At 42.0% G+C, this 144,179-nt stretch overlaps 1 protein-coding gene across 1 annotated transcript; it reads left to right on the plus strand.

Moving 5' to 3' along the window:
• Window positions 1-4,837: 4,837 nt before the first annotated feature.
• Window positions 4,838-88,685, plus strand: OTC (ornithine transcarbamylase). Its single transcript, XM_082245441.1, has 10 exons — window positions 4,838-5,096; window positions 22,411-22,540; window positions 33,373-33,454; window positions 47,470-47,557; window positions 58,456-58,609; window positions 61,197-61,319; window positions 67,359-67,412; window positions 73,920-74,069; window positions 82,456-82,593; window positions 88,522-88,685. The coding sequence occupies exons 1-10, from the start codon at window positions 5,023-5,025 to the stop codon at window positions 88,579-88,581; spliced, it is 1,053 nt and encodes a 350-aa protein (XP_082101567.1). The 5' UTR covers window positions 4,838-5,022; the 3' UTR covers window positions 88,582-88,685.
• Window positions 88,686-144,179: the final 55,494 nt, after the last annotated feature.

Here is a 144,179-nt window from a genome sequence, read left to right on the forward strand (position 1 = left end):
GGTAGACTATTGTCGTCATTCACTGTTTGTCACAGTTAGATATTAAATATCAAAAAAGTTCAAATATCAGACAACACACATCATACCTTTAATTATCCCGGGCTCCTCTCAATCCTGGAGCGGTTCCTTTCTTGTTTTAACTGTTTATATAGTGGTGTAGCTTTGTCTTTTACTGCTGTATGAGAGGAGACTTCTAGTTGTTGAGCTATTTGTCTCTTAATGGTTCATAGCGCCTCCTCTCGCCCCCGTATTAGCCACGATCTTCCTGTCCTGTCTTATCTTTAGGAGATTGTATACTGTTCCGCCCTTCGACCCTTCAGGGCTGTAAAAGTAGCGTGGCTCTCAGGGGTTCTTCAGAGGTCATCCCCCAAACGGGATAGCGCTGTATGCATGCAGCTGGAACCGTAGACACTCTCTTGCATTCAAGCCTATGTACTGCAACAACAGCTCCGTCTCAGGTCTCCGCTCCGGCCGCTAGTGCGGGTGTAAAGGCCGGCTTCCGGGTATCCTGTGTCAGCGTCTCTGCATGGTCTCCCGCTCAGAGCGTTCTGGTGTAGGAGCGTGTCAGCGAGTCAGCGTGTCAGCGAGTCAGCGTGTCAGCGAGTCAGCGTGTCAGCTGGGAGGGGCGGGTTGAGATCGAGCACCGCCGAGATCTCACATGTTCACACCGACCTCTCCCCTCTCCTCCCCCCTTTGCCTTGCTATTTCATCTCACTCTCCCATCTAACAAAGCATACAAACAACCTTTCTTTATACACCTCACCAACGGAAACAATGCCTGTATCCTAACCTTGTGGAGATCACCGCGCAATGACTTGTGAGAATCAGCAAATTAATGACAATGGAAGTCAGATACTACTGGATTGACTACAAATGTTCCTCTAACTGAACTCCAACTAGTATCAGATACCCAACCAGTCAGGCCACTGACTCACACAGAACCCACCCTTTTTGGACTCCCCCCCCGCCCACATTTTTTGTTTTCTTCCATACTCTATTCTAGCACCCCCCTTCAATAATCTTTACCTGCCCCTCCATGAACCTAAAATATGAATCATGTTAAAAAAAAACAACACCACTATCTACAAATTATTAAGTCTTAAGGTAAAATGGTAAATTCAAATTGTGATTTCTTCTGTATTATACTTTATTTATATCTGAATATCTGCTTTCACCAATGTTGTATAGATTTTGCTTTTTGGTAAAACGCCCTCATTGTTTACAAGGAGTTTTCATTGAAATTGTTTAAAATGAGCAAAACTGGAACTCACATTGAGGTTTTTGGCGGGGGGAATTTTGGTACTAATTTCTTCCAATTTTAAAGACTAATAGGCAACTTATTGTCATAAAAGGCATGGAGAAGTTGACACTGCCATGGAGGACATTGAAAAAAGCAAAAAGCTGTTTAAAATAATATTGTCAAGCAGGGAGAGTCACAGTCAAGCTAGGCGATGTACACATATGTCCTGACCTTTCTTTCAGGTTTAAGCCACGCGCCCCCTTCTGACTCGTGCTGTGATTAGACACAGCACGAGTTTGTCAGCAGATTTCAGCTAATGATTTATAGCTGAAACCTGCTGATCAGCTGTGATAATCACAGCACAGAGTTCCATGTTGACAACAATCTGTCTGTTTTTTTTTTTTCTCCCTGAAATCAAATCTGAAAATATGTGAGTAAAAGCAGCACACATTACACTTTTTAGGCACACTGTTAACCCCTTGATTGCCCCTTGATGTTAACCCCTTCCCGGCCAGTGTCATTAGTACAGTGCACATAATTATCACTGATCACTGTCTAATGCCCCGTACACACGTGCAGATTATCTGAAGACTTTTGTCTTCAGATTTACCTTTTCTATGTAGTGCAAGGGCCTGCCGGATTGCATACAAATTGAAAGTGTTTAGGTTTGACCTCATATTATATGGTTTTGGTAAGTCTACAGACAAAAGTCTTCAGATAATCTGCACGTGTGTACGGGGCATTAGTGTCACTAGCGACGTCACCTCTCAGTCAGTTAGTGTCCTTCCCAGCCATGGTCTGTTAGCGCCAGATGGTCCGCCACGCTATCACAATCCCACTATAAGTCGCTGATCACTGCCATTACAAGTAAAGTGTCTATAACTGTTCAAATTCCAGTATATGCTGTATAGCATAGTTTGTAGAGGCTATAACGTTTACACAAATCAATTAACATACAATTATTGGGATTTTTTTTTTACCAAAGATGTGTAGCAGAATATATTTTGACCTAAATTTATGAATACATTTGATTTTATTGGATATGTTTTTTACAGAAAGTAGAAAAACATTCTGTCTTTTTTTCATTTATATATTTAAAAAAATTCAGTGGTGATCAAATACCACCAAATTAAATCTTTATTTGTGCAAAATAAAATGATATCAATGTCATTTGCGTAAAGTGTTGCATGACCAAATGATTGCCAGTTAAAGTAGCACAGTGCAGAATTGCAAAAAAATGCCCTGGTCATGAAGGGGGTAAAGCCTTCCGGAGGTCAAGTGGTTAATAAGACTGATAAAAACATGATAAAAACAATCCTATAAATTACATTGGAGATGTCTTTAAATGTGTGGTAGTTTTGCACAGTGCAAATTTCACAGACAGCATGAACAACACCATATTCTGGCACCATATTCAGGCATCACATATTGTGGATGTGCAATTGATTTTTTAACTTTTACATTTACTTGGCTTAAATATAGAATCAGCCCCCCAATATGATTCATTTCATTATTAATTCATTATTATTATGAGTTGTAAGTAGTTTTATCTATTACTTATTTTTTTTTTTTTTGTTTAAGCGGTAACAGACCTGATATGGCTGGTAGAAGTAGCACCTACAATAGATCTAAAAGCTATAGAAAAGTGTACTCCTAAAGTTGCCTAATAGTCTAAAATTCTTACAAATTAGCCAGTAGCAAAATAGTTAAACCTCTTATGGACTGCCCCACAGTGATATACTGCGGCAGGGCGGTCCTCCTGCGTGAGATCACGTACATGATTTCTTGCACAAGGTCTAGGACGCATGCGCGCGCTGCCGGCAACACGCTGTGATTGGACACAGCGGGGGGCCAATCAGTGGGTCGGGTGGATGCAATATCCACTGGGACCCGCTGATCATTCACAGGAGAGGCAGAACAGCGGTCTGCCTCTGTAAATGAGGCATACTGCCGTTTTGTCAGAGAGGAAGATGGAGATAGATGGATTTCCCAAACTCCCTTCCATCCTCATATCTCACATTATTTCAAAAATATTCACATTACCTAATTTAGGTATGTGTTTGTTAGAAATTGACATAAATCAGGACAGTATGCAAACAACCTTAACTGCTTCCGGACCGCCCACCGTAGATATACTGCAGCAGGCTGGCCCTCCTGCGCCAAACGACGTAGGTCTACGTCAGACACGCGCCTGCAGCTAGGGGGACTCCGATGAAAGGGGTCAGGCAGCTCCGAATGGCCGCCGGCCACCCGCGATCGCTCCCAACTGAGAGAGAAGAACAATCAGCTGTTATAAACACAGCTGACCGTTCTTCTCCCTGGAATGATCACAGAGCTCCTGTGATCCTTCTATATAGGATCACAGGTCTCTGTGATCATTTCACAAGCCCAACCCCCATACAGTTCGAAACACTCCCCTAGGCTCACATTTAACCCCTTGATCACCCACAGTGTTAATCCCTTCCCTGGCAGTGTCATTAGTACAGTAACAGTGCATATTTTTAGCACTGATTACTGTAGTAATGTCACTGGTCCCCCCAAAAGTGTCAAACATGTCAGTTAGGGGTCCGATCTGTCCGCCGCAATGTTACAATCCCGCTAAAAATCGCAGATCGCTGCCATTGCTAGTAAAAAACAATAAAAATTATATAAATCTTTCCCGTAGTTAGTAGATGCGATAACTTTTTTGCAAACCAATCAAAATACGCTTATTGCAATTTTTTTTTACCAAAAATATGTAGCAGAAAACAAATTGGCCTAAAATGTTAAAAGGTTTTGATTTTTACATTTTTTTTTTTTGGGGGGAATGTTATATAGCAGGAAGTGAAAAATATTGTTGCTCTTTTTTTGTTTATAGCGCACAAAATAAAAATGTCAGAGGTGATCAAATAACACCAAAAGAAAGCTCTATTTGTGGGGAAAAAAAGAACATCAATTTTATTTGGGTACAGCACCGCACGACTGCGCAATTGTCTATTAAAGTAACGCAGTGCTGAATCGCAAAATATGGCCTGGTCATTCAGGGGGAAAATCTTCCGGTCCAGAAGTGGTTAATAGGCAGCAAATAGACCAGGGAACGTTTATCTTATAATAGACATTAGAATGTATTTTTTGAGAGACAATAGTCACATTATCATTCAGTGGCTGGACAATATGTAAGCAGCTTGGTTAGGCCACAAATATAAGTGGTAGAGACGAGGCAGATAATAAAATAATAAAAAGGTAGAGATTAGACTTACAGTATATTGAAGCCAGAGAATTTCAGGCTTTGACTGAAATTAAACCAGAAAGACACTACAGCAGCTTTTATGGCCAGTAGAAGCAATACCAGACATCCAGCGGTATCCATTCTGCTCTTGGCAAAACTTTCTCTTTTGAAAATTTAAGATACAGGTTTACTTTTAGGAGACACTTTTAAGAGACACTGCTATTGTGCCATTGCCTCCCTACAATCCTAATGGGCAGGTAATGTTATCTCTTTAGGAAATTTAAATTGAGGCTGAATGTTCTGTAATTTTTTTGAGACAAAAATGCATCAGTTAGCTTAAACAGCAATCTGTATTTCCACAGATAAGGTAAATATTACACAAGACCGTTCAAAGAGATTTTTTTTTTCCCTTGTCCAGTACTGAGCTGGCATTTTGATGAATTGGGAAATCACTATAACTGTTCATACACATATGAACAGCTAAGCTTTAAGTGATTCTGGATAGAACTGAAAAACTTCAACAATAAACTACAAACGTGTGTTTACTAGTGGGAAAATCTGCAAGCAGCTCAAAATGCTACATCATATGAGAACTATCATTAATGCTTCATGGAGATATGGTAATAAGTGCGTTGCTCGTCAGTTTGGGTGAGTTGTATTTTTAATCTTCCTGTTTATATATATATATATATATATATATATATATATATATATAATTTATCATTGCTGACCTTTGTTTTAAAAAATGATAGCTGTCTGGCTGTCTTGCTGATTCTATGAGGGGTATGTATCAAAACCGGAGCAACTAGAATCTAGAGTAGATGTGCATGGCAACCAATCAGCTTCTATTTTTCATTTTTAAAGCTGAACTGAACAAGCTGAGACTAGAAGCTGATTGGTTGCCTTGCCCAGGTACACCAGCGTCTGTCTGCTCTAGTAAATTCTCCCCCATATGTTACATACTTTCTCCACTCTCCTGAAATAAATATTCAGATCAGGATTTCTGACATCAGTCTGACTCTACATGTGGTGCTTATTTTGGATGTATTGAAGGCAGACATATCGATGAGGTACTGTAAACTGGTACTGGATCTTTTTATAAACTCAATTTATTGTGATGTATACTCAAACTGGGTCTTTCAGTAATCACAATTCACTGTACAGTATACTGGGACTGGGTCTTTCACTGAGCACAGATCACATTTAAAATATATTAGAACAGCGTTTTTTAAAAAGCAGAGTTTAATGTGATGTATACTTTGCCTAGGTCTTTCAATAAGGACAGTTCACCTAGATGTATACTAGGCCTAGGTCTTTTATTAAGCACAGTTGACCAATGGCTACAATGTATGCTGAGACTAGGTCTTTCAATAGACACAGTTCACCCCGAAATATACTGGGTCTTCCAATAAGCATAGTTCATTGTGATGTATACTGGTGTTTGGTATTTCAGTAAGCACAGTTCATTGTGATGTATACTGGTATTTGGTATTTCAGTAAGCCCAGTTCATTGTGATTTATACTGATATTTAGTATTACAGTAAGCATAGTTCATTGTGATGTATACTGGTTTTTGGTATTTCAGTAAGCACAGGTCATTGTGATGTATACTGGTATTTGGTATTTCAGTAAGCCCAGTTCATTGTGATGTATACTGGTATTTGGTATTTCAGTAAGCACAGTTCATCGTGATGTGTACTGAGATTTGATCTTTGAATAAGAACAGTTTATCGCAATGTATACTGGGATTGGGTCCTTTAATCAGCACAATTCCGTATTTCTGTAAATAATCTTCATTTGAAGCCTAAAAGTGGTAGTATTTGTGTGGCAAAAATGTGAGCTGGCCAATATAAAACAAGATGAATCACTGCTCCTTTTTTACTACCTTGCCACAATTTGTTATTTGAGATTTTCAAGAAAACAAAATTAGGAGATGAAGGCAGGCCATACTGTAGATGATACAGTTTTCTCTCCTGCTGTCACAGTCAGTGTTGATGGGGTAATCTCCAGGGGTAGAGCGAGGGAGCCGTCCCTGTCGGAAGACAGCAACGATTGTTGTTAGCGGCTATAGCCGCTGGCAATGATCGCATGCTAGAAATTCGACATGCTAGTTGTACCCAAGTTGACCAATAGATCAACTTGGGTACAATTAGCCTGTCCATAGATGGATCTCGGCCAGTTAAGCAGGGATTCCAACTATCTATGGCCCCCTTAATGCACTGCCTGGCCAAAAAAAAAAGTTGCCATCTGGAATTAACTAAGCAACTAACAAAACTAAGCCTGCAGTAACAATCCTATTGGGTACTTACTGTGTGTGCCCAAAGATTGAGGTCAGCTGACTACCTGAATATACTGAATGACCAGGTATTCCATCAATGGATTTTTTCTTCCCCTGATGGCATGGGCATATTCCAAGATGACAATGCCAGGATTCATCGGGCTCAAAATATGAAAGAGTCGTTAAGGGAGCATGAGACATCATTTTCACACATGGATTGGCCACCACAGAGTCCAGAACCTAACCCCATTGAGAATCTTTGGGATGTTCTGGAGAAGGCTTTGCGAAGTGGTCTAACTCTCCCATCATCAATACAAGATCTTGGTGAAATATGAATGCAACACTGGACGGAAATAAACCTTGTGACATTGCAGAAGCTTATCGAAATGATACCACAGCGAATGCGTACCGTAATCAAAGCCAACAAAATATTAGAGTGTGTGACCTTTTTTTTTTGGTGGTGACTTTTTTTTTGGTCAGGCAGTGTATTTCATCTGTAGGATCGATCTGTTTGTTTATCGTTTTTGTGGTATATAGAAAAGCCCAATAAAAAAGGCCTAGATTGACACCCAAAGTGTTGCTCTAGCAGCTGTCCTTTGATGCTGCAATTCAGAAAGTTATAGACATAGAAGTGAGTTTAAATAACACACATTATTTTCCCCGATTTCCCAATTTGTCAAGTTATTCTTTAACAAAAAATATACAATGAATTACCTTTGGCTCAATTTTTACTGCGTATACCTGCCTAATCCAGACCACTTTTTTTTTATTTTTTAGCTCTTACTACTTTCATCTGCTTTGTTCCTGTTACTTTATGTGGTGCAAGCAAAGGAAAAGCTAAAACTAAGAGGCTTCTAAATACATGTGGTTTAATGGTAGAAAAAAAAAATAGCTGATTTGCTTTTTGCTACTTTTTTTTTTTGGAAATTTCATAACCTGATTTTTCCTGCCCATCTGTTGACTTATCCTTAATGTTAAGGTCATGTGGAAATGAAGAGAGTAAGCGATGCAGGTGACATAAGCATATTGTCTCTGGACTGACCTTTAAGGCCAGCCAGCATTGCAAAACATTTAACTGTGCAGATACATGTCTGAATTAGTAGACAGTTTTTTCAGTCTGCAAAATGACTAGAATATGTGCTGGTCAATTACTTGAGAGAGAGGTTAAAAAGTACCTAAAACAAAACTTTTCTTTTTAGTTTTGGATAGTGTGAGATATGGTTAGAATGCCTGACCCTAATCTGTTGGGGAAGTTTCCCCTTGCTTTTTATCATAAAGACATACTGTAACATGTAGTGAGATCAATGTTCTCCAAAGTAAGAAAAAAAATTCCCTTTATGGACAGCTTTTTTTTTTTTTTAAATCAGGAAAGTGTTTATTAAAATACACAAAAGGATTTAGGCTCTGTTTCCACTAGTGTGACTTGTCATATGACTTTGGACACAAAAAGTCGCATGACAAGTCACAGCCTATTCATTTCAATGGCACCCGTAAAGCACAGGTGACCGGTCTGTTTTATTTTTAAAGCATTCTTTGAGTCTAGGTTCACATTTATGCGTGCTGCGCTTGATGCATTTTCCTGGCACGTTTTGCAGTGCATTTTCCATTTTTAAACCTTAGTTTTTTTATGCGTTTTTGCATGCAGTTTTGATGCATTTTGCGTTTTTTTTTCTCTTTAAACACACTGTAAACACATATGTATATAGCTGGTTGCTAAGGAGCGGTCCAGGAAGCTGGCCACCTCATCCTTAGCAACTGATGAGTCAACATCTGTCAGCGGTGTTCCCCACTCACAGCTGAATGTAAAAAAAAAAAAAAGGAGCCAGTAAAAAAATAAATTAAAATATGTTGTGGAAAAGAAAATCGTGTGGGGTTCCCCCCCCCCCCCCCCCACAGGTCTTTTCGGGTCTGGTATGGATTTGGAAGGGACACACCAAAATAAAAATAAAAAAAAATGGTGTGGGGTCCCCTCCAAAGTCCATACCAGACCCTCATCCGAGCATGCAGCCCAGCAGGTCAGGAAAGGGAGGAGACGAGCAAGCACCACCCCCCGAACTATACCAGGCCGCATGCCCTAAACATGGGGGGGTGCTTTGGGGTGGGGGGCTTGCTTGGCTTCTGGGTTGGACAGGCTGCATGGAGCTGTAGAGAGGTCACACAGGATTCGGGATCTAATACTGGAGAGATCGTCACATAGGAGTACCACCTATTGGAGAGCTTACATGCTACTTACACACTGGTTACCCCTGCAGGGGTGCCGATTTCCGGTGAGTGCTGGAGATATTGGAAGGGGGGAGCACTGTTTCCTCACCCGGCACTTAGACACCTGGAGCACCTCAAGAATCACCCACGGAGTTGGATACTTTAATTTTATTTATTTTTTATGAACTTTGTGGACTCTTTCACCTAGTATTTTTTGTAGAGCTTGGATACAGATTACCATTATCAGATCTTTTTGGTTTAAAAAAACGTTTTTTTGCTCACTAAGTTTGTTCACGGGTCCTCAGGATTGACTCTTGTTAATCAGGACCATTTGCACTATAGCATCTTTTACTGATATTATTTATTCACCACCATTAATATAATTGTGGTTAATATTTATTTCACTGGTCTATTCCAAGACCTTCTTGCACCTATCTACTTTTTCTGGCAAGCTATTCCATTTGTTTTGGAATCACCTACCCTTCTATCTTCTATTTTCTATATTCACTTATATTGGAATCACTCACACTATTATATCACCGTACCATCTTTTGCTGAGATACATGGATTTGTTTCAGCCACTTTTTACCTTTTTTTGGTGAATAATAAATAGCTTATAGGCCAGTATCTTCCCTCTATTTGGTCACCTTTACCACGGAATACTTCAGTGAGTGTCACTTGTGGCGGCTACGGGATCTTGAGCTTCTGGACGCCACCTGCCAGTCAGGCTGCACGCGGGGTGGTAGCGGAGGCATAGCACGGGAAGTCGAGGATTCTGGGGCATCGGGAACAATACCCCATTGGCGAAGCACACGCATTCCTTGGTCTATGGTGGTGACCTGCGTATTCGAGCCTTGGTAGGTTATGCACAGTTTTGCAGGATACTTCCATTTGTACATTATCTTATGGTTGCGGAGAGCCTCGGTGATGGTATTGAGGTTGCGGCGTTGCTGTAACGTATATTGGGAATAGTCGGGCAACACTTGGACCGTCGCCGCTCGCTCAGGGAGATGGTCTCTACGACGAAAAGCTTCCAATATCTTTTCCTTCGCTTGGAAGAAGTGTATGCGGAGCAGGACGTCTCTAGGGACATCCTGTGGAAGGAAGGAAGGCTTCGGGATTCTGTGAATCCTGTCTATGGTCAGGCCCGCGTTGGTTAGTGCAGGGACGACCAGTTGGAAAAGTTCACGTGCATAATTCGGGAGCTGATTGGGGAGGACAGTTTCTGGAATGCCACGGAGCTTTAAATTGTTACGCCGAGACCTATCCTCCAGGTCGGCAAGTTTGGCTTGGATGCGGTCAATGTCAGTCTGTTGGGCTGCATGAGAGTCCACTAGGGCATTATATGAGACGGCAAATTCATCCATCTTGCATTCCACATTGTTAACCCTTTCGCCCAGTCCATGTAACTCTTTTTGACAATAGGCTATGGAGGAGGACACAGTCTCTTGCATTGATTTATGCATCATGGACAGCATGTCTCTCAGAGCGGTATCAGAAATGGGCTGTCCTGTGGTAGGGATGGAGGCAAAGGGGTCTGGTGCAGGTGTATAAGTCCATGCAGAAGCTGTAGCAGGGTCAAGGTCACTCACCTCCATGGATGTATGGCGGGATGCGAGGTGGCCGTCTTCCCACCTAGGCTTCGATTTGGCCGGGCTGTGAGTGGACGGTGTGGATGGTGAGGAGTCTGCAGAGCGCTCTGGCCTCAATTGCTTGTTTGCATCCGCCGTGTCTGAGTGCGCCGGTGACGTCACGGCCGCGACATGGCCAGGAGATACTAGAGGGCGGGCATCGCTAGTGTGCTGCGGGGCTCCGGCGCCATTTTTCATTGGTCCCGAGGCCGCCGGGTGGAAGAATTCCGATAGTTTACGGACCGCTGGAGGGTCCTTTCTGCTTCGCGACATGATGTGTGGGTGCCGTGGGTGTTCCCCCAGAGATCCCCGTTGTTCAGGTAGTCGGACACTCACGTAGATGGGCCGTAGATGTGGCTCTTAGCGGGCATGCAGCGGAGCTCCCTCTTCAAGCGGCCATACTGTTCGGCGGTCGCCACGCCCCCCTACCACGGAATACTTCACATATGTTCTTTTGATACATATATTCCTTTGTGTAACTGTTCCACTTATATACGGTTTACATTATTGCACTTTATATTTTTATATTATTTATGATGTTCATTTTGAGTATTCATACATGTTTTAACCTCTGCATATAAGTCATTACCACTTACTGTGATATTCACATTTTATATACACCTATAGGCAGCACCAGTTATCTCACCACCCTTAACATATCTTGAATATTGACTTCACAGTCTATATTTTTGAGGTAGGCAGCAGCTGTTCTATTTATTTCTCCATAGCGCGGACACTACCACTTACTATTTGTAAATCAATATCATGTCCCCTCTCAGACGTCTCTTCTCTAGGGAGAATAAATAAAGTGCTTGTAAACGCTCCTCATAATTTAGGTCCTCCAATCCCTAACTAGCTTAGTTGCCCTTCTTAGGACTCTTTCCAGTTCCAGCACATCCTTTCTTAGGATCGATGACCAGAACTGGACAGAATACTCCAGATGAGGCCGGACCAGAGTTTTATAAAGTGTTAGGATTATAGTTTTATCTCTGGAGTATATCCCTTTCCTTATGCATGATATTATTCTGCTGGCTTTGGCAGCTGCAGCTTGACATTGCATGCTATTGCTTAGTCTATCTTCTACTAAGACTCTCAGATCTTTCTCCATTCTTGATTCCCCCCAGAGGTTCCCCCCCCTAATGCGTATTTTGCGTTTATGTTTTTAGTCCCCAAGTGCAATACCTTACACTTCTCCATATTAAACCTCATTTGCCATGTAGTTGGCGCACTCTGTTATTTTGTTCAGGTCATTCTGTAAGATTTCTGTCTCACGATGTGAAGTTATTGCCCTGCTTAATTTTGTGTCAATTTTTGTGTACAGTCTTCAGCTCAGGCCCATAGCAACAGCAGCATACACAACCTGCTTACTAAAGGTTTTCAGTATATAATATCCTTTTTCTTTTATTGTACTTTTTATAATATACTTTTTCATGTGAAGACATCAAGCATATCAGTTTTTACCAGAGTTTTTGGAGTTTTTGCACAGCAGTCTACAAAATGCAAACGTTCTCAGTGGATGCTCATATATTTTATTCATTTAATATAGGTACTATACGTAGCACTGTAAATGTATGGAGCACTTTACATACAGTATATATATATATATTGTACATTCACATCAGTCTCTGCCCTAAAGGAGTTTACAAAGTAAGGTCCCTAACTTTTATTCATATATATACTATTTATGCCAATTTAGACACGAGACAATTAACTTACCAGCATGTCTTTGGAGGTGGGAGGAAACCGGAGTACCCAGAGAAAACCTAGGCAGCCAATGCGAGAAACATGCAAACTCCAGGCAGGTAGTGTCATGGTTGGGGTTGGTATTGTCGAACTAAATGTCAAAAAGGGAAGTGATTGGCGCTGCCAGGAAAGTAGGTTAATGGGAAATCTGGGTTAGGCTCCTATAGTTCAAGACCAAGTTCAACACATGCAAATGCACATAGAATGTATGTGGGAATGAGAACTATATAAGTAATAGGATATAAAAACACAATGGGTGTGTAATATGTGTGTAAAATTAACACTATGTGCTGATACCAAATCAATAAATAAATAAATGTGTTCAATACCTGTGAGACTCAACATAAATATGCAAATATATGTAAATGTAGGTATAAAAATATAAAAGCATATAAAGATAGTATTAATAAATTATGGTGATATAGAGAGTTAGTGTGCAAAGGTGCTAAAAAATAAATATAGTGCACTAATCAAACTAAATAAGGTGCATTCCGAATAGTCATAACCATCTATTCAATAAAGTACAACTGCATACTCATAAGCAATGAAAATAAATAAGTGGGTGAACTATGTGCATCCCACACTGGTGACAATATAAACACTAGTAAATAAATAAGTGCAGCCGTGCAAATAACTACATAAATTATGAAAGTGAGAACCATATAAATTCAAAGTCTCAAAAAGCAGGCTCTGTGTATTTTAAAATTGTCCAAAAATAGTGCAATCAGAGCTGGTACAGAAATCATAAAGTTCTATAGTCCATATAAGGATGGAGTAAGGTGCTCTTTTTTTCTATGAAGCCGGGAGTGCAGTGAGTGGTTGGAAGATAGGGTGTTCCCCCTCTCCTGGGGTCCTGTGCTTACCGGATGTCCGTACCCCTACAGGGGTAAATGGCGGGTCGATAACAGGGATCGCTCCCATACACCGGCAATCTGGTTCCGTCCTATCCTTCCTATTACCACTCGTATCCACTCCTTGCTCCGGTACACATAGGAGTTAAAGCATCAGGGAGAGAGCTCCAGTACAATTCCCGGGTATATGAAAAAGGGGAAAAAACAGAAGCCTCCGATAGTGCAGGATTGCCTTTAAAACTTTTATTTAGATTCCAAAAAAGACATGTACTCACATAAAATCAACATGCAGCGCATCCGTATGGCATAGGGTCCGCAACTACCTCGTTCGCGGTGCTCGCCTGGGATCAGCGTGCGTCCCAACCGCCGGATATGCGTTCCTAGCCTCGGGATCATTCAGACGGAAGTGATGTGGTCACGTTCTCGACGCGTTTCGTCACACTGACGTCATCTGGAGAAGCGTTGACCATGTCTATTCCATCTGTTTAAGTATTAAGCGGTTACCAGGCAACTTAGTGGAGGAATGTGCAAATGTAAATTCTCCGGCCAATCATCGCAAGGGGCCATGTAATGTCATCTATTGCTAGGCAAACATATTTTGTACGGGCATAACATTAAAAAATCTACTCACTATTTGGCAAATAGAAAAAGAGGGGATATCTGAATATCATCTGTTGCTAGGCAGAATTGTATTACTGAAAAACGGGCTAATGGATGGTAACCAAAGAGACAGGAAACCTGTGTGCTCAAGTTCCGTCTCCCAATGCTCACTTACTCACATAAGTAGCATATTTGTTGGCGGCATATATGTAATTAATCTCAAGGGGGATTCATATATAATATATGTCAATAAGGACTAGTCTATGCAAATACCGATAAAAAGAATTAATTAAAAACGGGGTTATTTTATATTACAAATAATAAAAATAATTGATCAGGCATTATGTAATATGGAATTCGGGGGGTATTTTGTATAATTATTTGGATGAGGTCCAGAGAAGGCATATTATATGTATAGTATAATGATGGAACTATTTAATCTGATACAATGTTATTATGTTAATTGGACTTTGCTTAATGGTCATCATAGGGGGATTAATTTAAGTCAGGGTAGTTCTATCTCAAAATAGGTTAAAAAATTATTGTATAAAAATACTTAAAAAATCTTAAAAAATCATTCAATTAATGCTATCCAAGGAACAGATTTTTTATATAATCTATGTATAATCAGATAAACTTTGGCACCAGTGGACTGGTAAACTCTCAATACTATAATTAATATGTTAATCACAATTACCAATACAGGAATAATATATGAAAAATATATATATACATATATAAATACAAATAATAAAAATAAATTTAGATGAATAAAAAAATAATAAATATAGCAGGCCTCTCTAGGTCAAGATCATGAAAGACACTAAGAAGTGAAAGTCGAATTATATGTGTAATATGTGCTAGAGGGCCCGAAAATGAAAATAAGTGGAAAAAATAGATGTGACCCTTATAGAACTAAAATTAAAGGTGAACAGTAGTGTATATACTAAAGACTAAAAATGTGCTTAAAAGATTAAATATAGAAGGTGTAAAATTATATAGATATTGTAAAAATTTAAATAAATAAAAATAGATAAAATTATGGCATAACTTGGTTGCAGTATAAAATTGGTAAAACCTGACATGGCAATTCAAACATAATTAATTTAGTGGTTGGAAATGAAGCAATTCAGATCTATATCAAGGTTCAACCCTCCAGGTTGGAGTGATTCCAATTAGAAAATCCATTTTGTTTCGTTTTTAGAGATTTTTCTAGTTTTATTCTCTCCCCTCCAATGTGCTCTTATAGTATCGATGCCATAAAATAATAGTCCCTTGGGATTCTTATTGTGCGTTTCCAGAAAATGTCTGGATAACCCATGTTTGGGGAAACCCTTTTTGATGTTTTTAATATGTTCTCTTATACGCACATATAGCGGTCTAGTGGTCCTGCCCACGTATTGTTTATGGCACGGGCACTCAATAACGTAAGTGACGTGAGTGCTGGAGCATGTAATCAGCTCATTAATTTTGAATTTCCGTTTATTGGCAAAGGATCTAAATTCCGTCATCTTTCTTGGTTGTGCTGTATTATTTTTGCACGCAAGGCATTTACGGCATCTTATAAACCCTTTTAGATCGGGAAAGATTTTTATTTGTTTGGGTGGGTCTATCACATTATGAACTAACCTATTCCTGAGTGCAGGTGCTTTCCGATAGATAAATTTCGGTTTGCTGGGTAGGATCTTAGCCAAAGTCCTATCTGATCTTAAAATCGGCCAATATTTTTTAAAAATAGTTTCCATTTGTTTATATTGATTATTAAAACCAGTGATAAAAGCAAGGTCAAAATCATTTCTATTGTTCTTGGGTTTCTCTATCAATAACTCCTCTCTTCTCATGTTCCTAACTTTATCCATGGTTATCTCAAGTATTTTCTTATCATATCCCTTTTCAATAAATTTCTCAGTGAGTGTTTTTGCTAGTGCGTTATATTCTTCAATCCTGCCACAATTTCTTCTTAACCTCATATATTGCCCCTTTGTTATATTCTGCTTCCACTTGGGGTGATGGCAGCTTGATGTAGGGATATACCCATTCTTGTCTGTTGGTTTAAAAAAAGTCCTTGTAGAAAGCATATCATTATCTTTAAAAATTTGTAGGTCTAGAAAGTCAACTTGTCTTAGATCCTGGTTACTTGTAAATTTGATCCCATACTGATTGTTATTCAGTTCCCTAATGAAGGAGTCCAATGTATCTGATGGTCCACTCCATATCATAAAGATATCACTATGTATCTTTGGTAAAGACTCAAATGGGGCCTTTGCGTATTATGAATGAGTTCTTCTTCTAGTAGGTTCATAAATAAATTAGCTACGCTGGGGGCGTATCTAGCCCCCATTGCAACACCTTTCGTTTGGACGTAAAAATCACTTGAATGCCAGAAGTAGTTACTAGACATAGCCAGTTGTAATCCTTCCAAAATGTAATTTAACTGCGTTTGTTTCAGGTTGGAGTCCTCGTATAATGCTCTCTTTACCCCTTTTAGTCCGTCCTTCTGCCTAATGCTCGTATACAGTGAATTAGCGTCCACTGTAACCAAAAAACTATGTTCCTCTACCTTTAAATTTTGTAGTTCCCTAATGAGTTGTGCACTGTCTTTTAGATACGATTTCCCTTTAGGTACCAGTGGTTGGAGGTATTGATCCAAATATTCCCCCAGTCTTGAAAAGAGTGAGTCTACCCCACTGATGATGGGTCTCCCTGGGGGTTTTTCCAGTCGCTTGTGAATCTTAGGAAGAAAATACATCACTGGTGTTTTTGAGGAGGATGGGATTAAGTATTTCGCTTCTTTCTCTGTTAGAATACCCAGATTCGTTCCTTTCTCAATGTATTTCCCTAATTTCTTCTTATACTCCTTAATGGGGTTTTTTCTCAACTTCTGATATGTATCTGGGGTCTGTATCAAATTCTGCATCTCTTCCTCATAATCCTCCTTGGTCGACCAAAGAAGTTGAGTGCACATGCTCATATCCAGAGGTTGTCTTTGGGAAATAGAGGTATGAGTGCTGCCAGCATTGCTGCAGAGGTTGAAGGGGTGGGGGGTCCGCCTGTCAATGCTCAGACCAAACGCCGGACACTGCATAAAATTGGTCTGCATGGCTGTCATCTAAGGATGATGCACAAGAAAGCTCACAAACAGTTTACTGATGATAAACTTATTTGGTTCAGATGGTGTCAAGCGTGTGTGGCAGCAACCAGGTGAGAAGTACAAAGACAAGTGTTTCTTGCTTACAGTCAAGCATGGTGGTGGGGGTGTCATGGTCTGGGGCTGCATGAGTGCTGCTGGCACTGGGGAGCTACAGTTCATTGAGGGAACCATTAATGCCAACATGTGGGTTCTGACATACTGAAGCAGAGCATGATCCCCTCTCTTTGAAGACTGGGCCGCAGGGCAGTATTCCAACATGATAACGACCCCAAACACACCTCCGAGACAGCCACTGCCTTCCTAAAGAAACTGAGGGTAAAGGCAATGGACTGGCTAGGCATGTCTCCAGACCTTATTTTCAAACTCTCATTCACTTTTTTGTGTTTGCATTTTTTATTTCTGTGCTTTAAAAATGTTTAGTAGTATTTTTTTTCAAACATTATATATATATATATCTATATAGATATATATATATTTAGCAGAAACCCTAGAAAATAAAATGGTGGTCTTCGTAATATTTTATGTCACACTGAATTTGTGCAGCAGTCTTTTAAATGCAATTAAAAAAAAAAAAAATACGCCTTCATGAATAAAAAAAAAAAAAAAAAAAGTTAGTCAATTTTTTTTGTATAAATTGAAAGATGATGTTGCTCTGAGTAAATAGATACCTAACATGTCATGCTTTAAAATGTTGCATACTCGTGCAATGGCAACAAACTACAGTACTTAAAGATCTCCATAGGCAACACTTTAAAAAATGTTTAATTTAAATTACCAGTTTAGAGTTACAAAGGAGGTCTAGTGCTACAATTATTGCTCTCACTCGAACGATTGGGGCGATACCTCACATGTGTGGTTTGAACACTATTTAAATTTGGGGGTGCGACTTACGTATGTAAAAAATTTTTTTCTTATTTATTTTATTTTTTGTTTATTTTATTATATTGATTTATTTATTTTTATAACTTTTAGTCTCCATTCACATTGATCCGACTTGTCAGGCGACTTGTCAGCCTGACAAGTCGCGGTCCTCCCGCTCCCACTGTGTAGTACAGGAGCCGTTCTAATAGGAGCGACACAAGTCGCTCTGACTTAGAAAAAGGGTCCTGTACTACTTCCGGGTGACCTGGAGGTGACTTGCATTGACTTCCATTATGTGAAGTCCATGCAAGTCGCGCCGAAGTCGCGGTGCACGTGACTTCACAGGTCGCCCCCAAAGTAGTGCACAAGTAGTGCCGCTTCAGTGTGAATGCGGGCTTATTGCTGTCACAAGGAATGTAAACTAAACTACCCTTGTGACAGCAATAGTCACTTGTCAGGTATTTTTTTGGAGAGATCTGGGGTCTATAAGACCCCAAATCCCCTCTTTGCACTTAAAAGCATTCAAATTGCCAATTGTTTTGAATACTACATTTTTTTAATATCTGGCGCCTTTAAGGCTCCAGTTAACTGAAAGTGATGTCATGACATCGCTTCCGGATTACTAGATCCGATTAATACAAACTCTGGCTATGTTCGGGCCTCCAGCCAGCCAGTGGACTGACAGAGGCTCGCACGACCCACAGAAGGGTGCAGGACGGGGGGGGGGATCCTGTCCCGCTGCTTGTAATCACACCTGAGTGGCCGGTTAGCTGCATCGGTTGTTATTACAAGAAAGCCGACTGTTGACTCTAAAAACCACAGGAATCACCCCGATCCAACTCCTCGAAGCAAAATTTATATTTGCACTACGTCGGTGTGAAGGAGTTGAGCAAGGCTACAGCTGCCTTCCGCTGCTTTATTAATGGGGCCTATACATTAAATTTACGCTTTGCAGATGAGGAAACAGATGTGATGAAACCTGATTTTAACCCAAAAAACACATTTCCTCCTCGGTTATGTCCTATTCAGCTTGTGCCAGTTCGGTTGCTGATGATCTTTTCAAGTGTCAGTCATAGAGAGTGCGTTTTCTATTTGCTAGAGCTTAGTGTTCACTAAGAATTATTAGTAATTATCATGTCATTTGTAACATACATAGGCACTAATTAAATATTCTATTCTATTTTAATATTATATTCTTTTTTATTCCAGTCTATACCTTTATTTTCTATTTTATTCTATTTTGTTTTAATCTATGCTATTTTACTCTGTTCTATTCATTTTTTGTATTCCATTGTGTTTTATTGTATTCTGTCCTATTCCATTCTATTTTAAATTAATTTTATTAAATTTTATTCAAAAAAGCAGCCTAAGTAGGAATCATCATCTTATTTCACTTTAATGCCTTGCTGTATTTATTACAATATGTTTCCATTTCAAATTTATTTTAAAATTCAGATCATTTGTTTCACTGTAATGTATTTTGGATTCATTAAATTCATTATTAATGTAGTTCAGAAATTCAGATACACGTACATCCAAATAATGAAAATTTTGTCCGAATTTTGATTCATAACGAAACAAATCACACGTCTAGGGTCAAAGTTAGGGAGTAAACCTGGAATTTTTAGGCACTGAGTTAAAATAATTTTGGCAAGGGAAAATAACATATTAGGCTCCATGTACAGTGGAATTGGAGCTAATTTCTAAAGCATCTGAAAGCTTATATATATGCTTTTCTAAGACTATATGCCTACCTAGATGTTCAGCTGCGTTTCTACAAATATGCATCTCAGAACTGTTTAGCCTGGTTTTACATGGGTAAGCTCATCCAAACCTAGAAACATCTAAATGCAGAAAAAAATGATCTGGAACTTATGTTTTTACTTACCAAATAACTTCTCAAGAGGTGCAACTTCTTTACGCACGGGGCCTAAATTACACACACACTGCAATGCAAGCTTCTATGTGTTGTGTTGTGTTGGAACTCTGGAGAAAACTGAAATTTATGTCACCTTTTAATAAATATACATAAAATCCATGTTTTACAAAAAAGTATTACATGACAAACAATTCCCAAAGCACTAGCAAAAGAAGCTTGCTTTGCAGCTCCCTTTGTCTGTTTAAAACCTCCAATGAAGCTGGCCGAGAATGGATGTCACAGCTATGATGATTCACTGATTTCTGTTAACAACTGTCTTCTTTTAGTGCAGCTAAGAAATAAAATAATATCTTGTTAAACCTCACCCTGACTGCTGACTGTATAATTTTAATGTGCAATATTTCATATTTACCTGCCTAAAAAGAAAAGTACATTTTTTTTTATCCCCATGATAACATTGAAGAAACATCAAACATAATTTTTTTTAAAACATTTTTTTTTAATCACTGGTCTTCCTGCACAGTTCAGGTTGGAAGGTATTGCCACAATACATACAAAAGGCTTATAAAAATAATTCTCCAATTTAAACATTCCAGCTTGGTCCAGTTTGCAAGTTAAGGATGCTTTGCTCTTTTCTTAAGAAAAAACAAATCTTCGTTCTCATCTATCTGTCTGCCTCTTCTAAAGTACTGATGTTGTTGTGGTATTGCCAAAATACATACAAAAGATCGATAAAAAAATTTCTCCCATTTAACCACTTGCCGACCAGCCGTGGTACTTATACTGCAGCAGGTCGGCTCTGTCCCGTGAAACGATGTACCTGTAAGTCATTTAGAGGGACAGCTAGTAAGAGTGGGCGCTGCTGGAGAAGCGTGCAGTGCCGATTGGCCACAGGGTGCCACTCCCCGTGGCAACAGATCGGCGGTCTGCCGATGTAAACACGGCAGACCGCTGTTCTGTCAGTAATGAACACAGGGATCCTGTGTTCCTCTTATTTAGGAAAACAGGCCTCTGTGTTCATCCAGCAAGCCTATCCCCCACACAGTTAGAAAGCACCCCCCAGGGACACATTTAACCCTTTGATCGCCCCTGCACTGTGATAGTCTCAGAGGTCAGTTTAAAGCGCAGAGAGCATCATGAAGAACAAGGAACACACCAGGCAGGTCCGAGATACTGTTGTGGAGAAGTTTAAAGCTGGATTTGGATACAAAAAGATTTCCCAAGCTTTAAACATCCCAAGGAGCACTGTGCAAGCGATAATATTGAAATGGAAGGAGTATCAGACCACTGCAAATCTACGAAGACCTGGCCCTCCCTCTAAACTTTTAGCTCATACAAGGAGAAGACTGATCAGAGATGCAGCCAAGAGGCCCATGATCACTCTGGATGAACTGCAGAGGTCTACAGCTGAGGTGGGAGACTCTGTCCATAGGACAACAATCAGTCGTATACTGCACAAATCTGGCCTTTATGGAAGAGTGGCAAAGCCATTTCTTAAAGATATCCATAAAAAGTGTCGTTTAAAGTTTGCCACCTGGGAGACACACCAAACATATGGAAGAAGGTGCTCTGGTCAGAATCAAATCGAACTTTTTGGCAACAATGCAAAACGTTATGTTTGGCGTAAAAGCAACACAACTCATCACCCTGAACACACCATCCCCACTGTCAAACATGGTGGTGGCAGCATCATGGTTTGGGCCTGCTTTTCTTCAGCAGGGACAGGGAAGATGGTTAAAATTGATGGGAAGATGGATGGAGCCAAATACAGGACCATTCTGGAAGAAAACCTGATGGAGTCTGCAAAAGACCTGAGACTGGGATGGAAATTTGTCTTCCAACAAGACAATGATCCAAAACATAAAGCAAAATCTACAATGGAATGGTTCACAAATAAACATATCCAGGTGTTAGAATGGCCAAGTCAAAGTCCAGACCTGAATCCAATCGAGAATCTGTGGAAAGAACTGAAAACTGCTGTACACAAACGCTCTCCATCCAACCTCACTGAGCTTGAGCTGTTTTGCAAGGAGGAATGGGCAAAACTGATAGAGACATCTCCCAAGCGACTTACAGCTGTAATCGCAGCAAAAGGTGGCGCTACAAAGTATTAACTTAAGGGGGCTGAATAATTTTGCACACCCAATTTTTCAGTTTTTTATTTGTTAAAAAAGTTTGAAATATCCAATAAATTTCGTTCCACTTCATGATTGTGTCCCACTTGTTGATTCTTCACAAAAAATTACAGTTTTATATCTTTATGTTAGAAGCCTGAAATGTGGCAAAAGGTCGAAAAGTTCAATGGGGCCGAATACTTTCGCAAGGCACTGTACATTACATCTTTTTATGGTGCATATCTAGCCTTGTCATGATGCAATGTACTGGGCCTTAGGGTATAGTCTTTGGGTATTCTGGAATTAGTATTGAACATAGATAGATTGATGCCTCACAAAGAACTTTTTCGAGCATTAGGACATCTCCCTGTCCTTGAACATATAGCCATCCTCTTGTGTGCAATATCAAATTCTTTGAAGGACGGTGTAGCTTACCATAATATTTTAGGATCCAAGGTACACAATATTGCCCAGGGTAATTCCAGGCTTTAGCTGCACACTAGATCCCTGTGTTTTCTGTCTGAATTTCAAAGCCAGTACTAAGGTGCTAAAAGAATTTTTTTTTTACAAGACATTAACAAGTTGTCAGAGAGTGAAGTAAAACCATATAAGCTCTACAGTATGTTTGCAATAAATATCATTTTTATTACAGATTTTCCCAAACTCATTCACAGTTGAAAGGACGTGATCTATTAACCCTTAGGACTTACAGTGCAGAAGAAATCAAATATCTTCTTTGGGTTGCAGCTGATTTGAAATACAGGATAAAGGAAAAGGGAGAGGTGAGAATGATAGTAGAATGTGCTATGTTACCCCTCATTACTGTCACCGAGAAAAAATACATTTTCTTTAAAACTTTTTAACATTAGGACTACTTTGTCTGAACCCGTGCATGGTTTTTAGTACAGATGCCAAAATCATATTTTGTCATGATGAAATCTAATAAGTGTAAATTAATGTAGTCGTTTTGACATTTGACTTTATGTCTGGTTTTTACAGCTGGAAGTACCACAATCTGTTTTCACTAATTAAGTCTGTCATTTAGATTTCAGTGCTTGCTGTCCAGTATCCTCCTCAGATATCTGTTCATGTTGTGAATAGTTTTCAATAAATTAACTCCTTGACACAGTGAAGGATCAAGATATTACATATGATTTTCTGTGTCAGTATTATTCGAGAAAGCGAGAAAGCATCATGTGTGTGGGCATCGATATCATGCAGGTTAACACCTAGTACACTCATTATAAAATATTGCCAAGCTCAAGAGAACCTCTGTTAACCTCTTTGATCAATGGTGGTTGTCCTCATATGCATACAGAGCAAAGCAGAACAGATTGCTTCCTTGTGGCTAAAGCATATCCCAGCTATACAGTTTTGTGCATATACTAGTGATCGACCAATATCTGTTTTTTGTTGCCGATACTGATATTTTGGCCAATGCATATCGGTATCGGCCGATATTGGCCAATATTTACGTGCATTTAAAAAAATATATATTTTTATTTTTAGCACTTGACAGGTACTGTTGTGGAGGGATCTGGGGGTCTAAAAGACCCCAAACCCCTCCTCTGCACTTAAAAGCATTCAAAATGCCAAGTTTGGCTGTTTTGAATGCTGTCATTTTTTTTAATCTGGCACCGAGTACCCGCAAGTGATGTCATGACATCACTTCCGGGTTTTACATGGAGACCCGATCAGAGACAAATGCTCTGATCGGGTCTCCGGAGGCGGTGCAGGCTGGTTGCCCGGGTCTCCCACCGCGAAAGGCGGCGGAAGGGGGGTGGGCCGCCCCCTCATGCTCTTTGTAATGACAGCCGAGCGGCTTCTCAGCCGCATCGGTTGTCATTACAAGACAGCCGACCGTCGGCTATGGACGCCGGTACCGGGTAATGGCTCTAGCTGCAGACATCGCTCCAGTACAGCACTTTCCCGAAATATCGGCAATATCGATAACCTCAGGGGCCGATTCCAATATATTGGGGGAAAGTGCATATCGGCCCTCGATATATCGGCTTTGCTAATAAGCCTCGGTTTCCACTAGTGCGGCTACGAAGTCGTGCTACTTCTAGCACGACTTCGTAGCAAAAGTAAACCGCGGCTTCAGTTAGACTTGTCCCTCATATATAGAGGGAAGTCGCGCTCAAAAGTAGTACACGATTTACTTTTGAGGTCGCGGCAACTGAAGCCGCGGCAGTGGAAACGTGCCCCATTGAAAACAATGGGTTTTGACTTGCTGTGCGACTTGACATGTGTCAAGTCGCACCGCAAGTCGCACTAGTGGAAACCGAGCCTAATCGGTCGATCCCTAGTGTATACAATAACTTTCATTAGCAATAGCAGTGAATTTTGATATTGTTCATAGTGACAGGTGAACAGTGTCAAGCTGTGTAACTTTAACACCTGAGTTGGCGAATTCTCACAGAATGCAGTGAACTTTTATAAAGTGCAATAACCCAGTCCAAAAAATACTTTTCATTTTAATGAAGACCAGTTAAGCTGAACTCTAGGCACACAACTTGCACAGCTAGCTACAGTTAGCACAAACGAGGAATCAACTTCCCAGTCGAAAAAAGCAGTCCAAGCGGCAGGTTTTCTTAAAATATTGACTTGTAGTCAGTTTTATTTTTAAAGGGTTGAAATAGAAATAAACAGAATAAAACAGAAAGAAAAATTCCTTACCATCCAGATACTAACTAAACCATACAGATCCCTTTCTGGCAGGTGATCAGCTTCTGTCCTTCACTTCTGCCCGTCTCCAACAAAACAAGCTTTTTGCAAACCCTTTCTTTCTCTTTTGGAGCGATTTCCATATGCAGGTGGTTTTCCTGAGTCCCAGACCAGAACACTTTCTTGTTCCAACCCTTCTTTCTTTATCCCACCGGCTGTTGATCAAAAATGAGAAGCAAAATCAAAACCGGGTTTGGCCTCTACCCCATCAAGGTGGTCCTGAAAAACTCAGGCCAAATTCCACCTTAGTTTCCCACATATGGATATATATACATACACACAAACACACACACACACACTATATTGTCAAAAATATTGGGACACCTGCCTTTACACACACATGAACTTTAACCTCCCTGGCAGCATTCCCGAGTGTGGCACGGGGTTAATTTTCAGTACCAAAAGCAGTAACCCTTGAGCCACACTCGGGATTACCCCAGAATCACACTTACCTTCCCTGCGCTCACCCACTGTCCTCCCCGCCGTCCTCCCCCATCCTCCTCCCAGTCTCTCCCTGCTGTGTGCACAGCCAATTGCCGGCACTTGCCTTCTGGCTCCCTCCCTGCGAGCGTTGCGATGCCAGGGGGGTGGAACCGGCGGAAAATTCAAAAGTGTAAAAACACTAAATGATATGATACAAAGCTGTGATCCTAACGGATTACACTGTATCATGCCATTTCAGCACAGGATTGCACCTGGTGACTTTTCCAGGGTCCTGCCTGTGCTTTTCCAGTGCTTTGTGCCTGGAAAATTTTGAACGACCATGGCGTCCAAAAAACTATTTTTTGCGCAAAAGCGCTTTTAGATGAACTGGAAAACGGCGACAGCGAAACGGAGTTACTTGTAGAACTGAGCGATAGCGATTCGTGGGAAAATTCGTCATCATGTACAGAAAGTGACGACAGCAACGATTCTGATGTCTCTTTCTGGCACATAGCTAGTGGAATTTGGGAAGTATATCAAATGATTCTTCAGAAATTCCAACGGAGCGATGTGCCAGAAAGAGACATCCGAATTGTCGGTGTCATCACTTTCCGTACCTGATAAAGAAATTTCCCACAAATCACTATCGCTCAGTTCTTCAAGTAACTCAGTTCCGCTGTCGCTGGTTTCCAGTTCGTCTAAAAGCGCTTTTGCGCAAAAAGAATGCTTTTTGGATGCCATGGTCATTCTCTATTTTCCAGGTACAAAGAACTGGAAAAGCACAGGCAGGGCACTGGAAAAGCCACCAGGTGAAATCCTGTGGTGAAATGGCATGATACAGTGTAATCCGTTAGGATCACAGCTTTGTATCATGTCATTTAGTGCATTTACATTTTTGAATTTGCCACCAGTTCCACCCCCCTGCGTCGCAACGCTTGCAGGTAAGGGAACCGGAAGACAGGTGCCGGCATCGGCTGAGCACACAGCTGTAGGACAGCGGGAGGACAGCGGGGGATCGCAGGGGAAGGTAAGTTTTAAAATGTAAAACAACAGATTTCTATGCAAAAAAATGTATGCTTTTAGCACAGAGATCTGGACATAATCAGACCGCCAGGGAGGTTAATGGCTTCCCAGTCTTAGTCCGTAGGGTTAAAATATTAAGTTGGCCCACCCTTTGCCGCTATAACAGCTTCAACTCTTATGGGAAGGCTCTCCACAATGTTTAGGAGTCTGATGATGGACTAGAAAGCCTGGTTTACAGTCTAATTCATCCCAAACGTGTTCTATCGGGCTGAGGTCAGGACTCTTTATGTCAGGTCAGGACTTACTCCATGTCTTTATGGACCTTGCTTTGTGCACTGGTTACTTAGACTATCTCACCCAGCTCTCCTGGCTCTCTTAGCCTTTTAGCTGCAGCACCCTGCTGCACAGGCCCACTCCCTGGCCTCTCGATAGGGGATCTCCTTGCACCCTGAGCTCTCTCCCTTCTCTGGGACCTACAGAATCCCTGAATTTACCCAGTCCTCCTGGCTCTCTATCTTCTCGAGTGGAGCACCTCTCCTTATGGGAATCCACACTGTTCTTCTGGCGGGAATAGACCTGTCTCCTGAAGGAATCACTAAACTTTGAACAGGCCTCACTTTTAACGAGTATGCACATCTGCATACTCAAACAACCTGCAGGTCTACAGTAAGACATGGACACAGAAATGAAGACTTTGTCCCACCCAAGACTCATTGAAACTCTTGGACTCTAGTGTTCTCTGCTCATTCACAATACTTCGGAGTGTTTCCCTTTTACTCACACAGTGGCAGGGCCTAGCACTGTCACACACTCTCTCTCTAAATACGTTATATATATACACACACACACACACACACAATAAATATATATATATATATATATATATATATATATATATATATATGTATATATAGTGTGTTTAGGCTAAACAGCATTGAGGGGAAAATCTCTATTTCTGGCTATTGCATTCACATGGCTGCAGCACCTACAACTCCCTGAATTCCTGAAAACAGTGAATGCGTCTAAAAGGTTGAAGTAATTGTTCAGCTGACAATTTTCCACCTCACTCGGCAGTTTTTATATTGACTTCTTGAGCTGGATGATTCTGACTGGGCCACCTACAGCTTGAATTTCAGCTGATTTGGTTCAAAATTCTATTTCTGAATGAACCTTTTTTCCAAGGTTAGTCAGTTACTGGAATTTTTGCACTTAGTGCAAGAGGCAGGACCTTTCCCCACGATCCTTGTAAGCAGTCTGCTCTCTGAACATAGTATTGCAGTTTTAATATTAAATATCATTTTAATTACCTTGACATGGATCTTCCTCTCCAAAAAGTATAAGGATGTCTACTGAGCCTTAGCAGATCATTAAATTTCCATCTAAACTTGTCTTGTATGTCTAAGTTTCCCTAAAGTCAATGAGAGATAGGTACACTGGGCACAAGCCTTTCTCTTTTGATCACTTTGCTACTAGGTCTAAATCTCCTGCTTTTCCAGGTTTCAGTTTCCACCTCTATTATGATGAACTGTTTTAGCCTTTTTCCCACTTTACAGGCCTATAGTTCTTAGGTACAGTCTTTCCCTCCCCTGGTTGGGTTGGTTGTGTCCTAGTCCATGACACAGGTTCAGCTTTGATGCCCTCTCCTTTTCAGGTGTTGAATTTTTCTACACTTTCTATAGTATGATTTCCACTTTGCTGAATTTAAAGCGCAGTTCCAGTTTGTTTGTTTGATGAATGTCAGAAGCTACAAAAAGTGTAGCTGCTGACTTTTAATAAACAGCCATTTACCTGTCCCATGATCCAGTGGTGTACTCACCCCAGCCGTGTTCTCCCTGTGTCCTCCCTCGGCAGTGCTGGCATCTCTGCTATGGGAACCTGGCTGTGACAACTTGCGGCTTCACAGTCGGGAGCCTACTATGCTTGCGCGAGTGGCGCTGTGCTCTGTGACTGGTCCCGAAGTCTTCTAGGAACTGTCACGGGTCCCAGAAGACTTTGGGAAGGAGAACATCCATTTCCGATCGCCTAAGGTGACCGGAGTGGAAGTGGGAGCAGGTCTTACAGCACGAGTTCCACTTTTGGATGGAACTCCGCTTTAAGAAAATATGATTTTTTGTACTTACTGTAAAATCTTTTTCTCGGAGTCCATTGAGGGACAGAGGTTATTATACAGGGGGTTGACTAAATGTTTTTTGTTTGCCAGAGTCCAAACCCCTAAAGACAGCAGTACAACTCATTGGTCTAAGAATATTTACTATTCCTGTGTCCCTAAAAGGACTATAATAAAAAGATTTAAAAGTAAGTACAAAAATTAGAAATTTGAATAACTTTTTGATACAAAACAGATTATGAGAGCTGTACAAACATAAGGGTTGATTTATCAAAGGCAAATAGGCTGTTCGTTTTACAAAGGAATTTGCACATTGCAAGGGAATTTTCCCTAGAGCTTAGTGAATGAGGTAAAGCTCTGCTGACTTCCATCATCCAATCTTGTGCTCATGTTTTGTTTATTTTTACATGTGCATGATTGGTATTTTTTTGCAAAAATGAAACCTAACCACATTTACTAAGCTCTGAGGCAAATTCCTTTGCATAGTGCAACTTCCCTTGCAATGTGCTATTTGCCTTTAGTAATTCAATCCCATAGACTGTTCACAGCAGCGTCAGTGTGGCTCAATCAGGGTAACATGTGGCTGCACAGCATAGTCTTTATGAGACTCTATAGCAACAGAGAGTCTAGCTGAGAATCACTATTCATTAAAACCATTCAGAACACAAGCCGCTACTCGCTTTTATCCTCATAAACACCATCCTTCTCAGTATAGTCAAGGGTAGCTGTGTTAACACAGGTAGACAGTTGGAAGGGTCCAAGGTTTAAGAGCATGGGGGATCTCCCCCTCACTATTACTAATGTACTTTGACAGCAATTGGGAAGATGCCCCCTATGGTAACTATGTCTACTGGAGAAGCTGTCTGACTGACCCCACTCTAGTTATGACAATGGAAGTCCATTCAAATCACTTGCTCAGCTACTTTCTATCTTCGTCTTCTACTGTAGCCTCTCTGAATTGCTGAGGATTTCCACTTATCAGTTTCAATGTAACAATATATGATGTACCACAGACTACTGCACTACGTACATTGTGCTACAATCTACATTCATACCACTAGAAATCAGGTATTTCATTTACATCAACAGGTAAGGCACACTTCTGATCATCCTTTGTGGAACTACATATAAATACCTGTTCTTGCTACACTCTCATCCCCTCCATACTCCAGTTCTGCTGTCTCCTCTTGCCCCACTCTACATTCTGGGCTCACTCCCTTGTTTTTTCACTTTTTCCCAAAATCTATTCTCAGTTTTTTCCCTATACCCAGTTCTGCAGTCTGGTCTTTCCTTCTCCTCTTCCCCCTTCTCCACTCATTGGTCCTACTGCACCATTTTTCTCTCCTCCACAATCGAGTCCTGCTGTTTTCTCTCCTGATGATTGCCTTTTGCTCGCCTCCTCCACAGTCTTGCTGCTTCTCTTCCTTGAAAGAGACAGGAGTTGTCAAATGCAGCCTTGTGCATTTGAAGACAAAATGAAGTGTAGCACCCTCCTAGATAGGTGCTAGGTAAAGCATAGTTATGGCCCTGTTCTGCTTATCAGGAGGGCCTGATCTGTTAGTTAGCCTGTCACCTGTTTCCAGGTGTGATTCACTGGGTCTGAGGGAGTGTCCCCACTGCAGCCAATGAGGGAGCTCATTGGACAGTGGAGGAAACCTAGTCAGTGACGCACTCTGTTTTATGTCAGTTCCAGTGGGAGGGAATTCCTGCAATGCATCCTGGCATTGGACATAAATAGGAGGGGAGCCTGTGACAGGCTGTCTTTGGGCGGGGAGCCAGGTCCCAGGAGGAGGGTGATGGCTGTCTCTCCTCCTGTTGCTAAGGAAGGTGGTCCAGGCAGTCGGTCTAGGGACCAGGGGATGAGCTATGCTGTGGAGGATCCAGTGTGTGCTGACCAAGTGGAGCTGTAGGGCAGGATTCTTCTGGAAAACCAGCTGTTGTGAGAACTCAAGATCTGCCCAGGGGTCTGCCTAAGAGAGGGGACCACTCCAGAGAGGTCAAGGGGATCAGAGAGCCAGCTAACCCGGGATGTGGCAGTAAAGGGGGTGCCAAGTTGTGAAGCCCTGAAGAATAGGGAGTAAAGGGGGTGCCAGGAAGGGCCCTCAAGTGTCTCAGCAGTACAGTCTGCACTACGAGTCAGCTACCTCCGGAAAGAGTACCTTAGGGAGCTTAAAGTACTTTTCACAATCAAAGGTGAAGCTTAAGTAAGCGGCATAGCCATGACCAGCATCGGTCAGCGTTAATCAGCGTCAGTCATTGCTAACCAGCATCAATTAGCAATTCTGTATAGTCCCTGCCTATTTGTGCATAGTTCTGTTGTATTCCACTCATCCCTTCTCCTATCCAAGTTCTCAATAAACCCTAAAAATCAAAGAAACTGAACTGGTTCTTGTCTGAGGTAATCACACTTGGAAACATGCTTAAATGTCCTACTGTTGCAAATAGTAACCCAGGGGAACCCATACTCAGCAGCTCCCATGGGAGTGCTGCTTTAGAAGCAAAAGGCTGTGTTTGATTTCCTTGCAATGAGTGCAAATGCATCTCATTAGGACTGGCAGTGTTTTCCAAAAGCACACAACACAAATCAGGTCAAATTCAGCTATAGAACTGTCATCTATTGACATCTATATGAGCCCTTTTAATTAGGAATGTGGGCAGGTGAAGTTAGCTTGCCTGCCAGTAGGTGGCTCTGTTGCCATTACACATGGGAAGGGGAGGATCATAAGCAGGTGCTAGATCTCCCTTTAGAGCAGGGATCCTCAAACTATGGCTCTCCAGCTGTTGCGGAACTACGCGTCCCATGAGGCATTGAAAAACCCTGACATTCACAGACATGACTAGGCATGATGGGAATTGTAGTTCCTGAACAACTGGAGGGCCATAGTTTGAAGACCCCTGCTTTAGAGGAACCCCTTCTGTAGTGCTGTAGTGGAGTAAGTGTCCCTTTATAGGAAAGCTGTGGGTAGGGCCCAGTGAGAGTAGGGTCTGGGAGCAGGATAACGTTGGTGTGTCAAGATGTAAACCTGAGTTGTAGCTGCCATAAGGATCCCTTAGCAGGGCTGAACTCTCAGTGAAAATAGTACAGAACATGTAGGGACTAGCTGGAGTCACATTGTCTATCCCTGACCTTCTGCAGGTTCTGAAGCTTGGTGTGTCTGGCTTTGGGACCCTTTGCAAGAGTTCTCTAATGTGTGTGGGAGCAGATAACCTCTGGGACTGTGCCCGACTGGGCAGGACTGGAGAATGAATATTGTGAGAGTAGCAGTGTGCTGATGGAAGGACCATGCCACCCCTGACCCTCAGTTGTGGGTCCTTTAACTCCTGTGGCTTGCTGTATAATGGCCTTGAGTTCAAGGACTAGCATACTATTCAGGAGTTTTCACATCTCTGTTGTGCTATCTTGAATAGGGATAAAGGGAAAATGATTGAAGATGTGTAATTGTGCTCTGCTCTGATAAGACTGCTGCATGATCATGTGATTGCTGAGATATTCTGTACTAACGATCTGCCACTATGTCAATATTGTAATCAAAAAAGAAATAATTGCAGTAAAGTGGTGAAAATGTATCTGTGAGTGGACACACCTTTAATTATATGTGAGCTTGTAGTCAGGGATGTTGTGATCGGGTCTATGGCCGGGATGCGTGTCCAAGATGGTGGACCCAAGGAAGGTATGTGGAGGTTCTTTCCAAGAAGAAGCGGGTGGGGCCTATGACAGTTTAGAATATTAATAGTCAGATGGGTTGAGTTAAGGCAGGATAGTTTGATTCAATAGGTGAGCTGAGAGGGGTTCTGGTTAAAATGGGCTATCAAAAGGGACTTTATGAGCACCGGTTTGGGGAATTGGAATTGGAATCTAAAGTTATCTGAGGAAGTTAGATTAGAATTAACCTCTATAAGAGAGGCACCTGAGTCACCCAGAAAGATGCAAAATGTTTGCTTTGTTGGATGAGCCTTGTTGTACTTCTGTGATGAAGAATTTCCTGTTTAGAATCAGCACTGTAAAGACAGAGGGTCAAGGGTACTGCATCCTGCTAGGACAATCATGGGAAAATGAAAACTCCTCCTTACAAGCTTTAACCCAACACTGATAGAAGTCACAAGACTGTTCTAACTGCTAATGAGAAATGGTATTTAGCAGTTTATATTTACTAAAACTATTGCATTTCCATGTTTTGTGTACCGTGGGAGACCAGATATGGTGAATGCAGGGTCTGACTCCTGGGTTTAGTAACACTTTAAAGTTTTTTTCAAGCAAACATGACTAGACCTTCTTCTGTGTATTGGCCGAGGATGAGAAAGGCACTCAACACTGAAGTGGTCTATAAAGTGAGGGATGGTGTGCCTTGTGTCTGTCCTGTCCATGGAAGACATACTGTATACAGTGCATTGCGAAATTATTCGGCCCCCTTGAACTTTTCGACCTTTTGCCACATTTCAGGCTTCAAACATAAAGATATAAAACTGTAATTTTTTGTCAAGAATCTACAACAAGTGGGACACAATCATGAATTGGAACAACATTTATTGGATATTTTAAACTTTTTTAACAAATAAAAAAACTGAAAAATTGGGTGTGCAAAATTATTCAGCCCCCTTAGGTTAATACTTTGTAGCGCCACCTTTTGCTGCGATTACAGCTGTAAGTCGCTTGGGGTATGTCTCTATCAGTTTTGCACATCGAGAGACTGAAATATTTGCCCATTCCTCCTTGCAAAACAGCTCGAGCTCAGTGAGGTTGGATGGAGAGCGTTTGTGAACAGCAGTTTTCAGTTCTTTCCACAGATTCTCGATTGGATTCAGGTCTGGACTTTGACTTGGCCATTGGCAAAAGGTCGAAAAGTTCAAGGGGGCCGAATACTTTTGCAATGCACTGTAAGTAAGTGCTGTATTTTCCACTCCTAGGCTCTGCCTGGGTAACTTGTTGTTAGGGTTCCTATGATGTGCCTGTAGGTGGAACCTAAAGAAGACAGCCTGTGGATTTTGTGGCCTATATTGAGGGAAGGAGCTCCTACACAACTTGGTGTCACAAGTTGAGGTCTCTGACCACTTGCAACTCAGAGGACCACTGAGGTCCATAGAAGTATGGCTGCCATATCATAAAATATTACAGGGCTTAATGACCTTGACATGTAAAAAATAAATTGTTACGCAAACAGTAGATTTTTCCTTATGCGTCAGTGGGCTTAATAGGCAATGAAGAAGAATATGATTTGCAAGTATTACGCCTATTATTGTATATTTATTCTATACTGTATTTAACTTATTTTTGCAAAGTGTCTTCTTTTCTAACTCTGGAACAGCTAAACTCCCAATGTACTTTTTAATTTCTAGTATCTGCCGCTGCTACAAGGAAAATCTCTTGCTATGATATTTGAAAAGAGAAGTACCAGAACTAGACTTTCTACAGAAACTGGTAAGAGTTGTTACTTTATTTCTAACTCAGATGTCTCAATTGTCTTTAGCCAGTGGCTTAGAGCATTTATATTTTTTACAGCAACATATGCCATTGCTCATTATAGCCTCCTAGCATGTGCTTAGCAGCTGTCTTTTAGAACATCTGTATTATTCCGGCAATATACCAACCTTATGTTATTTAATTATATATTGTATTGTGAATTTTTGATCAGTATTGTGGCTGTGCAGTGTTGTGGGTACTGATTCAATGCAGTTTGTAATTTGTCCCCCGTTTCCCAACCCCATACTTTTGTGTGTTCCCTTTTACAATCCAAAAACATACTGTTAATTAGCTTCCAATTAAATTTTCCCATGTTTATAAGTATCAGCTACACTGCAGATGTGATGTGCTCCACTATTCCACACATCAAACCCAAATGACCTTAAAAAGTAAACTTTATTTTGTGTAAATATTTCATTACAAATATTGCACACATCACATAGTGTCATTTTCAGAGATCAGCAAATATTTCCATAACTTCTATCCTTTGATTTCACTGGTCTACAAGGTGAAAGTCTTGGAAATGAACTTAGCTAAATTTTACCAGAATTGGGTCACTAATAAAGGGAAATTAAGTCCTGAGTATTAATTGGCTCTAGTTTCAAAGATACAGCTTCAAGTCAAAATCGCATCATAATAATTCAACATACGAGGGGGGTGTTCGATTATGCTCCTTAACGTTTCTGCAAAATGTGATATAGCAGTTAGAATGGTGCCACACCAATCATTATAAATGTATCTTTTTAAAAAGTTAAAGTTTGGGTCCGCTGACATTGACGGCCCCAGATCAGCTGCATCCTGCTCATCGTCTTTATCATCATTTAAGTCTAAAGAGTGGGATTCTGGTGGATCTGGAATTGGCAAGTCCTCGCCATGGGGTAAAGGATGCAGTGGAGATAGAATGTTTGGATATGCCACGGTCCACTTCTTCTTTCTTGGGATCCCTTTTACAATTGGGAGAACCATGCAAAAATAGCAGTCACTACTATGATTGGTGGGTCCCCTCAAAACCATTGGGACTGCGAAAAGCATGGACCTTTTCTTCTTGTTTAGCCATATACACAGATAGGTTGCACACGTAATACAACCATAATGAGGGGCCTCTATTTTGCATCCAACCTATAGGTGGTATGCCTTTTTTACTACTGCTTTCATGTTGCACTTTTGAGATACAAATGTAATCTCGCCACAAATGTAGCAGAAGTTAACTGTGTTGTTTACACAATTTCGAGGCATCTTGACTTCTGAGGAAAAATATCATGCAACTGTTCCTTGGAAATGTTAGGCAATGACACTTCCACAAGCCACCTGGTGTAACTGTATGATGCGTAGATCTGATCAAGACAAATGTACCTTGAATAAAAGAACAATAAATTACAGTTAGTTAATAATATTTAGTCTTAAAATGAAGATAAATGTATACATTTCCATGTGGTACCATTTTCATTGTTCTACCATACTTTATTGAGACGTTATGAGACATCATGATTATCAGACACCTACCTCCCCTTGTAGGCAAACATACTCGCCTATGTATACATCTTTATTGTGAAATATCTTAAAAACTTTAGCCAACCAGCACTTTTATCACCTGTTTTCTAATTCATCTAATCAAAATATGTATGAATTAGCACATTTTATCTCAGAGGTCGATAATTCCCAAAACTTGTAGACCAGTATTATTGGGACTGATCCACTCCGATATACTCTTTCTTTGAGTTATCTACAGTATCTCAAATGCTATCTTTACTATTGTAGCACCCTCCTAGTTAGGTTGCCAGGTAACTTTAGTTTTTGGACTCCTTCTGTAATCAAGGTAGCAGAGATTGTTTGGTTTGGTCTGTTTAGGGTTTCACAGGCTGGGGGTTTAACTGCTTCCCCCTGCCTCTAGCAAAAGCTTCCAAAGCTTAGGGAGGGAGAATTCAAAAAACAAGTCTGAATATAGATCAGTGCCTTGCCAGTCCCTGTGAAGGTGCACCAAGATGGTGGCTGGGCAGCTGATAAATAGTCTCAAGCCCTGGAGAGATGATTTTTTCCCAGGCACTTGAATTCCAAGCCTCTGGGGAACTGATGCCCCGGAAGTAGCTAAATTGGGTTGCTGTTTTACAAGGTTTCAGGAGCTACAATGCTGGGACCTAGAAGCAGCCTGGATCTGACTGCAGGCATTCTTCTAAGGGGTTTTGTGTGGGGAAGGATTGTCTTTGTCACTAAATGGTGTCTGAAGGAGGCTGGACGGAGGCAGTGGTCCTTGAGACTTGTGAGTAGAAACCCTAAAAGTGGTCCCTGTGTAGTGTCTTCAAGGTAGTATTGCTTACCAGCAAGTACTTTATACATTATAGCAAGGTAACCAGATGTCAGTGTGGTTCCCCCCCCCCCCATAGTCTTCAGCTGTAAGAGAGTTTAGTATTCACTTTTTCTTTGGAAGAAGATTTGGAGTATCCCATGCCCCAATTCCTCTTCGGTTTCGAGTTCTTCAACTCTTAAAAAGACAACCCCCAGACTGTTCACTGGAGCAAAAGTGAATGGCTTAGCCTGACTGACAGCATCTGTACTGTTTGGGAAAGAACCAGTTAAATTGAGCAACCCTTGTGGGGGTAGAGCTACACTGCCTATTGCTTCTTTCAATCTTCTGTCCATAACTTCTATCCTTTGAGTTCTGGGACTGATCTAGGTTAATATACTCTTTTTTCTGATAATCTATCTCAGATTCTATATTTACTACCTATTGCTACTTTCTGTCTTCTGTTCATACCTTCTGTCCATATCTGACAAATTTCACCACATTTTTGGTTTTATTAGGGGAAAATGTTGTGTGTCAGAGTGCTCATGTGTGCAAATTTTCCAACCAAGCAGGTGCTTCTTGTTTGTTTCTCCTCTATTATGGTCTCCGGGTTTTCAGCATGTGTGTGCATGATGATGTAATCATGAAACTTGCGAACTCCCCCTATTTCTTTGCCAATATTATTTTACTCCTCCCATTTAGTATATAGATGGTTAGTGCACACTTTATCAATATTTGTGTTTGTTTGTGACACTATTGGTATTACTTTATATACATTTGTGTTAAATGTATAGAACCTGACTTTTCCCCAGATAGATGCCCTTTCAGAGCACACGTGTAGTGAATTTATAGTATTATTACAACTGTAATAAAAACATTCTTATTTGCACTCACTTGTTAGTTTATACATCAATTTCATCTGGTATTTAAATTTCAGAATGCTCAGTGTTACATAGGATTTTTTAGCAGGTTACAAAAAAATTGTAATTGTTTTTATGGTGTAGGGTAGGAGTCTCCAAACTATTGTCCTCCAGTTGTTCAAGAACTACAACTCCCATCACGCCTAGTCAAGTGTGTGAATGTCAGAGTTTTTCAATGCCTCATGGGACATACAGTATATTTCAGCAACAGCTGGAGGGCGGTCGTTTGAAGATCCCTGCCGTAGAGTGTTATAGGTTTTCTCATATTTTTGTAGTTAATAAATAATATATATATTTTACATGCGCAGTGTGGCTCATTTCATACTCAAGGGGATTTTGGTAGTTTCATATTCAGTCTTTCCCTGGCTGAATGTCAATGGGTGACATGTCCGGTGAGTATGCTGGCCATGCAAGAACTGGGATGTTTTCAGCTTCCAGGAATTGTGTACAGATCCTTGCAGCATGGGGCCATGCATTATCATGCTGCAACATGAGGTGATGGTCGTGGATGAATGGCACAACAATAGGCCTCAGGATCTCGTCACGGTATCTCTGTGCATTCAAAATGCCATCAATAAAATAGACCTGTGTTCGTTGTCCATAACATATGCCTGCCCATACCATAACCCCACCGCTACCATGGGCCACTCGATCCACAATGTTCACATCAGCAAACCGCTCACCCATACAACGCCATACACGCTGTCTGCCATCTGCCCTGTACAATGAAAACCGGGATTCATCCCTGAAGAAAACACCTTTCCAAAGTGCCAGATGTCACTGAATGTGAGAATTTGCCCACTCAAGTCGGTTATGACGACTAACTGCAGTTAGGTCCAGACCCTGATGAGGATGACAAGCATTTGTAGAAAAATAAATAGCCGCACATCCAGGGATTCCAAATAAAATTCAAATTCTCTTTAATTCCAAAATGTTGCAAGTGATGACACCAAAAACACAAACATGAAGTCTCGTAGACGCGTTTCACACATACATCTTGTGCTTAATCATTACAAAGGATGACAAGCATGCAGATGAGCTTCCCTGAGACGGTTTCTGATCATTTGCGCAGAAATTATTTGGTTATGCAAACCGATTGTTGCAGCAGCTGTCCGGTTGGCTGGTCTCAGACGATCTTGTAGGTGAAGATACTAAATGTGGAGGTCCTGGGCTGGTGTGGGTACACGTGGTCTGTGGTTGTGAGGCCGGTTGGAGCTCTGGTGGACATTCCTGCAGTCAGCATGCCAATTTCACGCTCCCTCAAAACATGTGACGTCGGTGGCATTGTGCTGTGTGATAAAACTGCACATTTTAGAATTTCCTTTTATTGTGGCCAGCCTAAGGCACACCTGTGCAATAACCATGCTGTCTAATCAGCATCTTGATATGCCACACCTGTGAGGTGGATGGATTATCTCAGCAAAGGAGAAGTGCTCACTAACACAGATTTAGACAGATTTGTGAACAGTATTTGAAAGAAATAGGTCTTTTGTGTACATACAAAAAGTCTTAGATCTTTGAGTTCAGCTCATTAAAAAGAAAATTGTTGCATTTATATTTTGATCAGTGTAGTTTTATTTTTATGATCTTTACCCATTTACTTTGTTTTACCTGGTGATTCTGCCAATCTCCTATATTCTCTAAAGCATCCTGTTCTGTTCTGTCAATCCTATCCACAGGTTCATATCCATTAAAGCATTAACATGCGGGGAAGGGAATGACTAGGGATGTTGTTCATACCTATAACTCTGTCTATAGCATTAGACATTGCAACATCAGGAGAAACCAACAGGCATCATTTGCAGTATCCACCACCATCCTATTAGAGCTAAATTGAGAGGGTGCACACTCTGTGATCACATGATCATAGATGTGAACTTACGCTTTGAAGCTCCTGTTCACTTTTATTTGTCAAGAAAAAAATATATATAGGTCGTTTTCACACTGATGTGGTGCAGTTTGGCCGCAGCCCAGGTGTACCCATGGTTTTCGTGCAGTTAATCTGTGGTCCAGGGCTGTCTTTAACACAGGGCAAAAGGAGCAGCTGCCCTGGGCCCAGTCATTGTTGTGGGGCCCAAAGCTGCTGCCCCTTGAGCCCGCACTGCCTGCAAATAGGTTATAAGTGGATTTTGGAGGGCCCAAGAAAATATTTGCCCAGGGTCCAATTAATATTAAAGATGGCCCTGCTGTGGTCTCCCATAGACTTTCTATCAGATCGTGTGATTGTGGTGCGTTTTATGAAAGTGTACCACAGATACAGCATGCAGGACTTTTGGTGTGCTTTCACAAATAGAAACTTGCATTGCTATTAAACCACAGCTTACACTTCAGAAAGTTTCCAAGTATGGAGATTAAATATGGAAAGTTCCCACTTGTGGAGATAGAGCTAGCAGATACTGTTTTGGTGGAGGGGATATTACTATGATTCTGTGAGATAATATTATATTAATAGAGAAGATTTTTTATGCTCGTGGGGATATTATTTCTATTATTATTATTATTATTATTATTATTATTATTATTATTATTATTATTTTCCTAGTAGTGAAGGATATCATTTGCATTGCTTGGTGCCAGGAGGTAATTATTTTTGATGATATAACAATAGTGCCCAGAAAAATGATTTTAGTTCTAAAACTTACATTTTTGTTGGGGACTTGCTGCCAGATTACAATGCAGGTAGAAGGGGATATTATTGTGATGCTGAGAAAAATATTTGTGGTGCTGCAAGATGATTTTGTATCGCTGGGAAAAAGTTGTTATGATTCTTGTGATGAGGGGTTATTATCATGGTAAATCATTTACATGGTGGCAACTGCCCAGCACTTCTTTGCCCTTGAAATTGTCCTTAAATTTTGTCATGCAGACTGCTTGGGCAATCTTGGCTTGAAAAAAATCACAATGTCAGCAAGGACAAATAAAGTGAACCCTTATGCCCCGTACACACGTGCAGATTATCTGAAGACTTTTGTCTTCAGATTTACCTTTTCTATGTAGTGCAAGGGCCTGCCGGATTGCATACAAATTGAAAGTGTTTAGGTTTGACCTCATATTATATGGTTTTGGTAAGTCTGCAGACAAAAGTCTGCAGATAATCTGCACGTGTGTACGGGGCATTACACTAAAGTTAATGCTAATCCTAAGAACTCACTTTAGCACTGCATTATGGTACATTAACAAAAAGTGCTGCCAATGCACAGCAACACAGCCAAAAATGGCACCATTTTATCCAATGCAGTGTGCCACAATGCGTAGTATATGCGTTGTGGTGGGCTGCAGAATTAATGCATTATCCTTTTTGCTATTAGATATTTAAGAGCCTTTTAAAATGAATGGCAGGACAACAGAAAACACTGCACTGAGGTATGCGCATAGCCCTGCATTGTGGTAATGAAAATGCATAGATCTGAATTGACCTGTCATGATCATGAAGGCATCTAAAGGCCAGACAAAGAATTTGATTAAATCAGACTCTTCCACTTCTAATTCCCTGTGACTCAGACACCCGCAGTTCTAGACCTGACAAGTGGTTCAATTTAACTGGTCTTTGTTACTTCCCTTTCCTGTAGGCACCCAAGGTAGCAGACAAAATCAAAATACCTTAATCAAAGTTAGTGAGCCTACCCTCTAACTTAAAAGACACAAAGGGGAAGTCCTTTGGTAATTGGTTTAGAAAATGCCTAGGTAGAACCTAGGAAATGTAGACTTTGAACAACATCTGCCATCTGCGTACAGCCAGATCTGCTGGCATAAATGCTTGGTTGTCTCTCTGATGACCAAGATCTGTCTACACCTCTCTTTATACTTCACCTGGATATTCAGTGGGGAACCCCACTGCCTGATTCTCTGATATCTCACACTGGGGTTGATTTACTAAAGGCAAATAGACTGTGCACTTTGCAAAGTGCAGTTGCACTCTGCAAGTGCAGTTGCTCCAGAGCTTAGTAAATGAGCAAAAGCTCAGCTGACTTTATCCAATCATGTGCAAGCAAAAATGCATTTTTTTTTATTTTCCTTGCATGTGATTGGGTATTCTTTGCAAAGTGAAGATTTACCTCATTTACTAAGCTCTGGAGCAACTGCACTTGCAGGGTGCAACTGCACTTTGCACAGTGCACAGTCTATTTGCTTTTAGTAAATCAGCCCCATAGTTCCTGCATGCTGGAGTGGGACTGTCTAAGCAACTAACTACAGAGGGAAAAACTAAAGAGAGAGTCCTTCTAAATGCTGCATTATTAATTTTGATTTATTTATTAACATAGATGTGAGAACAAATTACCCCCTGATGAAGCCAAATCTGTCGGGGCGAAACATGTTGGGATTATCACCCCAGAAGTATTACTATATTTGGATCATATTAATTAGTCTCCAGAATATCAGTTTGGAGCCATTTTAATATTATTGTCTGTATATGTATTGTCTTATAATAATTTCTTAATGCATTAAATAAAATACATAGTTACATTTTTACCCTTTTTCAGTTTATTGGCACCTTAAAAATCCCAGCTCCTTCGTGAGCATCTTTTTCTGTGTTCTATTTTCATTAAGGGATGCGGCAGAGATGTATAGTAACGAAGTAGAACTACTTAAGTACTGTACTTAAGTACCGAAATGCGGTATCTGTACTTTCCTAGAGTAGAATTTTTTTCTCCTACTTCTACTTTTACTTCACTACATTTTTTCGATGATTTCGATACTTCTACTCAAGTATTTTTTTTTTGTGCTGCATAGTTACTCGTTACTTTTAAAAAAATTACCACTGCCAGAACAGTAGATGGCAGGTTGCATAAAGCTCAAAAAAATGTGTATAATGTCATTTGTAAATCAGCGCATACGGAAATAAAGGCTGTGTATAATAAAAGCTGCTATACCAAATCTTTCCAATAAAAAGAAAATATGAAACAAACAAATAAATGGTGCTACAGCGCTTAAAGTGCATCAAGAAACTACTAACAAACACAGGTTAATCATTTGAATAAATCATTTGAAATAATAAAAACAATATGATGTTCAAACTTTTGACTTATTTCTTTAATAACTACATAACACAGTACTTGTACTTCTACTTTTAGTACTTGAGTAGAAATTTTTTTTCAAAACTACTGGTACTTTTTACTTTTAGTACTTAAGTAGCAAATTTTTTGAAAAAACTACTTGCAATACTTAAGTAAAAAAAATGTTGAATACTTTAGTACTTCTACTTAAGTAACTTTTTCTGCGAGCACTTCCACTTCTACTCAAGTAATTTTTTGATCGAGCACTTGTACTTTTACTCAAGTAGAAATTTTGAGTACTTTATACAAGTCTGGGATGCGGTGCTAGGTGAGCTTACCCCTGGAAACACTTTTTTTCTTGTCTATAGAGAGAGTTGCTATGCCTTTTTTTTTTACAGTCACACCTGCAAGTTGTGGGCATTGGCTTTCCAGCATTTTATTTCCAAGAAGTGGCACAGTTCAAATTATTTGTATGGAACCTCTTGTGTTGGCTGGCTGTGCACTTTTTGTTTATGAAAGCAAGGTCATGAAGATCATATGATATTGTTTTTAACCGCTTAAGGACTGCCCCCACGTACACATACTGCAGCAGTGCGGCCTTAACTGTATGTGATTCGATCTTTGGCTCTGGGGCATGCACACCGCCGGAGCCCCGCTCCCACTGTGATTGGACACAGCGGGAGCCAATCAGCAGGTTCAGCGGTGGACGCCGTGACCAGCCGATCGTTTAGAGGAGAGGCAGAATGGCAGTCTGCCTATGCAAACAAGGCATATTGTTGTTCTGTGAGGGAGGAAAGTGGGGATCTTGTGTTTCTGCTAGGCACAGCATTCCCCCCACAGTTAGAAAGCACTCCCTAGGAGCATACCTAACTCTTTCATTGCCCCTGATGTTAACCCCTTCCCTGCCAGTGTCATTTATACAATGACAGTGCATTTTTCTTAGCACTGATCACTGTATTGGTGTAACTGGTCCCCAAAAATTGTCACTTGGTGTCAGATTTGTCCATGTCAACGTTTTAACTTTGCGCAAACCAATCAATATATACGCTTTTTGGGATTTTTTTTTTTTTTTTCCAAAAACATGTAGCAGAATATGTATTGGCCTAAATTGATGAAGAAATTAGATTGTTTACTTTTTTTTATTGGTTGTGTTTTATAGAAGAAAGTAAAAAAAAAATATATATATATTTTTTTTTTTCAAAATTGTCGCTACTTTGTTGTTTATAGGGCAAAAAATAAAAACCACAGAGGTGATCAAATACCACCAAAATAAACACTCTTTGTGGGGAAAAAAGGACATAATTTCTAGATTGTAAGCTCTAACGAGCAGGGCCCTCTAAATCTTCCTGTATTGAATTGTATTGTAACTGTATTGTCTTCCCTTATATTGTAAAGCGCTGCGCAAACTGTCAGCGCTATATAAATCCTGTATAATAATAATAATAAATTCTATTTGGGTACAGTGCCGCATGACCGTGCAATTGTCAGTTAAAGCAACGCAGTGCCGTATCGCAAAAAATGGCCTGATCAGGAAGAGGGTAAAACCTTCTGGAGCTGCAGTGATTAAATAAAGGGTTAGATATAGATGCAGTGTTGGCAATACAGGATAAAGCAGTAGTAAACAAATGTAATGGCTGCATTCGTTGTCTTTTTAAGCTTTCCTTCCTTTATTTTCATCTGGTGATCCAGCCAGTAGTTGTTGTTTTTCAACAGAAAAAGCTCTGCTGAAAATGTAGCAGTTAAAGTGTTGAGACAAATTATTTACTACTGACCAGGAGTGCTTACAATGGTCAGTATTTATTTATGTAAAACTTTATCCCAAAAGAAAAGAAAAACTTTTGCTGCAACTGCTTATGCAATTGCAGTGTGAGCTGGAGTTTGGCTTCAATTTGTTTGTGTCTTTAAATCCGCTAGTCCATCTAACACTCCCTTCCCCACAGACCGACAATGCTGCTGTCCAAAGGTGCCCTGTGCTCCTTCATCCAGAGTGGGGGAACTCTAATACCGAAAACAAAAAGAAAAAAGCCTAAAAAAGAAAGCTAATGAAGCCATCAATTCTAAGACTAATGTAGCGCATCCCCTAAGGAGCTGCAAGTAAACTGGGACCCTCCCTCCTGTACAGCCAGGCACACCCAATTTTCAGAGGCACTCCAGAGAACAGTCAGTGTCTTTGTTTTTTGTGGTTTATTGAGGGCTAAAACCTTAGATGGGGATAGGAGATTATGGGATTCTCACTTGACTTCAGCAACAACACTTTAACAACATCTTCAGGGACATCTTCACTATGCACAGTCTATATACAGCTTCCTTGACACTCCTCCTGCACTTTACTTGCTTGCAGACTCCAGCTAGATAACTGTAAATTAATCTGACAGGCACAGTCAGATTTAGCAATAGCCCTTTGCAGGCAGTAACTCGAAGCCCCTTGTTGTGAAGCAGAATACAGTGATCAGCTTGTAATACTCCTCCTGTGGCTACTGGTCCCAGCACCAACTCTTCGGGCACTGCCAACCCACCTGGCTGCAGTTGTCCCTTTCCACAGCCTTCCAGGCTAACTTTCCTCCACAGTCCTCCAGACTGACTCTCACCAGCCCACACGGCTGAATCTTCTTCACCAGCCCACCTGGCTGACTCAGCAGGAGATTTCCCAGGCAAGGGATGAAGACTTGGCACAATGCTGTCTTCAGGGAGAACTGGCTACTGAGATGGGCTGAACACCCACCCCCCCCCCTACCCCCGGTTTGCTCCAGAACTCTCGAACATCAGAGCCGAATAATGAACCCCATTGAAGTCTATGGGACCCATGGGGCTGGAAAAACCAAAAGTGCCCATTTTGAGGGCTTAGGTGCAAGTTATTTGGGTATGGGGATCTGGGTACTGCCCTGGGGGACATGTGTCAAAGAAAAAAAGTTTGTAAAAAACATAATTTTGAAATAAGCAGTTTTTTACTGATGCTTAAATAAAACAATAAAAATTAAAAATTCCTTTAAATATAGTGCCTGGGGGGTCCCCTTAGTCTGCCTGTAGAGTGGCGCATCTGTACTGTGTATAGAACCTGCTGCAGGAAAAAAGACAATAATAAAGATTAAAAATTAATTTTCCCTGCAAGCTTTCTTTATTTTATACACAACGGCTTGGGGACCCAGTCTGTATGATGAGGCCACAGTGCATTGTGGGGCGCTGGGCAGGTCAATCAAACGGTCAAACGCCTAGACAGTTTGAATGTTCGCTGAATGGGCGAACAGCCAATGTGCTCTTGCCGAACTGTTTGCCCAACACTAATGTCTTCACGTGGCAGTCTCCCCTCTTTTTAGGTCATTTAGCTATCCACATTTTCCTACACTAACAAACCTACACTAAAAAACCTTAAAATCTTACATCTAGCACACACAAGAGGGTGCTACACTGATAAACTGCAATCTATTCCGTTTGGTTGTGGGTTTCATACTGCTTTAAAGCAATTGTAAAGTCTCATTTTTTTTCCTATAAAAATGAAAAACATGTTATACTAACCTGCTATGTTGCAGTGGATTTGCACAGAGCAGCCCGAATCTTCCTCTTCTTGGGTCCCTCTTCTTTGATCCTGGTTCCTCCCTCCTGTTCAGTGCCCCCACAGCATGCAACTTGCTATTGGGTCGCCTGAGCAGAGTTACAGCTCCCTGTGTCCATTCAGACACAGAGCCCCACCCTGCCTTCTCTCTCTCCTGATTGGCTAGCTGACTTTAACTGACAGCCAATCAGGAGGGGGAATCTTGGGTGACTGAGACACTCATGGACATCGCTGGACAGGGGTACGGACCTCAAGTAAGTGTTAGGGGGGCTGCTGCACACAGAAGGCTTTTCATCTTAATGCATTAAGATGAAAAACCTTTTGACATTACAACTCCTTTAACTACGGCTACCATTAGACTTGGGGTTACTGGTTTTTGGCAACAGAACAGACCCTGGATGTGGATTTTGTAGAAAAATTATAGACATTTGCAAGAATGTTGCCCTCAACATAAGTGAGACTATCCTGCTCAAACTATAATTGCCATTTTGCTAAAGACAACATTATCTAACCTGAAGACTGTCACGTCCTTTTTAACTTTTCATGGACATCTGCTATACAGTTGAGATGATAGTTTAGATAACCTCTATTTTATGTTCTTGTAATGTCATTATCTGGTCATATGTTAGTACATATCTACTTGCGAATTAGAACATAGGCCTAATTTGGCCTTCAGCTGGTCATATGTTAGTCATATGTTAGTCTATATCTACCGGTCAATCATAACAGTTGTCATATGTGGCCTTCAGCTGGAAGGCAACAGGGGCTTTGAACTTAATGAAAAAATAATGTTAAATATGTACATCTCATTGGCCCCGTAAGATGTTATGTAATATCAGTTTATGTCTTTGGGACGTAATCAATACATAAAAACAGTGTACACCTGCCATAGAATTTCAGAACGATAGTCTGCATTCATCGTTCCCCCACATGTGGTAAATAAATCTTCGCTTTGCATAGCAAGAAGTCTTCATTCTTTTACAAACAGGTGAGTCTAGCCCGGACACCATGTATAATTGAAAGGAGCTTCTCTAGCCTCAAGGTAAATTTGAAACAAAATGCACCCCTAATAGCTGAAACAAAACTTTTCCATACTGTTAACTCCAATTGATTTAGCTGAAAAATCACAGTTATCAATAAAATATTGGAGAAGCAAGAACTGGCAAAGGAGAGGTGAGAACAGTGCGTAAATTGAATGACTTATCAATGTGTTGTGGCCAAAGCTGGCCATACGTTAACCAAAATTCGGCTGGTTTAGAAGGGCCTGTCCACATTGCGATCAGTACATGGCACTCCCCACTTGAAAGAAAATTATCGTTTGATGGACTTCTGTTGAACGGACATGCTGGAAAATCTTTCTCGATATGTGGCTGTTTGGTCAGGGGTGGGGGAGGGGGGATTTCTCCATCCACCTTATTTGTGGGGATGGAGGCACCTGGGAAAAAAAAAAATGAACCGTGTATGGCCAGCTTTAGTGATAGTCCAAACAGCCAGCTGTAGGTGGAGAGGTTACAAAACAACATTCTTAAACTCTAAGGCCTCTTTCACACGGGCGTTCCGTATGTCCGTTTATCACCCCATCCTTTTGCGGGTGATGTACGGACATAATGCATGTCAATGGGATTGCGGATGTCAGCGGATGACCATCCGCTGACATCCGATTTGCGTCCTTTTAGTTCTGTTCCGTTTTTTGGAATGGAACAGAACCCTATTTTTCTTCCATTTAAAAAATGGAAAGGACGCAAAATCAGATGTCAGCGGTGTCATCGGCTGACATCCGCAATCCCATAGACATACATTATGTCCATATATCATCCGCAAACGGATGGGATGATATGCGGACATACGGACCGGATGACACAAATTTCATCAGTGTCCGTGAAAAAAAAAAAAAAAGTGCCGGAGCGGATCGCAATACGGTCCGCCCCGTGTGAAAGAGGCCTAACAAAGTGGTGTCACCCTCCTGATTGTGCTGTCTGGCTAAGATGTATTAATAAAATAAAGACTGGACAGAATTACAATTGCTTCCTTTGACAGTACACAGATGTACATGTCAGCTTTAACTAGATTATTTCTGTTATTTCTGAAGGTTTGGCTTCATAGGCACATGACTCTTCTAACCTAGACAATTACCTTGATGAAATTTCATCTGTGTATAGAAAGTCTTCAACAATGTGAACTTTTGTCTTTTGTTTTGCTGCTTCTTATATAATAATTTGTACTTACAGGATTTGCTTTATTGGGAGGACATCCTTCTTTTCTCACCACGCAGGATATTCATTTGGGAGTCAATGAAAGCCTGAAGGACACAGCAAGGTCTCTTTCATGTTTTATGTTCCCTGTAGATTTTTCTGTTTGTGTGAAATAAATGCAGTTTTCTATTAACCCAATCTACATTGCCAGAGTTGTTTCCACTGGGCGCTTCTTGTAATTAAAATAATGCCAGAACAATAAAATACACAAAGCAGCTATAGTAACTACTTACCATACATGATTTAATGTTTAATTAATTCACCAACTGTTGCAATAAAAATTTATTCATTTATAGGCCGCATGTTATTCAGATTAAAGCTATTGGAGACATTTTTGACTTGTATACAACCAGCCTGCTGAACCAGACAAATTTTGATCAATGAATAGCTAGCTTAAATATGAGTGGTCACTCCGGAATAGGAATTAGCAGGTAAAACTAAAAGAAAGATGAGCTGAACAAACAATCCTAATGCAGTCACCAAAATAGGTGAATAATATGCTTTTGTATATAACCTTCTTGCTTTTGGGTTAAGATACAGTTTAAGAAACTGGAGAATGGCAGTGTGATTGGCTCTCATTTAACCCTGTCACAGTATCTTAACTGGCCCTAGAAATGAAAAGATGTACCCTTAGCTGACATACACATACCTAAGTATAATTTCAAAAATGCCCTTGGGGCCCTACATTTCTAATTTGCAAATTACAATTTTTTCTTACAGTATTATTACCTGGCTTTCCCATTCTAACTGCTACACCTTCGTACTGGCCCATCATTAAGTTAGGCAGCCTGGTGGTCAATAGATGGTGTCGGTGATTCATCTGTCAATACTGCTACAAAGTGCCATCATTTAAATAGATCCAATATCTGGAATTAAGGGCAAATTTGGTACTTATCACGTTCTGTAAATGTGTAAGTGTATGCTTTTGATTTCTGGGGCCAGCTTAGTGTAGCACTCTCTAGTATGTGTGCTAGAGCTAAGTCTTAACTGGGAATCTGGGTCAGGGTTCAGTGACTCAGGGAAGAATGACTCATCTGGCAGCTCACTCTAGCACTTCCCACTGGTATGGAAAATTGTAGAAACTTCCAGAGCTGGGGGTGAGAGTAAGGAGGGCCTGCCTTGCATATGTATGAGGCCTCAGCCAATCCACAGCATTGGGCCTGCATGGGGCAGAGCTTACCTCATAAATAGGCATGACCATGCCAACAGGGGCAGTCAAACAAACAAAGAGCTGGGGGGGCACACCCTGAACATGCATTTCTAAAGCTGATGCAGCTATGAACCAAGCGACATGCATATTTACAGAGAATAGCGCACACATGCAAAAGAAATGACTATCAAATATAAATGCAAAAAATGGGGATTTGGTCCCACCATATGGCCATATCGTGCTCAAGCCCACCACTACGTCAAAGTACCCCATTGTCAGTGGATCCTACACTATCCATAAAAAGAAGGATGAATCCAACCTCTCACCATTGGAGATACTTACTCCTTACTGGGAGAGATGTGCAACTGCACTATAAGGGACTGCTCCTATATCTGCTTGCTAGTGGACACTGATAGAGTGCAGGTGTGGGAGGGTGGGGTGCTCAACCCCAGAAGTCTGGTCAGGACTGAATACATAACAAACAAACAAAGAGCTGGGGGGGCACACCCTGAACATGCATTTCTAAAGCGGTTGCAGCTATAAACCAAGCGACATGCATATTTAGGGCAGTCAGGTGTGAGATCGAGATATAGTGCTGTTGTGTGCCCCCTAGTCTGGGAGGGTGATCTGGGGTCAGGGCTCGGTTGCTGGAAGGGAGCACACTAGAAAGTGTGAGGACAGCAGTGTGAATACAGCAGCACTACTGGGTACTTACAAGGGGGGAGAAGCCACATGTAGCTAGTTCTCCCTAAAGAATGTGTTGTGCCAAGTCTTTAATTACCTTCCCTGGGAGATCTCCTAAGAGTCAGCTGAGTAGGCTGGTGAAGAGTCAGCTGGGTGGGCTGGTGAGAGATAGTCAGGAGGATTGTGGAGGGATGTTAGCCTGGAGGACTAGAGAAAGGGGCAGCTGTAGGCACTTCTTTTAGGGCAGCGCCTGAAGAAGTGGTGCTGGGATCAGTAGCCACAGGAGTAATGCACGCTGATCACTGTTCTTGCCTGCAAAAGGCTATTGTTAAAAATCTGACTGTGCCTGTCAGATCTCCAAACAGGGATTCAGCCGGGGTCTGCAAGCAAGTGTGTGCTGGAGGAGGACGTTAGAGCTGTACATAGACTGTATATAGAGACTGTATGTAGGAAATATGTCCCTGAAGATGTTACTGATGTTTTGCTTAAGTCAGGTGGGCATCCCATACATTCCCATCCCCATTCAAATTATTACCTCTCAATAAACCCCAAAAACAAAGCTATGGACTGTTCTCTGTCTCCGGAATGCCTGTGAAAATTTGGTGTGCCTGGCTGTGCAGGGTGGGGGATCCCAGTTCATTTACAACCCTCAAAGTATAACTAATGGCAAACTTTTTTTTTTTTAATTCTAAATGTAGTGGAGATGCGTTAAAGCCCTTGTCAGTTTATATTGCTGTCTGTGCCCCCGTTAGGAAGATCCATCCTCTCTATTTGTCCTGTTTACCACTATCATTGAAAGTAAAACAAAATCCCACATTTCAGGTTCTCCCCAGAAAAGTAACAGGGGAAAAATCTTTCAATGGGGACATTAGTCCTGGTGGCCTGGGGGTCCCCGAGAGATTCCCTTAATTTACAGGGATTTCCTCTCACTTTCTGTTTGGCAATGGGACAGGAAGTGAAGGTAAATCTCCGCAATAGGACACACATGGCAAAAATAAACCTTACAGGGGTTATAATAACCCTCCCTTACTCTATTAAATATGAAAAAAAGTTTTGCCTATAGTTCTGCTTTAAAGGGGTACACGTGCAATGTAATAAGTGTACCTTTATAAAGGTTGAGTGACCAAAAAAGAACCCGAATCACAAGTAAATGAAAAAAAATAAAAACAAGCACATTTGTATCTTAAAATCATGAAGTCTGAGATCTGACCTTGACCTAAATGAAATGTTGTGGCATGATCTGAAGTTAATACATGGGATACCAAAAATATCAAATGGTGAAGTTAAAATGTTTCTCCTTTATTGGAGGCTATAGCTGTTATATTTAGTAAGTGTCTAACAGTTAGCAAATATAGGTATTCATATCTTTTTTTCCAGTCAGCACTGTCAATGTTTAAAGGGTAACTTTACTTTCGTGGGAAAAAAATTAGCAAATAAGGAAAAAATAATATATTGCATACAATTGCGACACAAATCATATTGTAATTGAATGTTATTAAAAATGACCTTTCCTTTAAAATCTGCAGCCGCTGTAATTTTTTGAAAATGCAATGCAATATGGCTACCTGGAGGTGTTCTGTACACAGAATGTGTACTGACCACACCCCAGAAACATAATTTCCTGCTTGTGTGATTGCCTCACCAATTTTCCCAGAAATCTGCCTAAGATACAAGTCAGATTTCAGGCTTCCCTGCAATAAAAATGTCATTTTTGGTGAGATACTCCCAATAGGAACACATCTAAAGGGATGCAGGCCCACCAGATTTCCTCATTAGTGCTCTGCAGCTGCACAGCTGATTGATAAATATGAAACCACTCCCATTAGACCCACTCAGCACAGAGGCACAGAGGAACAAACAGTGATTTCTTTAGAATGACAAAAGGGAGGAATCTGCAACAAAGGTTGTTATAATCCTTGCAATGTACAGAGATCACCCAGAGGGGAATGTTTTTTTTTCTCAACAAAAGTGGAGTTACGCTTTAAAGAGGAAGTAAACCCTCCTCTACAACTTGTACCTATAGGTAAGCCTATGATAAGGCTTACCTATAGGTACTGTAAATATCTCCTAAACATGTACCGTTTAGGAGATATTTACCTTACATGCCGCCAGTGACGTCACTGGCGCATGCGCTCTGAAGGAACAGCCGATCGTGCCGTTCCTTCAGATTCCCGTGCCGTGACTGTCGGCTACCGCGCGCGTGCGTGGGAGCGACGTCACCGCGGCTCCGGCCAATCAGATGGCCGGATGCCGCGATCCCGGAAGACGTCATAGAGGTGAGTGAGCGGCACGGCGGGGGCTCGTTCTAAGGTAAGTATTGCATAATGAGCTAGTATGCGATGCATACTAGCTCATTATGTCTTTCTCTTGCAGGGTGTAAAAAAAAAACAAACGAGTTTACAACCTCTTTAAAGAATGTGTTCAAAATGTTAAATTTTAGATGGACGAAGGGAGGGTCATCTGTCATTTTTTTTCTACCTTTGTCCTGTTGGGGGAGATTTCCCTTCACTTTTTGTTCCATAGCTAAAAGGTGAGGGATTCCTTTTTTATTTTGTCACCAGAACTATAAATTTGGTATTTTCTTGGTGATAGCAGTAACAGGACAAATAGATAAAGTGAATCTCCCTAATGGGGGCACAGACAGCAATGAAAACCTGACAGATGCTCTAACCAAAACTGATGAGAAAAAAAGTTTTGCCTACATACTTTTGCTAATAGGTGTCCCTCATTCCCATTTCAAAAAGTTGAGAGGTATGGTTATACTTTAAGAACCACTTATGAAGATATCCTGATAAATACATTTTTCTGGCAGCTGAATGTTAATTTCTATGTTCCCGATTTTACAATTAAATAAAGTTGTAATAATTCAGGCATGAATTAAAGTTTGTGGGTAATAATGAACACATAAACAGCTCAATTTCTATAACACAACATGTTCAATGTGTTTCTGTGAGCTTTTGCATTGGTACTAGATGGATATTTTACAATCTACAACGTATTCCCTATTGACTTTGACTGGCCAGATTTAAATTAGGATTTTACAGCTTTTATTTCTCATGCAAAACAACTGCAACAGCAATTTTACAACACAATTCAATTTCGTAGCCATAACTTGGAACTCCAGGCAAGCATTTAAATACACATATGTAAACTGCCTTATGTGCCGAAAGATTTGTAATTCTCTCCAGCCACTTTGTGATTAATATAATTCTGCCAGAAGGGCAACATCACTTTTAAAGTGGAACTTTACTCTCACAATCAACATTGATTAGTTTTAATCCTCATGCTGCTAGCATTAGTAAATAGATAGGAAAGTATATCATCTTTACTTGTTTTAAACTTTTTTTTATGTTTCCTTAGTTACTTCCTGGTTTCTTGTCTAGGCAAATGATGTCATACGACCCAGGAGTCTTTAGGAGGGGAGGAGGAGGGGTTTTCTCAGCTAAGCACACTCTCCTGCCTGCATGCCGGAGCTAAGGGCAGATGGATTTCAAGAAGTGAATGCTACAATGGGAATCATTTGCCCTTAGGCGCCTTTCACACATACAGTCCGTTCAGTTCATCAGTTCAGTCATGTCAAAATGTATCGGTTTTTCATCCGTTTTTTCATCCATTTTTTTTTTTTTTTCCCACTACCAATGCAAAAACTGATGAAAAATTGACCGTTTGTCTGTTTACATCCGTTTTTCGTCCGATCTGTTTTTTTTGACGGATGAAAAATAGGGCATTCATCCGTTCCAAAAAACGAACATTGACTGAAGCGGATGAAAACAGATGTTAACGGATGATCATCCTTTGTCATCCATTTTTACATAGAGATGCATTGATGTCCGTTTTTCATCCATCAACGGATGGATGAAAAACGGACAAACGGACCGTATGTGTGAAAGGGGCCTTACTCCAAAGTGATTTCTAAAGTGATTTCCCAACAAAATAAAAAATGGAGACATGGATGGATGGATGGGAGATATTGCTTTGAATATTAAAAATGAAATAAGTAGTGTTTTTGGTTTGTGGTGCTCAGATGCAGTAAAGAGCCGCTTTAACTATTTTACCTCTCTTTTAACATTAAAAAAATAAAGTGGCATCAGGTTTCCTCACTCTGATAAGTTATCAGCACCGTCTGTCTGCACTTTCCCCCTGTCAGTATGGTTACTTGTGCTGGTCCTCCCAGTGTGAGACCACTTTCACACAGGTGGACCGTTCAGATCCGCATGTTCATTTTTTGGCGGATCTGAACGGTCCCCCCATGCATCTCTATGGGGGATCGGATGTCAGCGGAGACATGTCTGCTGACATCCGATCCGTCAAGTCTGGACGGATGGAAACCCTATTTTCCATCCGTCCAGCGGATCGGATGGGATCGGATGAGAACGGACCGACGGTCCGTTCCCATCTGATTCCCCCACAGAGATGTATGGGGAACTGACAGCTGTGTCTCTGCACAAAGCGCGGAGACACAGCTGTCCTCCTGCTGCTCAGCGGGGGATCGGCGGCTCGATCCCCCGCTGAGAAAAACTGAATCCGTACGACGGACGGATAGTGTAAAAGGGGCCTAAGGGTTGTAGGCAGGTTCAGGCATTCTTCTCGCCTGTAAGGGGCACTTACTACAGTAGAGGAGGAGTCTGTGAAGGGAAACTTCCCTCTGGGAAGGTAGGTATCTGATTTAATGCCAAATTCTTCTGAGCATTCAGGGGGCAATCTTAACCACATTAAGACTGCCCTTTGCAGATTTACTGCGGCAGGCTGCTTCTCCTGCGCAAACCGACGTAGCCATATGTCGGTCGCGTGCGTGGTGCTGGGGGGCGAGCGCGTGCTGCCGCCGGCCCACTCCCACCCCCACTAGGCAGCAGGGATGCCAATGCACAGGGCCGGCGGCTGCTGGGCACCCACGATCGCTCCCTGGTGAGAGAGAAGGACGGTCAGCTGTTGTAAACACAGCTGACCGCTCTTCTCTCTGAAATGATCACAGAGCGCCTGTGATCCCACTATATGGGATCACAGGTCTCTATGATCATTTCACAAGCCCATCCCCCCACAGTTAGTAAACACTCCCCTAGGCTCACACTTAACCCTTTGATCACCCCTAGGTTAACCCCTTCCCTGGCAATGTCATTAGTACAGTAACAGTGCATATTTTTAGCACTGATTACTGTAGAAATGTCATTGGTCCCCCCAAAAGTGTCATAAATGTCAGTTAGGGGTCCATTCTGTCCGCCGCAATGTCGATGTCCTGCTTAAAATCGCTGATCACCGCCATTACTAGTAAAAACATCAATTAATAAATTATTTATTTAGTAACCAAATATAAATTACATAAATCTTTCCCCTGGTTTGTAGACGCGATAACTTTTGTGCAAACCAATCCAAATACGCTTATTGTGATTTTTATTTTTACCAAAAATATGTAGCAGAATACAAATTGGCCTAAAAGGATGACATTTTTTGATTTTTACATTTTTTTTTTTGGGAATGTTATATAGCAGAATGTGAAAAATATTTGTTTTTTTTTTTTCAAGAAATGTGGCTCTTTTTTTGTTTATAGCGCAAAAAATAAAAATCGCACAGGTGATCAAATACCACCAAAAGAAAGCTCTATTTGTGGGGAAAAAAATTTCATTTTTATTTCGGTACAGCGTCGCACGACCGCACAATTTTCCGTTAAATAACGCAGTGCCGAATCGCAAAAAATGGCCTGGTCATTAAGGGGCAAATCCTTCCGGTCCAGAAGTGGTTAACAAGGGAGCTGTCAAATAGGGGATTCAGTGTCATTCTGGTGCCTTATTCTACTGTGACCATCATAACTTTGATTATACCCTATAAACGTCTACGGTGTTAAAAGCCCTGTGTGTGTGTGGTTCCTTCTGAGCAGGTAGCTTAACTGAGGCCCAACCTACAGGCTGCTGCGTGAGGAATGTCAGGAGGCTAATATAAAGGAAGAGTCAGGTGGTTACGCTAGTTTTATGCCCAGATACATACATTACATTACAAGTGTTACTAAACCCAAGACACTGCATCCACTATATCTGGTCCCCCACAGTACACAGAACATGGTAATGCAATTATTTTAGTAAATATAAACTGCTAAATACCTTTTTTCATCAGCAGTATATAGCAGTCTTGTGACTTCTATCAGTTCCTGGTGAATCTTGTAGGAGGGGTTTTCATACTGCACTGAGCTGTCCTTTGAGGCTGCAGGATCCCTGATCCTCTGTCTGGATATATCTGGACAGTGCCAATTGGCCCTGTGCTGACCACATGCACTCTCCCAAGGAAAAAAAAAAAAATAAACTCTCTAGCAATATACACCAAACTGAGCATGTGCAGCCTGACTCCAACTCCAAAGGCTCTGTCTTATCCGGACATGTTCTGGAGTCAGTGGAAAAAGAGGAGGATCTGTGCATACAAAATCAAGCAGCCTTTTTACACAATGCAGAGCAATAACCCCTTAGGTTCCACAGTGAGTAGAACAAGCATGCTTTACTGCATATACAGGCTGATTTTACTGTTGTGGGTTTAGTAACACTTTAAAGGACTAAACAGCTTGAAATGGAGTCAGCTTTAATAGTAGTTTTCTGTTGCTCCATGATAGGCCATGGTCTGAACCCCCCTTCTCAGAGCATCTGTGGCATAGGGGTAGGCACCCGCCCCTGCATCTCTTGCCAGATCCATGAGTCCCAATGCTACCACAAGCCATGTTTCTTTATTGACTGTGGCTGAACAGCACAGTGTATAAACAGTATCTCACAAAAGTGAGTACACCCTCACATAGAGACCCTGTGCTCCTCCACCTTCCATTTGAAGATGCCCCACAGATGCTCAATAGGGTTTAGGTCTGGAGACATGCTTGGCCAGTCCATCACCTTTACCCTCAGCTTCTTTAGCAAGGCAGTGGTTATCTTGGACATGTGTTTGGGGTCGTTATCATGTTGGAATACTGCCCTATGGCTCAGTCTCTGAAGGGAGGGGATCATGCTCTGCTTCAGTATGTCACAGTTCACACATGTTGGCATTCATGGTTCCCTCAATGAACTGTAGCTCCCAAGTACGGGCAGCACTCATGCAGCCCCAGACCATGACACTCCCACCACCATGCATGAGTTTATCTTGGTCTCATTAGACCACAGGATATGGTTCCAGTAATCCATGTCCTTAGTCTGCTTATCTTCAACAAACTGTTTGTGCACTTTCTTGTGCATCATCTTTAGAAGAGGCTTCCTTCTGGGACAACAGCCATGTAGACCTATTTGATGCAGTTTGCGGCGTATGGTCTGAGAACTGACAGGCTGACCCCCCACCCCTTCAACCTCTGCAGCAATGCTGGCAGCACTCATACGTCTATTTCCCAAAGACAACCTCTAGATCTGATGCAGAGCATGTGCACGCAACTTCTTTGGTCGACCATGGCGAGGCCTATTCTGAGTGTAACCTGTCCTGTTAAACCACTGTAAGGTCTTGGCCACTGTGCTGCAGCTCAGTTTCAGGCTCCTAGCAATCTACTTTTTTTTTTCTCCAAAAATAGCAATCTTCTTATAGCCTAGGCCATCTTTATGTAGAGCAACAACTCTTTTTTTCAGATCCTCACAGAGTTCTTTGCCATAAGGTGCCATGTTGAACTTCCATTGACCAGTACGAGAGAGTGACAGCGATAACACCAAATTTAACACACCTGCTCCCCATTCACACCTGAGACCTTGTAACACTAATGAGTCACATGACACTGGGGAGGGAAAATGACTTATTGAGCCAAATTTGGACATTTTCACTTAGGGGTGTACTCACTTTTGTTGCCAGCAGTTTAGACATTAACGGTTGTGTGTTGAGTTATTTTGAGGGGACAGCAAATTTACACTGTTATACAAGCTGTACACTCACTACTTTACATTGTAGCAAAGTGTAATTTATTCAGTGTTGTCACATGAAATGATATAATAACATTTTTACAAAAATGTGAAGGTGTACTCACGCTTGTGAGATACTGTATGTGTATACTGTGTATGTATATGTTTGCAGTGCATTTGTGCTTACAGCATGTATATACAGTACATGTATACAGTGTGTGTCCAGAGGTGGTATTGTTGTGCTATGCATAAGAGTGTGGTGGTGAAAAAATACAATATATACTCTTGACCCCTGCACTGTGCATGTTACCTTCACCATACCCCTTTACTCTGTACATTACCCACTCCTGACCCCTACACTTGGTACATTACCTACTCTAGACCCAAGCACTCTACACTATGTAAAATTGATCCCCGCACTATATACATTATACACTTGACCCTAGCACTATATACAGTACATTACAGAGATCAGACCCCTACACTATTTACATATTGTTCTCATGACCTCTGTACTATGTACTATGTACATTACATACCTCTTGTCCCTGTTATATGTGTGTTATCCACTCCTGATCCCTGCACTCTGTATGTTACATACTCCTGAAAGTTTCACTTCATACGTTAGATACGTCTGACCACTGCGCCTTGTATGAAGGCCCAAGTTTTAAGTGCCTGCCAGTGTTAATACAGTTTTGCCACACCCACAATTTACCAAAGCAGACAGTGGACACACTGCCTAAAGTCTGGTACACACAATTAGTCAGCTCAGGTTGGAGCCGCGGTACTATCGATCTGATGTTAGTACAGCGATCTCCGCCGCTGAGCTGTTGTATTTTGACAGGGGGATGGCCCCCCCCCCCACCAGAGCACTCCGGTAAGCGCTCTCAGCCATTGGCTAAGAGCGCTGATTGGGAGCCGGTTAGCTGCCAGTTTTCAAACATGCTCATCCAACAGAAGCCGACCAAACGGCCAGCTACTGTCTGACCGGCTGTCATACACACGGGCCAAATGTTGGACAGTTTTATTGAACTGGCCATTGTTGGCCAGCATTCCGCCCATGTGTATGGGGCTATATTCTTCTTTTGTGAATGCCCAAAAGTGCCTTCAAACTTATCTTTTGAGGGAGTTGAACCCATTCCAGGAAAATATTATCTATACCCTTGTTAATGGTAAATTACAAAATGGAAGTTGCAGGATATAACCTGTAGTAAATCCCTTCATGTTGGCATACAAAGCATTATAACTCAACTTAGCACCACATTTATTGTCTTATCTTTCTGTCAGGGTGCTGTCTGGCATGACTGATGCTGTTCTAGCTCGAGTTTATCATCAATCTGACTTGGAGGTTTTGGCTAAAGAAGGATCAATTCCAATTGTGAATGGACTTTCTGATGACTATCATCCTATTCAAATCTTGGCAGACTACCTCACAATCCAGGTGAGTAGCCATGACAGCACATGTATTTTTATCCTTATTCCTTTAAAATCTCTCTATCAAACACAAAGCACACAATCCTGGGAATTCCTTAGCAGCGTCAGCGCATATGGTGTGGTCTGCATTAAAATCAGACTTTCTCTCAGTGGGAGTTAGGTTGCAGCTCTTCGTTGCTAAGCAATTCTATACTGTGACTAATATCCTCTGCAAGCACATCAATTCTTGCACCCTTGTTCCTATTAGTAATAGCAATATTCATTTGTGCTGTATGTAATTTGTGTGTTGTATAAATTAGGAGGGGTCCTGCATTCATTGAATTAGATTTCTATTAGGGCCCTCTCTTTATAATCTACTCAATAAGCTTTTTGCAAAGCTGTATTCCAGGAATTCATTAACTTTGTAAAAAAAATGCAAGCACACTATGAGTTAAGCCCAAGAAGTTGCACACCATCTCCTGAAATTATTTCAATTATTTATAACTGACAGATTTATGCCTCTGTCGGAGCATACACTGACACTCAGGGTTATGAGAGAGGACAAGGAAAGCACACAGAGCAGCTTTGCCCCCCCCTGCTGCCCATTCAGAGAAGCCTTTGTATTTTGTGAATGAGTTTACATAATACAAAGGCTTCTGTGATTAGGCAGAAAGAAGGGTAAGGCAGGCATAGCAGCTGCACCGAAGATTCATAAACCTGAATTATTAGTGGGAGTGCAATAAAACTGTCAGATGTAAATAACAGAGATAAGCCCAGGAGATATCATGCATGTTCTTGGTCTTAACTCACAGTGTGCCTTTGCTTTTAACAAATGCCTAGAATGTTCTTCTTGTTACTGATATGCAGATGTTGCATAAAAAAGAAAGGACAGGCATTCGGGGGTGGCAGTATCACCTACTAAACCCCTGTAACTATCTCTTAACTGCCTCTGAAAAGTGATCCACTGCAGATGCTCACTGCCTTCATTCTTTAGGTTTGATATGTTGATGCAATAATAGCAGCCTACAAAAATACATTGAAAGTGGAACCAAATCTATCAATGTATTTGTTTCTCAGAAACTGTTACATTCAAGGCATGACTTAAATGCTGTCACAGTTGCTTGTGTGCTCAGCTTAACTGTCAAGCCATCAAATGGTGCCATAATTGATAGCATGTGCAGCACCATGGCAACTGCACATCAAACAGAGGCTAAGATGGCATTTTCTTTGGCTGAAAAGGATAGGAGGATTTAGGGTATCAATGACTGTTGGATGAACATCAGAATGCATAACTCCATACCTCCCTGGGGTTACTGTTTTCTCCTAGTGATAATGCCTATTTGCCCCCCACCCCCCTTTCCCTACAAGTTATAAAGGACAGGCTGACTGCTAAGTTCTGTAGATTTCTGATCATTTGCTATGATAGTTAGTGCTATCTAGTGGTCAAATGCTGTATTTTCCATGTTAAGTGAATTGAAACATTTGATCAGTACAGGAAATCGCCTAAAAACATTTGTTTTTTTCTGCTCAATTCACACAGACCAAATGTACAGTACATGCACTTTCCCTTGATGATTTTTTTTAAAAATAATACATCCCTAAGTGTATGTACATAAAAAATAGCTTTTTTGCTCAATATACTAATTCAATTCTCAGACGATGAACATCAGTCCTTGCATTTCAAAGGTTAGGAATATACCAAGTATACTGTTCAATAAAATAACAATATTATACACAAACGATGCAGTATATAAATAATATTTTGCATGTTTTTATAATTACAGATGCACACCTACAAATGAGTGCTGCATAATTAATTCATAATAATATTATAAAAAGATTATTTACTAGCCCTCACAATAAAGTACATGAATATTAAAAAATATATAACGTGGGTCATCATAATATAAGCAGCATTATATCTTGCATGTAAGCACTTGCAATTGGACTTAAAGACACAAATTGCAGGGTTATTTTCAAACCACTCTATGTAAACATACAGTGGTGTGTAATAGCCTGGACCTAACAGCTTAGGAAGATTGACATTATTAAAACTCATCTATTCTGGGTCAATAAATCAAAGTACCAAAGCCACTGAATTTACATAATTTTTAGTATTTTCAAAAGAAGGTCAACATGACAACCTCCACCTTTTTAGCTCATGTTAATATTTCAAAAAATTGATTTCACTTGTTGCCTGGAAATGGTCTTCATTAGGTTATGTTAAGAGATTCAAACAGCGTTGGTATTGAAAGCCAAAGAAAATGTGTTTTTAGACCTCTTTTTCCGGAAATCCTATAAGGGCTGGATTTAATATTAGGTAGAGAAAGTATGACCCCATAGTCAACAGAGAAAATTGGGTGACTTTTCCCTATTTATTAGTGGGAATAGAAATCTCATAAGGCTTATTAGCATGTTATCATAATATTGTACACCAGCTCAGGACCAGGAAATGTTCTTTGTAAATGAAGTGACACTAGAAAATGAGAGTTCCTTAGGATGCCAAAACTTGTTTGCCTATGGCCTCCAATGATAGAAATCTGCCCTGCATGATTGTACTATTATAGGAGTTTTATTGTTACCCCTCCTGTTCATATTTTTAATTTTCTACCCAGGAACACTATGGCCATTTGAAAGGACTGACCATATCCTGGATTGGTGATGGAAACAATGTCCTGAACTCCATCATGATGAGTGCTGCAAAATTTGGAATGCACCTACATATTGCAACACCAAAGGTAATGACACATGTCTTTCATTGCCTTGCCCTATAAAAGGGTCAGCTGCTTTCAGCTTGTATGTATGAACAGTTCTAGTATTTTGAATCTAATTTAGGGCAGAGAGGATGTATACAGATATAGCAAAATGTCTGTACTATGAATACTTAACTCAAGTACGGAAAGGCAAGAACCTTTGCTAGGTTTTTATTGCTGCCCCCGTTCCTTGTGTGTCTCTTAGCATATAAATTAAGAAGAATACATTTAGTAAGTGACAATGGTTTTCTGTAACATCGAGCATGACACCAGAGTATAATATTTTATATTAGGGTCTCTAAACTTTCTAAATAAAGGGCTAGTGTCATATCCTTCAGACTTTAAGCGAGTTGGTCTGTGGCCAGTGGGAGGAGAAAATACCAAGCGGAAGTGGGAATAAACAATGTCTCAGGTTTGGTGGTCAGTGAAAGTAAAAAAAATAAAATAGCACATGTGGTCAGTAGGAATGGGGGCCCATTATTGGCATTAGTGGAAGAAATAATGCCCATGTAGGAAAATTGTGGCCTGGAGCACCATTTGTAATCATGTGCCTTCATCCCTAAATCTATGCACACAAGTTTGTTAGGGTCCCAAGGGAATGCAAACTTGTATGTAAAGAATGAATGCCCTGTTGTTTATATGAAGGGGAAGAGTTATGCCTCATCATTAGTGTCAGTGCAAAGAATAATGCCCCATCATTTGTGTCAGTGGAAGGAATAATGCTCCATAGTATGTGTCAGTGGGCTGAATAGGGCCCCACTGTTGTTGTCAGTGGAAAGATTGGTCCTCGTATCAGTGGGAGAAACAGTGTGCCAAGAACTGGATAAAGGCAAGCAAAGAGCCATATTCGGGCCATGGCCACAGTTTGAAGACCACTATTCCATATTCTGCTAAAACTTCTGGGTAAAATTACTGGCTTTATCATCCTTTTCCTATTAATAACATTGACAGCAAATCCCACTTTTACCAGTCAGGTGAGAAACCTAAAAGGAGGCAGCTGGCTGGCAATGTCTGTGTGCTTGTAATTATTAGTTAGGAGTAGTAAATAATTATACTTTTCTCATTTTAGGAACACCAACCTTTCTCAACCATGGTTCCTCTAGAGCACATATGCCAAAAACAATGCCCAATGGCCAAATCCGGCCCCCTCAGGGCTGGTCATGTGGCCCTCACAGCCAGTTTTGCAACCGGAATATGGAGGAACTCCATTCCCTCACCTCTGGCTCTCACCCTCTTGTCCTGCTCTCCACTGTTACTTGTAAACACAGAAAACTTCTGTGTTTACAAGGGACAGCTTTGCTATCAGTGCCTTTCGGATCTAACATATCCCTGCATGGACTCACAGTGGGACACGGCAGGAACAGATCTGCAGAATCTGAGATAGAGAACAATCTCCCTGTGAGGTGAGGCAGAGCTACTAGAACCAGGCCAGGTTGAAGAGAGTAAAGAAGTGAGGAAGTTTTGTGGAAGGGGGGTTGGGGTTGGGCTTGCACACTGTCCATAGCCCAACCCTAAACCCTGCACTCTGTACACAGCGCACCCCTGAACTCTGCACTCTGTAGGTGGCATACTAGCATACTCCTGAACCCTGCACTCTTTACCTACTGCACTCCTGAACTCTGTATATAGTGCACCCCAGATACAACCGTCCATTTGAGGGCAACCAAACTGCTGATGTGGCTTGTGATGAAATTGAGTTTCACACCCCTGCTATAGAGGTTACTGGGGGTTCCCTGAGCAATAAGCAGTTTCTAACTTTCAGATAAGCAACTACCGACATAAATTTTTTTTTCCAGCTATCTACAAATGTATAGGTCATTCTTACGGCTAACCATCACACCAATGTACCGTGAACTGTAGATATAGTAAATTTTAGCAAAGCTTCCCAGACCAGAAATTTATTTCAAGGATCCCATCATGGTAAAAAGATTGAGAAAGGCTCGAGAGATCCTGACACTTTTTTTTATGTTTATTAATATATAATTGTATGTATTTATAATATATGCCTGATTGTTGCTGATGCATTATTTATGTTATTTCACAGAATTATTTTATACAACACTGTGAAGTTGAACTAGCCATTACTGGGGTGACAAAACATGTTTTCTGTCAATTTGTTTTCTTTTGCTTTGCCATAGTGACATTTTAACAATACGGAAGTGTAATTTTCATGCCCCATAGCTCCAAGACTATGATTTTATCTTTACTTTCTGTGTAAATCTGTCATAAATCAAGCATGATCACAGTAAATAGCACAGAAACAATATGGACATCACATTACAATTTATAGTCATGCTTCCAATGCTAAGTAACTGGAATATCAACAGTATTTGTGTTAAAGGCCAACTACAGCCAAAACTTTTTTTTTTATTGTTTTGGATTAAAAGGGAAAGGTTTATAACCGCTTTCAGATTTTATTTCCATCGGTGTCCCTATTGAAATTTCCCCCTCACTTCCTCTCCAGGTAACCAGGCAAAGGCAGCAAAGGAAAATCTCCCCTATGGCTACGGAAAGAACAACAAAAATCATATCAAGTTTTAAAATTGTCCCTTACCCTTTCTGTCCAAAATTAAAACGTTACCTTGTCTGGAACTGTGCTAGGCCTCGGTCTATAGCATACATTATCTAAAACTGAGAAACTCCCATCCTAAACACTGGCAATTTTTTTTTTTAAATTCCAATAATTAATTTAGTATTACATATGGACACGGAGAGACTTGGCAGAAATAGCTTGCTGTATCTAATCAGTGATGCATTGCATGTCCTGTTTTCTTGATGAAAGACTCTTTTTACTTGTTAAATGTCCTAAAGGATAACTAAACCCAGGAACAAAAATTTAATATATTACAGCGTACAACACTTAGGTGGGGCTGCATTTGTTTTCTTTTTTATTTCAAGCTAAGAACATTTTCAGCAAATATAGAAAATAAACTTTTGTTAACAGATCGCCTCCTAGGGGCATCTTGGGAATACTATAAGCCATAACCACTCACTAGTAATTCAACTTTGGTGTGGGTTGGTGCCACCCTCCTGCCAGGGGCCAAATTACACTTCAGGGCTTTACATTTAATTTTGGAAGGATTGCATCTCATCTTCAGTCTAATTCATAGTTTATTCCTACATGTCCTGACATATGACTCCGAAGACATTTTGAGAAAGTATCACAAATCCCCCAGCTTGTCTTAACTCATCACCTGCACCTTTAACTGTATTCTGCCCGTAAGCACTTTGGAAAGCCTTGCACACCATGACTTATAGGCTTGGTCTAACATATGACACTTTTCCACTGCAAGTACCGGCTCGGCTCTACTCGGCCCTGCTTGGCCCAGCTTGGCCCGGTTTGCTTTTCCACTGCTGGTACCGCATGGTACGATGTTGGAACGGTTCGGTACGGTACGGTATGGTTTGCTTTTCCACTAAAGTAGTACTAAAGCTAAGTGGGTGGGATAACATCGGGGTGGGTGGGATTCTCTGACCAATCAGTGGCTAGTAGTGACTGCATGCAAAGGATTGTGGGATATGGTACCGGGTATGGTACCTCTTGGAACCACATTTGAGGTGGTACTGTTTTTGAGAGCTGTACCGTTCGTTTCCATGCAGTGGAAAAGCGCCGCCGTACTGTACCGTACTGAACCGTTCCTACACCGTATCCATGCGGTACAAGCAGTGGAAAAGCACAAAAGCGAGCCGAACCGTTCGGTTCCATGCAGTGGAAAAGGGCCAATAGAGACCTTGCCACTAGGTGAGGTATATGAAGTATTATTCTACCCCTCATTACCAGAACTTCCATCACCAGCCACCATCACTGCTTCTTCTGCCAGCTGACTGCTTCTTCTTCTCTCTGCTCACTTCTGCTTAACCATAAAGGTTAATTGTAACGTTCACTGTTTACTCATAATCCAGAGGGTTAACCATGGCTTTACCTTCCAACTCCTCAGTTCTTCAGATACACCAAGAATACACTGTAGCAGTAACATACTTGTTTCCCGCCATCAGTAATGGAGATCAGACAACTTATTTTTTGAACAAGAACTTGTTTTACTAAACAAATTTATATATTACAATTGAGCAAGCAAATATGACATAGCATCACGGAACTGTTGCTTGTATTCAAATGGCTGTGCATTGCTTAATATATGGATGTGCAATGATTTGACTGTGCTGACCCCTCTAGTGGTGTTGCCCATACTTTACAAAGAGGAATGCCCATATACAGAAAATCCACCCATTGAGGTGCCCATGATCCAGTCCCGTTAAAGGTTGACATTGCCGGTAAATCAGCTTACATAGTACACAGGTCCTCATTTTATTGCTTCTACGAGAGCAGCTTTCTCTGTATATACACTATAGCCTTCAAAAAGGGAAGTGACACATACAGAAGAAGACATGTCATAATGACAAAGACAATAACCCCCTGCGTGCACCAGTTAACAAATAAAGAAACATAACACGTAACTTCATACAGGTATGTGCCTACACCTTGACCTTGTCAGAAATGCAGTGTTCTTTGACATTTCCTATGAGCAACACTAAAGAATATCTTCCTTCTTAGCTATCTCCTTAAACTTCCCATTGAAGCAAAAAATGTTTGCTGTGAAGTATGTAAAGCTGTGCATCCATACAAATGATGACCTGCCATGAACCTGCATGAACCACTCGAACCATGAACCATAAAACCTCTCAAGCTTAAATCCTCTTCCATCCCTCAAATACTCCTCCCAGAACAACCCCTCCCAATCCTTGCACAACCCCCCTCCCCTCCCCATTCTCCCCTTCAAATATCCCCCCCCCCCCAGCAGAAATTGTTTCTCTACTTCTGGCACTAATCCTCAACCCCCAATCCCCTTCCCACTATAACATCACCCATCCCAACACCAGTCCTCTCTCCCAAATCCCCTCTCCCAGCACAATCCCCCCCCCCCCCAATACTCTCCAGCACAAAAACTCCTTCCCCCAAATCTCCCCTACTAGCACAATTCCTCTCCACACTTTTACCACAAATCATTCCACACAAATCCCCCCCCCAGCTTAAACCCTCCCCTATTCTAGCACAAATCCCCCCCCCCCCACAGCACAAGTGCACCCAACACATATATTCTTATCCCCCCCCCCTCCCTCAAATCACTCCTAGTTTTGTTACCTGTATATCCCTCCAGGTCTCTGTGACCCCCCTTGCAATTCTGCAGTACATCAGCTTACCCTCACAAACAGCATTCTTCTCAGCAAAGTCTAGGTAGATCTGGTACTACTGGAAACAGCTGGAGGGATCAAGGACAAGGAACCACCCCACTGGAATAGGAGTACTTTGGTATCACTTGGGGAGGGGTTTCCCACAGTAGCTGGATCTTCTAGAGAGGGTTCATGCTATTAGGCTCCAAGCCAGCTGTTCACACACAATTTCTCACAGTGGCAAGATACTCACCTGGTTGCAGATTACTTTCCTAGCTACCTCTGCCACATACAGTGTGGCCTCTCTGAACTGCTGCGGGTGGGAAGCTGAGGAGTTAATTTTCCTTTGGCATGTCATGAACCCGGGAGTTGTAGGAAATCAATTTAAAAAGAGAGCAAGGGTTCACAAATGGAGCAAAAACATGTGCACTTGCTGTGTGGTAATGGCACACCAAAATCAGCAATCAAGTTGTAAAGTTATGCTCTAAGGTGGCAAAACACACTTCTGAAAACATGCAATTCTCAGTCTGCATTCAAAATACAGCAGCAAATGAAATTGCGAAGTTCAAAGCTTAAAAAGGCACATGAGCTTCTTTGCTTTATTTCCATGCATTGAAATGTATGGGCTGCGCTATATGTTTGTAGTGTATAATGGCTTTAAAATATAAATTTAGATTATTTGTTTTTACAGTTATCATCGTTTTCAATGACATGCTTACTCATTACATACTGCAGAAAAAGAGTTATCCATTCATACAATATATCTGTAATTTGAGGGACGCTGCACTTTCTCCATTTCTGACAAATTCCTCTGGAATATAAAAAGACTAATAAGCCCTGTTTTTTCTTTTCTAGGGATATGAACCAACCTCTTCAGTAACAGAGGCAGCTAAACAGTTTTCTAAAGAGGTAAATAAGTAAACATAAAATGGTATATTGTCATCCTTGTCCCTGAAACAATAAAAAAAATCTAAGCTCTTCACTTTTTCCACATTTTGTTATGTTACAGCCTTATTCCAAATTGGATTAAATTCATTATTTTCCTAAAAAATCTACAAACAATATCCCATAATGACAACGTAAAGGAATTTCGTTTGCAATGAAAAAAAAATCACAAGTATTCACTGCCTTTGCCATGACACCTAAAACTGAGCTCATGTGCATCATGTTCCCATTGATCATCCTTGAGATGTTTTTATTTGATTGGAATCCACCTGTGGTAAATTCAGTTGATTGGACATGATTTGGAAAGGCACACACCTGTCTATATAAGGTCCCACTGTTAACGGTGCTTGTCAGAGCACAAACCAAGCCATGAAGTCCAAGGAATTGTCTGTAGAACTCCGCAACAGGATTGTATAGAGCCACAGGGAAGGACACAGAAAAAAATTCTCAGCATTGAAGGTCCCAATGAGCACAGTAGCCTCCATTATAAATGGTAAAAGTTTGGGACCGCCAGGACTCTTCCTAAAGCAGGGTTGCCCAGGCAAACTGAGCAATCGGGGGAGAAGGGTCTTAGTCACGGAGGTGACAAAGAACCCGATGGTCACTCTGACAGGGCTCCAGCATTTCTCTGTAGAGAGAGAGGAGAATCTTCCAGAAGAACAACCATCTCTGCAGCACTCCACAAACCAGGCCTGTAATGGTAGAGTGGCCAGACAGAAGCCACTCCTCAGTAAAAGGCATCATAAAAATGACAGCCCGCCTGGAGTTGGCCAAAAGGCACCTGAAGGACTCTCAGACTATGAGAAACAAAATTCTCTGGTCTGATGAAACAAAGATTGAACTCTTTGGGCTAAATGGCGAACGTCAAGTCTGGAGAAAACCAAGCAACCCTCATAACCTGCTCAATACCATCCTTACAGTGAAGCATGGTAGTGGCAGCATCATGCTGTGGGGATGTTTTTCAGCGGCAGTAGCTGGGAGACTAGTCAGGGTCGAAGTAAAGGTGAATGCAGCAATGTACCTTGATGAAAACCTGCTCCAGAGCACTCTGAATCTCAGACTGGGGCAAGGGTTCATCTTCCAACAGGACAACGAGACTAAGCACACAGCCAAGATAACAAAGGATTGGCTACAGGACTCTGTGAATGTCTTTGAGTGGCCTAGCCAGAGCCCAAACTGTAACCTGATTAAACATATTTGGAGAGATCTGAAAATGGCTGTGTGCTGACGCTCCCCGTCCAATCTGATGGAGCTTGAGAGGTCCTGCAAAGAATAATGGGAGAAACTGCCCAAAAATAGGTATGTCAAGCTTGTAACATCATACTCAAAGCGACGTGAGGCTTCAATTGGTCCCAAAGGTGCTTCAACAAAGTCTGTGAATACTTATGTACATGTGATTTTTTTTTTTAGTTTTTTTTTTTTAATACTTATGTACATGTGATTTTTTTCGGGTTTTTTTAAAATAAATTTGCAAAGATTTCATACAAACTTCTTTCACGTTGCCATTATGGGGTTTTTTTTTTTTTGTAGAATTTTAAGGAAAATAATGAAATTACACCTGAAAGTGCTGTGAAGACTTTCTGGATACATTGTATGTGCTGATACATTTTTTTTTTAGCAATATGGTAGGATAAACCCTGTGCTAAAACATCTTCCTAATTTTGGATAGGGTTAAAACATCTATTTATTACTGTCTGTATGTCTTCTTAATTTCCCATCACATCAGGTGACTACCTGTCTACAGGACAAGAAGTGAAGGGAAAATTTCCATTAGAGACTCAGGCAACAATAAAATAATGAGACAGTGATTGTAACGTTTCCCCACTATTCTAAATGGTAAAGACAATAATATATAATGTTGTGGGTGTCCCCATGATAAAGAAACCCCTTCACCACAATCCATGACTGAATGTGATCTCAAGACAGAATGTGAAGTATATTCTCCTGAGTTAGAGGCGCAAAATCTACAAAAAATATCTTATTTAGGTTTAAGCATACCTCCCAACTTTTTTGAGATGGGTTTGAGGGACAGTCACTGTATTAGCAAAAGTATGTAGGCATAGGACACACACCCCTGTCACAGCCCCTTAAAGAAGAATGATACAAAAAAAAAAAAAAAAGAAGATTAGTTAAACCCACAAGGTCTTTTTTTTTACCACTGCTATTCCTCTATACTGGCTTTTGAAATGTACAAAGGCAGCAATTTAGAAACTGGACACTTTTTGATGTATAAAAAGTAAATTTTATACACGACTATATTGATCAGACCAAAACGAGGGACAAATGAGGAGGAGAGAGGGACAGAAGGACTTTGTTCCAAATGCGGGACCATCCCTTGAAATCAAGGACATTTGGGAGCTATGGTTTGAGTCCTTCCCCACTCTAAAGTTTGGGTGGAATTCTAGTCTAATTTTTTATGCTCTGTATATATTACAATTTATTTAAGCTAGTGGTCTTACAGTTTTGATTGCACTAACTTATGCTGCACCGTGCGCTTGTTAGTTCCAGTCGTGAAGAAATTATTTTGGTCTCATTAGGTAATTCTACCAATATACTTATTTCTCGATTTTATATGGAAATCAGTTGGTTCAGACATTCACTGCCTTGCTAAAACCCTCTAGAATCTCCATTGTAGATCATGTCCCTGAAAAATGTATGGAGAATCCAATATTGGCTGGGTAGCACAACTGGCCAATTTAAATCTCTTATGCAGGGAGTGGAGCTAAAGCCTCGTACACACGCAACAAATTTCTGCCGAGCGGTCGTCCGTCTTTTGTCCAGAGTGGTGTCTGTTGGTTGGAATGTGCTCTAGACTGCACACGAATTTTCCCGTACGACAGAATTCTACTTCAGAAGTGATGTCATGTGTTGGATTGCTTTCTTTGTGTTCTTTCATCTCTGAGCATGCCTAGTCTTGCTCATACAATTTTTCCCCATCGAAATTTGTACTAATGAGATGAAAATCGGACGTGTTTTGATGGTCGACAAAAATTATATACTGTAGCCTGCACACCAGGATTTTTTCGGCCGAAAAGTCTGAGTCGGTTGTCGGAAGCACCATACTAACAAGCCGAAAATTGGCAGATCGGTCGTCGGACGAAATTTCACAGCCAAATTTCTTCTCGTGTGTACGGGGCTTAACTTTTAGTTCCCACAGTTTTCAGTGTCCAAAGGTTTTTGAACTGCAGGTATCCATCCACGTGTGACAGTCTATGGTTGGGCATATCCTTACTTGGGGTGATTTACTTTAGTTGAAGTGCAGCATATGGAAATTAATATATTTACTTAAAAAACAAGGTGTTTGATTGGATTATTGGAGTCAACAAATGTATTATTCAGTTCACCTCATTCATGTAAATCCACTGTATTAATCTATATAACATCAGCATTTGTTAGCTTGATTATCAAGTGACTTGAAAAAGAGACCTTCCCCTTTAAAACGAGTGGCACCTTGTCTTCCTAGAATATCAAGTTATCAAGGATTCAGATAACTATTTTCACTGTCTGTCCTAATGCTATCGTCTTGTGGTGGGATCTCCTTGTTTGTAATCCTATATAATGGGCCTTTTTATATATATTTTCCTTCTATTAAGTAACATTGCCTGACTCCAATGCACATATATATTGCCTGATGAATACATAAATATGCCTGTCTTTGACCAATTTTGTACAAGTGTCAATTCCACACAGTCAGTGCAGTAAAAAAAAAAAATGAATACAGCAATTTTTTAGCCCAGAAGAATACCATATTACGTTCTGCTGCTCTTAAAAGGTAACTCCACTTTTGTTGAGAAAAAGAAATACTTTCCCTGCTGGGTGATCTATGTACATTAAAAGGATTTTAACAAACTTTATTGCAGTTTCCTACCTTTTGTTATTCTGAAGAAATCCCTGTGTGTTGTCTGTATTCATGTGGGAAAGTGTAGGTAATGGTTTCATAATTATTAATCAGCCGCAGGGCACTAATGAGGATGAGATGCTGGGTCTGCATCCCTTTAGACAAGATTCAGAATATCTCACCAAAAATGGCATTTTTATTACAGAAGATGCCAGAAATCTGACTTGTATCTTAGGCACTAGGCAGACTTCTGGGAAAATTGGTGAGCCAATCACACAAGCAGGAAATTATGTTTCTGGGGTGTGGTCAGTACACATTCTGTGTACACAACAGCTCCAGGTAGCCATATTGCATTTTCAAAAAATTACAGCGGTTGCAGTTTGAAAAGGAAAGGTCATTTTTAATTACATTCAATTACAATATGACTTGTGTCACAATTGTATACACAATATTATTTTTTCTTTATTTGCTATTATTTTTCCCCACGAAAGTGGAGTTACCCTTTAGATGTTAATAAATGACAGGCAGCCCACCCTCCAGGATTCTGATCCCTCTTCTATTCTTCCGTTCTTATCTTCAGTGTATTTGTACAGGTACCACTAGGTGAATTCAGAAGTGTCCTGGATACCTTCTTCGTCATTAAATCTGGAAGAGGAGTTAAATGTTTTAGAAAATAATACAACTTGCAAAATTAACTATACTTGGTCAATATCCGTCAAGGATGACCTTCAGGTTTGGGGTCGACCATCTGTTCTATACAAACTGAATTATTCACAGTTAGCAGAGGGGGTGAACTAAGTGGTCCGGTTTGGCCAATTCTGCCCACCTACCCACCCTCCAGTGTCTGCAAACAGTCATTTATTTAGTGACAGTATTACTACATTCCAAGCACCCTGGACATATATGGTCAGGGTAGTACCCAGGCCTCATACACTTTTTATGGCCAATAACTTGCATATAAGCCTTTAAAATGGCGACTTTTTATTTTTCATGTTCGGGTCCCATAGACTTCAATAGAATTTGCGGTTTGGGGGCCAAACTTGTTCCCTGTTTGGGAGTTATAGTGCGAACCGAAGAGGGGGGTGTTGTCAGGACAATATGTGGACCGTACCTCCCTTTCCTGGATAGGGGGCTGGTGTGGATTTTATTTTTGTGTGGGGTCCTACTTAAAAATCTATACCAGGTTCCTATTTTGGACAAGGGACTGGCATTGATTTGGGAGGTATTCCATGATTTTATTTTTTGTATGTTTTTACGGCCCCCTTAAAAATTTATATCAGACCCTTAGCCTGCATTCACACGACACAAGACACAAAAAAATTCCAAGCTCTCCCTACCGACCAGTCTGTGACCAACCAAATTGACCTGTCCAACAGTATGTGTTAAAAACAGGGGTTTAGTTGCACAGATTTTCAAATACATGCGTAAGCCATTTATGTGGCCTAAGCATGTATTTGCAGATGTATGCAACTAAACCCTTATTTTTAACGCATACTCTTGGACAGGTCAATTTGTTTGGTCGCAGACTGGTCAGTAAGGAGAGCTTGGAATTTTTTTGTGTCTTGTCATATGTGTTGCCTTTCCAATGCTCCTTGCGGCAGAGGCCAGTTACAGGTGTGGGCAGTAACCACTTGTTTGTGCTTTGGATTATATTGGCCAGGCAACGCACTGCTACACCTTTGCAACCATGGTGCTATAGGCTGGGTGTTTAGTGTGCCCCTATGCCTTTAAAAAGAGGTGGACTCCCTTCAGGTATATCTGCCCTACACCTGTCCATTTAAATGCATGTCCATTTAAATGCTGGTTCCATCACGGCAGATAGGGTGCGATTGTCATGTGACTTTGATATTTCAATTTGCATGACAAGTTGCACCCCGTGTGAATGCAGGCTAAGGGTCTGATATAAATTTTTAAGGGGACCGTAAAAACATACAAAAAATAAAATCATGGAATACCTCCCAAATCAATGCCAGTCCCTTGTCCAAAATAAGAACCTGGTATAGACTTTTAAGGGGTACCCCACACAAGAATAAACATCCACACCGGCCCCCTATCCAGGAAAGGGAGGTACGGTCCACATATTGTCCTGACAACACCCCCCTCTTCGGTTCGCACTATAACTCCCAAACAGGGAACAAGTGTACCCCTGTGCCTTTAAGAAGGGGTGGGCTACCTTCAGGTATATCTGCCCTACACCTCTCCATTTAAATGCATGTGCTTCCATTGTTAGAGACCCACAGAATTTAGAGTTAGGACCACAGATAATGAGGCACATGCACTGCATAATGAGAGATAGGGGGAGGGCCTTATGCTCTCTCATATTTGATATTTTACAGGGTTTTGGCTGGCAGACAGGGCAATGGGGAGAGCACAGGGAAAGTAATATCTTCAACTAGGGGTAGGTAGGTTATTAGATGTTACTTACTCCAAAACACAAAGGAACCTGTTTACTTTAGGGGTATTGGATAAATACATCAACACATTTAGGCAAAACATACTCACTTTAAAGTGTACTTTAAGTATGAAGGATGGCAAACACCAAGGCTTTCACATTTAATGTCCTAAAGGGGTGTGTGACATAATGTTAAAGAGCACCAAAATAAAGAAAGCTGGATGAACTTTTTGTCTTCTAGTGTGGCACCAAGCTTCTCATGACAAATGATCCCTTGGAAGCTGCCAACGGAGCCAATGTGTTGGTCACAGACACGTGGGTGAGCATGGGCCAAGAGGAGGAAAAGAAGAAACGTCTGTTAGATTTCAAAGGTTATCAGATCACAATGAAGGTACATGATGAATGCTATTGGTATTTGGGAAAAAAGTAAACGACAGTGCCAATAGAACACCGCTTAACAACTTTTAATCATAGCAGTAAGATAAAGCTATAAAGTGCTTGCTATATACAACAGAGAAAACAGAATTGCAGGATAAACAACATCCTAATTCTAAATTAAGAATTCATTCTTAATTTAGAATTCATTTAGAATTGGCCCTGCGGACACCACCTGGCTCTGCAAACATTGATTGAGAAACCAAAGGAGCCGAGCAGAAAAAAAAGTCAGCTGAACTATTACTACGGCTAGTTAACTGCATTCACTGTTGGGATATTCTGACAACCACAGGTCATGGACATCAGGATATAATAGCCGGCAGCAGGAAAATTGTCCATCCATTCTGTTAGTGTGGATGGGGAAATTAAGTGTTTTTCTGTCGTTCAGCCCACTTTTCTCTTCTGTGACCAGCTTACCAGCCCAACTACTCTACTGTAAGGTTGAATCACTCCCTGACTGATCATGTATTTGTAATTGCCAAATGTTTATCTGGGACGCCGTGTCCATGGCAGCCATCAGGGCCGTACAATTATTATTTCTGTAGAGGGCTTCGGGATAAATCTCTAAGAATGGGACCATTGAGTAAAACTGGTAAAGTTGTTCAATTTACAGAGTAGTATTTGCGCTTCATAAATATATAAGAAAAAAAGCTATAATGGTATTTGCCATTGTACAATAGTTTGTGGCAGTGAGTAAGTGGTCTGGGACATCATATAGTTAACGTTGCTAGTTAATGTGCATTGTGTTAGAGCAGACCATCCAATATGAATAGGCTGCAAACGCACAGCAATGGATGAAAAATAAACCTAACCCTTTATTTGCTACACAGCACACCACATTGTACACAGCGCACCACACTTTGAAAATGTGTTGTGCTACTTTTACAATACATAGAAACCCAGTACACATGCAACAGGTGTGTTGCCAGGTGCTTCATTATGTAATCATTCATGTACAGTATCTCACAAAAGTTAGTACACCCTCACATTTTTGTAAATATTTTATTATATCTTTTCATGTGACAACACTGAAGAAATAACACTTTGCTACAATGTAAAGTAATGAGTGTACAGCTTGTATAACAGTGTAAATTTGCTGTCCCCTCAAAATAAGTCAACACACAGCCATTAATGTCTAAACCGCTGGCAATAAAAGTGAGTACACCGCTAAGTGACAATGTTAAAATTGGGCCCAATTAGCCATTTTCCCTCCCTTTTCCCTTTCCGGTGTCATGCGACTTGTTAGGGTTACAAGGTCTCAGGTGTGAATGGGGATCAGGTGTGTTAAATTTGGTGTTATTGCTGTCACTCTCTCATACTGGTCACTGGAAGTTCAACATGGCACCTCATGGCAAAAAACTCTGAGGATCTGAAAAAAAAGAAATGTTGCTCTACATAAAGATGGCCTAGGCTATAAGAAGATTGCCAAGACCCTGAAACTGAACTGCACCACGGTGGCCAAGACCCTACAGAGGTTTAACAGCACAGGTTCCACTCAGAACAGGCCTTGCCATAGTAGACCAAAGAGGTTGAGTGCAAGTGCTCAGCGTCATATCCAGAGGTTGTCTTTGGAAAATAGACATATGAGTGCTGCCAGCATTGCTGCAGAGGTTGAAGGGATGGGAGGTCAGCCTGTCAGTGCTTAGACCATACGCCGCACACTGTATCAAATCGGTCTGCATGGCTGTCATCCCAGAAGGAAGCCTCTTCTAAAGATGATGCACAAGAAAGCCTGCAAACAGTTTGGTGAAGACAAGCAGGCTAAGGACATGGATTACTGGAACCAGGTCCTGTGGTCTAATGAGACCAAGATAGATCTATTTTGTTCAGATGGCGTCAAGCGCATGTGGTGGTAACCAGGTGAGGAGTACAAAGACAAGTGTGTCTTGCCTACAGTCAAGCATGGTGGTGGGAGTGTCATGATTTGGGGTTGCATGAGTGCTGTCAGCGCTGGGGAGCTACAGTTTATTGAGGGAACCATGAATGCCAACATGTACTGGGACATACTGAAGCAGAGCATGATCCCCTTCCTTTAGGGACTGGACTGCAGGGCAGTATTCCAAAATGGTAACAACCCCAAACACACCTCCAAGATGACCACTGCCTTGCTAAAGAAGTTCTGGATAATGGTGATGGACTCGCCAAGCATGTCTCCAGACCTAAACCCTATTGAGCATCTGTGAGGCATCCTCCAATGAAAGTTGGAGGAGCGTAAGGTCTCTAACATCAACCAGCTCCGTGATGTCGTCATGGAGGAGTGGAAAAGGACTCCAGTGGTAAACTGTGAAGCTCTGGTGAACTCGATGCCCAAGAGGGTTAAAGCCGTGCTGGAAAATAATTGTGGCCACACAAAATATTGACACTTTGGGCCCAATTTGGACATTTTCACTTAGGGGCATACTCACTTTTTTTGCCAGCAGTTTGGACAATAATGTCTGTGTGTTGAGTTATTTTGAGGGGACAGCAAATTTACACTGTTATACAAGCTGTACACTCACTACTTTACATTGTAGCAAAGTGTCATTTCTTCAGTGTTGTCAAATGAAAAGATATATAAAATATTTACAAAAATGTGAGGGGTGTACTCACTTTTGTGAGATACTGTGTGAATATCCTAATTCGATGTGAATGTCTTAATTAAGGGTAAATGTCTTAAATATCTATATATTCTGGAGGGAAAGAAAAAGTGAAATGTGTTATCGCTGAAAAAAAAAAAAAAAAAAAAAAAGCATGCATTTCTTTTAGAATAGATTCTCTGCTATGAAAAATACCTAGTTTCAGAATAATTTAAAACTCAGGAAAGGTCAATTCACCAATTGAGGAATCTATATAATCAGCAAGAACTATGTCATCTGTTTTAAAAGGGGTTTTTACTGTTAGGCATTTAAATTATTAGAATTCTAACATGCTTGTGTGAAAGTTGTCTATCAACAGGAATGTATCTGAGCACATGCACTAGAAGAGAGATAAGCATTTCACATTAGATTATGATTTAGCCTGGAGTACCCTGTTCTATGCCCTGCTGAAATTGCTCATCTTCATCTGCAGATTGTAATGGGAATGTATGAGCGACCAGATTGTATTGTATTAAGACTTGTATGCTTTGTTGTCCGAACGCAAATGATTATGGGGTATGTTTTTTGCTCACCTCCAGGATTGAATATTTACCAAGACAATTTCCTCCTTTCTTGCTAACTAATTCTGGTCAATGGTGCATTCTCTCCAGGAAGAAAGTAACTTACATAATAATTAGCCTTTGCAGTGTTGATTGTGCAAAGCAAATATTCGTTGTTTCACTTAGTGCTTGTCAAAGAGTGAGCCTCAGTGTCACTAATATCAGCAGGAGACTTTACCTGTACTAACTTCTCTTCTCTAGAGCTGCTGCTGGTACGAATGTTGGGTTGCAGTCAGATACTAGACCCTCTGTGACCCTCTGAATTTGCTATGGGGACAGCCAACATTTCAGGCAGGACCACAACATAGGTGTTAAAGTGTTACTAAACCCACAACAGTAAAATCAGTCTGTATACGCAGTAAAGCAGGAGTGTCAAACTCAATTTCATTGCAGGCCGCATCAGCATTATGGTTGCCCTCAAAGGGCCGGTTGTATCTGTAAGACTATATACATTTATCCAGGAGAATAGCTGCAGGAACTTTACCCTGCCCTACGCTGCTGAACTGCATTGAAATTGCACTGTTCCTGTTCCATCAAAATTGCAACCGTGGGAGGATCTTAACCAGTTCTGGACCGGAAGGATTTGCCCCCTTAATGACCAGGCCATTTTTTGCAATTCAGCACTGCATTATTTTAACGGACAATTGCGCGATCATGCGATGCTGTACCTAAATAAAATTGATGTCCTTTTTTTCCCCACAAATAGAGCTTTCTTATGGCGTTATTTGATCGCTTCTGCGATTTTTATTTTTTGTGCTATAAACAAAAAAAGAGTGACAATGCTGAAAAAAAAACAATATTTTTCACATTCTGCTATATAACATTCCCAAAAAAAAAAAATAATTAAAAATCTAATTTTTTAACATTTTAGGCCAATTTGTTTTCTGCTACATACAGTCAGGTCCATAAATATTGGGACATTGACACAATTCTAATCTTTTTGGCTCTATACACCACCACAATAGATGTAAAATGAAACAAACAAGATGTGCTTTAACTGCAGACTTTCAGCTTATTTACATACAAATAAGGTCAAAGGAATAGGAATTACAACAGTTTGTATATGTGCCTCCCACTTTTTAAGGGACCAAAAGTAATGGGACAATTGGCTGCTCAGCTGTTCCATGGCCACGTGTGTGTTATTCCCTCATCATCCCATTTATAAGGAGCAGATAAAAGGTCCAGAGTTAATTTCAAGTGTGCTATTTGCATTTGAAATCTGTTGCTGTCAACTCTCAATATGAGATCCAAAGAGCTGTCACTATCAGTGAAACAAGCCATCATTAGGCTGAAAAAACAAAACAAACTCATCAGAGAGATAGCAAAAACATTAGGTGTGGCCAAATCAACTGTTTGGAAGATCCTTAAAAAGAAAGAACGCACCGGTGAGCTCAGCAACGCCAAAAGACCCGGAAGACCACGGGAAACAACTGTGGTGGATGACCGAAGAATTCTTTCCCTGGTGAAAAAAACACCCTTCACAACAGTTGGCCTGATCAAGAACACTCTTCAGGAGGTAAGCCTCGTACACATGCAACGATTGTTGGCCGACCAATCGGCCGTCTTTTGTCCAGTGTTGTTGTGTTGGTTGAAATTTTTTCGGCCAACAACAACCAACTTCAGAAGTGATGTTATGTGCTGGTTTACTTTCCATGTGTTTTTTCTTCTCTGAGCATGCCCAGTCTTGCTCATCTGATTTTTGTCTGCCGAAATCTGTACTGACTGACGAACAATCGGCCGTTCTGTTGACGGCCAACAAAAATTTTATAGCATGCACACCAGATTTTGTTCGGCCGAAAAGTCGCAGTCGGTTGTCGGAAGCATCATTATAAAAAGCCGACAATCGTTGCGTGTGTACGAGGCTGTAGGTGTATGTGTGTCAAAGTCAGCGATCAAGAGAAGACTTCACCAGAGTGAATACAAAGGGTTCACCACAAGTTGTAAACCATTGGTGAGCCTCAAAAACAGGAAGGCCAGATTAGGGTTTGCCAAACAACATCTAAAAAAGTTTTCACAGTTCTGGAACAACATCCTATGGACAGATGAGACCAAGATCCACTTGTACCATAGCGATGGGAAGAGAAGAATATGGAGAAGGAAAGGAACTGCTCATGATCCAAAGCATGCCACCTCATTAGTGAATCATGGTGGTGGTAGTGTCATGGTGTGGGTATGTTTGGCTGCCAGTGGAACTGATTCTCTTGTATTTATTGATGATGTGACTGCTGACAAAAGCAGCAGGATGAATTCTGAAGTGTTTCGGGCAATATTATCTGCTCATATTCAGCAAAATGCTTCAGAATTCGTTGGACGGCGCTTCACAGTGCAGATGGACAATGACCCGAAGCATACTGCAAAAGCAACCAAAGAGTTTTTTAAGGGAAAGAAGTGGAATGTTATGCAATGACCAAGTCAATCACCTGACCTGAATCAGATTGAGCATGCATTTCACTTGCTGAAGACAAAACTGAAGGGAAAATGCCCCAAGAACAAGCAGGAACTGAAGACAGTTGCAGTAGAGGCCTGGCAGAGCATCACCAGGGATGAAACCCAGCGTCTGGTGATGTCTATGCGTTTCAGACTTCAGGCTGTAATTGACTGCAAAGGATTTGCAACCAAGTGTTAAAAAGTGAAAGTTTGATTTATGATTGTTTATCTGTCCCATTACTTTTGGTCCCTTAAAAAGTGTGAGGCACATATACAAACTGTTTTAATTCCTACACCGTTCACCTGATTTGGATGTAAATACCCTCAAATTAAAGCTGAAAGTCTGCAGTTAAAGCACATCGTGTTTGTTTCATTTCAAATCCGTTGTGGTGGTGTATAGAGCCAAAAAGATTAGAATTGTGTCAATGTCCCAATATATATGGACCTGACTGTATTTTTGGTTAAAAAAAAAAAAAAAAAATCGCAATAAGTGTATTTTGATTGGTTTGCGCAAAAGTTATCGCATCTACTAACTACGGGAAAGATTTATTTCATTGTTATTGTTTTTTTTTTTTTTAGCTGGACTGCGACATTGCGGCAGACAGATCGGACCCCTAACTGACATTTTTGACACTTTTGGGGGGACCAGTGACATTACTACATTAATCAGTGCTAAAAATATGCACTGTTACTGTAATAATAACACTGGCGGGGAAGGGTTTAACACAGTGGGTGATCAAGGGGTTAAATGTAAGCCTAGGGGAGTGTTTCTAACTGTATATGGGTTGGGCTTTTGAAATGATCACAGAGTCCTGTGATCCTACATAGAATGATCGCAGGCGCTCTGTGATCCTTCCAGAGAGTAAACTTACTGCGACCGACGGTCCGGAAGAGGTTAAAGGGGCAATAAATACCAGGAATGCATTATGTGCAGAGTTCAGTGGTGAGCTACGTACAGAGTGCAAAGTTCAGGGGTTCACTACATACAGAGTGCAGAGTTCAGGGCTGCACTACATACAGAGTGCAGAGTTTAGGGGTGCGCTACTTACATAGTGCGGAGTTCAGGGATGCGCTACGTACAGAGTGTGGAGTTCAGGGATGTGCTGCATACAGAGTGCGGAGTTCAGGGGTGCGCTACATACAGAGTGAGGAGTTCAGGGGTGCGCTACATAGGGATTGCGGAGTTCAGGGTTGCGCTATGTACAGAGTGCGAAGATCAGGGGTGCGTTACGTACATAGTGTGGAGTTCAGGGCTGCACTATATACAAAGCGGTGTGCAGGGTTCAGCTCTCTTCCACAGGCTGTCCACTTCTCACTTCCACCCCTCCTTGGCTCTGACCTCTGTGCACTTCTCCCTTTTTCCCTCCACAGCTCTCATCTCCAAATCCTATTGTGGTCAGAGAGTACAGTGTTCATTTCAGTGCCGGGTGCTTGAACGCAGAAAGCATTCCAGTGCCCGGCATCCTGCTGCACATTCTGTGTGCTAGGGACACAAAGGAAGTAAGGGGACACTGCAGATGTCCTCAGAATTTGGATCCCGGGAAAATAGCTGTGGGACAACTGGCATGCATGCTCTCCCTCTACACTTGTCCTGTCAGTGTGTGGAGGAGACAGGCTGCTTGTGTGGAATATGCACCTCCCGCAACTGACAGGCTACACTAGCCTAGCAGCTGCACTGTGGATAGGTTCTCTGGGAGGGTTTCAACCCCCCTAACCCCCCCTTCCCTATTATCTATGCCCCTGAAGATACAAGCAGTTACCAAAGGTAACAAAGGTTTCTCTAGCAGCCTGTTGTAAGTGTGTACATGTGTTAAAGCCTCTTGCAGAGGGAGTTGCTGTTGGCACTCTCTCTCCGTCAGCAGGTCTTTCTCTCATAGCAATGGGAGCAGATCAGTACTGCAGAGGTCCTCAGCTTGTGTATAAAAGAGGGAGAGTTAAGTGAAATGCATGCATGGAGTCCATGCTAGGTGCATGGCGGGACCCTATACTGTTACTGGAAGTGAGGTAGCGGTGATGCGCTGGACAGGTGGAGAGGGAATTGGCTCTGTGCGTCCCTCCTAAATGCATCAGTAGCTGAAGGGGGGTGTATATTACTAGAGTTCAGTCGTGTATTCAAGTAAATGGTACCCCATGTGTAATGCAGTGACCTGATCCAAAGTGCCTAGTGTAGCCCCAGAAGAACCCACTCCGGGGTAGGCCTCTCATGTGACCCTTGCTTGGCACCCAATGAGAATGGAAAACAGAGGGCATGACAATCACCCCCCCCCTATCCCCCCCTACAATAAATGTATTTAAACACTCCCCCTAAGACCACCCCCTTTTCTATGACGAAGCCCATTCAGGTGAAACGTATTAGAGGGGTGGGGTCCCTAGGTGGGGATTCAGATGTGCACTATCTTGCTAAAATAAAGATTTTTGAAGGAAGTTAGGTCACCAGTTTGCAGCCTTCGTATTTTGAATATTGTCTGCATGCCTAGCATGCCCACAGTGGAGCGTTTGGGAGCAGTAAAGCTCTTCATGGTCCTAAAAAAACGCATTGACATTATAATCATGACTGTAATTGGACTATGACTAAACTAAACCACAATGCCAAACTATAAATACATTAATGGCAATGCTAGCAGATGTTAAAAGGCATTGAGTCCAAACAAATCTGTGATATAGTATATCAAAGATTTAATTTTGCTGCTGATTTTCTTTTTATACAGTCCATATTTTTCTCTTGTTTTTCCTTTATTAGACTGCAAAATTAGCTGCTCCCAATTGGATATTTCTTCACTGTTTGCCAAGAAAGCCTGAAGAAGTTGATGATGAGGTATTCTACTGTCCAAACTCATTGGTTTTCCAAGAAGCAGAAAACAGAAAGTGGACTATTATGGTATGTTCGATAAGAAAAATGTTTACACTAAGCTATCCTGCTCAAGCACTAGCTTATTTTACATACAATTTTTGTTCTTCATGTATGGACACGTATTAGCTATTCCAGCTTAATGGTTGTATGTACTGTACATATGATGACAACTGTAACAAGTAGTAGATATTTTGTTCTCTAGTAAATGTCTCACTGTGATTTTTCTTTCCTTTTCTTTATACTTTGCACACTGGCAAAATTATATATCCACTTTAAACTGGTTGTAAACCTCTAAAATGAAAAATGAACAAAGCGCATCCCTCTATAGTATGTATTTGCTTCAATCCATAGACCCTAGTGTGATTTCTGTACGCTTTGTCATTTCTCTGCTATCTGCATAACTCACTTCTAGCAGCCTATGCGGACACCACAGAATCCTGGGATATGTCCTCTCATTGGAGCTTGTCCAATCAGAGAATGCTCTGTATTCACTAAGAAACATACAAAGCATTCTGTGAATTGTGCATGGGATCGGGAAGTCAGTGAGGATCACTGTAGAAGTGGCGGTGGCTGCTGTAGCAATTTTTCGCTTCCACAGCGGTCCTACAGTGCCTTGCGAAAGTATTCGCCCCCCTTGAACTTTGCGACCTTTTGCCACATTTCAGGCTTCAAACACATATATATATATATAAGATATAAAACTGTAATTTTTTGTGAAGAATCAACAACAAGTGGGACACAGTCATGAAGTGGAACACAATTTATTGGATATTTCAAACTTTTTTAACAAATAAAAAACTGAAAAATTGGGCGTGCAAAATTTTTCAGCCCCTTTACTTTCAGTGCAGCAAACTCTCTCCAGAAGTTCAGTGAGGATCTCTGAATGATCCAATGTTGACCTAAATGACTAATGATGATAAATAGAATCCACCTGTGTGTAATCAAGTCTCCGTATAAATGCACCTGGACTGTGATAGTCTCAGAGGTCCGTTTAAAGCGCAGAGAGCATCATGAAAAACAAGGAACACACCAGGCAGGTCCGAGATACTGTTGTGGAGAAGTTTAAAGCCGGGTTTGGATACAAAAAGATTTCCCAAGCTTTAAACATCCCAAGGAGCACTGTGCAAGCGATAATATTGAAATGGAAGGAGTTTTAGGACAAAGCAAATCTACGAAGACCTGGCCGTCCCTCTAAACTTTCAGCTCATACAAGGAGAAGACTGATCAGAGATGCAGCCAAGAGGCCCATGATCACGCTGGATGAACTGCAGAGATCTACAGCTGAGGTGGGAGACTCTGTCCATAGGACAACAATCAGTCGTATACTGCACAAATCTGGCTTTTATGGAAGAGTGGCAAGAAGAAAGCCATTTCTTAAAGATATCCATAAAAAGTGTCGTTTAAAGTTTGCCACAAGCCACCTGGGAGACACACCAAACATGTGGAAGAAGGTGCTCTGGTCAGATGAAACCAAAATCGAACTTTTTGGCAACAATGCAAAACGTTATGTTTGGCGTAAAAGCAACACAACTCATCACCCTGAACACACCATCCCCACTGTCAAACATGGTGGTGGCAGCATCATGGTTTGGGCCTGCTTTTCTTCAGCAGGGACAGGGAAGATGGTTAAAATAGATGGGAAGATGAATGGAGCCAAATACAGGACCATTCTGGAAGAAAACCTGATGGAGTCTGCAAAAGACCTGAGACTGGGACGGAGATTTGTCTTCCAACAAGACAATGATCCAAAACATAAAGCAAAATCTATAATGGAATGGTTCACAAATAAACATATCCAGGTGTTAGAGTGGCCAAGTCAAAGTCCAGACCTGAATCCAATCGAGAATCTGTAGAAAGAACTGAAAACTGCTGTTCACAAACGCTCTCCATCCAACCTCACTGAGCTCGAGCTGTTTTGCAAGGAGGAATGGGCAAAAATTTCAGTCTCTTGATGTGCAAAACTGATAGAGACATACCCCAAGCGACTTACAGCTGTAATCGCAGCAAAAGGTGGCGCTACAAAGTATTAACTTAAGGGGGCTGAATAATTTTGCACGCCCAATTTTTCAGTTTTTTATTTGTTAAAAAAGTTTGAAATATCCAATAAATTTTGTTCCACTTCATGATTGTGTCACACTTTTTGTTGATTCTTCACAAAAAATTACAGTTTTATATCTTTATGTTTGAAGCCTGAAATGTGGCAAAAGTTCGCAAAGTTCAAAGGGGGCCGAATACTTTTGCAAGGCACTTTAAATCTAATATTTATCATATCACAGCCAAACACTGTAAAGGTATTCCACAACACCAAAGTAATATATTCAAATAAATTCAGTGTGTTGCAACACCTCAATCAATAATAAATGAATAGTTCAAAGTCCCATACAATTGTGTATTACACGTATATTCAACAACTTCTAGAGAAAAAATATTTTAAAATAGTGATGAAAATTATTTAAACAAAACACCTGTGTCCTCACTCTTCATGCAAAGTGCAAATCCACCACCAGGTGAAGGGCCTGCTCACCTTAATTCAATTATCAACACTCTCATCAATCTTTAGCCCAGATACATCTCTTGTATCCTTCTTGGTTAACACAGGACATCCACCTCCTCCGCTTACTGAAGCTCCCCATGGACTCAGCTCACATAGAAAACAAGACAGAAAGGCAGAGGCATAGTGTACTCTATATAGTTCTTTATTTAAAGCCCTGCAATAAAATACACTTACAAAAAAACAGAATCTAAAGCACTTATTGAGAGCAATCTCCAGTCGGCTCACCACCACATACGGCGCATCTCCAGTGTGACGTCACAGGCCTGGCTCCTCCCTCCTAGATGCGTTGCACCCTGTGATTGGGCTTCCTCAGTAGGAATCACAGGGTGCAACGCGTCTAGGAGGATATACATAACATGTAATACACAATTGTATGGGTGTCACGTACCTGGAGATGGAGCCTGACGTGGAGAGGAAGGCGATCTCTTACACCTCCGGCCTAGTACCCCTGATAATGCAAACAGGAGACACAGAAGCCTGGAGTGGCACAAGTGCCTAGAAGTTCAGATGGTGAAGGCTGCAGATGAGGTCCGTGCGTACTTGGATGCAGACTGGATCATGATGCAGACAGCAGGTACTTGGCAGACTGACTGGTCACAGGCAGCAGATGCTTAGCAGGCTGGCAGATCACAGGCAGCAGAGTAGTCAGGTTCAGGCAGGAGTTGGCAACGGCAGACAGGCAGACAGCAGGATAAAGCGGAGACGTTGTCGAAGAGCAAGCCAGGGGTCGGTTCAGGCAGAGTTCAATCGTGGTCAGACGGATCAGGACAGCAACAGAGTAAACACCAGGAACAGGGAACAGGAAGCAGGAAGCTGTAGACCATAAGGCAAGGTCCTAGTGCAGCAGAGGTGTTTATATAGGCCATTTGGCGCCACTTAGTGGCAGGTGTGGAAAGTGAACAGGAATCCAAAGTCCATAGGTTTGGCTAAATAGGCTTTCTCCGTTGGTTAACAAACACTCTCCGTCTGCACATAACTATGTGCCTGGGCTTACTTCTTCTTCCCTGACAATGGGACTTTGGACTATTTTTTTATTATTGCTTGAGGTGTTGTGCCACACTACATTTATTTGAAAAAATTCTAATGTCTGTGCCTTCCTTGGGGAATGTTTTTCCACAGTTGATATTCAATTATCACTGGGACAAATAATGGATGAGAGCAGGAATAAGTAAATAAAAAAATACATGTGAATAAATAAATGTGCTTCCTACTCTGGGTTAAACCTGTCAACTGCTCAAGAGGTGACCGTAAATCTACCCAATGCAGACACAGACATCAGTTAATACCAGACAGAGGATCTAACACTTTTCCACTCCACACTACAAAAATGAAAAAAAAAAATGTTTTGGCTGGAGATGATCTTCAATAATCCTTTCAGATTCCAAATGCATTATTCACTTATCTGCCATCACTTATTTTAGAAAATATACAGGTTGCTTGCACTGTGCTGTGCCAGCACTGTTTGTGTGGTTTTTAATGGTACTGTACTACACAAGCTAAATGATTTGCAACCAGCAGATACATCTGGGACTAGCTAGTTGGTCTCAAAGGGACTAACGGGTTCCAGATTATGCTGTTGCCTCATCATTAATTTTGCATACTAAAGCAATATGTTTTTTCTAAACTCTTCTCCTACAAAACCAAAAAACAATTATTATCAGGTATTACACCATGTCAGGAAATGACTGCTTTTGGCTTGCATATATGTACAGGGCCTGAGTTTTATTACAGAAGCCTTGAGGTGTGCTGTTATTGACACCTTCATTATTGCACAGCTCCCTTTCTGACAGACGCCAGTCTCATGACCAGCTTCTGTCAAACGAGCATGTTGGAAAACCAGCATCCAATCTGCACTTCCAGCCAATGGCTGTGGCTGTGTGTTCTGGTGGGCAAGGGGGCAGTTCCCCTGCCAGAACACAATAGCTCAGTAGGGAGATCACTAACATTGTATGTGTCAGTACGGGGATCTGTAAGTGTTTTTTTTCCTTTAGCCCACTGGGTTGGACGAAAAAAAACAAAAAACATATAGTTTGTACCCAGCTTTAGAATCACTGCTTTAAAACAGGACATTTGCTTGTTTTTCTGGTAGAGAATGTTGTAATGGTTTTATATTTCTACTGATAATAAAGAAATGTTTGTTCAACAATTATACAGGGAAAAGCAGCCTCTTTGTCTTTTGCCACCATGCCACCATAGTCACATGCCTACTGTGCTTAAAGTAGAAACTATAGACAAAACCTTTTTTTTGCATTTTGGATAGAGTAAGGGAGGGTCATAACACCTGTCATTTTATTTTGTCCCATCTGTGTCCCATTGCGTGTATATTTCCCTTCACTTCCTGTGCCATAGCCAAAACAGGAAGTTAGGGGAATCCCTTTGGGACCTCCAGGTCACCAGAACTAGTGGCCCTTTTGGAAGATGTCCATTCTACCAGGGGACATTAATCAGGAAAACAGAGAGTTGACCAAGAGTAGAATGATGCACAAGCCTAAATAAAGTTGTGTTGTAGGAGGATCTGGAAGATCTACATGCCCAGCGACAGCCATGACAGTCAGCTTTTCCTTGAATTCTATAAAGTGACATCACTCAGCCCTGCTACACTTCATGTAGCCACAGACTTGTGTCATAGATTGTCCAAAATTATTACCAGTATTAGTATGTAAAATACAGTATATCTGAATTACAGTTGCACATATATTGAATAATCATTAAGCAGCCTAAGATCTACCAATAATCAGCAAGTGTAAAGGATAGCACCCACTTTTTCATCCTTCCAGAGGATCAGTATCTGCTTGAACATAGAACAAATGAGGCATAATATAAGATCATAGTCATAGTAAAACTGCACCTGCCCTTGTATGGGGTTACTGTAGAACTACTTCCATTGTTCCTACATGGCCTAGCTAGAGACACCTAGATGTTCATATTTGCTAAGTTTGACCAGTTAACCAAAAGATCAAGCTACCTGAATCTAATCTTGAGGGCTGGTTCACACCAGATGCAGTCCAGTATGTTTTTTTTCTGCAAATGCATGGACAATACTTAACACGGATTGCAATGGACCTAGTTCACACCAGTGTAGCGTGTTCCAAAGTAGAACATGTTGCATTTTTTCTGTATGGAACGTATTAGGAACAAGATAAAACACATCAAAAATGCACTGGAACATGTCCTCAATTGAGATGAAGAAAAAATAAAGGGGGGAAACACACTGGAACGCATCAAAAACACACGGCAATGCAGCAAAAATGTGCATGCTGAAATGCATGCAGAACACAAAAATTGTGTTGGGAACCAGGCCTCAGTCTAGACACGCATCTCAATCAATAACCTTAATTATCCTATTGATTGCTTGCCATTTTCTTTTCCACCATAACAGTGTTTTGTCTTTTCCTCCTTAGGGCGTGATGGTGTCTCTACTGACTGATTACTCACCTCAGCTACTAAAGCCTACATTCTAATTCGCAGCAAATGCCCGCAAAATGCTGATTGCTATGGAAAAGTTATCAGATACACAAGAATGGCAAAAGCACCAAAACAAATGAATATTTCCTTTAAACATGCAGCCAAGTGACACTCATTGTACCCTTCTGTGTTGGTGTTCTCAGACAAATCAGACTTGAAGATTACGTAATTGTTTAGATATGAAATGTCCTGAAAGTTTTTTTTCTGTTTATAATTTGATGCTTCTAGTGTCATTACTTATTTCACGACGTTAATAGATATTAAATTACCTTATGTTAGTCTGTTTTCCCTTAAAGAAGAATTGTTTAGCATTTACACATATTTTATTTTGGGCCTATAACAATCCACACGCCATGTACAGTGCACATTGATTTGTAGCACTAGATTCTGCTACACATAGGAGGTAATTAGTAAGCCCTCAGTGACAAATTTAAATGCATTGATCTTGAAACACAATTAGCGCTGCATACCAGAAGTTCTATGTCTCTGATAGAAGGGCAAACAGCATTCTGGGCCTTGGTTTATGAACAATACAGAGTTAAAGCTGAACTCTAGGCAGACTTAAATAACAAAATATGAAATTTGCACTTACTCTTGTTTCCACCTTGTCCTAAGCAGGAGTGAACCTGTCCAACCAATGTACAAATGGTGCTGGGTGGGATAAGCGTCATTCTGGGAGGACATACCAGTGCACCCTCCCACTTGTGGTACTTGTGTGCAGCCTCAGGAATGCGTAGTAGTGCCATCTGTAATCACTGTGTCCACTGGACACAGCTGATCACAGATCGGTGTATCGGGCCGCTGCGTATGGCCCTAATGCCATGTGATTGCTGTGACCAATCACAGCAATCACATTAAAAATAATAAACAATGACTGTCCTTCATGAGGTCATTGCTTAATACTGTGATCCCTATGATTGGTCACAGTAATCACATGGTACAGGACCAAACACAGAGGCCCTGTACCATGTAATAGCTGTGGCAAATCACATCAATCCCAATAGTAAACAATGGAATCATGAACAGATGTAATCAGTGTTCCTTATTACTGCCACACAGTCCGCAGTGTCACCAGACCAGTGTATGCTTGCAACTGTGTTCCTGATCACTGCTACACAAGTCCCACTGTCACCTAACTAGTGCAGCCAGTAACAGTGTTCCTAAACACCACCACACGAGTGCAGTGTTGCCTCTGCCTGCTGCCTGTACTAACCCTAGCCTGTTTATTGACCACATTTCTGCCTGCTTCCTGGACCAATCTTTTGCCTGTTTGTTGACTAGGTGTCTGCCTGCACCTGAACTGACCCATCTGCACATTCTGTTGACTATGTTTCTGCAAGAAACCAGTCGCAGCCACCCCCTGAAGACAACTGCACTCCTGAAGCCACAGGAACTCTCTTGTTCTTCCTTTCTTTAGCTTCCTGGCCAGTGAACATGACATTCCTAGTGACAGCCATGTGCCAGTAGACTAAGCTTGCTTGGTTTATAGGAACTGGGACTGCTATCGGTGATGCTACTCTAAGCTATATTCGCTGATCATCCATTACAATACATTGCAAGTCAAATAATTGGTGCATCACTGTGTAAAGAATTAAATAAACATCAAAGCAAAATAACCTTAAAGTATATGGTCACTTTTTTTTTCTAAATTCCAGCTCCCCTATGTACCAATATACCATCAGTGTACTTCTTTTGCATAAATAAAACATCTTTCTATTTATCTTCACACCATAAAGACTCACACTCTAAGAAAATCGGGCGAGAATGTTTGTCCAAAGAACGTTCGTACGATTTTCGTATAGTGTGTACGCAACTTTCGACAGCCGAATCCAACTTTTTGTACAGAAATTCCTGAAGGGAAAAACTTCTCGTACAGGAACAGATTGAATGATTTTCGTTTAATGTGTACCATTTTCGTACGAAAAAATCAGAAAAGAAAAACTGCATGATCAGAAACAATAAACAAAATTTTAAAAAAGTCGTACGAGAATTTTTGTTTACTATCCAGCTGTCTCTATGAAAAAAACTCTCCATTACTACCTGGATGGACCTTAGATTACCAGCTGACCTCATTAGCACATACCCTGCATCATCCCACACACTCTGACAAGTGAACGATCTATGGCTGTGTACTTAGTGAGAACGATATTCATTGATTGCATAGAAAAAATGTACAGCTGATAAGGGGTGGTAGTGATGTGCTGAAGTAGGAGGGCAGATGATGCAGGGTGTGTAACGAGGTCAGCTGGTAAACTCCTTCCTGTGTCATGTCCTATGGTCCATCCAGAAACTAATGGAGATGTTTTTTCATAGAGATAGCTAGACAGGGAGGTAAGGGGTGTGAAGATAAATAGAAAGATGTTTTATATCTGCATAAGAAGTACACTGATGGTATATTGGTCAGGGCCGGTGTTAGACTATTTTACGCCCTAAGCAAGACCAGCTACCTGTGCCCCCCCCCCCAAAAAAATAAAAAGGATAGGGGTTAAAAAACTTCTCTATGTCATACCCAGTGCCCCTGATCTGATGGTTCCTCCATGTTATGCTGTCTTACCCAGTGATCCCCATATTCCTCCATGTCACACCTAGGGACCCTGATGTCATTCTATGTCACACCTAGGTACCCTGATGTTTTTCCATGTCACATTCTGGGACCCCATTATACCTTCATGTCTTGCTGTTTTACCCACTGACCCCGATGTTCCTCCATGTCACACCCAGGGAACCCCGTGTTCCTCCATGTCATACCCGGAGAGACCCTGATGTTTTTCTATGTCACACCTGGGGACCCTGATGTTCCTCCATGTCACACCTGGGGACCTCAATCCCCCATGGCACACCCTGGAACCCCAATTCCTCATGGCACACCTGGTGACCCCGAATCCCTGTTACACCCGGTGACCCCTATCCCCCACGTCACACCTGGTGACTCCGATTCCCCATGACACCAGGGATCCTCCATGTCACACCCAGGGACCCCGATCCCCTGTTCTGGGGACACTCATTTAGCGATATGAAGAGAGTGGCCCGCGCTCTGTCCTCCTTCACTGTGATTCCTTTTCCTAGGACACTCCTCTCCTGGACTACAGTGCTCACCACAGCTCCAGCCAAAGAGGATCATCATGCAGGCAGCACTCCGGTGGGCTCCCTTGCATTTGTATTGCACTGGCATTTTAGGGCCTTAAGAAATGAGATAGTCAGTCAGTACATCAGGATTGATTCATTTTCAAATATACAGTATATACCATAGTTTGTAGACTCTATAACGTTCACACAGACAAAATAATATACACTGATTTGGGTTATGTTTAGCAAACAAAAATGTAGCAGAATACATTTTGGACTAAATTTATGAAGAAAGATTTATTTGCAATTTTCTCTTAACAGAAACTAAGAAAAACATGGGTATTTTTTTATTTATATAGCATAGAATATAAAACTCTCCTGGTGATTAAACACTATGAAAAGAAGGCTCCATCTGTCTCAAAACATGATAAATGTCATTTGGGTATAGTGTTGCATGCCTGAGTAATTGCCATTCAAAGAATGACAGCGCTAAAAACTGAAAACTGTCAGAAAACTGGCCTGAGCATAAAGCGAATGAAAGTTTCCATTCTTGAGGTCATTTAAGTACTACTGTTAATTTTTTATTTTAAATCTGACAAGGTATAGAAATAATTGCAATCATCACTAATCTCTGAGCACATGATATTAACGTTTTACCCTTTTTGGTTAGACCTGTTCGGCTAAAGTGGCGTCTTCCTTCTAATACAGTGTCTGATGGATATACAGTAAGTGGTGCTTATTTATGCAGAGGGAGGTGGAGATGGAATATTTGTATATGCCTCTAACATGTAACAATACACCTAGTTCATGAGTCTCCTTAATCCATTGCATTTCACTGGGTCCTCTCAAGCTAGAGCAAGCTCCTTCTATAATAAATTAATTTGGGAAAATTCTCCTTCCCAGTTCGTATCTCATTGTCTTGCATATGAATGGTATTGCACAGGGGTGTTGGGGTGCAATGGTGTTAAAGTTAAATAGTGTTAAATAACATTATCAAATTTTATTGATAGTTTTTCTTTATTTTTTTTCTTAAAGAATAAAATTTTATTAAGATTTGAGACTGTTATTAGACAAATTACCTAAAATGTCTATCCACAGTGCAAAAAAGACCACAATGTGATGCACAGAACAGTCATGTCAACAGACAAGAAATTACATTCCAAGCATCCAGAATATCCCAATATTCAGTTCCAGGACACTACACAAGGGCTACAGACCCAGCAAGCTTTGCTACATAAGTGTAGTGCCCCTTTAGGAAGCAGTCTTGAGGGCTAAGTTAATTTAAGGGTCCCTACTGATTGATTGCTCTAATTTACACTGAAGACAGAAGAAAGGGAAGAAGCAGGAAGCCAAATAATAAAAACAAAATGGAATAAAGGAGAACGGAATAAAGAGGAAATACAGAGGGTGTCTTTGGGGTGTCTGGCTGGTAGGTCGTTCAATCCCATCAGGGAACTAGAATTGTAAATCTCTATCAGCAATCATAGGAAAGATTATAGTTGAAGAGAAGCACCCACACCCTAACAGTGGGAGGTGTGGTCAGTTCATCCTTAAATTTAGTTCTGCCTTGCTGTAGTCAGCCTGAGCTGAACTGATAATTCTGCTGTCAGTTATTTTCCTCCTAAGCCCTGGTTATTGTTTATTTCTGCTAGCTGCTGGGGAGTGTCCCTAGCAAAGTGTTATTAGGTTTATTTCCAGTGATGCATGCTGGAGAGGGACATTAATATTTGGGGTGACCATACAGGAGTTCTTTTAATTCCATTGCTCTATCTTGGGAGGATGTTTACTGCAGTTTCTAACCTCCCAGGCCTGTTGCCTGAGGAGGCCACACTTGCTATGCTGTAAGGAGCAAGGCATGGGTCTAAGGCTTAAGCTCACACTGCCTTGCTGGAGCTAGTTTCCCAGAAGGAGTGGAGATGATCCTGAGAAGGCGCACCAGGGAGAAACTTTGGCTGATGGAGGTGCCTCTAGAAGCTGAAATTTAGCATTGACCTTTGCAGGAAGTCTGGTATATTGCCTAGAGCAGCCTTCCTCAACCTTAACACAGAGGAACCCTTGAAATAAATTTCTGGTCTGGGGGAGCCCCTGCTAAAAATTAAAAATCTACAACTCATGTCACATTAGTGTGACAGTCAGGGGGATGAATGCTTCTTACTCTTGTCATCATTGGGAAGAATGGTGTCATTGGAAACTTATCTGAGAGGCAGAAAGTGCCCATTGCTCAAGGAACTTCTAGCAACCTCAGGAGGAACCCTAGTTGAGAAACCCTTGCCCTGGGAGTTCAAGTTGTATCTGTTCTACAGTCAAGTGTTTAAGAATCACTGGGTGCCAGTCCATCTGAAAGGTGCTTTTTACCTTTGCAGACTGTAAATAGAATTCAGGAGTCTATGGCTTTGTTTTGGTGTCCTGTGCCGAGGGGAGGACTGGGCCAGGGGGAAGATGGGCAATTGCCCCCTGGGCCGCTCTGATGTCCTGTAAAAAGGCTGCACTGCTTCTGCCACAGACATGCCTAAAGGATTCCTGGTGAAGAGAACTAAAAAGTCTCTGCCACTGTCCTACTGAGTGCAGGATGAAACAAGGACAGAGTGCAGGCCTCCCCCCCCCCCAGCATAGATGGTGCAAACTGTGTGAGCAGAGGCCGGTTCCATGCCCCACTTGAGACTCTCCTCCCCTGGCCAGCCCCAACTGAGCTGTCCCAGCTCCCCCCAGCCGCCCCCTGCTGGCCAGGTTGGGAACCCAGATTAAGCCTGGCGGTGAATAGAGAGAACCCGGAGCAGTGCTTCAGCCTGAAATGGGGGTCAGGAGGAGGACGGGAAGAGAAGGAGGGGGGGGGGCAGTCTCTGCATCGCGGGCCTCTGGTTTGTACATGCCCCCTGGGCTGAAAGTTGCCAGTCTGCTCCTGCCTGTGCCTTAATCCTTTCTCCCAGGAGATTATTAGAGCCCAATAAACAATTTTTTTCTGACTAAAAAATGACTGGCACCAATCAGTTAGCAACTCCATTCCTTGGAGGTAATAAAGAGACACAGGATTTAGGGACAGGTGAAATACTGAAAAATGCTGCTGCTCTAGGTCAGTCCACCTTTGCTCGCAAAAGACTGTATGTCCATCCAGCTGGTCACTGACATATCATGTTCACATAAATGGATGATGGCACACCAGAAAATAATTACCTTCCTTGTTAACTTATTAAAACTGGCAAATAGTACACAACAGGAATTACAATTTATTCAGGCACTTTAAATCTAAGTGTAATCAAAATCACAAACAGAAAAATCTGCATAATAGATATAACTCACAGTCAGTAGGATACATTCCTTACTGTTTCTTCTTCTGTTAGTAAAAAATGGTTTGCTGTCCTAACAATTATTTTATTAGAGAAGCCACAATATTTTCCTGTGTGTCGTCATGTCTTAATTATGTGTACAATTTCAAAGAAAATTGGGTTATACTACTGCCCACAGGAGGATTTGCACACTGGCAACAAAAACAGTGATGAGTTTTTTTAAAAGCTCTCTCACTCCCAGCAGATCTGGGAAACAATCCCCTGATGCTGAAAAGCCCGAGAGGCACTCAAGTTAAAAGAAAAAAATTGAACCGGATCCTTAAGACCACAAGATTGAACAATGATCTGTCTGATCTATTCAGAAATGGTGGAAAGATAAGCTGGTCCCCCTTTATGGGGATCATCATGGATGACAAAAAGAGAGTTATTCTTTTTAATGGAAGCTAAGATTGCAAGGTAAACCTGCACAGCATATAGAAATGTATTTTTGATGTACTGGAGCTGGATAGAGATTTGAAATAACAATGTCCTGATTGAAGTGAAAGGTAAAAGGCTGAAACTACCTTAAGAAGAAAGAAGGCTCTGGGTCTCAACACTTCATCTTTGAGTAAGATCATAGCTAAAAAGCTATCAACTCAGATACATGCATAACTGACAAGAAAAGCAACTTTTTAAGTAACAAAGAAAGCAAACTTGTAAGTATGGGTGGGAAGAAGACTATCCCTGATAGGTTCAAAAAGCAGTCTTTGAAGTGCCTACAGAACTAAATTCAAATCCCATGGAGTCACAGGTGGTTGCACAGAAGATGCTAAAAGAGAGACTCCCTGTTCAAAAGTCTTGACCAAGGAATGAGAGGCTAGCAAACTTTAGAATGAGATTGCAAGGGCAAACTATTGTTCCAGGCCTGATTGGAAAAAGGTTAGAATTTATCTCATGGAGAAAACTTTGTTCTTTTCACCACACAAAACATTGCTTCCATGTGCAACACGAAGGTAGACTTTCTAAATTTTTAACTAAACGGGGATTACAGTCAGAGAGACCCTTATTTCACAAAATTTGGGCTTTAACAGCCATGAAATTAAAGCAAGGAACCATGAAGAAGGGTTGGGGTAGAATATCTGGTCAGTCTGGTGTTTGCCAGCAGTTTTATCAAGTTTTATGAGGTCAGAGTACCACATCCATTGGGGACAGAGCCATGGGCATCCGCAGGTAGGGGCTGGAATCTCAACTTCCCCTTTCAAGTGGTTGTTAAGCCACTTTATGCCATCCTGTCTAGTCTGTTTAATAATCCTGTGTGTCTGTGTTTTAAGAAAATAAGCCGTTCTTTACCAGTTTTCAAAAGGGCCAAGCGATGCTCACGTGACCCGTCGGCTCTCTCCTCTCCCCATCTGACAGCTGCCTGCAGCGGGCAGGGCTAAGGATTCCTCACTGATGTCAGTCGGGAGGGGAATAGAAGGGGAGGGGGGAGAGGAGGCGGGTCACGTGAGCTGCGCTCTGAAAACTGGTAAAGAACGGCTTATTTTTATAAAACACAGATACAGGGGAACACATGATTATTAAACAGACTGTAGAAAGGATATGAAACTTTAAATGAAACTACAGGAGCAGACAGGAAGGGAGGGGGGAGAGAGGGGGGAGGAGGACAGGAGGGCTGCGGATGATGGAGGCACGTAAATTGACTACGGTGTCGGGGCTCAGCAGCCATGGTATATGGTGGTCAGTTTACAGAGGGGAGGACATAGCCAGGCAGGATAAGCCAGGTATTTTAGGTGATAGAAGGGGCCAAATTACACAGCAAAGCACTGTGCTGTATACCATGCTTTAAGGGAACAGGATCAATTTTTTTTTTTAGGTTAACAAATGCTTTAAAAATAAATGCTGCTCTTTGCTCTTAAAAAATAAATGCTCAAAATAAGTATAATGACTAAGCCCCTCCCCTTCATGACATTGTTGCAAAGGGGCGGAGCATGGGTGACCTTAAAACGATGCCCTACCCTGAAAAAAGTTCTGCGGACGCCCATGGACAGAGCTATGAGTAACACTGGAAAGCCCTCTATCTTGACCCTGCAGTGTAGGTGAGGTAGACGTTTCAGATGAGAAAAGACATAGATCAGGTTGAAGTAACCCCAGAGAGTCACCAGAGCATCCACTGCTTCCACCAGAGGATCTCCGTTTCTGAAGAAAAAAAACTGTGCAGTTTGTTGCTTAATCTGGAGTCGAGGAGGGCCAGATCTGTCATCCCTCCCCTGTAAAAGAGGTCCTGGAAAACTTCAGGGTATAGATACTATTCCCCAGGGTGCAGGTTCTGCCAGCTGAAGTAGTGTGTCTGCCAATTGTCTATGTCTGAAAGGTGACTGCTGATAAGGCTGGAACGTGAGTTTCTGCTCAGGATAGAATCCCTTCTACCTCTTTTACTGCTATTTTTTCCCTGATGGGTAATTTATAGCACTGCCATGTCTGACTGGATCAGGATTAGAGGACACTTCAGTTAGGAGGTGCAGCATTGTAGGGACAACCAAATCACCCAGAGATCTAAAATGTTGATTGGTATATGGGATTTCTCTGGTGTCCAAGCACCTCTGCACCAACCATGTGCCTAGGACTCCTCTCCAGCCTTTAAGACTGGCGTCCCTTGTTATGATATTCTAGGGCAGTGTTTTCCAAACTTTTTTCAGTCAAGGGTCTTTTTAAAATAATGAATAATCTGGAGGTACCTCATAAATGTAAAAAACTAGATTACGTTTACATATTGCAGCAGATCCACTCGCTTGGGCCACCCAATATAAGAGGTGATTAAGTCCTCCACCCAATGGCAGGACAAGGTCATCTAGTGCCCAGGGCCAAGATGCCAGATTGGGTACCCCCCCCTGTTGGTGAACTAGGGGGTGGAGTTGGATTAATAGTGATGTACGCAACATGCTGCACCGAAACACATTTAACATATGAGTTTGATAGCAGCACACCTTTTATCCAGCAGAAAAATATGGGGTTAATAGTGATGTATAAAAAAATGCCCCAGCATCAGTTTGAGGAAAAAATGCCCATATTGGTGGTATCACTGGAAAAAAGAAATGCTCCTGCATCGGTGGTGTCACTAAAAAGAAAAGATGCCCCTAGGCTGGTGGCGTCACAGGGAAAATGGCCCTGCATTTGAGAAGGAAAAATGTCCTTGAGTCAGTGGTGTCACTTCAAGGAAAAAATTGCCTTTGCATCAGAGATTTCACTGGAAGTAAAAAAAAATGTCCCTGCTCCTGTGGTTTCAATGGAAAGAAAAAAATAGGCTCTGTGTTGGCGGTGTCACTGCAAGGAAAAGAATGCTCCTCTGCCTGGGGAAGAAAAAAATTTCCTGCGTCTATGGTGTCACTGGAAAGAAAAATGTCCCCTGCGTCAGTGGTGTCAATGGAAACAGAAATAGGCCCTGTGTCAGTGGAGTTCCATGAAAGAAAAATAGTGCCTGTGTAGGTGGTGTCAGGAGGGCTGATTGGGCAATGATTTGAATGGGAAAGAGGAGCTGGGAGGGTGGGGGCTTTGTATGGTACACTTAACTAAAGGGCCCTGTTTGGCTCTGAGGGTCAGTTTACACTAGCTGTATCCCTCTAAAGAGTGATCTGTGGTGGATCTAGTTTCAGAGGGCATTTCACAGGTGGCGACAAGGCATTATTTCACCTGCTAACTGTTTTAACCCCTAAAAGCCCACACTTGCAACTTTGTGCATTGCCCCAATGAGTTGAATAGGTTGCATTCGGTGGCTGGTACTGCCTGCCAAACGCAAAAGAGGGAACACTCCTTGGCAGGGCATGTTTACACCCTCTGAAATGCTTAAAAAAATCCACACTACACAAAAAAAAGAATAAAAAAGAAATACATTTGTAACAAACTGCCTAGCTGCTGCTGCAAGGTACCTAAGGAAATTGATGAATTAACAATAAACCTCTGAAAGGTATAGTGCACTCCACCTACACTTTGTACAAAATGTGCTGCTCAAACAATACAACAACACTACTCTATGTGATTAGAAGTACTACCCGTTGGCTTCTCGTGACGTCATGTGCGCTCTTTGGAGTGCACACCGGGTGGTGCCTTTATACTTTCTATCTAATAAACAGTACTTCACTAGGGAAGGCTTTCCTCTCTCTTTTTCTGTGCCTATTATATTAACTTCTGCCTGTCACTTACTGGCAATAAACACCCTTTTTTTTTTTTCATTGTAAATGGCAGTTTTCCTGTAGTTGGCTGTATACATTGTACAGATACATCACTTCACAGGAACGTTAAGGAATTACCCAGAAATGGCATTTGCATTTTTATTGTTACCCTTAAAGCATTATTAAAAATCGCTGCTCACCCCCAAACAGAGTTAAAAAACTTTTTTTTTTTTGCTTTGGTACAAGTTTCTTAGGACAGTTTGTCTGACAGTCACCTTCATTTTCTTGACAATTTCTTGTCTATTTGCCTAGAAAATGGCCATTAATGTATTTTAACATTCGGCTCCCACTGACTTCATTAGGGTTCAGATTCTGGACCCAAACTTCAGTAATATTTGTTGAACCTGCCTCAAATCGAACAAAAGTACATTTTGCTCATGCCGAATTCTAATTTACTGTACAGTAATTCTACATATCCAAGAGGAGAAATGCTACATGCAAAAAATAATAAGATGGACCTAACAGACAAACTGGAGAACTACGCAGATGACATTTCTTTAATGTCACTCTCATTAAGCAACATGAAGATCAAAGATCGCTACATTTAAAAGAAAATCATCCACAGTGGGACTAAAATATCAACATCTTGAAAACATGCAAACTATTACCCCAAATCAAGAAACAAAAATGTATCTTCAAAACCACATTGTTGAGAGGTTAAATAAATCGGAGTACCTGGGTATAGTATTACAACCGTCAAAAAATCCTAGGCAGCTAAAAAAATTTGTGAACACATTATTATAATAATACCAAACGGCATAAAAAAAATGTATGCATTTTAGGTAAAAATCCTAAAGAAAGCTGGTAGCACAAATAAAAACATGGGCCATCATACTGGCGCAAAGAACATGGAATAGGCTTCATCCCATGGATAATGTTGTGCAATAGGGGAATTAAAAATTACAATAAGGGTAGTATAAAATGTCTAAATTATGTCCTTGATGATGTTCCTGTGCTGCCTCCTTTAAATGGCCGCTCAGTGTTCAAGCAAGAAGGGGCTTGTGGGTTACTGAGGAGTGTGGCATAATTAAATATGAGCTGAAGCATGTATAGCCATACATGCTTCAACTCATATTTATTATGGCGCTTCTGGTAGCACAAATAAAGCCTGTGATACTAAGCTAATTCACTATGATGCATAGTAGGCGAACGTGCGTACTTTTAGTCACCATCGGCGGAAAGTGCGTAGTTTTACTCCTAAGTGGAATTCAGTATAGCGCGCGGGAGAAAACAGCTAGCAGAAATCAGTGACCGAGTAAATAAGTAGTCGTGGTAAAAGTGCGACTATTGCACATGGAAATAATGTTTAGAGCATGATATCATCACTGAAATCGGTCTTAAAGGTGTGCTATATTGTTTGGAGATGATCTGCTTTAGAAACTTTTAAAAAAATTGATGTTTAAAAGGAAATATGATTAAAAGTCTGAAAAGAGATAAATTCTCCCTCTGTCTACGACTATGTAGCAAGCAGCACAAGTGCGCATGCCCAGATAATAAAAATAGTCACAATCCTATGCCTTGTCAATTTTAACCGGCGAATGTTAAAAATTAAAAATGTTAAAAATGCGTTTGCGGCCGTGAAAATGTGCGTAAGATATATAAAAGCAATTGTCAACCATTGATTCTAATTGTACAACTGTTACTTCCACAAAAACATACATTTTAACCACTTGACCACCGGAGGATTTTGCTGTCTTCTGTCCAGGCCACTTTTTGCGATTCAGCGCTGTGCAACTTTAACGGACAATTGCGCGGTCGTGTGACGCCGTACCCAAACGAAATTTACGTCCTTTTTTTCCCACAAAAAGAGCTTTCTTTTGGTGCTATTTGATCACCTGTGCGATTTTTACTTTTTGCGCTATAAACAAAAAAAGAGCGTTTATTTTGAAAAAATAATAATATTTTTAACATTTTTTTATATGAAATTCCCCCCCAAAAAAATGTAAAAATCAATTTTTTTTAAAATTTTTGGCCAATTTGTTTTCTGCTACCTATGTTTGGTAAAAAAAAATCACAATAAGCATATTTTGATTGGTTTGCGCAAAAGTTATCGCGTTTACTAACTAAGGAAAAGATTTCTGTCATTTTTGGTGTTTTTTTTTTAACGCGTAATGGCGGCGATCTGCGATTTTTTTTGCGGGACTGCGACATTGCGGCGGACAGATCGGACCCTTGACTGACATTTTTGACACTTTTGGGGGTACCAGTGACATTACTGCAGTAATCAGTGCTATATATATGCACTGTTACTGTAAAAATTACACTGGCAGTGAAGGGGTTAATTTTATTGGAGAGGGAGGGGTTAATGTATGCCTGGTGCTTACTGACGTGTGGGGGGGGAGGTGACTGAGTGACAGAAGGACAGATCGGATGTCCAGCTATGTCAGTCCCTGTCACTATGGAGATCCGCCCGCTCTGTTTACACAGGCGGGTGGATCTCCTCACTAGATTCCCCGACGATCGGGGCAGAGCAGCGGCGATCGCCGCTGCTCCTCCCCTGGCCCGACTCCCGCTGTGAATGAAAACAGCGGGAGCGCGCCTCCGGCGGCGTGCGAGCGCCGCCTACAGGGGGAGGAGTCCAGCGACGTAGGTCTACGTCGCTGGACGGGAACGAGCCACTTTGCCGCAGTATGCTCCATGTGAGCGGTCGGCAAGTGGTTAATTTTGAGTTGAACTGTTTAATTCTTAAAATAAATTGTCCTTACTGGGTTTTTATGTTGCTTCTTATTTTAAACAATCCTAGTAATGTGTAATGTTTTTTGATCAGATATTATTCTCTCTCTCTCTACAAAGATATATACAGTATATGCAAATTGATTCAGATCTAGTTGGAGAATTGATGCACATAGCCAAGGACTAACACAAATGGAAATAGTATGTGTTCTGGCCAGGGGTGTTGCTAGGTAGGAAAAATACCAGGGGCTTGAGTCCAAAGGTAAATTTGACCCCAAGACGTCTCTTTACGACATCAGAAGGGGGCGTGAAGATCAGTGCCAGGGAGCTTTGCCCAGCGCTGAATTAAAGGTGAGTGTAACACCAATTAAAGCATTTTGATGGGGCGACATCTCTGAACCCCTTTACATTACACAGCCCCCCCAACCACACTTTTGGACCCCTTTACATTACACAGTGTGTTGTACAGGGTGCAAGGTTCAGGAGTGTGTTGTACAGGGTGCAAGGTTCAGGAATTCATTGTACAGGGTGCAAGGTTCAGGAATTCGTTGTAAAGGGTGCAAGGTTCAGGAGTGCATTGTATGGGTGCACGGTTCAGGAATGTGTTGTACAGGGTGTGAGGTTCAGGAATGCGTTGTACAGGGTGCAAGGTTCAGGAGTGTGTTGTATGGGGTGCAAGGCTCAGGAATGTGTCGTATGGGGTGCAAGGTTTAGGAGGTGTGCATTGTAAGGGGTGCAAGGTTCAGGAGTGTGTTGTAAGGGGTGCAAGGTTCAGGAATGCATTGTACAGGGTGCAAGGTTCAGGAACGTATTGTACAGGGTGCAAGGTTCAGGAAAGTGTTGTACAAGGTGCAAGGTTCAGGTATGTGTTGTACAGAGTGCAAAGTTGAGGAATTAATTAAACTGCAAAGACACCAATTAGGTAAACATTGCACACTTATCTTAAAATCATGATTAGCAGTATACAGAAGCCAAGGGAAGAACGGCGACATCAGATGCAACATAAAAGAGTGCAGCCGAGCAGAACATGCAGCAGTGTAACATCTATCCAACACAGCAAGAGATTGGTGGGCAAGCTTGGGGCAGCCTCAATGAGAGTGATTGGAGCTGTCAAATTGAAGGACTGCATAGACAAACAGCCAGCCAGGGAGGAATACGGCAGGGGGCGGGACCAATTGTAACTACTGTATATGGGGGCTCATTCTCAAAGTGGGGCGATTTCTATAAGTGATGCACTTCTGGCTCTGCACTTCAGCGAATGCAGAAAGTGAAATAACAAAGGAAAGGCTGAGATATACACCACATAGACTGCAGGTGACCTAATTTATCCTATCAGCTCTTGCTCCTTGTAACATGCACTCTCTACCACTTCTTTTTACAGCCATGTCCTCTATCCTTAAACTCCCTCTCCTTCACCCCTCTTCTCCACCTCACAGCTTACATATATCACCCTCACTACTATCCTCTCCTTATTACTGCACTGCACTCACCATCTCCTGCTATTTCTAAATCCACACACACACACACACAAAACCTCCAGGACACTGGGGCATGTCCCTTCATATAAATCACACTCTCATATTATCACCCTCACCTTTCTGCTTCTCCTAACCTCTGGAGACATATCCCCAAACCCTGGGCCTCCATCATTTACCTGTACTCAACACACCCACTACCCTGCACCCTCTGGCTGCAGCCGCAATCAGCACAATCTAGTTCCCATCTCTCTTATTCCTAAGACCAGACTCCCTTTCTCTTGCGCCCTTTGGAACGCCTGCTCTGTCTGTAATAAACTCACCTCTCTCCATGACCTTTTTATCGCTTACTCTTTGAATCTACTTGCAATCACCGAAACCTGGCTTCATGAATCTGACACTACATCTCCTGCTGCCCTATCCCAAGGTGGTCTTCTATGGACTCACTCCCCCAGACCCAATTGATGCAAGGGAGGGGGTGTTGGGATCCTTCTAGCCCCACATAGCACCTTTCAAGTACTTCACCCACCTCCATCTCTGTCACTCTCCTCATTTGAGGTACATTGCATTCGTCTTTTCTCCCCTGTTTTGCTAAGGATAGCTGTGATCTACTGCACACCTGGACCAGTATCGACCTTTCTAGATGACTTCTCCACCTGGCTACCCTACTTTCTCTCTGCTGAAATCCCCACAATCATTCTCTGCGACTTCAACATCCCTCTTAATACTAATACTCCTGCCACTTCCAAACTTCTCAGTCTAACCTCCTCCTTTGACCTGAAGCAATGGATACATGCTTCTACTCACTCTGAAGGCAATATCCTTGACCTAGTTTTCTCCCACCTATGCACTCTGCAAAACCTTTCAAACGATCCTTTCCCTCTCTCTGATCACTACCTTATTAGTTTTACTCTCTCCCTCTCCTCCACCTCCTCTCCCTCCAGCTATCTTACAGTTACCCGTAGAAACCTACGCCATCTCAACCCTTCTCTTCTCTACTCTGCTACCGACCACCTCTATGACAAAATCACACCCCTGTCCTGCACCAACCTAGCCACTTCTGTCTACAACGCTTTACTCTTAGCCCCCCTGGACACTCTGGCCCCCCTCACTACACACCGAATCAGACCCCGACCCCTTCAACCTTGGTAAACAGATAACACTAGAAGTCTGAAAAAGCATTGCGACGCTCTTGAGCGCCTATGGCGTAAGACTAAAGCCCCGTACACACATACCGAATGTCGGCCGAACGATCGGCCGTCTTTTGTCTGGTGCTGTCCTGTCGGCTGAAAAGTGCTAAAGACTGCACACGAATTTTGTCGGCCAACAACAGCCGACTGCAGAAGTGATGTCATGTGATGGTTAACTTTCCGTGTGTTTTTTCTTTTCTGAGCATGCCCAGTCTTGCTAATCTGCTGTTTGTCGGCTGAATTCTGTACTGACTGGCGAACAATCGGCCGTTCTGGTGTTGGCCAACAAAAATTTTAATGCCTGCACAACAGATTCTGTTCGGCCGAAAAGTCGCTGTCGGTTGTCGGAAGCATCATACGGCCGATCGTTCGGCGGCCGAATATTTACGGCCGACAATCGCTACGTGTGTACGGGGCTTTAGTCTCAGAAAGATTTCAACCAATATAAATCTGCCCTCCAAAAATACAATTCCAGTCTCCACACTGCCAAGCAGACCGATTTTATCACTCTCATTAACAACTTGTCATCTCGCCCCGGCAACTCTTCGCTACCTTTAATTCTCTACTCCGTCCTCCACTGCCTTCACCCACTGATTCACTCACTGCCCAGGAGATTGCCAACCACTTCAAACAAAAGATTTATGCAATCCGTAAGGAAATCATTGCTGTTCAGATACCTTCCATGCTTTACGCTTCATGCCCACAGGTGCGATCACTACTTCCCTCATTCAACCCCACCACTATAGACGAAGTTGCTAAACTACTTGCTAATGCCCACTTAACCACCTGCCCTCTGGATCCTGTTCCCTCGCAAATACTACGTTCACCCTCTGGCCCTATTCTACGCTCCCTAACCCACATCTTCAATCTCTCCCTCTCTTCTGGCATCTTCCCCAACTCTCCAAAACATGCACTAGTCAGCCCCATACTTAAAAAGCCCTCACTGGACTCAACCGATCTTAACAACTTACGCCCTATTTCCTTGCTCCCCTTTTTATCCAAACTCATTGAATGTCTGGTCTACAACCGACTGTGCGACCACCTTGCCGAAAATAGCCTCCTTGATCCCCTTCAGTCTGGATTTCGGCCTCAACACTCCACTGAAACTGCTCTCCTAAAACTGACAAACAATCAACTAACGGCCAAAACCAATGGACACTATTCTGTACTCCTCCTGGACCTTTCTGCTGCCTTTGATACGGTTGATCATCCCCTCCTCCTCAAAAAACTCCATGCCTTTGGTCTCCGGGACTGTACTCTTCACTGGTTATCTTCCTACTTATCCAACTGCACCTTTAGCGTTACTTACAACTCCACTTCCTCCTCTCCTCTTCCCTTCTCTGTTGGGGTCCCCCAAGGCTCTGTTCTTGGACCCCTCCTATTTTCAATCTACACCTCCTCTCTGGGTCAGCTGATAGCCTCCCACGGCTTCCAATACCATCTCTATGCTGATGATACTCAAATCTATTTATCCACCCCTCAGTCTCTCCCTCAGTCTCCGCATGTATCACAAATTTACTATCTGATATATCGGTCTGGATGTCACACCACTTCCTCAAACTCAATCCCTCCAAAACCGAGCTAATAATCTTTCCTCCACCACATGCCCCTTCCCCTGATCTCTCTGTCAATATTGATGGAATTACTATCAACCCATCCCCGCATGCCAAGGTCCTAGGTGTTGTCCTGGACTCTGAACTCTCCTTCAAGCCCCACATCCAATCACTGTCCAAATCTTGCCGCCTTAACCTCCGCAAAATCTCCAAAATACGCCCCTTTCTAACCAAAGACACAACAAAGCTCCTAGTTCACTCCCTGGTCATCTCGCGCCTCGACTACTGCAATTCCCTTCTCGTTGGCTTACCTCTACACAGGCTATCCCCCTTCAATCCATCATGAATGCTGCCGCCAGACTCATCCATCTTACCAATCGCTCAGTGTCCGCCGCTCCTCTCTGTCAAGCCCTCCACTGGCTTCCGCTCACCCAACGAATCAAATTCAAAATACTAACAACATTTTACAAAGCCATCCACAGCTTAGCCATCACTAGCCTAGTCTCAAAATACCAACCTAATCGCTCTCTTCGTTCCTCTCAAAACCTCCTGCTCTCTAGCTCCCTTGTCACCTCTTCCCATGCTCGCCTCCATGATTTTACCAGAGCCTTTCCAATCCTATGGAACTCCTTACTCTTATCTGTCCGATTATCTCCTACTCTTTTAGCTTTTAGGCGATCTCTGAAAACCCTCCTCTTCAGAGAAGCTTATCCTACCCACACCTAACAGCTCTACCTCCATTTTATCCATCTGCTCATCCCCCTCGGTTACTGCCTTTTGTTTCACTTGACCCTCCCTTCTAGATTGTAAGCTCTAACGAGCAGGGCCCTCTGATTCCTCCTGTATTGAATTGTACTGTAACTGTATTGTCTTCCCCCACACTGTAAAGCGCTGCGCAAACTGTTGGCGCCATATAAATCCTGTATAATAATAATAATGCATCCACAGCGGTGTATAATTCAGGTTTGGGACAAAGCGGTGGAGCCCCGAATATCGGCCCCGCCCACCCCGACATCAGTGCTTCATTTTGACAGCTCCACTCACTGTCATTGCGGCCGCCCCTGACTTGCCCACCAATCACTGGATGCAGAATAAATGTTATATTGCTGAGCTATTTAGCCCCGAGTTCCCGGCCAACCCCAGGCCTTGGGACTCGGGGGTAATAATTTTAAATAAGCAATATGAGTCCCAGGGCTTTTTGGGGACCCACTCTGGGCTATAGCCCTGGTCAGCCTCCTCCCGACGCCACTGGTTCTGGCTCATCGGGCGCAATCACTTTAGACACACATGTATATACAGATTGAATGACACTGGTGGATGCGTACTTCTATTGGGTGTGTGTCAGCATGCTACCATCCAACCTATGCTATATAAAGGACTGCAGGAGTTGGGGTTTGCTTGACCTGAGAAGAGGCCATGTTTTTGGTGTGATTTTCGGTGGGGAAGGAATGATAATGTGCATAATGACAAACGCCCCACTAGGGCTGTTTGTTTGCAGAAATTCATGTGCATTTTGTCCTGCAAAAGTGGAATTATGTGGCCATGCTGTCAAAGTTGTGTGTATTTTTCCTGTTTGACCATGCATTCATGACTTTAGAGCATCTGCTGACCTTTTGCTTTGTTATTTTTACTAAGCCATGCTAAATGTATGACTCTTTGAACTCATTGCTTAATCATGTAGACAGTTTCCAGCAGAAAATAATCACCAATGTATGTGTGTGGAATGTGGGGTCTTGATGGGTGTTAGCACTATGTTGTATTTTTTGTGAAAATGTGCCTTTTTTTTTTTTTTTTTAGAATATTTTGTGATGTTTTGGAAAAATATGACTGTTTGATATTTTTATATAATCTTGCAACTACAAATTTGATGGTGGTTGGTGGCTGATGAGAGTAAAGCCGTTCACTATAAGATTTACAGCCATTTTAGATTGTAAGCTCCTATGAGCAGGGCCCCTAGAATGCTATTGTAAAATGTTTTATAAAATGTAGCACCATAGATACTGTTTAATATTTGAATGCAAGTAAACAAATGCACTTTATGCATTGTGTTGATGCCGTAAACATTTTTTTAACCACTTAAGCCCTGGAGGATTTGGCTGCTCAAAGACCAGGGCCTATTTTGTGATTCGGCACTGCGTGACTTTAACGGACAATTAATGATTGGGGTGTCAATGGTAATATGAAAAAAAAAACGGGGTTAGAAAATTGTACCACCGTCGTCCCTAATAAATTGGATACAAAAAAGAAAAAAGACTATGAGAGGCAAGGTACGATAAAGTGAAGATAACAGATCATAAAATCATAGAAATTTATTGAATCAAATAAATAAAAAAGACATAAATATACAGACATATAATAGTACATTAAAATCAAGCATAATTTGAACAACAGACTCTCATCAGGAATGCCCAATATGTGTAGGTCTTGCCCAAAATGTTTCGCGGTATGTTATCCGCTTCTTCAGGGGTCTTATCCTGACAGAGAGTTTGTTTCACAGTTATAGAGAGCTTGTATTCATATCTATTGAGAAGAAATATAATCATAAATACAATGATATACACAAGTCTAAATAAATAAATTCAGCGGCCAGAGTGGAAAGAACTTCCAGCCGAATATTGTTATAAGTGGAATACATACATAGCTTAGAGATGGTCTTGGTGTCCACAGTATTCCCAAAAGGCCAGATTGGTCCCAGAGATACAGATGGGGAGAAAGGCCCCCTAATTTAACCAGGACAGATATCAAATACGCCTCCAAGGCGAGTATGGGAGTCCTGAATAGATATATATAAGGATGAGTAGTTGCAAAAGATGCATAGACATATAATATAATGTAAATAAATATAAAGTCACGCAAAAGGGCGTGTATTGATATTAGATAAAAATTTGTCTTGCATCATTAGTTGTTATATGTAAAGAGATATAATTATTAGAAATGTAAACATGTATGTGACTGTTAAATTATAAATTCCAAAACTGGAAGTAACTCACAGTATGGATATCAAAAAAAGAAACTGATAAATGACTCACCAAGTAGATTGATTTAAATCATGAAAAAATAGGCCTAAAGACTTGATGGATTGATTAAGATAGGCAATAAACGAAGGTTTGTATTACCAACGCTTATACAAAGAGGGGGGGCGTGCGTGACCCACCATCTGAAAGGAATATCAAAAGCAAGGACTATAAATGAACAAAAAAATGATTCAGCATGTTAGCATGCTGGTTGGAACATTTAATGTATATAAAAAAGGGGGATGTATATATATATATATATATATATATATATATATGTACATGTACTCACATTGTAAAGCGCTGCGCAAACTGTTGGCGCTATATAAATCCTGTATAATAATAATGTATTATCCCAGTGCAATCTTACCAATATGAAAAGTGACCATGCGATCCCAATAAGCATTAAAATATGTGAGGACTGCACTCAGTGGCGGCTGGTGCTCAAAATTTTTGGGGGGGGGGGGTGCAAACAGAAAAATGTAATAGGCATTGCTTTGCAGCAAAAAACGCTGTAAAAAATTGCGTGACTTTGAGGTCGCAAAAGTGTGAAAGGGGCCTTCAGTAATTAAGGTATAGTGTGCCCCCTTTCAATGCAGAGAGACCAGCGTGCCCCCTTTCAATGCAGAGAGACCAGCGTGCCCCCTTTCAATGCAAAGTGACCAGCGTGCCCCCTTTCAATGCACAGTGACCAGCGTGCCCCCTTTCAATGCACAGTGACCAGCGTGCCCCCTTTCAATGCACAGTGACCAGCGTGCCCCCTTTATATGCACAGTGACCAGCATGCCCCCTTTCAATGCACAGTGACCAGCGTGCCCCCTTTCAATGCAGTGACCAGTGTACATGCCCCCTTCAATGCAGTGACTAGCGTACATGCCCCCTTCAATGCAGTGACCAGCGTACATGCCCCCTTCAATGCAGAGATCAGCTTACATGCCCCCAATGCAGAGACCAGCATACATGCCCCCTTCAATGCAGTGACCAGCATACCATTCCCCCAATGAAGAGATCAGCGTACATGCCCCCAATGCAATGACCAGCATACATGCCCCCAATGCAGTGACCAGCGTACATGCCCCCAATGCAGAGATCAGCGTGCGGGCCCCCTTCAATGCAGTGACCAGCATACATGCCCCCAATGCAGAGACCAGCATACATGCCCCCTTCAATACAGTGACCAGCATACCATTCCCCCAATGCAGTGACCAGAATACATGCCCCCAATGCAGAGATCAGCGTACATGCCCCCAATGCAGTGACCAGCATACATGCCCCCAATGCAGTGAACAGCGTACATGCCCGCAATGCAGTGACCGGCATGCATACCCCCAATGCAGTGACCAGCATACATGCCCCCAATGCAGTGACCAGCATACATGCCCCCAATGCAGAGATCAGCGTGCGTGCCCCCAATGTAGTTGCCAGCATACATTCCCCCAATGTAGTGACCAGCATACATGCCCCCAATGCAGAGATCAGTGTGCGTGCCCCCAATGTAGTGACCAGCATACATGCCCCCAATGCAGCAAAATGCATACAATGCAGAGATCAGCGTGCGTGCCCCCTTTCTTACCTGGAGCAGCAGCGGTGGCGGGCGGTTTCTCCTCAGTCCCGGTGACCGTCGGCGCATCTCCTCCAGTCCTTCCACTCCCACCTCCTCCTCGGCCAATGGCATGGGGTTTGCCTTGCGGCCAATCAAGAAGTGCGTATCGGACGCGCTTCCTGATTGGCCAGGAGGAGGATCGGTGTGACAATAGCGAATCTTCATTTGCTATTGTCACACAATGGGTGGGCTCGGGACGCACTGCTCTGTGCCCCGGGTCCACCCTTTGCATCGCCCTATTAAAGCCTCTGGCTCTAATCAGGTGATGCCAAAAAAAAAATCCCTGAACTCCATGCGTTCGGCGCCCCTGCATGCAGATTAGGGGGCCGGACGCATGGATGGGGGGGCGGCGCCCCTGCGCCCTCAGGGCACCGGCCGCCACTGAATTCAACGATCTCTAAATTCAATGAAATCAGGGAAAGCACCGGGACCAGACGGGCTAACAACACAATACTATCAAATATTGTTTTCAATTTTGGGCCCTTATTTAGAAAAATTATATAATGGATCGGTCAGAGAAGGCACACTGTCTAGAGATACTTTAACCGCCCATATTTCATTGATACTAAAGGAAGGGAAAGACCCATCCGCATGCAGCAGTTACAGGCCAATTTCACTTTTAAATGTAGACCTGAAAATTTTTACTAAAATTCTTGCAACAAGGCTAGCAAAATGTATCCCAAACATAATACATTTAGACCAAGTGGGATTCTTAGCAAATAGAGAAGCAAGAGATAACACCACCAGAGTGCTCAATTTGATGCAGGTGGCTAAGGTAACTGAAACTCCCTGCATCATATTGAGTACAGATGCAGAAAAAGCATTTGATCGGGTGAATTGGTCTTTTATGTTTTCTGTACTTAAATATATCGGAATAGGAGATTCTATATTGGGTAAAATAGCTAAGGTTTATTCGAATCCGACAGCTAGAGTAAAAGCTAATGGAACCTTGTCAGAACCCTTCTCGATAAAAAAAGGGACGAGGCAGGAATGCCCTTTGTCCCCCCTCCTCTTTGCTTTGTCGTTAAAGCCTTTTTCTGCAGACTTCGCTTAAACCCAGATATTCGAGGAATAAAACTAGGACAAACACAGTATAAAATCGCAGCATATGCAGATGATTTATTATTTTCAGTAACAAACCCAGATATTTCTCTGTCAAATTTGTTAAAGGAATTTAGGCAGTATGGTATATTTTCCAACCTAAAAATAAACTATGGGAAATCGGAAGCAATGGGAGTGGGGATTTCAAGGCCACATCTGACTACTTTGAAGGCTAACTTCAAATTTAAATGGAATGATTTGGCAGTGAAATATCTGGGGACTTATATACCCGCAGATCTCTCTAAAGTATATGAGCTTAATTTTCCCCCATTGGTGATGGAAACGAAAAGGCTGTTGGGACAATGGCAGGGAGGTTTACAATCTTGGTTTGGGAGATGCAACCTGCTAAAAATGAGTACCTGACAGAGGTTTTAACACTTTCCTACTCTATCAAAAATGATCATTTTTGCTTTAGATACATTTTAATTTACACAAATATTGTTTAGAAATGGACACACATAGCAAAAGCAAAATATAACATTTTCATAGCAAGTTGCCAGGTGAAAGTGCATATAGTTACATAGTTAGTGAGGTTGAAAAAAGACAAGTCCACCTGGCTCAACCAATAAAAACAAAAAACAGTAAATAAAACCCAACCATACAATTCCATATACACAATCCTATACACGCAGTTGATCCAGAGGAAGGCGAAAAAACCCCAGCAAAGCGTGATCCAACTTGCTACAGCAGGGGAGAAAAATTCCTTCCTGATCTCCCGAGAGGCAATCAGATGTTCCCTAGATCAACTTTACCTTTAAATATTAGTACCCAGTTATATTATGTACATCTAGGAAATAATGCAGGCCTTTTTTAAAGCAATCTAGTGAGCTGGCCAGAACCATCTCTGGAGGGAGTCTATTCCACATTTTCACAGCTCTTACGGTGAGGAAACCTTTCCATATTTGGAGACAAAATCTGTTTTCCTCTAGACGTAAAGAGTGCCCCCTTGTCCTCTGTGTTGACCTTTAAAGCGAACAACTCAACACCAAGTTCACTATATGGACCCCTTATGTATTTATACATGTTGATCATATCCCCCCTTAATCTCCTCTTCTCAAGAGAGAATAAAATCAGTTCCTCTAATCTCTCCTCATAGCTGAGCTCCTCCATATATCTTATCATTTTGGTTGCCCTTCTCTGCCCTTTCTCCAGTTCCCCGATATCCTTTTTGAGAACTGGTGCCCAAATATGCACTTGTCCTGTGTTAATGGCATGAAAAACTGATTGTTATTAGGCTATTTCCTGTGCAGTTCGCATTTTTTATATTGATTTAGGCCTAAAAAACAAAAATACTGCATTGCCCACTAGTGATAAGTATCACAAGAATTGCCTATGATACTTAGTGCCATCTAGTGGCCAAATATGGTATTTTCCATTTTAAATCAATGAAAAATATTTGACCAGTACAGGAAATAGCCTGTAAATATTTGGGTTTATTTGCCCCATTTTTACAGGATGAATGTACATGCACTCTCACCAGGTGAATTGCTATGCATATTTTGTGAGAAATACTGAACTGACATTCTTGTTTCCCCAGATTCATACTCTGTATTAACTGATCTCTATTAGACCACTTGCTTTAATATAATTATATGTCCAGCTCTAAAATAAGGATGATGATTACCGTAAAGCTGCAATCATTTTCTTTGTCTTGGCATTTCCATGTTGAAGATCTGCCAGAAAAAATGGTTGGTCAAGCAGCTAAATCTGCTAAGTACTGCTCTTAAATTTAAAATTGTATTTTTACAAGATGCTTTCCACTTATCCAGACTGCCAATTCTAATAGTATAATTGCCTCTGCAAAGTTAGTGGTAATGGAAATTGAAAATGTAGATATGTTGTAAATAAAGAATAACTACAATATATTGATATAATGATTCAGTAACCGGTGCCGTTACAGGGGGAACACTTTATTATGTATAAAGGACTGAAAGCTCTTTCTTACCTCATTTAGCCATCTCCTTCCCAAGTCTATCCTGACGCTTCGCTCCTACATGTAAGAATAAACTTTTTTTTCGCTAGAAAATTACTTAGAACCCCCAAACATTATATATTTTTTTTTTAGCATATAATAAAATGGTGTGTGTTGCAATTTTTTATGCCACACGTTATTTGCGCAGCGGTTTTTCAAATGCAATTTTTAAAGTTAGCCCAATTTTTTGTATAATGTGAAAGATGATGTTACACCAAGTAAATAGATACCTAACATGTCACGCTTTAAAATCTGTCCGTGGAATGCCGGCAAACTACAGTGCTTAAAATTCTCCATAGACAACACTTTAAATGCCTTTGCAGGTTACCAGTGTAGAGTGGCACAGGAGGTCTGGTGCTCGAACTATTGCTCTCGCTCTGATATTCACAACAATATCTCACATGCGTGGTGCGATCCCCGTTTACATATGTGTGCAGGAGTAATGTATGCGTTCGCATTTTTTTTTACACTTTTTTTTTTGTACAAACTTTATTGCTATCTCAAGGGATGAACAACATCATGGGCCGTGACAGGTCCGCTTTATGGAGAGATTTGGGGTCTAATAGACCCCAAATCTCTCCTCTGGCTCCCCCCATGCAGCTGATTGGACTGAGATTGGTTCGCTTGGCTGCTTTTCTGGCCACTGATGGCCAGGTAAACAAAGGGGCGGAACCAGAATTGATGAATACTCATCACTCCCGGTTTCCAGGATTACAGAGAGAGGGGAACAATGTCCCAGGCAGCCATCGCTGCCAGCCGCATTGCTCCCGATGGGAGCCCTTCCGCCACCCGCAGAAGTGATTGAGTGGCTAATTAGCCACTCAGATCACTTCTGCCTGAAAGGGGATCGCTGGCTGCAAACAATGATACCGGGATGATGCCTGTAGGTGCAAGCATCATTCCGGTATAACCACTGAAACCACTCGTCCGTCCTTGGGTGGGAAGTGGTTAATCAGGCAGCAGTTTTTTCTCTCTGGGGCAGTGTTAATTTTGGCAGCAAATTTCTATTTAGTTTTAGTCTTAGGACTAAAATGGCATTTTAGTTTTAGTCCCATTTTAGTCTTCTGCAAGTGTTTTAGTTTTAGTCGCATTTAGTCGACTAAAACTTCGGTACATTTTAGTCGACTAAAACATCTTACATTTTAGTCGACTAAAACATCCTACATTTTAGTTGACTAAAACTAATTTTAGTCATCTAAATGGTCATGGTCAGGTCAGAGAGGAGGCCTGTAATGCTGCTGCCTGCAGTCAGTGCAGTGAGTGCACACAGTGCTGATCAGAGTGCTGGATGGGGGTCTCAGGTTTAAGGGTGGTCTCTGGTCTGACTCTGAGCTGAAGTTGTTGAACAGGATGGGCCGGGCGGGCCTCAGTGGCCTATATGCACGCACACAGTCCTGGATGGATGGCGGAATCGGATGCCAGTGGTGACTGGTGAGTGGTCTGAGGGGACTCAGGAAGGCAGTAATAGCTGGCCTGGCTGGTAACTCACAGTGGGTGCTCTGCTCTGGATGTGGTGGTGGCCGGGTGCCAGTGCCGTGTGATGAGTCGGGCCTGGCGCGTCTGGCTGTAGTGCTGCAGCTGCAGTGCTCTGGTGAGGTCAAGTGACTGGTCTCGAGTCGACTCTCTTGTAGTAGTCCACTCCTCACGTCGGACGTCACGGGGCAGGCCGTTTAGGTCTGGATACATGCTTGGCCAGTCCATCACCTTTACCCTCCTAAAATTGGTAGGGCAGCTTAAAGTATAACTAAAGGCAAACTATTGTAGCATGTTTTCCAGGCCTGTGGCCTGATGTGGGTCTGCCATTGTTACCGGTTACCTCTTCATTAGCTGCAAGTACTCCATTCAAGTACATTTTAAGTACAGTGAAGAGATATTGCAGGAGACTGAAGAGATTGAAGAGATACTGCAAGAGATTGGCTTGGAGTTTGCAACTGACTCATCTGTGTTTTTTGCTGACCATTGCTTGAGAAGAGGAAAGGAATTTGGTCAGGTGTTTGCTATTGTGCGTTTGCTAATGAGACTAGCTCATTAAGGTGTTACATTTGTTGCTGGGGAGGAGCTTGTGAAGGAGTGTGTGTATATATAGAGACAGACTCATTAGCTGGCCTAATTCATTAGCTGCAAGTACTCCATTCAAGTACAACATTTTAAGTACAGTGAAGAGATATTGCAGGAGATAGTCGGGAGGTAGGCTGGAAGGTGGAAAAAAAAATAGAAACAAAAAGGTAAGATTTGTTTGACTTAAATTTACAATTTTTTTTTATTATTTTTTTGTTTATTTTTCTCCTCTTTAAAATGGCAGACTTGGTTCAGTGCAGGAATTGTTGTGCATTTATTTCATGTTAAACTCTTTTCGGATGCTGTCAGATCTGTAGACAATTCTCCTTACTGCAGCAGGAAATTGCATTTTTGAAATCAGAGATATTTAAATTATCTGTTAAACAAACTCCAGCTGGGACTGCTGCAATGCCACTGCCACAGAGGACCTCCAGAAATGGCAGATGGGTTACTGTAGGTTCTGGAAGACTTAGAGTGGTGGATAGAAGATATGTCCCACAGTCGGTGGTTCTCCATAATTCATTTGCAGCACTCTCAGAATGTAAGGACAACATGGATATGGACTCAAGAACAGAGGGTGAGAAACCATCGACTCCTATGTCTAATGTATGCAAGACTGCAGCCAAGGACAAAAAAGATAAAGTGAAGTCTCAAAGGAAGCAGCTGTTGCTGGGTGATTCAATCATAAGAAGTGTGGAGCTTAAAGAAAATGATTTTGTGAGATCTCTCCCTGGTGCTACTGCTAGACGAGATAGAAGACGTATTAATAATATTGTTAAGCAAGCAAAGCAGGAAGGGGACGTGGATGTTCTTGTCCATCTAGGGACAAATGACCTGGATTGCAATGAAGTGTCAGAGGTGAAAAAATCTTTTATCACACTTGGTAATGACGTACAGGATTTTGCATCCACCATTTCATTTTCTGAAGTTCTGCCTGTGCATAATGTTCAGAATGATAGGCAGAGGCGCATAAAGGAGTTCAACATATGGCTTAGTAAATGGTGTCAAGAGCAAGGATTTGGCTTTGTTTCTCATGATAGCTCTACTTGGAATAGAAAGGAACTGTACAAAAAAGATGGTTTGCATCTTTCTCTCAAAGGAACAAATGTACTTAGTGAACAACTCCAAGAATTTGCGAAAGAGTATTTAAACTAGGAAGGGGGGGCAAAAGAGTGAAAATACAAGAGTCCAATTGCCCCCCCGAAACAATGCCAGAACAGGTCAGAAGCACAGAGGTTAAGAAATGATAAGCTCAGAGTCCTGTCTACAAATGCTCGCAGTTTAGGTAAAAAAAATCAATGAACTTGGGTCAATAATGGCATCTGAGAATGTAGATTTAGTGGCTGTTACGGAGACATGGTTTAATGAAAGAAATGACTGGGACATAACCATACCAGGGTACTCTTTATACAGAAGAGACAGAGAAGGCAAGAAAGGAGGAGGAGTGGCCCTGTATGTGAAAGATAGCATTAAATCTAACCTAATACAAGTTGGTGAGGCCAACATAGAGTCAGTTTGGGTTACGTTGCAGTTTGCTAATCATGCAGTAACTCGTGTAGGTGTGATATATAGACCACCTGGTCAAGTTAAAGAACTAGATGATCTACTAGTTGAAGAAATAGCTAAAATGACAATGAAAGGAGAAGTTATCATTATGGGAGATTTCAATCTTCCACATATAAACTGGAAAACCAAAATAGCAAGTTCTACCAGGAGTACAGATATTCTAAATTCCCTACTGGGGTTGTCTCTGCAACAAGTGGTTGAGGAGCCAACCCAGAGGGAGGCCATTTTGGATTTGGTATTTACAAATGGGGATTCGGTATATGATGTCATTGTAGGCAAAACCTTGGGATCTAGTGATCACCAGTCAGCGTGGTTTAATATAAGAACTGTGAAAGAGTCACACCACACAAAAACAAAAGTTTTAGATTTTAGAAAAACAGACTTTTCAAAAATGAAATTAGTCATAAATGAGTCCTTATCAGACTGGATTACATGGAGTCCAGGAGAAATGGGACTACTTAAAAGGTGCATTATTGAAGGCAACAGAAAATTGCATTAGACTTGTCAGTAAAAGCAAAAAAAGGAAGAGACCACTGTGGTACTCAGCAGAAGTGGCCCAAATCATTAAAAATAAAAAGCTAGCATTTTGTAATTATAAAAAAACCCAGAGCAATGAAGATAAGGAAATCTACAAGATTAGGCAGAAAGAGGCCAAGCAAGTTATAAGAACTTCTAAAGCGCAGGCAGAAGAAAAACTAGCTCAGTCTATGAAAAAGGGGGATAAGACATTCTTCAGATATATAAATGAAAAAAGGAAATTAAAACAAGGAATAACTAAATAAAAACAAAGGACGGAAGGTATGTAGAAGAGAATAAAGGGCTAGCCGACTGCCTTAATGAATACTTCTGTTCAGTTTTTACAGAAGAAAAAGAAGAAGGACCTCCACTTGAAAGGATGACTAATGAATCGTTTGATGCATGTGTCTTTACAGAGGAAGACGTTCTAAGATTGCTGTCTAAAGTGAAGACAAATAAGTCACAGGGTCCTGATGAGATACACCCAAAATTATTAAAAGAGCTTAGTGGTGAGCTGGCAAAACCATTAACAGATTTATTTAACCAATCATTAGTAACAGGAGTCGTCCCGGAAGATTGGAAATTGGCAAATGTCGTGCCCATTCACAAGAAAGGTAGTAGGGAGGAATCGAGCAACTATAGACCAGTGAGTCTGACACCAATAGTAGGCAAATTAATGGAAACCCTATTAAAGTATAGGATTGTGGAACATCTTAAATCCCATGGATTGCAAGATGAAAAACAACTTGGGTTTACTTCAGGAAGATCATGTCAAACAATCTTATAGATTTTTTTGACTGGGTGACTAAAATAATAGACGGTGGAGGTGCAGTAGACATTGCATATATAGATTTTAGTAAGGCTTTTGACACTGTCCCACATAGAAGACTTATCAATAAACTGCAGTCATTGAGCATGGACTCCCATATTGTTGAGTGGATTAGGCAGTGGCTGAGTGACAGACAACAGAGGGTTGTAGTCAATGGAGAACATTCAGAACAAGGTCATGTTACCAGTGGGGTACCTCAGGGATCTGTACTGGGACCAATTTTGTTTAATATCTTCATAAGTGATATTGCAAAAGGCCTCGATGGTAAGGTATGTCTTTTTGCTGATGACACAAAGATATGTAACAGGGTTGATGTTCCTGGAGAGAAACGCCAAATGGAAAAGGATTTAGGAAAACTAGAAGAATGGTCAGAACTCTGGAAACTGAAATTTAATGTGGATAAGTGCAAGATAATGCACCTGGGGCGTAAAAACCCAAGGGCAGAATATAGAATATTTGACACAGTCCTAAACTCAGTATCTGAGGAAAGGGATTTAGGAGTAATTATTTCAGAAGACTTAAAGGTGGGAAGTCAATGTAATAGAGCAGCACGAAATGCCAGCAGAATGCTTGGATGTATAGGGAGAGGTATAAGCAGTAGAAAGAGAGAAGTGCTTATGCCGCTGTACAGAACACTGGTGAGACCTCACTTGGAGTATTGTGCGCAGTACTGGAGGCCATATCTCCAGAAGGATATAGATACTCTAGAGAGAGTTCAGAGAAGAGCTAATAAACTAGTACATGGATTGCAGGAAAAAACTTACCAGGAAAGGTTAAAGGACCTTAACATGTATAGCTTGGAAGAAAGAAGAGACAGAGGGGATATGATAGAAACTTTTAAATACATAAAGGGAATCAACTCAGTAAAGGAGGAGAGCATATTTAAAAGAAGAAAAACTACCACAAGAGGACACAGTTTTAAATTAGAGGGGCAAAGGTTTAAAAGTAATATGAGGAAGTATTACTTTACTGAGAGAGTAGTGGATGCATGGAATAACCTTCCTGCAGAAGTGGTAGCTGCAAATACAGTGAAGGAGTTTAAGCATGCATGGGATAGGCATAAGGCTATCCTTCATATAAGATAGGGCCAGGGACTATTCATAGGATTCAGATATATTGGGCAGACTAGATGGGCCAAATGGTTCTTATCTGCCGACACATTCTATGTTTCTATGTTTCTATGTTTCCAGCCCATGTGAGCTGTGGCCCTGGGTGTGAGAACTGAGACATTGACAACTCCGGCATCTTTGTTTTGTGGTTTTATTGTAGAAAAAGGGGATGGGAGAAGGGAATGAGTGGGATACTCCTTTAGGCTTAACCACTTGCCGACCGCCGCACGACTATTTACTTTGGCGGTCAGCCCCGTACAGGCAAAGTCATTCTCCCTGATCTAACTGCAGAGAACATACGATCCTGCTATGTAGGATCGTATGTCTCTGTGGTTACATCACTAGTCACACCCCTTTACAGTTAGAAGCATGCCCCTAGGGACACACTTAACCCCTGCATCACCAATAAAGTAAACCCCTTCCCTGCCAGTGTCATTTTTACAGTAACAGTGCATTTATATAGCACTGATTACTGTAGTAATGTCACTGGTACCCCCAAAAGTGTAAAAAATGTCAGTCAAGGGTCCGATCTGTCCGCCGCAATGTCGCAGTCATTACTCGTTAAAAAAAAAAAAAAAAATGACAGACATCTTTCCCTTAGTTAGTAAACGCAATAACTTTTGTGCAAACCAATCAAAATATTGATGCTTATTGCGATTTTTTTTTACCAAACATATGTAGCAGAAAACAAATTGACCTAAAATGTTAAAAAATTTCGATTTTTACATTTTTTTGGGGGGAATTTCATATAAAAAAATGTGAAAAATATTGTTATTTTTTCAAAATTGTCGCTCTTTTTTTGTTTATAGCGCAAAAAGTAAAAAAAAAAATAAATCGCACAGGTGATCAAATACCACCAAAAGAAAGCTCTGTTTGTGGGATAAAAAGGACGTCAATTTCATTTGGGTACAGCGTCGCACGACAGCGCAATTGTCCGTTAAAGTCAGGCAGTGCCGAATCGCAAAATAGGGCCTGGTCAGGAAGGGGGTAAAATCTTCCGGGGCTTAAGTGGTTAACTAGATACAATTTGGGCCTTTATCCAGAAAATGTCTGTTAACGCTGCCTTGACGCCAGCCTACGCTAGCCGGCACTCACTGACGCTTAGAACACACTATTACTTGATAGAAGTGCACTGCTGAATACTCGACTCTTGGTCCAGAAGACTCAGAACTGTGGAGCATAGAACTACTGACACCACTGCAATGCAAAGTCTCTGAAAACTCTCTTCAGTCTGGCACTGGCTGGAGGTAGCTTGCTGTGGATTACTGTATAGCTACAACTTTCAACTGGTACTCTGTACAATTCAGGGCCCAAATCGCAGATGCCCTCTTTACACTTTTAGCTCTTCAAGGTCCACTGACTATGTACCCCCCTCTATTACTTCAGGGTCCTCAACCTAGTTACCCCCTTTCAGCTAGCTGGCACTGGATCCCAGAAGCTCCTCCGGAGTGGTCTCCTCTAACTCTTCAGGCAGACCCCCAGGGTCAATCCTCAGTACTCACGACCTGTGTAGGCTTTCCTGGGACTGGACCCCTCTCGCTCTCCGTTGGTTCTCAGCACACCGGATTCCCTCAGCTCAACTCAGCTTTCTCTGGATTCTCAGGCGACACCCCGAGACATCCACTTCCTCAGACAGGAGGAGAGACAGCCGTTCTCTCCCTCCTGGAGCACTGCTCCCGCCAAAGACACTGCCTTACACGCTTCCCCCAAACTTATACTCACTCCCAGAATACCTTGCAGCATAATCTGCCTTCTGGGGTAGTTACAAGCTTGGATGTGCCCCCTGATTGGGTTTCCTCCACTGCCTCTATTAGAGCCAGTGGGGAGACTCCCCTCACAGAAGACACACTTTGAAACCATGACAACCCACCTAGCAAAAAGAAACACGGCCCTGCTGTTAAGCAGACAGGCCCACTATGCATTTACCTAGCACCTACCTGTAGGGTGCTACACTATTTTTTTTGTTTTGGATCGAAAGCAGAGTTTTTTTTTTTTTTCTTGCTGTCTGTGCCTCTGTTACCCTCTCTCTTTTTTTCCTGTTTACCATTTTTATTAATAGTGAAGAAAATCCTGATTTTTTTTCCCCAGAAAATTAATAGAGGGGAAATCTCCCAATGGGGCACTAGTTCTGGTGACCCAGGGGACCCCAAAGAATTATTTTAATTTGAAGAGATTTCCTCTCACTTCCTGTTTGGCTATGGAACAGGAAATTAAATAGAAATCTCTGCACAGATAGAGAAAATTCTATCAGGGTTATAACCCTCCCTTGCTCTATCCAAAAAAAAAAAAAAAAAAAGCCTATAGTTCTACTTCAAACAATCCTGTGCTAAGGCCCACGTAACTCAGGCCTACACAGCACAAACTCAGCACACATTCTCCTCAACAAGCCACTCCCCAAGAGGTTGTATCCTCCCCCAGCATGTACCACTGCCAGAATGTACCAGTGGGACGGAGCCGGGGAGGATACAAATGCTCAATAGCGCATTTCTGCATGAATCTTCCTAAAGCGGAGCTCCACATGAAAGGGGAAGTTCTGGCCTCGTTCCCTGCTCCTTTTGAACAATTGGCACTTTTGAGGAGCGGGGAGGGGGGGGGCGCAGGTACCCAATTTTGCCATCCGCTTTAAACTACCTTTCCGAGCGCCGCGGCGTGACAGGTTCCAGAAGCCTGCATCCACCATTCATGATGTGCACAGTGCGACTCGCTTATGCGCAGTGGGCACCTGGCTGAAAGGCCACAAGCTGTCACAGCCAGGTGCCTATAGTAAAGATGCCGGCACCGGGGACAGAAGACAGTGGGTGAGACCGACTAGGTTGAGCACACTGCTGGATCGTGAGATAGGTGAGTAGTTGTTTTTTAAAAGTCAGCAGCTACAGTTTTTGTAGCTGCTGACTTTGTTTTTTTTCCACAGGTGACTGGAACTCCGCTTTAAATTCAACATCTTTCTGCCAAAAATTAGCCTAGTGTGTTGGAATCCGGGGATGCATTCCCAAGGTAAGATGTCTGGCTGGTGTTAATTAGAGTTGAGCGGGCTTGGACGAACTTGAAAAAAAAGTCCGGGTTGTGACCCGAACTTAACCCGAACTTTACCCCGATCCCGAACCCTATTGAAGTCAATGGTGACCTGAACTTTTGAGCACTAAAATGGCTCTGAAAAAAACATGGAAAGGGCTAGAGGGCTGCAAATGGCAGAAAAATCTTCTTAAGAGCATGGCAAGTGCTCTGCAAACAAATGTGGATAGGGAAATAACTTAAAATAACATAAAAAACATAAAAATAAAAATGAATCATCTTGATCTAGGAGGACGAGGCCCATATGGAGTAGGAGGTTGAGGTGGCGGTGGATGTGGCGGTGTAGGTGGAAGCGGCGGTGGAAGAGGACGAGGTAGCCAACACTGGTTTTTGTTTTTAATTTTAAATTTCTTTTTAAATTTGGATACACCCCAAAAGAGTGAGAAAGATCAAAAATACAACAATGGCTGGGTAAGGCCGGTATACATGTCTATTCTGCACAAGGTATGGACAAGTCCTGTGGGATCCATGACTGGTTCATTTTAATGAACGTGAGCTTGTCCACATTGGCTCTGGAAAGGCGGCTGCACTTGTCTGTGATAACGCCCCCAGCCGTGCTAAATACACGTTCAGGTAATACACTGGGTGCAGGGCAGGCCAGCACCTCCAAGGCGTAAAGGGCAAGCTCAGGCCATGTGCCCAATTTGGAGACCCAGAAGTTGAAGGGGGCAGACCCGTCATTCAGTACGTGTATAGTACGAAAGGAACGGTAAGGAACTGTAAATGGTATATGGTATAAGGAACGGTGATGGCGGCAGGGGGTCTTTTTTCCCCCTTCTGGGTTGAGTCTGGCCTTGGAAAAGGTATGTGTCCCTGGTTGTGGGCCGGGCTCTCCCAAAGCTGTCTAAGTTTTGAGGCTTTCTGGTAGGGACGGGGCTGCACTGGTCTTGCCAGGGACAGGGATTCTGAAAAGCCTGTGGCGTATGTGCCCCTGGAGTGGCAGTCCAGGGGTGCCATAATCAGTGCCGGTACAAGGTCATCCAGTGCCCAGGGCGAACATTTCAAATTGCGCCCCCCCCCCCAGCCACGCATGCCTAATCATCATCTTACCTATACCTGTTAGCCACATATAGTGCAGAATTCAGGATTGGATAAATTACAAAGTTCAAGGGTTGGAAGCAAAAAAAAAAGTGTGAGTGCAGGAGTCAGGAACGGGGTTATTTTTAAAATAATAAATTGGGACCTGCTTCTAGAGGAAAGTGCAGTGTGTGGCAAAAATTGGATGCGGCTTTCACTGTGCTGACTATTGGGTGTGGCAAGAGACGTAAGGGCAGGAACAGTGCAAGGGCTCAGTAGCAAATGACGCAGAGTTCAGACTTTTATGATTGTGGAAGGGGGGCATTCAGAAGGTCCAAAGGTTTTTAGAGTGGGGAGGGTCCACTTTAAAGTTTTTTTACTGTTTGTTCCGAATATCTACAATACTTTAGGGTGCATGAACTGGGGAGTGGTTCACTTAAAGAAATAATTACCTGAAAACCAAAAATGTAATATATTGCAGCTTACCAATCATTAAATGTGGTGGCTGCATTCGTTTTCTTTTCTTAGGCTTTTTTTCCACTGTTTTTCGTCTGGTGCTCTGGCCAGTAGCACACCTGCTTTATTAGAGCGCTCCCACTCTGGATGAAGAAGCACAGGCAGCACAGCAGACAGCAGTGCTGTCAGTCTGGGGGGAGGGGAGTGTTAGTTGAACTCGCAGATTTAGATACACTAACAAATTGAAGCCAAACTCCAGCTCCCACTTTATAATCATTTACTGTAACATTTGTTTTTCTTTTAGTATAAAGGTTTTACTTAAATATATGCTGACCTTTGTAAGCACCCCTGCCAGTGGTAAATGGTTTGTCACATCTCTGTAACTGCAAGTGAGCTTGTTCTTTTGAAAAACAGACTTGCTGGCTGGATCACCAGATAAAAACAAACGGAAGAAAGAAAGCCTAAAAAAGGAAAACAAATTCAGCCTTCACAACTAAGAATTGGTAACCTGCAATATAATGTTTACTAGTGGGTTTAATGCCACTTTAATGTCTTCTTTACACTGGTGACTCTGTTGCTGGTGACAGGTTTGCTAGTGAGAGCAGAGAACATCATCACCTGACATTGCCACCATGCTGACAAACTGTGGAATGTCCTTTGTCAGTCTGGCTGATGAGGGATCGATGCTGTAGGATCGGGTCAGTAGTTTTCCTGTCCTCTCCTGTTGCTGGCTAGTTGACACCGATACCAGGATCACAATTGAGACAAAATATACTTTGAATTTGGTTTGCTAGGAGTTTAGTAATCCTGACAGTTTGATCTGTTACTACATTCCTTCTAGTTTCTAGACCAATTCACAACATACATCACTAGCCTATGGAAAACCGGAGCCACCACTCCGCACTTCAGCACACCTCTGCTTTCTGCTCACCTGTTTGAAGTGAATCTGGGAAAGAGAATGAGGAGGTCACACAGGGAGCTCTGATTCCCAACAAGGACTATGGCATTTGCAGCTTGCTGAAATGTTTTTCTACAGCTAAACTCCCAAGATTTCTCCCCAGCACTGCCCCAGTCTGTACATGAAGAGCTCTGTGCTTCAGGACAACTCCTCTATCTTTGCTGAGATCCTGAGGCTATCAGAGCAATTCTGCACATTTCCTGTGCCTGCACTGAGCTGTAATGTAGAGGCAGGGGATAAATTAAACAGGACACACAGGAGGGAGATCAGGAGATAAATGAAGCAGGACACACAGGAGGGAGATCAGGAGAGCTGACAATGCCATGTGCATGAAGAGCACAGAGAAAAGAAACTTACAATGGCCACCAATTCTCACTGTGCTCCATCCATCTTTATCCATCTTTGCTGCCTGCAGCTACAAGTGTCAGTCACAGAATGGAATGGAGTTATTTTACACTTTGTGGAATACTGAAACATCTCAGTATATTCCCACCATATGAATCCATTTTACTTTCACTTTCACATTTGGCAAAGTACAGGACAAGTTTACAGCACAGCCAGGTACAGTTTGGAAGGCAGAATAGATCTAGACTCACAGGTGCAGAAGACATCCATCCATCCATCCATCCAGGCTGTCACATCTTCATTCTGCCATTTGCTGAGCTCTGATGTCTTCAGTGCTGGGCGAGTGGGCGGGAGTAATGATCGGGGCTGCAGTGTAGTGTCCTCTTCTTGCTCCGCCCCCCTGCAGAGAAGCTCTGCCTGTTACAGCCCCGATCTGGCCACACTGAGGAACTAAAGCCCGGGAGAAAGCTCCCTTCTCCCTTCTGTAAAGGCATGTGAGTCCCCCCTGTACAGAGGAGGCAGCCAGTGGGTGAGGGCGCATCTTTAGCCCCGTTTTTGGACTGGCAGTTGCAGCATTCAGAGGAGTGAAAGCCATTGTGTGAGTCTTCTTACTGGCAACCCAGCGCCCCTCCCATACTCCGCCCAGGGCACCCGCCCCTCCCGCCCCCCCCTTGTACCGGCCCTGGCCATAATTCACGGTGGATTGCAACACTATGAGTATGGCACCAAGGACACTGCACTTCCTACACACGTTTTTCACACCTGCCTCTAGGGCCGGGCCTTTTGGTCAGGAGTCAGGACCAGATGAATTTTTTATTCCTGGCTGAAGGGCCTGCCATAGTATTGCAATGTGGCACTAACCTTGCACTTCACTATCCCTTTCCCCACCTATATGTGTTGTGTGTCTCACGTTTTGTGTTTTTTATTGTGGCGGTACACTTTATTTTGCACAGCGTGATTAGTAGGATGTAGGTCCTTGGGCCTGTCCCTGAAAGTCTTGGGAGGGGGTGGATATGGCCTTCTGGCTTGGGTTGCCCTCTCTCATGGGGTCTCTCTTGGGGAGAGCCCCACCTAGTACTTGGGGTGGTCTGTTTCAGCAGACCTCCTAAAGAACGGGGCTGTCTGGTTTCGGCCAGGTTAGCCAGTGTAAGTACCTCAGTCCCTGTCAGGAGCCTTGCGCCCGCGTACAGAAGTTCAGATGTTTTGCCTGCCTCCAAAGACCCCAAAAAAATGCCCAAATACATATATAGGTGTGAAAGTAGCAGTATGCTTGTGCTAATGAAATAATTAACAGGCATATGGCTCCGCTCCTATCACACCTATATATGTGTATGTGTATAAATACATATAAGTGTGTGTGTATATATACCCCTATACAGAAGTTCAGATGTTTTGCCTGCCTCCAAAGACCCCAAAAAATGCCCAAAAAAACGCCTGCGCCAAAAAAAAATGCCCAGGTGTGTTATTGCAGGTGTTTTTTTGGGCATTTTTTGTGGGTCTTTGGAGGCAGGCAAAACATCTGAACTTCTGTATAGGGGTATATATATATACACACACACTTATATGTATTTATACACATACACACATATAGGTGTGAAAGGAGAGAAGCCATATGGGTGTTAATTATTTCATTAGCGCAAGTATAGTGTTCTGCTACTTTCACACCTATATATGTGTATGTGTATATATACATATAAGTGTGTGTGTGTGTGTGTGTGTGTGTGTATATATACCCCTACACAGAAGTTCTCATGTTATGCCTGCCTCCAATAACCCCCAAAAAAAACGCTTGCTACAAAAACGGCAAGGTGTGAAAAAAGCGGTGCCATATCCCTGTTCTATATTAATTCTAATACAAATGATCTTTGTTTTCTGGTTCTGGACATGCTACAGAGCTGAAACTTCACAGGTACACTTTTTAGACCCCCCAGACACTAAATCCAAAGAAATCTTTTTTTTTTCAATAATTTTTTCAATAATTGGCTCTCTATCAAAAATGACAATTTTTAAGAACTTTTTTTTGTGTGATTAATAGTCTCTCGGACATGACCCAGAACCCTAGGCACTTTTTAGGGGCATTTATTGGGTTTTAGGGCTTCAAAATGGGTTTTTTTTGATTACCGAAGTTCGGGTCCCATTGATTTTAATGGGGTTATGAAATCCGGGCTGAACTTTCTGGAAGTTCTGGTCGAACCGAACTTTTGAAAAGTTCGATCATCCCTAATGGGGAACATTCTCATTCTTTACATATTACCAGAGCACTGGACTAAAGTATGTACTTTTGCTTATGACTGAAGACCCATTCTTAAGCGGATTATTGAAACAAAGAGGAAACCTCCTGAGAAGACTGGCAAGCCCTGATCTTACACAAGTGCTGTCTGACCTTCTTTATACACAAGATCAGATGATTTGATAAGTGGCTCTGTGTGCTATAGGTGTTGGTGGACACACAAAAGATTCATAACTCTTGATAAAGTCTAAACTTAGTTAAAAAAACAAAGCACAAAGAACATTACTTACCATAAATGTGATGTGTCCCTTGTGCTAGTGTCTCCTTGTTTAGTTGAACTCTTCCTCTTTCGAAAAACCTCCACCTTCACTGTTGTGGGTAGCTGTGGGTGTAACAGAGCGCTATGATGGTTTGTGCCCTGTATAAGGCTGCTCTTCCTTTGTCTGTATAAAAAAAATATGGCTGCCCAAAAGCAACATATCGAGCAGCCACAGGCAACAGGCAGCAGAGAGATATGGGTGCCAGGACACAGGGTACCTGGCCAGAAATGAGGGTCTGGTTTCCCAGGTGCCCAGTTTAATGCCCTTGTTGGGGAGCTTAAACACTATTTTATTCCCCTTATCTATAATACTCCAGGCCCACACTGACCTGTCACCAGGGCCGGCCCTACCATGGGTCCCAGTGGGTCCATTGGATCCAGGCGGCAGTTTAAGCAGGGGCGGCCGTGTCCGCCATCTCTATGTCCCATGGCGACGGGAAATGCAGTGTGAATCCAGCCTCCAGCATATGTCTGTCACGGATGGACAGCTTCACCTCACCCCTTCGGCTCCTCCTCCTGTGTACATTGCTGCCAGGGAGCGGCCAAGCAGGACCAGCGGCAATGGTTTGGAGATACGATGGATGGGCGTGGCTTGGGGGGCAGAGCCAGAAGGGAGCATGGGTTAGGGAGCAGAGAATGTTTCCCGGCGGGAAGGTGCACAACATCCTCATCACAGTCAGTGTCAGACACACAGCATAGCAGTACCCACTCATCAGATACAGTGCTTCAAGACGAAAGGCTCAGGCACCACTTTGCCAGATGGTGAGTTGAGTTCTACTTTCATAGTAAATGTGAGTGGCTGGCCTGGCTTAATTTGTTTCTCTTATGTATGTTGTTCACTCAGCTCATGGCAAGATCAGTGCAATCACAGTGCCATCAGTGCAATTGCAGTGCCATCAGTGACCCATCAATGCAATCACAGTGCCACCTGTGCCCCATCAGTGCAATCACAGTGCCACCTGTGCCCCATCAGTGCAATCACAGTGCCTTCAGTGCCCCATCAGTGCAATCACAGTGCCCCCTCAGTGCAATCACGGTGCCATCCATGCCCCATCAGTGCCCCATCAGTGCAAACATTGTGCCATCAGGACCCCATCAGTGCAACACAGCGCCCCATCAGTGCAATCACAGTGCCATCCATGCCCCATCAGTGCCCCATCAGTGCAATCACTGTGCCACCAGGGCCCCATCAGTGCAAACACACGCCTGTCTCCTCCTCATGATGTAACTATTGCTGGACAACCAATAGGAAGTGTCCACATCCCCCAGGCAATGAAGTGGACATTTGAAGAAGTGCTTTGCAGTGAAGATGATAGAAGACTCAGAAGGTAACAGCAATAAGTTGAGGCTTAATGTGCCCAGAGCTCATCTTTTGGATAAACGCATGGTAAACAGGTAAAGAAGGAACATAAAGATATACAGTAAAACCTTCAATTTTGCGCATAATTCGTTCAGGAAACTAGCATAATTCATTCCAAAGCACTCGTATATCAAATCGAATTTCTCCATAAGGAATAATGAAAACTCAGATGATTCGTTCCACATAAATGTATTCTTATAAATATGATTCCAGCAATACAAAATACAGTATAAAGTTTACTATAAAAATTAACCTGCACTTCAAAATACAGTATAAAGTGTTCTGTAAAAATAAAACAATTTAGCCTGCAGCTACATCTAAGTGTACTATGGTAGGATTACAATTTTAATGTAAAAAATAGTGGAATGACACTATTAACTAAAAACAATATCCAGCTTTAAGAAGCCTGGTGCTCATCCACGTAAAGCAGCTGGCCAGGGGTCCGGGGGGCGCTGGTGGTTCCCAGCGCTTCCTGGAGAACTCGGAGACACTGGGGAACTGTTGATGTCACTTCCAGGTGCTCCGAACGCGTGCTACGCCCGCCCCACCAACAGTTCCCCAGTGCCTCTGAGTGCCTCTGAGTGCCTCTGAGTTCTCCAGGAAGCGCTGGGAGCCACCTGCGCCCCCGGACTTCTGGCCACGTATACACCAGTGTCTTTACATGTATAAGCACCAGACTCCTTAACGCTGGATATTGTTTTTAACATTGTGAGTTCCATTCCACTTTTTTGCATTAAAACTGTGATCATACTACCCTTAGATGCCACTGCTCGGCACTACTAGTATACGGTAGCAATATCTCGCTCTTATATCAAGTTAACATTTTTTTATTTAATTTTGCTCATCTTGCAAAACACTCACACTCAAGTTATTCGCAATCCAAGGCTTTACTGTATATGCAGTATATATTTTTTCTAACTTTGGACATACTAATTGTTACAGATTTATTGATGATCTGCTTGGAACTTGAGGATTTGACATTTCATGTATCAAGTCTTCCCACAGCTTCACAGCTTCTTGAAATAAAAATGCATGATTTGAGATTCAGTTTGCCCTACAGTGCTGAACTGATTGCCTTTCTTGACACTCAGACCTCTAGGTAATGAATCACTGGATAGCAATCTTTATGTCAAACCAACTGATGGCAATCAGCTGCTGCATTGCTCCAGTCTCCACCCCCTCAATCTGTTTAAATCCATAGATAGGAATCATTTTACATGAGTTTGTGGGTATAGGTTTTTCCTAGGTGACACAGTTGTCAGAAATGGTGAAAGAACCAAATTATTGTGGTTGCCCTAAACATCAATTGTGTGTGGAAAAATGTAAGCTACATTCAGTTTCAAGAGAGGTTATACAATAGCCACCGTTACAGTCGCCTTTATTCCTAATCCTTTTTGCATTCCAATATCATTATTTTTCAAACTATTTTTTGTTCAGTGATCAAAAACATTGGCCTAGTATGCTTGCTAACTTCATAATTCTTGATAAAGCCTAAATTTAGTTAAAGTTTTTTTTACAGTAGTTAACATTTTTTTAAGAAGGAGATTTGTTGTTAGCCATTAGATCATTAAAGTTGATTTGTCACCTGATAAAAACTCCAAGTCCATTTACTTTTTCAGTTCCCAGCATATGTGTGTGTGTGGGGGGTTAAGAAAAATGGCCATCCTAAAAAGGATATTGCGCTAAACATGTAGGTAAATAAGAGAACCAGAACCTTTGCTAAGTGGAAGAGTGGGTTTGATAATAAAGTTGGCAGTGCCTCTACCTAGGACAGGGCCCCTGTAAAGAGAGGGGATTCCTTTCCTGGGAAATGAATCAGTAATCTAAAAAAAGTGTTTATGGAAATGTTTGACCATTCTTCCAGAAGTGCATTTGTGAGGTCAGGCACTGATGTGGACAAGAAGACCTGGCTCGCAGTCTCATCCCAAAAGTGTTCCATCGGGTTGAGGTCAGGACTCTGTGCAGGCCAGTCAACATCCTCCACCCCAAATTCGCTCATCTATGTCTTTATGGACCTTGCTTTGTGCATTGGTCCAAATCATTTGGTGGAGGGGGGGTTATGGTGTGCAGTTGTTTTTCAGGGGTTGGGCTTGACCCCTTAGTTTCAGTGAAGGAATATTTTAAGGTGTCAGCATACCACAACATTTTGGACAATGTCATGCTTCCAACTTTGTGGGAAGTTTGGGGATGGCCCCTTTCTGTTCCAACATGACCAGTGCACAAACAAGGTACTTAAAGACATGGATGAGTGAGTTTGGGGTGAAGGAACTTGACTGGCCTGCACAGAGTCCTGATCTCAACCCGAAAGAACACCTTTGGGAGGAACTAGAGCGGACACTGCAAACCAGGCCTTCTCATCCAACATCAGTGCCTGACCTCACAAATGCACTTCTGGAAGAATGGTCAAACATTCTCATAGACACACTCTTAAACCTTGTGGACAGCTTTCCCAGAAGAGTTGAAGCTGTTATAGCTGCAAAGGGTGGGCCCACTCAATATTGACCCCTACTGACTAAGACTGGGATGCCACTAAAGTTCATGGCATGTAAAGCCAGGAGTCCCAATACTTTTGGTAATATAGTGTATATCAAACCAAAAAATGGTAACCACTTATCAATTTATAACTAGCAAAAATGATTGCCTTATTTACATACTGATGTTTTAATATTTATATACTGTATGTGTCCTATTGCGCCCCTTGCTCTCTGGAGCCTAACAGCTGCTTTCCTTCCCCTCCAGTACTGATCTATTCTCCTCTTCTGCAAATTGTCACTAGTGCCCCTATTAGCAGGAAGGTACACACTCTGAGCCCTAAAGGGACTAATTTGAAAGTTTGCAGCTTATTACAGTGTAAAAGGCTATGATGATATCCTGTGGAGTGGCAACAAAGGTGCACTGTGCACAAAAGACTTTCAAAAACAAAAAAAAATACAGCTGTATGGGCAGAATACCAAATCCTGAGTCTGTTATCATATACAGTATCTCAAAAAAGTGAGTACGCCGCTCGCATTTTTGTAAATATTTTATTATATCTTTTCATGTGACAACACTGAAGAAATGACACTTTGCTACAATGTAAAGTAGTGAGTGTACAGCTTGTATAACAGTGTAAATTTGCTGTCCCCTCAAAATAACTCAACACACAGCCATTAATGTCTAAACCGCAGGCAACAGAAGTGAGTACACCCCTAAGGCAAAATGTACAAATTGGGCCAAATTATCCATTTTCCCTCCCAGTGTCATGTGACTCATTAGTCTTACAAGGTCTCAGGTGTGAATGGGGAGCAGGTGTGTTAAATTTGGTGTGATCGCTCTCACTCTTTCATACTGATCATTGGAAGTTCAACATGGCACCTCATGGCAAAGAGCTCTCTGAGGATATGAAAAAAAGTATTGTTTCTCTACATAAAGGTGGCCTAGGCTATAAGAAGATTGCCCTGAAACTGAGCTGTAGCACGGTGGCCAAGACCGTACAGCGGTTTGACAGGACAGATTCCACAGGCCTCGCCATGGTCGACCAAAAAGGTTGAGTGCACATGCTCAGCGTCATATCCAGAGGTTGTCTTTGGGAAATAGACATATGAGTGCTGCCAGCATTGCTGTAGAGGTTGAAGGGGTGGGGGTTCAGCCTGCCACTCTGCCAGTGCTCAGACCATACGCCGCACACTGTATCAAATTGGTCTGCATCTAAAGATGATGCACAAGAAAGCCCATAAACCGTTTGCTGAAGACAAGCAGACTAAGGGATTACTTGATTCCTGGATTACTTGAACCACGTCCTATGGTCTGTTGAGACCAAGATAAACTTTTTTAGTTCAGATGGTGTCAAGTGTGTGTGGCAGCAACCAGGTGGGGAGTACAAAGACAAGTGTGCCTTGCCTACAGTCAAGCATGGCGGTGGGAGCTTCATGTTACATAGTTACATAGTTACATAGTTAGTGAGGCTGAAAAAAGACACAAGTCCATCCAGTTCAACCTATGATGTGTGTGTGTGTGTGTTTGCTTTTAACCGTACATTGTATACCCCTGTATGTTGTGGTCTTTAAGGTGTCCATCCAATAGTTTTTTGAAACTATCAATGCTCCCCGCTGATACGACTGCTTGCGGAAGAGAATTCCACATCCTTACCGCTCTTACAGTGAAGAACCCCTTACGCACTTTAAGGTTAAACCGCCTTTCCTCAAGTTTTAGTGAGTGGCCACGTGTCTTATTGTATCTCCTTTCTCTGAATAGTTTGTTCCTTATGCTAGGGTCGCCAGTACAGTATTTGTACATTGATATCATATCCCCCCTCAATCGTCTCTTCTCCAGAGAGAATATGAGAAAGGGGGCTAATATAAGCCCCCCTTTCTTATGGGAGGGTGGAAGGGTGAGAGTATGGTAGTTAGCATTAGTGAGGCCATTTTAATATGGGTTATACTGGTAAGCTATGTTAGGGGCTAGTGAACTTTTGACCCTAAGGCTTGTTTTCCTGGCTTTCCTGCTCAGGTTTTCCCGCCTCAGGTGTAGCTGGGCAAAACTAGTTGCAGTAACTAGGCAGTTTTTAGTTAGAGTAATGGTTCCAGCGAATGAGCCCCTATCCACGCCCACACTCTCCCTCCTATGGGAGGAAGGTTACCTCAGAAGGGGGGCTATTTAATGGTCCGCCCGAGCCCTCACAGCTCAATCTCTTCAAAAATCCTCACCTGCTTTTCTTCTTCTTCTTGCGTGCGGTGGTCTTCGGGAGCATCTGGACAGTTATGAGTCTCCTTAGGCAGCTTATCGAGAGGGCAGGAGAGGAGGGAGGCGATGCCTGGATCCGTAGGTGCCTTCAGCTGCCGCGGGACCCGGGTTCCGGAGGTTCGGCTGCATCTACATCAGCAGCGGCGGCGGCGGAGGAAGTGATGCCGTCACCCGGGAGGTCAGAGGCTTCTGTCATAGGTCACGCTGCCGCGTCATGTCCGCCGGGAGACTCGTTCGGTCACCGGACCTCTGACGTCGGCCGTGACTCCGGAAGAGGAAGAAGTTCCGGGGCGGTCGGCCCCACGAAGAGGCGGAGAACACCGAGGAGAAGATTTTCCCCTTCAGCTGGACGGCGCTCCGCGGTCGGAAGATTCGGAAGAGCGGAGGAAGATGGACCGGACGAGGATACAGACGTCAGGAACCGGAGCTCGTCGGCGGGCTTCATGCCGCCCCCCTTGTCGGCATCGGGACCCCAGACTGGCGGATGGGCGCCGGCTGTCCAACAGAGCGCAGCTTCTCCCCAGGTCGGAGGATGTCTTCCCAGCACGGTGATGCAGGAGCATCATGCAGCGGGACCAGAGCAGGAGGATCCCAGCCCCCATGGCCATCAGCCCACGCAGGGTGGTGAGTCTATTGTACTGTCTGATTCTGTCATTTTTGATCTTTTTAAAAAATGTGTACAATCTGTACAGGTTCAGAAGCCTGTGGAGGTTACTCCAGCCGTTTGTGACGTCTGGCTGCCACCTAGTGGCGCCACTAGGGACAACAGTGTATTCTCGGTAGCTCAGACCCAGAACCTGCCCGAAAGTTTTCTGAAGGAATCAATGCCGTGTGAGGTCTCCCCTTTGGGTTTTCACCTACCTGATGCCTTAAAGGAAAAGATCTGGCAGGGTGTATATGTTGATCTTTTATCATTGCTACCCTCCTCTAGGGAGTTCATGACAAAAGTGGATAGGAAGGAAGAGGAGGACAGGAAGAGGTTTGTGCCTAAAACCATTTTTAATTGGTTACAGGCATTCTGCATTTACTCCTCTGTCCTATGTGAGAAGTTCCCTGCTAAAAGCGTTGGATTATTTCACCATATAGAAATAATCCTAGAGGCTTATAAAAGCTTTGGAGGAGTAGCGTGGTTTAACTACGACATGGCTTTCAGGCAAAAAATGGCAGTGCACCCTAGTCTTAAATGGGGTACTAAAGATGTGGGTTTGTGGCTTGATTTATTTGTGCCACAAAGGCCGCCTTTTCAGCCTAGGGTGCCTTCCGTCCCTCCCCAGCAGGTGGCAGGTACCCCAGCCTATAAGCGGGGGATATGTTTCAGTTTTAACGACTCGCAGTGTCGATGGCCAGGTACGTGTAAATACCGGCACGAGTGTGCATTTTGCGCTGGAGCACATCCAGTCGCAAAGTGCTTTAGGAGAATGGCTGGGGCCCAGCAAGGAAGTTTTCCAAAAGGCCCCAACGCCAGTGAAAGTATCAGAACTGCTCCCGTGGTTACGGGTGTATCCAGACCGGTGGAAGGCGGAGCTACTAACTGACGGTTTCAAGTTTGGCTTTCGCCTTCCGCGTTTTTCTGGGTTAGGTTGTACAATTGTTCAGAATTTAAAGTCGGTTACTAACATGTCTGATGTTGTTCAGGAAAAGATAAATAAAGAAATCTCTGAAGGTCGGTTTGTGGGTCCTTTCTCTTACCCTCCTTTTAGGAATTTCAGAATATCTCCCATTGGGATTGTCCAAAAGAAGGAGCCGAATTCCTTTAGATTAATACATCACCTCTCTTATCCCAGGGGTGCTTCCTTGAATGAGGAGATTGACGCTGATGATGCGTCTGTTTCTTATGCAACATTTGAGGACGCGCTGGTGATTATTAAAACTTTAGGTAAAGGTGCATTGCTTGCAAAGGCGGACATTAAGTCAGCTTTTCGGTTGTTGCCCCTGCATCCATCCTGTTTTAATTCTTTGGGTATATTTTTTGAAGACAAATTTTATTTTGACAGGTGCCTGCCCATGGGCTGTTCCCTGTCATGCTACTACTTCGAGTGCTTTTCAACTTTTTTGGAATGGGTGCTACAACAGGTGACGGGGTCATCCAAGGTGATGCATTATCTGGATGATTTCCTGTTTATGGGGGCGGTTGGTACATCAGACTGTGAATTTATTCTTAGAACTTTTTGCATGCTCTGCAAGTCGTTTGGGGTTCCTTTAGCGTCTGAAAAAACTGTTTGGCCATGCACATGTTTAGAATTTTTAGGAATCACCATCGATACGGTCCAGATGGAGTTCAGATTGCCGGCTGACAAGATACGAAAATTAAGAGGTATGTTAATTTTAGTCATCAGGAAAAAGAAAGTTTGCCTCAAAGAGATGCAGTCCTTATTGGGGTTGTTGGCCTTTGCCTCACGGGTAATCCCTGTGGGCAAGGCCTTCTCTAGAAGGTTGTATCTCGCTGTTTCTGGTCTGAAGTCCCCCTCGGCCCATGTCAGAGTGTCACATGAGATGAGGGCAGACTTAATGGTTTGGCTTCAGTTTTTACTGCATTTCAACGGCAAAGCAGTTTGGCAATCAGATTTTGTCCTAGACAAGGATTTCCTTCTTCGCACTGACGCTGCGGGTTCAGTTGGTTTCGCTGCCATCTGGCGTACGCACTGGTGCGCGGAGCGTTGGTGTGAACGATGGAAACGTTTAAAACTTGTTAAAAATGTGGTATTACTGGAACTGTTTCCTATCGTGGTGGCCCTGGAGCTATGGGGGGAATTTTTTAGTAATCATCGGATTTTGGTAAGGACGGACAATAAGGGCGTTTTATACGCAATTAATTGTCTGACCTCGAGATCTCCGCCGGTCATTGCGCTGCTGAGGCATCTGGTTTTTAAATGCTTAACCTTTAATATCTGGATTAAGGCATCGTATGTCCCAGGTAAGGACAATGATCTGGCGGACTCTCTGTCTCGCTTGCAGGTACAAAAGTTTTTTCAGCTGCTCCCAGACGCGGACCTCGTGGGTACCCCATGCCCGGCTCACCTCTGGGACCTGGTCTAGAGTTGGTGACGGAGTGTGTAGAGAAGTCCTTGGCGCATAGTTCTTGGTCGGGTTACCAAGCAGCCTTTACTATGTGGCTAGAATTCCTGGATGCGGTGAACAGCCCTCATGCTGCTTTTTCTGAGGAGCTGGTTCTTCTTTTCCTAAATTCACTGTTTAGAAAAAAGTATTCCTGGGCTCATATTGGAAAAATTTTAGCAGGAGTGTCATTTTTTGCTAGGTTGCAGGGCCTCCCGGCCTGCTCCTCGTTTTTTTCGGTACGCCAGGCGATGAAGGGTTACAAGAAATCCAATTCATTTGCGGATCAGAGACGTCCTATCACTTTAGACATTTTAATCAAACTTTGTGATGCTTTGTCCGGGGTGTGCTACTCAACCTACGAAGTTTCGTTATTCAAGGCTGCTTTTTCATTGCTATTTTTTGCCGCCTTGCGAATATCTGAGCTTATACCAGTATCCGCGGTTCGAGGTTCTGGTTTAAGATTAGAGGATGTTCATTGCTATATTGACAGGCTGAGCATATTTTTGCGCAAATCGAAAACGGATCAAGCAGGCGTCGGGCATTGGTGTCATTTAAATAAGTTTCAAGGTTCCCCTGTGTGCCCAGTTTTCCTAGTTTCAAAGTTTTGTGATATTAGACCTCCTCATGCTGGTATGTTTCTAGTTCATGGGGATGGTAAAGTCCTTACTAAATTTCAGTTCAATGCTGTGCTGCAAAAATGTTTAAATGTGCTTGGATGGGGTACATTAAAAATTTCCTCCCACTCTTTTAGAATTGGGGCAGCAACTGAGGCCTCCAGGTCTGGTTTAGAGGTTGGTCAGATTAAGGGTTTGGGGAGATGGAAGTCTGACTGCTATACTTCTTATGTTCGCCATAACCTTGTTTTTGATCCTTCCAGGTAATCGGCTGCGAGTTTGGATAGTGGGGCACTCCTTCGTGCACTGGGCTCACCTGAGAGCAAAGAGGAGGATTTACTCAGATCATCTTGGCCTGGATGGAAACAGATTTCAGTTATTTTGGTTTAGTAAGAGGGGTATGCGGTGGGTGGAGTTATTGACTACTTTAGATGGGTTACTTGTCAACCGCCCCCCCCCTGACATTTTGGTTGTACATCTGGGTGGTAATGATGTGGGTAGTGTGAAGACCCTTAGTTTGATTTTTCAGATCCGGGATGATCTACTCCGGGTGCAGCAGATCTTGCCTGGTACGGTCATAGTTTTTTCAGAAATAATTCAAAGATTGGTGTGGTCTGCTGGTTACCTTAAGGTTTTAGGCAGAGTCAGAAAGAGGGTCAATAAAGCTTTGGAGAAATTTTTGCTTCAGAGCGATATTTTGTCATATAGGCACTCGGACTTGGAGGGTGGCATCCGTGGTCTTTACAGGGACGATGGGGTCCACCTTTCAAACATTGGGTTGGACATTTTCAACGCCAATCTTGGTACTATGATAGAACTGGCCGCGCTTCGGGGGTGTGGTGACAGGCGATGAGGATCGCCTGTCTGGTGGATAATTGCTAAAATTAATGATAATTTTATTCTTGTACAACCCGAGTTGTTCATGACTGGGTTGGTTGTATTTGAATATGTTAAAGAAAATATTGTTGGTTGAGTATTTAAAGTTTGTACCAGCTAATAAAATAAGCCGCGGCCTTTTCCATCCAACGAAGTGTCCGAGTGCCTTATTTATTTATTTAATTTATTTATTTAAAAAAAAAAAAAAAAAAAATTGTTATTAAAGGGTAGTCATGTTTACAAACAAACTCCTTCCTGCCGTCCCATATGAGAAAGGGGGCTAATATAAGCCCCCCTTTCTTATGGGAGGGTGGAAGGGTGAGAGTATGGTAGTTAGCATTAGTGAGGCCATTTTAATATGGGTTATACTGGTAAGCTATGTTAGGGGCTAGTGAGCTTTTGACCCTAAGGCTTGTTTTCCTGGCTTTCCTGCTCAGGTTTTCCCGCCTCAGGTGTAGCTGGGCAAAACTAGTTGCAGTAACTAGGCAGTTTTTAGTTAGAGTAGTGGTTCCAGCGAATGAGCCCCTATCCACGCCCACACTCTCCCTCCTATGGGAGGAAGGTTACCTCAGAAGGGGGGCTATTTAATGGTCCGCCCGAGCCCTCACAGCTCAATCTCTTCAAAAATCCTCACCTGCTTTTCCCCTCCCTCCCTCCCTTTAGGTTTGTCGCGGCTTGCAATATTAGTCTGGTTGGGTCACCTCTGTATCAGAGGGGGACGTGTTTTTTTGTTGTGTAAGTTATGTTTTATGAATGGTGTTTTGGATAATTGCTAAAATTAATGATAATTTTATTCTTGTACAACCCGAGTTGTTCATGACTGGGTTGGTTGTATTTGAATATGTTAAAGAAAATATTGTTGGTTGAGTATTTAAAGTTTGTACCAGCTAATAAAATAAGCCGCGGCCTTTTCCATCCAACGAAGTGTCCGAGTGCCTTATTTATTTATTTAATTTATTTATTTTTAAAAAAAAAAAAAAAAAATTGTTATTAAAGGGTAGTCATGTTTACAAACAAACTCCTTCCTGCCGTCCCATAAGTTCAGTGCTTGTAGTCTTTCCTCATAGCTGATGTCCTCCATTCCCCTAATTATTTTTGTTGCCCTTCTCTGGACTTTCTCCAGTTCCAGCACATCCTTCCTGAGGACCGGTGCCCAGAACTGGACAGCATACTCCAGATGTGGCCGGACCAGAGTTTTGTAGAGTGGAAGAATAATCTCTTTATTTCTGGGGCTGCATGAGTGCTGCCTGCACTGGAGACCTACAGTTCATTGAGGGAACCATGAATGCCAACATTTACTGTGGCATAATGAAGCAGAGCATGATCGCCTCCTTTAAGAGACTGGGCCGCAGGGCAGTATTCCAACATGATAACAACCACAAACACACCTCCAAGACGACCACTGTCTTCCTAAAGAAGCTGAGGGTAAAGGTGATAGACAGACCAAGCATGTTTCCACACCTAAACCCTAATAAGCATCTGTGGGGCATCCTCAAATGGAAGGTGGAGGAGCGATAAGTCACTAACATCCCCCAGCTCCGTGATATCGTCATGGAGGAGTGGAAGAGGACTCCAGTGACCACCTGTGAAGCTCTGGTGAACTCCATGCCCAAGAGGGTTAGGGCAGTGCTGGAAAATAATGGTGGCAACACAAAATATTGACACTTTGGGCCCAATTTGGATATTTTCACTTAGGCGTGTACTCACTTTTGTTGCCAGCGATTTAGACATTAATTGGTGTGTGTTGAGGTATTTTAAAGGGACAGCAAATTTACACTGTTATACAAGCTGTACACTCACTACATTACATTGTAGCAAAGTGTCATTTCTTCAGTGTTGTCACATGAAAAGTAATAATAACATATACAAAAATGTGAGGGATGTACTCACTTTTGTGAGATACTGTATATATTGAATAAAAGCAATTTACGTAATTTTCACTGGTCAGCCTATAGTTGTTCCAAACAAATGGAAGTAAGTTATTTATACAAAATGGCAGTTAAATACCTTGTATACATAATGGTAAATGAAATTAATATTTTGTAAACATTGGAAGCAGCCTATGATACCACTTGATTATATCAAATGCAAACTTATTGGATTATAGTTGACGATAGGCTCACCTGTACTCTCCTTCTAACATCTCTATTGCAAAAAAAAGTTTATGCTGGGTAAAAACCGATCAAACATTTTCCTCTGTCAAATTATTGGTGTCCTGAGTATTTTTTTTAATGCTTGTTCTCTACTATATTAGTTTCAGATGATCCATGTGCCTTACTGTTTTATATATCTGAGAGACTTTGCCTGTATTTGCATTGCTGTTTTTGACTGCTTGAAAAAACAATAAAAAAAAAATTGAAATTAATATTTTTTAAAAGTCACATTTTTTTAAGAGGGGGTGGTAACTACATGAATGTCAAAGCTTATGTTCTGTCTTGATTTAGCTACAGCTTTTAGTTCTAACTGTTACACCTGCAGATCTAAATGTATCACGCTGAGATGCAGGAAAATGCAATTATTCCTCCAATTTATGATGTAGCCTGGTGTGAAATGCCTATGTCTGTTTACCTCTATGCAGCTGTTACTGCGCACAGTAAACATGACTGCTGGTGACCTGGTTACTCACAGTGAAAATTAAATCTACCATTATTTGCATGTCAAATATTGAACAGGTGTCTTTGGTTAGCACAGCTGAGCTTAGTGGTAAGCTATGACTGTAGTGACCAGAACTGTGTAAGTGCTTGTTATGTAAAAGCTTTTCCAAGCCAGACTGCATGCATTTATGTATAACATGAGATGATGTGCATTTTCAATTGTGTATTTCATTTCTAGGGGTCCATTTTTATTGACTTGAAGAGCAAATTGCAGATGAACATATGAAAAAATGCAGCATGCAGGACTTTTACCCAACACACCACTATGTGGGGTTTCCTACCTGGGGTTCAGGGAGAAGCCCCCAGGGGTAGAAGAGCAAGGGGAGGCCAAGTGCCCAGGAGGAGGGATGTGCCTGGCGTGTCAGAGGCAACAATGTTTTTGGAGCACAGGCAGTAGATATGTGTGCATGGAGCTGTCTATGCTGGGGTACTTGGCAGTAAAGATGGTGACTTCCTCAGAGAGGGGGTCTACTAGTGATGAGCAGCCAGGAACACATTAAACCCATTTATATGTCCTCTGTACACCATTAGCCCATCCTTTCCAGCATTGGGCCTCAGAAGGCCTTTATTTACTGTTAAATCAACAATTCACTGATTATGCTAAACTACATTGAGCTGTAGAACTATTATTTCAGGGGTTCCTTGGGAACGTAATTTTTTTTTCAAGGGTTCTTCAAAAATAAAAAGATTGAGAATGGCTGCTGTAATGCAATGTATTGGCGGGAATAAACCCCATTGGCAAATAGATTTTTTTCTGTTTATGCAGTTTGCTGGTACTAAAAACTAGGGTACATAGACTAAAGTTTATTTACCCAATGACTTGACAGAAGCCATTTTAGGGCATTCCCTCCATACAGGAAAAAATTTTATCAAGAGGAAGAAGAAGCTAGAGATCTGTTGGACCAATGAGAATAAAACATTCAGAAAGTTATGTTAAGAAACCGAGACATTTTATTAGCCTTCTTGTCAAGGGCACTCTTGTTAGCAAAGTAAGTGCCAATCTCAGTCCGTCATTCCTTTTCATTTTTGTAGCTCACAAAATTTAAGGTAATATTTCAAAGTAGTTTTCCACATGCAGTATATACATTTAATCTCCTGAAGAAGCCGTAGCCTGGTGAAACATGTTGGGAGAAAATACTGCATCATCATTGTAAAAGCTCATACGAATACTGTTTTGATGTTTTATATGTAATTTTAATGTGATAAAATAAAATATTGAATTTTTAATTAACTGTGTTTGGCACCTTTAAAGTCACGTTTCAAAACTCTCTATTCACTACTAAAAATGAATGATATTATAATTATGATGGACAGTTGCAAAAGAGTGTGCAAAATGAAAATTGAATGGCAATGAAATGGTCTACATGTAAAACAGAAACACTGTTGATTACAAGAGTGTACTTTTTTTCTTCCTTTCTTGATAGTATCAATGTGACTAAATAAGGTGTCATTATTCAAATCTGCCTCAGGCTATAAGATGTGTAAATATGAATCTCCATATAGGGTAATATACTAAAGAAAACAAAATATATTTCTTGTATTTAATTACTGTATGTAAAACCTATGGATTATACAATGCCTGGCCAAAAAAAAAAGTCGCCACCTGGAATTAGCTAAGCAACTAACTAAACTAAGCATGCAGTAACTATCATATTGGGTAGTTACTGCATGTGCCCAAAGAATGAGGTCATCTGACTACCTGAATATACTGAATGACCAGGCTATTCCATTGGATTGGATTTTTTCTTCCCTGATGGCACGGGCATATTCCAAGATGACAATTCAAGGATTGATCTGGCTAAAATTGTGAAAGAGTGGTTCAGGGGGCATGAGACATCATTTTCAAACATGGATTGGCCACCACAGAGTCCAGAGCTTAACCCCATTGAGAGTCTTTGGGATGTGCTGGAGAAGACTTTGCGCAGTGGTCTGACTCTCCCATCAATAAAAGATCTTGGTGAAAAATGAATACAACACTGGAAGGAAATAAATCTTGTGACATTGCAGAAGCTTATCGAAACAATGCCACAGCGAATGCGTGCCGTAATCAAAGCCAACAAAATATTAGAGTGTGCAACCTTTTTTTTTTTTTTTGGTGGCGACCTTTTTTTTTTGGCCAGGCAGTGTATAGTCTTCAACAATGAGGCAGATGGTCCAAATTTCTATTGTAACATTAGTATGCATGATAATAAAACATCTGTTTTTCTATTTATGTTGACAGATATTCCAGTATGCTATATCAGCAAAAGTGCATCAAGCATGCAATGAAAAATATTGATTGATTTGCCACATTTTGAATAAGAGCATTGTTAAATAGAACACAATACTCATCCTTTACAGCAAAGAAAGCTGCCATCTTAGCTTCTGTTTGATCTGCAGTTGCCATGGTGCTGAACATGTGATCAGTTATGACATCAGCCATTTGATGGTTTGAAAAGTCAATTGAGAGCACAAACATATGACAGTTTTCATTCATAGCATGCCTTATATGTAACTGTTTTAGGAAACAGTTAAAGTAGAACTGAAGTTCTGCTGTAGCAAACAGTGAGTAGGCAGCCTTTTATTGCAGAAGAGACATGCGATGTGATGTTATTCCATGCTGGCCAATGAAGAGAACTAAAGACCGGCACACATAGGAAAATGCTGGCACTGGCAAGGGACTGTTGGACAGGTGAGTATTAACCCTTCAGTTCTGTTTTA

This window comes from Pelophylax lessonae (genome assembly GCF_965119305.1).
Source record: "Pelophylax lessonae genome assembly, chromosome: 2".
Lineage (NCBI taxonomy): Eukaryota > Metazoa > Chordata > Amphibia > Anura > Ranidae > Pelophylax > Pelophylax lessonae.

Bases quoted from the DNA above. Each gene is read 5' to 3' on its own strand.
- OTC (XM_082245441.1), top strand. From the start codon at position 5,023: ATGCTACATCATATGAGAACTATCATTAATGCTTCATGGAGATATGGT. The intron at 5,097-22,410 runs GTGAGTTGTATT...TTTTTATTACAG, and splicing joins TGCGTTGCTCGTCAGTTTGG to ATTTTCCCAAACTCATTCAC. The intron at 22,541-33,372 runs GTGAGAATGATA...TTTAATTTCTAG, and splicing joins GGATAAAGGAAAAGGGAGAG to TATCTGCCGCTGCTACAAGG.